This window comes from Nannobrachium achirus (genome assembly GCF_963921795.1).
Source record: "Nannobrachium achirus genome assembly, chromosome: 11".
Taxonomy (NCBI): domain Eukaryota; kingdom Metazoa; phylum Chordata; class Actinopteri; order Myctophiformes; family Myctophidae; genus Nannobrachium; species Nannobrachium achirus.
This window is the reverse complement of record NC_137820.1, coordinates 1,122,580-1,266,217: the sequence shown is the minus strand read 5'-3', so window position 1 is coordinate 1,266,217 and position 143,638 is coordinate 1,122,580. Positions and strand designations below refer to the sequence as shown.

The 143,638-nt window shown below is 41.6% G+C and overlaps 2 protein-coding genes across 4 annotated transcripts; both read right to left on the bottom strand.

Moving 5' to 3' along the window:
* Positions 1-39,288: 39,288 nt before the first annotated feature.
* On the bottom strand, positions 39,289-92,465 carry LOC308294857 (disintegrin and metalloproteinase domain-containing protein 10-like). 3 transcript variants are annotated; one of them, XM_080737749.1, is made up of 17 exons: positions 92,319-92,465; positions 78,858-79,008; positions 74,136-74,254; positions 71,175-71,333; positions 68,999-69,093; positions 67,891-67,939; positions 67,580-67,836; positions 65,878-65,970; positions 63,286-63,469; positions 59,278-59,441; positions 56,548-56,731; positions 53,749-53,899; positions 50,642-50,825; positions 49,808-49,916; positions 49,222-49,442; positions 46,355-46,481; positions 39,289-43,600 (listed from the first exon to the last, which is right to left on the bottom strand). In XM_080737749.1, exons 1-17 carry the CDS (start codon positions 92,374-92,376, stop codon positions 43,374-43,376), a joined length of 2,532 nt encoding a protein of 843 aa, XP_080593875.1. In that variant the 5' UTR covers positions 92,377-92,465; the 3' UTR covers positions 39,289-43,373. The 3 variants fall into 3 exon arrangements, with proteins under 3 accessions (XP_080593875.1, XP_080593876.1, XP_080593874.1); XM_080737750.1 differs by having other exon boundaries at positions 67,580-67,806; positions 67,915-67,939; XM_080737748.1 differs by having other exon boundaries at positions 67,580-67,939.
* A 3,350-nt stretch (positions 92,466-95,815) lies between these two features.
* Positions 95,816-121,661, bottom strand: fan1 (FANCD2 and FANCI associated nuclease 1; the record flags this gene model as incomplete). The annotated part of the gene is made up of 14 exons (XM_080736222.1): positions 95,816-96,645; positions 97,894-98,022; positions 100,728-100,802; positions 100,887-101,006; positions 101,376-101,479; positions 101,726-101,879; positions 106,094-106,258; positions 108,503-108,622; positions 111,002-111,110; positions 112,140-112,271; positions 113,527-113,748; positions 114,013-114,256; positions 115,998-116,138; positions 119,375-121,661. 14 exons carry the CDS (start codon positions 121,659-121,661, stop codon positions 96,514-96,516), a joined length of 4,134 nt encoding a protein of 1,377 aa, XP_080592348.1. The 3' UTR covers positions 95,816-96,513.
* Between the last annotated feature and the right edge of the window lie 21,977 nt (positions 121,662-143,638).

Below are 143,638 nucleotides of genomic sequence, written 5' to 3'. Positions count from 1 at the left end.
TTTCCCCAAGGAGAAAGACACCAGACAAGTTTGGCTATTTTGGAGCCTGTGGGTTTTCCTGTTCTTTTTTAGCTCTGGTCCCGTATCTAACACTACGCTATGTCACTGGTGAGCACTTGCGCTCAGAGCCGCGGCAGCCCAGGCTGCTCAGCCTCTCGTCTGTAGTAAAAATAAAATATACACTTTCACTACTCACCCCAAAAAAAGGCGGTTCTAAGATGTTGAAAGCCTACTTTCCATGGTGGCAACACTCGTAGCCCCCCACCTCACGTCTAAAATACACATTTGGTGCAGAAAAAGAAATATTTCACGGGAAGTTTTAACTACTCCACATCGCCCTCTACAGATATTGTCAATAGAAAAGTCCGTTGACCAGATTTTGCCTTCCGGTGAAATATTTTCTTTTATGGCTAAAAGTGTTTTTTGAGATGAGATTTAGACACAGATTTCCCCCACTACGGAGAGTAGGCTTTTTACTCTATGAAGATGTCTTCGTTTTGGTGAGAAGCGAAACTATACTTTGTATTTTGACTACAGACGTCACGAGAGGGTGGGCAGCCTTTCCAACGGCGCAAGGGCTCATGGGTTTGTTTGTTTGTTTGTTTGTTTGTTTGTTTGTTTGATTGATTGATTGATTGAAGGCTTTATTAGAAGTTTGCATAGGAAAATGTACAGATTCATGACGGTACAGTTCACTGGTACAAGGTCTACTAAAAGGAGATCCATGAAAAGACTAAGCTTATTTCAACAGGAAACCATTTAAGTATCTCATATAACATTGAATGACAGACAAATAGAACACAGTACTATGCAGTAGATATGTAAAGAAAAAAAGAAAAAAAGAAAACAGTAGGTCTATACAATCAGTAAGTACAGTATATACAATATATACAAGGAAGGGGCAGGTAACAGTAAGTCTAAACAAACAGTATGTACAGTATATACAAGGAAGGGGCAGGGAGGGTAGGGTTGGGCTAGGTTTTTACCAGTTGTGAACGGCTGCTGCCTGTAAGTGGTTTTTTAGGGCAATTTTAAAGGATGCTAGTGATCCACACTCCTTTATGGCCTTCGGTAAGGCATTCCACATTTTTGTGGTATAGCAGAAGAACGAGTTCGACCCTTTCTTTGAGTTGACTCTGGGTTGAACGTGCTCTGTGGCACTGCCTCTGGTGTTGTAATTATGGACATCCTTACGTTTATAAAGTATTTTGACAGGTACTTGGGTATCATAGTGGTGTAGTGTATCTTGTACACCAGGCCCATTGCAAGTTGCTGTACTCTGTCATCTACTCTGAGCCACCCCACTCTTAACTGGTGAGTAGCGGTGAGGTGAGTCTGATTGGGAAGGTTAAGCAGGACCCTAATTAGTTTATTTTGGGCTGTTTGGAGTTTAGTTTTTAGGGCTTGTGGGGCGTCACGATACCATACGTGGACTCCATAGTCAAAGAGGGGCTGGATTATTGCACCAGCTATGGTCTTCAGTGTGTTGAAGTTGACCATTGGGGCGATCCTCTGTAGGAAACGAGTTTGTTGGTTGATTTTTTGTATTACTTTTGAAGTCATCTTTTCGCTGGAAAGATTAGCTTCAAGGATACATCCTAAGTAAGAGATTTCGTTGTTTCGTGTTATGACCTTGTCACCCACTTTGATTGTGAAGTTCTCTACCTTTTTGAGGTTATGATTTGATCCAAAGAGGATGGACTCGGTTTTGCCCAGGTGAATTGATAATTTGTTGTTGTTAAGCCATGTGCAGATCTTACTCAGTTCAGAGTTAAGTGTCTTTTCAACCTGCAAGTGGTCCTTGCCCGAGACTAGGAGAGCCGAGTCATCCGCGAACAGGAACAGGTTGCAGTCGCAAGCAGATGCCATGTCGTTCACGTATATTAGGAACAACAGAGGTCCCAGTATGCTACCTTGAGGAACTCCACAGCTTACTGGGAGGGGGGGGGACAGGGTACCGTTAATCTCCACCACCTGTTCCCTCCCCACCAGGTAAGATTGCATCCAGCTCACTGCTGCGCTGTCAAGACCGATGGCTTTTAGTTTCTCAATCAGAATAGCATGATCCACGGTGTCAAATGCCTTCTGGAGGTCCATCATGACCATGCCACTATATTTGCCCTGATCCGCTTCGCGTTTGATTTGGTCAGTCAAATAGAGAAGGCATGTGTCAGTGGAATGGGATTTTCTGAATCCAGATTGGAACTCGTAAATCAGATTATTCTCATCGAGATATCTTGCAATCTGTTCGTAGACTATTTTCTCCATGACTTTGGATATGGAGCTAAGAATGGAAACGGGACGGTAGAGCCTGGGACTGGAGAGAGATGGGGGGGGGGCTGCTTCTGAAACAACTCCTAACATACTGTATGTTTTCACCTCCCAATGGGGCTTTTAAGCCGTGACATCATTTTGTAGGCAGAGAACTCTGCCCCCAGAGCATTTTCTGTCCCTCGCTATTTCAACAGATCCGAGACACAAATAACGACTAAAGTATAATTCACTTTCCTTTCAACAACAAAGAGAAGAAAACTGTGTAAATAGTAAAAATAGTAAAAAGATTCACAGAAACTGGGGGCAGAAATTCTCCTCTGCCTACAAAATGATGTCTTAACAGCCCCATATATTATTGTATTATTGTATTATTGTATTATTATTGTATTATTGTATTATTGTATTATTGTATTATTCCATATCAGACCCAAACATGTTGGAAAGTGAGTAGATCTTTAAAATACGACATGGGAAACAGAAGCATGGAAAATGGACCCTTACAGGTCTGTAACTCTGAGAGTGTACATGGAACCAAATGGACCCTTACGGCTCTGTGACTCTGAGAGTACGAATGGAACCAAATGGACCCTTACAGCTATGTAACTCTGAGAGTGTACAAATGGAACCAAATGGACCCTTACAGCTCTGTGACTCTGAGAGTGTACACATGGAACCAAATGGACCCTTACAGCTCTGTAACTCTGAGAGTGTACAAACAAACAGTGCCAAACAAAAAAGTGCACATAACAGTCACTGCTAGTCAATGAAGTCATGCAACACAAGTATCACACTGCCATATCAACACCGCAATAATACACAGTACAACCAACACAACCCAATAGTGCAGGGCCAGAAAAGAAGTGACCAACGTCAGTGCAAATAAGTCAAGAATATATATATATATATATATATATATATATATATATATATATATATATAAATTGTTCTTCCATTTTTTAAGCAATAATGGGAGCCACAGCAACCCTCTCAAGGAAAAGTATGAAACATCTAGACCTACTGTACATACAGTATGAAACATCTAGACCTACTGTATACAGTATGAACCATCTACACCTACTGTACATACAGTATGAAACATCTAGACCTACTGTATACAGTATGAACCATCTACACCTACTGTACATACAGTATGAAACATCTACTCTACATACAGTATGAAACATCTACTGTACATACAGTATGAAACAGAGCTGATACCTTTAAATGCATTTTGAGAAAAAAAAATTAAGCTGCTATTTGTTCCAAAAGCTTTATACCGTGCACGCACGCACGCACGCACGCACGCACGCACGCACGCACGCACGCACGCACGCACGAAAGAAAGAAAGAAAGAAAGAAAGAACATGTAATAACATATATTGACAGTGGAAAAGTAATATTGTACTTTTACTCCACTGCGTTTATTCTAAAACTGTAGTAACTAGTTACTTTGCAGGTATAAATTATAATATTATAAAACATACATAAACCACTTTAGCCCTATTTTATACCTATAGGCTATTTGAAAATAGATTCCCCATTCCTCCAATACATTTCAATGAGAATGGAGAGGTTTCATGCCAGCAGAGGATTTCTGCAAAAACCTCTCCATTCTCATTGAAATGCATTGGAGGAATGGAATCCACTCTCATTGGTACTTTGGTGAGTACAGAGTATTTCTATATTGCAGTATTGATACTTTTACTTAAGTAAAATATGTGACTACTTTTTCCACACGCGTGTGTGTATAGATAGATAGATAGATGTGCTCTCAGTGCATGAGGTGTGAAACTTGTGTGTAGGTGTGTGCAATAGAATGTCTCCTAGGGACATTCTATTGCTCCTAGAGGTCATAAGGTCAATGGCCATCTGTTGACCCCCCCCCCCCCCCCCCACACACACACACACACACCTTGGGTCCTAGCAACCCAGTCCCACTTTTACCCCCCTTGTGACGCCCCTGTGTGTGTGTGTGTGTGTGTGTGTGTGTGTGTGTGTGTGTGTGTGTGTGTGTGTGTGTGTGTGTGCGTGCGTGCGTGCGTGCGTGCGTGCGTGCGTGCGTGCGTGCGTGCGTGCGTGCGTGCGTGCGTGCGTGCGTGCGTGTATAAAAGAGTGTCAGTAAGATCACAGTCTACCAGAAGCAGTCCTTCCAGACACAGACAGACGGTGAGTCCTGAGTTTAAACTGTTTTATAACTTCTCATAACTTTTATCAAACACTTTTTCACTGCAAGCCATTTCTACTGAACAACATGTTTTTCTTTGGATATGTTTTGTAATGTAAAGTTCACCATGGTCTTTTATGGATGTCTTCTCGTGTTTGTATCACTAAACCTATGAGAACTAAATGTGTTTGTAAATAGATTTATATCCATTCATGTCAGGGTTATATTAGGGTTAGACGTTTAGACATCAGATTCCTGCGTTGGAATAAGAGTTATGTAAAAAAAGATTGAAATGAAAAGCTCCAAGTCAGGCTTTCTTATAGATTAATGTTTGGACCATAAAGAGGATAAATCCACTCAGTCGACTTGATCAATTCACACGTCGACTCCCATGTTTACTCCTTGCATGCTTATGTACAGCATTCATGCCCTCCTGTACATTGTGAGCTTGTAGATCTGCACAGTGTGAGCTTGTAGATCTGCACATTGTGAGCTTGTAGATCTGCACATTGTGAGCTTGTAGATCTGCACATTGTGAGCTTGTAGATCTGCACAGTGTGAGCTTGTAGATCTGCACATTGTGAGCTTGTAGATCTGCACATTGTGAGCTTGTAGATCTGATCTGCACACTGTGAGCTTGTAGATCTGCACATTGTGAGCTTGTAGATCTGCACATTGTGAGCTTGTAGATCTGCTCATTGTGAGCTTGTAGATCTGCACATTGTGAGCTTGTAGATCTGCACATTGTGAGCTTGTAGATCTGCACATTGTGAGCTTGTAGATCTGCACATTGTGAGCTTGTAGATCTGCACATTGTGAGCTTGTAGATCTGCTCATTGTGAGCTTGTAGATCTGCACAGAAGGATTGCTCATTGTGAGCTTGTAGATCGGCACAGAAGGAAAGAATGATTCTCTCTTTTTCCAACTTTGTTTTTCAATGGAATGATGACATCATCAATGTGATGACATCATCAAGCGGTGACGTCGACCTCAACTCAACTTTGTACTGAGTGGAGTCGACTTCCAAACATCACCAGTTGCAGAGAATGAAATAAAAACTAAGCTGTGATGACTAAAACTAAGACTAAATATGTTGACAATTTCATCAACAAATTAAAAACTAGACTAAAACATTAGGGAGGGACTGGTGGATAAGAGAGTCATTTTATGTTTGGTTGCTCTCAGGTCTTGTGTGCTGAAAATAGCAGATCTACAAGCTCACACCGCGTCGCGGTGTGAGCCTGTAGATCTGCTATTTTTAGCACGCAACCAAGTGTAAAATCATTTGCCAAAATACATTTCAGTTGACTAAAATCAACTGTAGATTTAGTCGCCTAAAATCTTATTATATATTCAGTCAACTAAAACTAGACTAAAACTAAAACTAAAACCCCTCACATGCTACTTAAAGCATATTTATTTTTTGTATTATTTGACTCTACAGGAAAGTCTATGAGAGCAACTTTGATTGGCTCCCACAAGTTTCCCAAGACACATCTGTGATGCCCCTATAGCCAAAAATGTTCCATATGGCATGTTCTAACTGTGTGCCAAATGTCATGCTTCTTTCATAAAGTGCATAATGTTTGCCTGAAACGCTCGGACTACTAAATGGGGGTTGGGGGAAAAATATTGCCCCTGGGCAAGTAGAGCTCTGACATCAGTGGCATGAAGGGACTATTTGGCTACTTCTATTTCCAGTTCAATTTTCAAAATAAACATGTGTTGAATGATCAATATAGACAAAAAAAAAGGAAAGACTCTGGGCACTGTTTAGAGAGGAAATAGCGTTCAAAGGACACCCCTTTTCGTGTCCGTACGGTGCGTCATGGACTCGTGGTGAAATTAGAAACGCAGGCATAAAGGAACAGAACACTATGTAGGCCAGGGGGTGGGCATCTTTCATGATGTCGAGGGCCACTATATTTCCACCTTGCATATTGCTACGTCCTACTTTGTCATTCTAGTAGTATCTCATACAAAATAATCAAAAATAGCCGATCTACAAGCTCAAAACGCATCGCGCTGCGATGTGTTTTGAGCTTGTAGATCAGTTTATGAATTGTAATCCTGAATGTTTTTTTTGTCTTTCTTTTTTTTTTAATTGGAATCCTGACATCTAAAATTTTGATTCAATTTCAAACCTTTTTAGTTATATACTCATGTTAACTTTATGAGCCTAAATACAAATACATTGGACATAGAAAAAATACATTTTAATAATACTATACTAGTCATTAAGCTACTAATATAGACTGATGGAATTAAAGAAGGTCATGTTTGGAATTGTAACAGCTGAAATCAATAATATACCAGTAAGACTCCCTAATCGGGAGATAAGCGACCGTAGGTCACTTAGTAGAGGGGCATGTGAGAAATTAGGGGTGGGGTCTCCGCGCCGCCAAGGCGGACGAATAGGTACCGGCCCCGGCTGTCCCGGTCGCTCCTAGCCGGAGTTACAGCATTTTATGTGAGCTGCAGTGTAGGGGGTCCACCACTTTTGCATCCGTTCTGGAGCACCAGGAGTCGGTGGTCCCCGGGAATTCCCCGTGAGCAGCCCCGTTGGGGTGGTCATTTGGTCAGTTTAGCACATTTGGTCATTTTTTGCATCTGGGGGTCCCCCAGGGACCTGGGGGTCCCTGGAGCTCCGGGGGTCCTTGGAGGTTGTAGTTTGGCAGGTAAGGAGTGTGTGTGCAAAAGTTGGCATGGATGGGGGCAACGGTTGTGGAGATATGAGCATATGAAAAGTGTGACGTGTGACGTATGACTCACGGACGGACATTTACACCTGGGGGTCCCTGGAGCTCCGGGGGTCCTTGGTGGTTGTAGTTTGGCAGGTAAGGACTAAGGAGTGTGTGTGCAAAATTTGGCATGGATGGGGGCAACGGTTGCAGAGATATGAGCAGGGCAAAAGTGTGACTCACTGACTCACTCACTCACTGACGGACAGCCCGTGGAGGTTTTCAGGGGGCGGCATAGCTCAGGGGTAGAGAAACTGGTATTAGAGCACGAAGGGTATAAATCCCGTAGGGTTCCCAGTTCGAATCCGGGCTCCCCCTGAGTTAATGTCGAAGGGTCCTTGGGCAAGACTCTGAACCCCTAATTGCCTCCGGTGAGTAGGTTGGTGCCTTGCATGGCTTCCTCCGCCACCGGTGTATGAATGTGTGTGTGAATGGGTGAATGTAATGCACAATCTATGTAAAGCGCTTTGGATTAAAAGCGCTATATAAATGCACCATTTACCATTTACCATTTTCAGTATTCCGGTATTAACCCGTGGGCCACATTAAGTGAAGGTGGGGGCCACATGTGGCCCCCGGGCCGCCAGTTGCCCATGTATGATGTAGGCTATAAAGGCATTAAACATCGTCCTCTGCTCCTCTCGTCCTCACCTGGTGAGTTGTGGCTATATTAGAGTAATGATGGATGCTATGTTGCTGGCTAATGTTTGGGCTAGTGGCTAATAGCTAAGGTGAACCAGAACCACTGTTTCCAAACACTGGGGTCGAGACCGATGCGTGGGTCGCGTCGCGGACACATTGTAGGGGTCTTGAAAATAGCCGATCAAGAAGTTCACAACGCAGCGCGAAGCGACTCGTTGTGAGCTTGTAGATCTGCTATTTTCACTACTACTAGTTTGGGTCCCCTAACGTTTAGTTTCTCTTGGTTCACGGGCTACAACGTTTGGGAACCATCATGCTTGCTGTAGTAGACAGTGCTGTAAAGTAACTGAGTAGATTAAAGGACAACTTTGTTTTTTTGCAACAAGGGTTCATATTTTAGATTGTAATTAGAGAAAAGAAATAGTGAGTGTTAAAATCTTTTCATTTGCTTCATTCTATTGTTTTATCGCGTTTACCGTGCTAAAATGTGGGGCATGCGTACAAGTGGCTAAATATGTCTTTTTAACCGCATAAAACCGATAATCTTTGGCGCGCGACACGTGCACGCGGAGCAGAGCGTGTAACAGCTCCTCCTACTGTAAATGAGTTCCCGCGGCTATGCTGTTACGAGACAGTGTGGGCTGCTCGTGACTATACTCTGCAGCGTGCTAACTGTATATATACATACATACATACATACATATATACATATATACAACGTGACTTTATTCTGCAGTGTGCTAACTGTCATGTGAAGCTCAACCAATACTCCAGCTAACACCACTCCCAGATTTCTTTCCACCAATTGCGCCTCATTGGCTAACGGAACACGATATGCAGTGGAAATAATGATGAAACCATAGTGTTTTCTCCTTTGAACTGTCTGCTTCGGAACTCACTATATAAATAATGATGAAACCATAGTGTTTTACACCTCCAATGCAGACAGCAACAAGTGCAGACAGCTTCTCTCTGAGTCTAGTTTCAGAACACAATGCCCCTCCCCCCACAACAGCAGATAACCACGCCTACATTTTAGATTTCTTTTCATGTTCTGAAGTCTGATAAAACAAATGAAGAGGCGGGGTTTCTCATCCCTTTAACAGAATGGGTTTGCCGCTCTGACATCACGCTCTGGCTTCACTGTGATGGCACACTAACAGAATCCCTTTTATGCCCATATATGGAGTTCCCTGATGTCATCAATATTAAGCCCATATCTAACAGGACATATGCCCATATATGGAGGCCACATCGGCCACACGCCACACTAACAGAATCCATAGGCCAAGACAGATGGCCAAGACAGCAGGAGCGCCGGCAGGGGTAAAATAGTGAGGGGACGGCATTGTGGGCGTGGCCAGATGATGACGTCATGACCGCAACCAAACGTACACCTCGCCGACCTCGGACTTTTGTTAAGTATATAGCCTATGTGTTGTTATGACAATTATTATAAGTAGCTCTGGATAAAGAATTTAACTTTCAAGTGTCGTTTTCAGATTTTTTTTGCTGTTCTTATTTCAATTGGCCTATTATCTTCTGCAATCTCGCATCATTGAAAATTAGGGTATATTCGAGAAAATAAATTAAGTTTAAATTAATAAAGTAAGGAAAAAGTGGGCTGTGGTGAAAGTTAGAAGAAGTTAGAACTCATAAATGAATTGCTCTGCTGCTGCATCGCACTGATGAGAGTGAGCGAGCCGATCAGAAAGGCCGTCAGTGATTACAAAAATACTCACATGTTTTACTTAAGTAAAAGTAGAAATACTCTGTTAAAAGTCCCATGTTCAAAATGTAGGCCTCCTGGAGTAATGACGTTTTGGGTAATCAAAATGTAGGCTGTAATAAAACGTAGCCTAGTAGTAGGCCTAGTCATTATGCAGAATGTCCCATTTGATTTGACAGGTTTTCACAATTGTTTGTATAAAATATTTTAGCAGAACTAAGCTCACGATATGCGCCACATTGTGAGCTTGTATCTTCAAATAGACCAAATGTAGGGCTGAGGGCTGAAGTGGTTAATATGCCTTTATAATAATCGAATTTGCAAACTAACCATTTTCAAATATTTGTAGTGGAGTAAAAGTAGCCCACAATATTTGCCTCTGAGATGTAGTGGAGTAGAAGTAAAAGTAGGCTATTGAAATAAGCCTACTCCATAAAGAAAAATAAAGTAGGCCTACAGTAGGCTATGAGTAGGCTGCATGTAATCATGCAGTTACTTCACACCACTGAAGCCTGCATGCCGTCATTTCAACAATTGGGATACAGAACCGGTTGAACATGTTTAGCACAGACATACTTGTGTATTAGATTAGAAGCAATTAGCATGTGTAAGGGGGTCGCGGCGACCTCCAGCAAGTCATTGGGAACGTTGGGACTATAACGCCGTTTGGGGGAAAAAAGAGAGACAAAATTACAGAAGAATGGGTCGATATCATGAAAAGTGGGGTGGCAGTCCGGTCCAAAAAAACCCGGCTCCGGCGCCGTTGCAAGACAGCATATCTCCATAATGGTCAGTTTGTCTGCAACATCGTTCTGCCCCTCATTTTGCCAAAAATGTCATGTGACTAGAAATAGTAGATCGATTTTAATGTTAGACACACATTTTCTTTTTCATTTTCCCAATGAAGTGATTTTTTCAGATAGGAGGTTTTGCGCTTTGACCATCGATATACAGTACATGGATCTCCATATATGGGTACCAGGGGTCTCCATGTATGGGCATTAAAGGATGTACTATACAGTACATGGATCTCCATATATGGGTAACTGGTCCGATACACATCACTGGTGTGCCAGATGACCAAGAATTGGCACAACCTCACCCTAAGGCGTCTTACTAGTAAATACAAGGTGTTCTGCTTGTTGTCTTACAGATCATCATGAAGCTTGTTTTGCTGCTTTTCCTCTTCTGCCTGGCGGAGGCTGACGACGTCTATGAATGGGTGGGACTGCTGGAGAAGAGGCTGAAAACCCTGGAAGAACAGCAGACCAACACCCCAGGAGGACAACATGCAGGTTAGTTTAACTTTCACACATAAAGGACTCTTTCTTTAGTGACACTTGTTAAGTTGCTTGATTCATTATTTACATATCTGATATTCATTCAACCTGACACAGTTTATTTCTCGTTAAACTTTTTCATTCGCTCTGTGTAATCTTGGGGGGAAATTCAACTGAACAATAAGATAATAAAATACATTAAAAACAGCACCAGAAGCAGAGACGTGTTTCTCCAATGAGTCTAACATGGTTAAAAAAGGAGTTTGAAGATTTGTGTGGGATTGAGAAATACTGAATCAAGTATTGGATGCGGCCATTCATCCAATTCCCCCGGTGGGGAGAACCATGGCACCGCGCGGCAATGCTGGAAAAATAGAACAGCAGCGTATCGGCGCGGCAGACGAGGCGGCAGACCCGCGTCTCACGCCGCCAGTGTGGGTTAGTTCATTGAAAATAACGGGGACGTATTTTTTTACGCGCCGCCTCCGCGTCCAGTGTATGTTCCCCTTTAGAGGCTACATGCTTGTTAAAGTGACTTAAAGGCCCAGTGAAATCAAAAACATGTTTTTCACACTTTTAGAGCATATCTGTAGTGATAATATGGCCATTGAAAATAAACCATTTTTGTGTATTTGTATATCAAAGGTCCCTAAACTGCCCATTCTTAATTACTTCCTGTGAACAGAAACTTGCTGCGTGATGACATCGACAGGTCCGCTTGATTATAAATGAACCTTTGATTACATTCACCTGTTTGATTCCCATTGCTGGCATTCCTACAAACACAGCTGTTTTTAATTATAGAGCTACTCTGTTTTGAATCTCATATAAGTGACGTCCAAACTATGTATTACTCATTGTAAACTTAATGAGCACAATAAAACATGTATCTGTAAACATTATAGGTTAGAATAACAAGCAACTTGGTAACACACATTCTGTACAAGAGGCAGCCTGGTCGTGTCTCTCTGCCTTGCTACTGAGGACTATTAGTCGAGGACCCACATGGCCAAAAGCTCAAAGAAAAGAGGGGTACCTGTGATTTTCTGTCGTACTTTTTATTTCAGTTTTATCTATTAGGTTGGTCATTAAGGTCCACAGAATGAGAGGCCTGCTCTGCTGGAAACATCGCGAAAAAAAGTTATGGCCATTTGTATATTCACTGTCCCATCGACTCCAATACACTGTGACTACAAAAGAAAAATATGAAAAAAAGAAGAAAATCTACTTTAAGTAGCATGTGAGGGGTCAAACTGGGGGTTCTTAATGATTCTGAATCCATTGTAAGCATTTGTTTTGTATGAAAAATATTCCTTGGGCTACATTTCGACCCCAGAAAATGGTGAAAAGTGATGAGTCATCATTTTTTTTTTTTTTATCCATTGCAAGCATTTGTGTCCCAGCACCCCCAGCAGCTAGTCATCTCGGGGACTGTCATTATTCCCTGTAGCCAAAATGTTTTTTTTTTTTTTTTTTGCCCTTTTTTTTTTATGCCACAACAGCATCTCATAATATCTAGGCTACATTTCACTTAAACGCCAGAGCTTAACTCTGCATGTAAATAAGACTTTTTTTAATTAATGTGAGAGATCGGTACATAATTCTGTTAGTCCTCCCAGTTTATATTAGCTAAAATGCTAACTAGCCAGCCTTTGTTAGCCGTTTGTAGCCAAATGCGGTAATATCGGGACTCCATTACTTAGCGAAGCAACCCACAGTATTTATCCCATTAATTTAATGCCACGTGTGTTCCAAATGAACAATTATTAACCACGTAATGTATGATTTTGTGTATTATTATTTATTATTCTTCCGCCGTTCTTGACTTCCGCTGTTTCTTCTTCTACGCTGGTGAAATGATCCTGGAGCGGCCTGGAGACGTCTGTGACGTATGCTCCGGTGCGGAAGCTTCCTTTGTCACTGAGTTAGCTTAGCATTGATCAGTGTCGTCCTAAACTATCTAATTCTAACGTTCAGGGTGTTTGTTTTTTTGGACAATAAATTGACAGCCAAGAAAACATGGATGGAATGCAATCGTTCACTCGCCGTCGGAAAGTTGACTTTAGAGTAGACTATTCTGGTTGACTGGCTATGAGTGGCTAACGGCTAACGCTAGCTAGCGTTAGCTAGCGCTAGCTGCAGCGCTAGCTGCAGGCTATAAACAAATAAAACGTGACCCAACTCTATTGTTGCTCTCTTCTACAAGCTCACAACGCGAGGCGGTTAAGCCTGTAGATTGTGTTTTATTATCAGGTCAAATAATCCTTCTGGCTGAAGTTACACAAACACTGATTATGCTACATTTAGCACAGTTAGCCCTGTTGCACACGTAATAGGTTCACTTCAACCTCGTGTTGAGCAGTTAATCCTATTTGCTACGTACGTCTACAAAAACCTTCATATTTCAAAGATAACGTGCTTACTGAAGTCTCACAGATGTCACAGTATGGTACGCTCAAGCAGAATTACCCGTATCTTTCGTATTGTTTAATAAACTGCATTTTAATCCGATCAGATGCCATTTTCTGTTGTTTTTCAGCCATGCGACCCCATCGGTTGCGAGGTGTACTGCACTTAGATACATTAATACCTTTTTAAGGAAACGACGACCGATCGGATTAAAATGCTCCTCATTAAATAATACGATCATTACGGGACATTCTGCTGGAGCGTACCCTATGGTGACATCTGTGAGCCTTCACTAAGCAATTTATCTTTGTAATCTGACCGTTTGTGTAGACGTATGTAGCAAATTGGTTAAACTGCTTCACGGTTGGCGCACTGTAGCGTCTTTACATTTAGCCCAATAATGCTTGAGATGCTGTTGTGGCATTATCTTTTTAGAGAGCAATAACTAAAGTTTAAAACATACATAAACCACTTTAGCCCTATGTTATACCAAGGCTATTTGAAAATAGACGATCTACAAGCTCACAACGCATTGCGGTGCGACGCGTTGTGAGCTTGTAGATCTGCTATTTTCAAACATTTTGTACTTTTACTTTTGGTACTTTAAGTACATTTGGATACCAATACTTTTGTACTTTTACTCAAGTACATTTTTTATTCTGGACTTTTACTTGTAACAGAGTGATTCTACATTGCAGAATTGATACTTTACTTTATTATAAAATGTTGGTACTTTTTCCACCACTGTGTAAACGTTTGTGTTCTCATGCCAATAAAGCTTCTTTGAATTGAAGATTGAATTGAAGATTGCTCCCCATGTGGCGGAGTCAGGTCATTGCAGGTTAGAAATTTATTTAAAACTTGAATATCTCAAAAGTACTATTTCAGCATGGCATCATTCTATAAGCCATATCTTCAAAACTGTTGGGTCAATCTCCACAACCAATATATCATTTTGTAGCTATGATCCCCAGCTTTCAAATGAAATGAAAAAATGAAAATGAAAAAAATTGCAATGACTGGCTCCTGGGGAGATTGGGACACATTTGTTTTGCATGAAAAACATTCCTTGGGCAAAAATTCAGACCCAGATAATGGTGAAAAGTGATGAATCATCACCTTTTTTAAACTTTTTTTTGATGACTCATTAACTTTCACCATTTTCTGGGGTCGAAATGTAGCCCAAGGAATGTTTTTCATGCAAAACAAATGCTTGCAATGGATTCAGAATCATGAAAACACCCCAGTTTGACCCCTCGCATGCTAATTAAAGCAGATTTTTTTTTCTTTTTTATATCAATTCTTTTGTTTTCACCCATTTTCAACATTGAACCATGTCATTAATATAGAGCATCGCAGTTGAAGCCCCACCCCTTCATCACTCTGGTGTCGGAAGCGTTTTCCCCATTCATTTCTTCCATAGACATTGCATAAAGTATTCATTTAAACGTTTTTAAGCCTCGGACAAAGCCACCTCGGCTGGTGAGGAATCATGACAATATAATTTTTTTTTTGAAAGCAACGATTAATTAGAAAGCTGAGAAAAGGGCAGGGTACATGTGTACATCATTATTTTTAAAATTGCGGAAACTACACTCCCAGAATGCATTGCGAATTACACTTGTTTCCCGAAATATATCCCTTAAATAACGTTCAATTTAGTTCAGTCAGATAACCTACAAATGGAATGGACCAATATGGAATGAATAGACCAATATATTCTAGACCACTAGCACCTTCTATCCTCAAAAAGTCCCATTTCTGACCATTGTGTCTTTCTCTGTTTTTGGGAAGGCGGAGGTTAAAAGCATCCCGCGGGTTCTCAAAACAGGCTGTCCAGATTTGCTGCCGTCATCGACGGTCGTTTTTGAAGAAAAAAAACGTTTTTTTTCCCCAAAAAGATTGGAGGGGGGGGGGGTGGCGCAGTTCAGGCCAAAGGTGGTACTGCAGCTGAAAATGCTCTGAGAGCCATTCAAAAATGAGAGAGGCTCTCTATTCAGGAGTGGTAATTTAGCCTCAAACCTTTTGAAAAACGTTTTTGGGACATAAACAATATGACATAAATACTTTTTTAAATGCATGGTGTATCACTAGAACACTGCTGCCTCATAGTGAATATAACTTAAGCTACAATGCAGCGCATGGAGATAACGCTACACCCCTACTAATGCAATATAAACACAATATGAGTGAGAATATGCAACTTTTAAACTATTTTGAGTAACCGTTGCAACATCCTTAATTCATGCTGATATGATCGGTAAGTCTGGATGATACTGCATTACTAAAGTAACATATATGCTGTGCTTGGGATGCTGCTTGGCCGGAGACTATGATTCCCAGAATGCATCTGTTCTGCAGTTCACCCGATGACGTCATAGGTCAGACTCTGGCTGCGCTCAGAGTGCGTTAGCAAAACAACAGCATAGCAGAATCATAGCACCTCGCGCTGCGTTCCCTCCTCCTAGAACTACCTCTCTGAGACGGCAACAGCCAACAGACAAACAATGAATACCTACTCCTCCCGCGGGGGAAATTCAGATATCGCAGCCCAACCCAGCTGCTTTTTTTAATCAGCTTTAACCCAGCTGAACTCAACCCAGTGATGCCCACAAGGAGCGCAAGGGGGAAGGGGAGCAGTGATAGCTGGAGCGGGGAATCGTACCTGCGACCTCTGGGGCCTCCGGAGTCCTAGGTGTGGACACTAACCACTCAGCCACCACTGCTCCAGAGTACAGCCCATGGAGATTAATGCACTTAGTCAATTATTTATTATTTATTATTAGAGTTAGAAGAATGGCCGCGAACGGTACACTTTAGCTGCAGGCAGCACAAGTAGCATTAGCACTACTGCTTCTTTGAAACATCGCCTCTCGTTCACGACTCACGAGACTAGCACTTGATACTTCTATATGCAACCCAAGATGACGGACAGGGGCATGGCTCGATTTGGCTTAACAGTTCATTAAATATAAGTAGAACAACTTGATGAGAATTATGAGAATAGAAGATTGATCATCCTCCTCTCTCTGACCGCATAGCCTGGTGCTATCAGCTGTTTGAACAGCTGATCGTCAGTGTCGCGCTTTGAGTTCCCATAGCCCAGAGATAACGAGACCGTCATATATGACACTTGTGACTGTCGACAAATTAGTGATGTGTCGGTCATGAATGAACCGTTCAAATGAACGGATCTTTATGGTGAACGAGATCGAACGGGTCACCATCCGGAAAAGACCCATTCAACCGTTCACGGCGTTCAGTTGCAAATGCGACGAGAGAGAGAGACGGTTCATTCAACATATCTCACAAGAGAAGACAGACCCGACCGACCGTTCCGCCGCTCCTTTCCACCGTTCCTTTCCACCGTTCCTCTTTCCTTATTAGACACTGTAGTGTGCTGGAGGCGGGCTCTCCCTCAGAGAAGCAGGACTGTGTGTGCGTGGGGGTGTGGAACAGAAATGCGTGGAAAAAGTAGCCTACTCCGATTTTTATTCTTTTAGGGTGCAGGGCACTGCAGGGAAAAGCGACGTTTCGATGTCAATACATCATCTTCGTCAGGTCACGTTCACAATATATGCAGCAGGCAGGCCATGCATGTAGTCTGTCATCTGACCGAAACAGTCAGGCAGAGAGGAGCGAGGTGTGTTTTTAACTGCTTGTGCTTGACTGACTGACTGACTGACTGACTGAACTCGACTGATTATCGGTCACGGCTCTGAACGAGAATGATGTGACAACCGGCTCAACGCCGGCTCCAATACCCCCGCCGCCGCTTCCCGAAAGTTGTGAACCACCGATTGAACGATCATGACCGAATCTATCTTGTGAACGAACAAACAATGATTCGGTTCACGGAAATGAACGAAAATTCCCACCACTACGACAAATACAACCAAACACTGATCCTGAGATTACCTTAGCAAACGTTAGCAGCTTTAGCCAAGCTATTGCCCACAAAACACAATTAAATTCTCGCTAACAACAAATGACTGCCACATTAGAGCCAGCTGCACTGGGTTGGCAATTGCATCAGCAACATTTAGCCTCAACAAACATGTCATATGTACCTTGTTTGAGCAGAAATGAAAACTCAGCATCTAGCAGAATCACCCAATCCAACATTTTAACCAGACAACCTGGCCTTTGTCACAGCATAGACAGCGACTAAGAACACAATTTAAGCAACAGTAGCAACAGAACAACCAGTAACCATTAGCTAGGCACAGCAGCAAACAAAGCCTCACAACCAGAGGCATATCAGAGGGAACGCAGGGTGAGCTCAGGCTCAGGTGCCCTTAAATACCCGCCCAATTGGTCAGCTGATTGCCACGTCAGCGTATGATGTGCGGGTCTTGCACAACACTAAACACACCCACATAGGGCAGCACAGTGTGAAATTCTCAGGTGTATCTGCCTGAACTAAACTCGCAAGCTACGATTTATCCAGGCCAGCATATGGCCTGACATGTAGTGATTTTCATCTCTGTGGACGCTCTTATCGTCATCTTTAACAAACTGCATCATATTTGTAAAAGAAAGACACTCGCTCACGGATTTCTGCTGAAGTTCAATAATCCGCCAGGAAGACAGGGGGCAGTAAGCTTGAAAGAAGAAGAAGCTAGACCAATCACAGACGTCGATTTCACCGGATGTACATTTTTAGCAGTATGGGTAATGCAGTTCTTCTCTGTGCGATCTTGATAAAAACTTGTTTTTACTAAAACTAGAGTGATTGCATACATACTCGGGGGTTCTACAGGAGCATATAGAACCATTTTACAACCACCAGCTTAGAGGTAAGTGTACATTGCATTGCTACTATCAGTTTTCTCTCTGTGATTACATCTTTTTTTCAGATCTGGCTTCAAGGCTGTCTGCCAGTGAGACCAAGATAGAAGAGATCCAGAGCAGATGGAGTGAGAGTGAGAAGCTGGTGGAGGAACTACAGAGAAGCAGAGCTGGTATTGAGAATGTTCTATGTTCATCTACAGTCTAAACATGTCTGAAGTGATTCTGTCTACAATGATATTCCTCACATAAAACTATAAACACATCCCAGGCGCCGTTGGCCCGGTTTCTGCCAAACTGTGCATGCACACTCCCTGGAGGCCAATTCAGAACACATGGGCCTGTTATAGCGCCCCCTTTTCAAAACTAATTTTTAGACATTACTACGGATTTTGTGCAAAGATCACACAAATCAGTAAACAGTATCTTTACAGTCATGTGATCAACATGGATCTGTCCGATTTCCCATATTCCTTCCTGATTGGCCAAGATTGGCTTCCAAAGTTTGCAGGATTGGTCGGTTTTGAACAAAATGCCTCAAATCATGAACACTGTGTGCAATTTTCAGCCTCATGGTGGCGCTATAACAGGCCGATTCATGTTGTTACCTATAACTCCACTGATCAATGTAAACCTTTGTATGCACAATCCCTAGAGGCCAAGGAAAAACCTTTGCCCTGCATTTTTCACATCTGCCTTTTATAGCGCCACCAGGAGGCCACCAGCAGGTAGACTTTTGCAAAACACTTTTGGAACACAATGCCTCAAATGATGCGTCCGATTGCCGCGGAAGGCCCAAGATTGGTGAAGAACACATGCCACCCTTTTCACATTGACCCATTATAGCGCCACCAGGAGGCCTGACCTGGCAGAGACCTGTGCTCGGAAGAGCACTGCTTCTAGTTATTAGTGTGGTTGCCCAACATGGCAACACACTATAGTACTAGTACTACTGTCTTTCTAGCTATCCAGACTATAAATAGGCAACCACACTCGCAATACGTTTTTGCTGCTTCATTGGCTAAAAGTTACTTCATAAAGTAACCCCATTGACTTGAATGGGAAAATGCTAAATAAGTCACACTTTCCCAGAACTGCATCTTTCCACTTGCGAGCACACACTAGTTATTAATCCCCAATTTATATTTATTCATTTATGTATTCTTCTTTACTTTTCTGGCATCCTATACTTCCACATTCCTTGAGCTCGAAATGTTGTTCAACCTCAGCTTTACACATTATTATACCCAGCATCTCCTTCTTCTTTCACTTGCACTAAGTTTATCTATTATTTATGTTTTTTCTTTTTCAGAAATGTCTGAAAAGATGCTCAAACTCCAAGTTCAATTCCTTCAAATCAAACTGGGCAGCAGTGACCAGCATCACCAAGTCCATCTCCTTCAGAGCAGGCTGATCAGCAGTGACAACAACGTTGAGGCCTTGAAGAAACAAAGTGAAGGTGATTACAGCTGAAGTTCATACGAATTAAGCGGTGCAAACTAATTCCTGCAAGGGTGCCTGCGCAAATCAGTGTTGATAGGCTTTTGATTGGTCCGTGCTAATGTTGATCTGTGCAAATATTTTTATTAAACACATGACAGAACTTCGAGAGACCAATCGAAAGCTACTGTGTCCATGACGTTATGGACAAAGTGACATTCGATTGGTCTGTTCTTTTTGGCTAACACGCTAATGTTTGTGCTAACACAAAGTGAAACATAGGAGCGCTTTGCACCGCTCAACAATGATGTTCAGTGAATGTAGGCAGGTCCTAAAACGACTTGTGTTGTGATGCTTGTTGTCCAGACGTTGTTACGGTACAGTGTAGTCTGATGTGTGTTTACAGTCATTTAATCAGTTTGCTGTCATTTCAGAAATGGCTGCCAAACTGAGTGCCAGTGAAAAAGAGCTCACAGACCTTCAGACCAAGCTCAGCACCACTGAACATCAAGTCCAGGTCCTACAGACCAAGCTGAGCACCACTGAACATCAAGTCCAGGTCCTACAGACCAAGCTGAGCACCACTGAACATCAAGTCCAGGTCCTACAGACCAAGCTGAGCACCACTGAACATCAAGTCCAGGTCCTACAGACCAAGCTGAGCACCACTGAACATCAAGTCCAGGTCCATCACACCAGGCTGAACAGCAGTGACAACAACGTGGAGGCCTTGACGAAAGACAGTCAAGGTAATTACAACACAATGAAGTTCAGTGAATGCAGGCAGGTCAAACAAGGACTTGTGTCATGATGCTTGTTGTCCAAAAAGTGATTTAAAAAATGGACATTGAAGAAGTTGTGAAGATACAGGGTCATGTGTGTTTAAAATAATTGAATCAATGTGCTTTAATGTTCTTCAGAAATGGCTGCCAAGTTCACTGCCAGAGAGAACCAGGTGGAAACCCTCAAAAACAATTTGAGAAGCTGTGACAGCCAAAACCAACTCCTCCAGAACAAGCTGACCAGCAGCAACAACCAAGTCCAACTCCTTCAAGTCAAACTGACCAGCTGTGACCATCAGCACCAAGCTCAACTCCTTCAAATCAAACTGAACTGCAGTGACCAGCATTACCAAATCCTCCAGACAAAGCTGACCAGTGACGTGGAAGACTTGAAGAAAGAACGTCAAGGTAATTCATTACAACACAACGATGTTCAGCATGACATCGTTGTGTGGCAGGTCGAGAAATGATTTGTGTTGTGATGCTTGTTGTCCAAAGTGTGATTTTTAAAATGGAACTTAGAGAAGTTGTGAAGGTGCAGGATGATGTGTTTGGTTTGCTGTCATTTCAGAAATGGCTGCCAAACTGAGTGTCAGTGAAACAGAGCTCACAGACCTTCAGACCAAGCTCAGCACCACTGAACATCAAGTCCAGGACCTACAGATCAAGCTCAGCACCACTGAACATCAAGTCCAGGACCTACAGATCAAGCTCAGCACCACTGAACATCAAGTCCAGGACCTACAGATCAAGCTCAGCACCACTGAACATCAAGTCCAGGTCCATCACACCAGGCTGAGCAGCAGTGACAACAACGTGGAGGCCTTGAAGAAAGAAATCCAAGGTAATTAATTACAACACAGTGAAGTGTTGATTAATGTGGTTCATGCTCTTTGTGGCTGTTTCACTGTGGGCGGGAGTAGTATCGTTGACAGACAATCAGGGACCGACAAACAGATAGACGTCATAGACTTCAACAGTCGGCCCCTGGTTGACCAACAACTGCTGTCAATCTGTGAGCGCAGACGCCGATAGGCTGACCAACGCGAAGCGGAGGTACGCCCATGCAGACTCTCCCCTCAAAGCAAGTTAATTTAGAGTTACGAGGAGGTTGGTTCACCAGTCCATATATGGACTACTTGTGCACCAGCAGAGCACACCCTGTTATTTACGTATATCAAGTCACACTCGTTGGTGGAGACATCACGGAGGACGCTGCTCCTTCACCGAACTTCACCCACCTCCACCCACTTCCATCCATTTATATCAAGATCGCACTTGTTGATGTTGACATCACCAAAAAGGCTGGTCCCTCATTGGCTGTTGGTGATGACCTCCAGCATTCCTGATACGCCACCGAACGCAGTACTTGCGCACTGCTGGTGCAAGTAATCACTTCAGATGAGCTCATAGAATAGACAGTTTACAGTTCACAGTTAAGGCATATAGCAGAAGCTTTTAATCCAAAGCGACTTACAATAAACAGATAATACATCACTATAATAAGCAAGGTAATATGTCAGTACATTTACAACAATACAACGAATGCATAGGAATATCAATCTAGAAAAACAATAACATAGGTAGACCACACACCTAATCAGTAAAAAACCTGTTTCTAAAACTAAAACTAAATGCTAACTAGCTTCATGTATGGTCATTGAGTGTTACAGTAGTGCTATGGGTTTAGGTGGAGTCTGAAAAGGTGAGTCTTCAGTCCAAGGCGGAAGCTAGGAGTGTAGTTCTAATGGAAGCTAGGGAGTGAGTCTGTAGTTCTAATGGAAGCTAGGGAGTGAGTCTGTAGTTCTAATGGAAGCTAGGGAGTGAGTCTAGCTCTAATGGAAGCTAGGGAGTGAGTCTGTAGTTCTAATGGAAGCTAGGGAGTGAGTCTGTAGTTCTAATGGAAGCTAGGGAGTGAGTCTGTAGTTCTAATGGAAGCTAGGGAGTGAGTCTGTAGTTCTAATGGAAGCTAGGAGTGAGTCTGTAGTTCTAATGGAAGCTAGGGAGTGAGTCTGTAGTTCTAATGGAAGCTAGGGAGTGAGTCTGTAGTTCTAATGGAAGCTAGGGAGTGAGTCTGTAGTTCTAATGGAAGCTAGGAGTGAGTATGTAGTTCTAATGGAAGCTAGGGAGTGAGTCTGTAGTTCTAATGGAAGCTAGGGAGTGAGTCTGTAGTTCTAATGGAAGCTAGGGAGTGAGTCTGTAGTTCTAATGGAAGCTAGGGAGTGAGTCTGTAGTTCTAATGGAAGCTAGGGAGTGAGTCTGTAGTTCTAAATGCGACAGGGAGTTTATTCCACAGTTTGGGGTCCAGGAGGGAGAAGAGACTAGGATGAGTGGATCGTTGTCCTGGGGTTTTTAGCGAGGGTTCTGTCAGCATCCCTGTAAATAAACCCTAGACAGTGTGTTGATGATGTAAGGTGTTGTATTGATCATATAATCCACAGCTAAATAAACTACATGAGTATAATATTGTGTTGATTTCAGCCCATTTGAAACAAGTAAGGAATAGTAATGAATAGTAGTGAATTTAACTCATTCTGTGCCTATCCCGAACATGTTCAGCTTTATTTCAATCCAATACAATTTTTTTTTAATTAATTGTAGAGTCGTGGGTGGTCCTGGCTCGTCCTACGCTAGCCAGCTAGCCATTTTACATGGTCCGACGATATATTCCATTAAAAATGGTTTAAAATACATTTTTGAGCCCCCCAATGTTCACCGAATGTTCAGCGCCACTTCCGGAGCGTAGTCCAGTGTGCCTATCCCGAACATGTTCGGCTTTTTTAATGAAATGAATAAAATGATCCGAGGCCTTCTGAAGCCTGAGCCTAAATTTAAAATCCAGTGTTCCAAATCCGGGGGCCGCCCGGCCGGCCGTTACCCACGAACGAATCGCCGAATCGCCGCCGAATCCAATGAAAAAACACATCTTTGAAGGGCCATATCTCTGGATTGTGTTTTTAGGGAGGCGCGCCGAGGTTTATTTACGGCAAAATCGCCTAAAAATTATCTTTAAAAAATGCTAATAATAATCGCTAATCTGTAGCCCTTTTCCTCCGGGACCTTTCCATGACGTGCATGAACGTGAGCACGTGCGCGTCACTGCAACGTGAGTCCCGGATGCTAATACGCTCGCCTATGAGAGAAAGCTTGGCATTCTTTGGCGCCATCTAGGGGCTGGCAATAAAACGGTTAAGATCAGACTCCATAGTTAAACAGAACTCTCCATCCCAAAGCTCTGGCAAACATTTAGGTAAACTAGCAGATCTACAAGCTTACTTTTACTTTGTCTTGTTGAAGCTGAGAGTTGGATCTACTGCAAGACAACACATTTAATTGTTGTATTGAATTAATGGTATAACGTATGCATTTATTGATATTATAACCATTGTGATAATGTTATGTGTTGACAGACAAACCAAAGGTGGCCTTTTCTGCTGGTTTGGGTAGTAGCACATTAAGTAGTGCTACCACCCCTGTGCTCTACAAGAATGTCATCACTAACATCGGCAACGCATACAATTCATCTACAGGTGGGTTATGATTAATTCATCTTAATTAATGCTATAGAATCAACTTACATCTATCAGTCTATCAGACATTAAGTAAATATTACAGTAATGTACATAAACCTTCAAGGTGTTTCCTATTTAAACCAATAGAAAGGATGAGATGAGAGAAGTTTAATGTCATTAGTTTTAATTAACAATGATAATAAAGATTTGTATCATTAATTAACGTTATATAAATCAGTGTTTCTCATATATCATGTCATGTCGTGGACCCCATCTGAAGATTATTCCAAATATATCACAATGTTTTGAAAATAGCTGATCTACAAGCTTACAACAACGTCTCATCACAATGTGTTGTGAGCTTGTAGATCTTCTATTTCTAATCTAATTATAAAATAAGGTATTTAATCAGTTTTTGATGCTCTATGAACACATGTTGCTGGGGACCCTGGAACCTCCTCAAGGACCCTTGGAGGGCCTCGGACCACACTTTGAGAACCATCTTGTTTTACACAATATGGTTTATTCACACTGTGTGTGTGTGTGTGTGTGCGCGCGCGTGTGCGTGTGTGTGTGTGTGTGTGTGTGTGTGTGTGTGTTCTCAGGTATCTTTACATCAGCATTGAGAGGAGTTTATCACTTCTCATTTACTGCTGCTCACAACCAGGGGTCATGGAATGTGCAGATCCAGATGTATAAAAATGATCAGCAACTCATTCATAACTATGCATACAGTGCTGGTAGTGGTACTGGTTACTGGGAATCTGTTTCTAATGGAATGATCTTAGAGCTGAAGAAGGGAGACACAGTTTACATGAAGTTAGTTGCTAACAGGCTCAATGATTATGGAAACACATACAACAACAACATGTTCAGTGGTTTCCTCATCTCTCCTCTGTGAGAAGGACACTTATTCAGGATGGGGGGGGGGGGGGGGGGGTGTCATTACACCTGTTTGTGCCGTGTTTCTGTTCATTTTGGCTTTAGGTGGTCTTGCAACTTTAATTTGTTGAATTATCTAATTAAAATAAAAGGTGTCCTGCGGAAGCTTGTAGATCTGCTGTTTAATTTTAAATTAATAAAGTGGTTAAAATAATGATTGGGAGGCTGTATCAACACATGTTGGAGGACCTACCCCTCCCCCCCCCCCCCCCCTGGAACCCCCTCAAGGACCCCCTGGAACCCCTTCAAGGACCCCCTGGAACCCCCTCAAGGACCCCCTGGAACCCCTTCAAGGACCCCCTGGAACCCCCCCAAGGACCCCCTGGAACCCCCCCAAGGACCCCTGGAACCCCCTCAAGGACCCCTGGGGGTCCCTGGACCACACTTTGAGAACCACAGCTCTGGTCAATAATAATGAATCAATAATAAATGTTTAATGTTATCTACTGATAACATAATGATAATGAATCAATAATAAATGTTTAATGTTATCTACTGTGTCCACCCCTGACAGGGGGGGCTAGCATCACATCATGTTGGTTTAACCACAATAAAACATCAGACAATAAATGATGGATTTACAGTGGATGACATTATTGTTTAGATGGTTTGACTCTGGAATTCATTAATACATGTTTACATTTATTATGTTAAGGTTTAGTTGTGTCTGAACCCAAAATGCAACCACTCAGGAGACAGGAAAAGGATTAATGCCTAGCAAGGCGTTTTAATTCCAAATAATATCCAAAACAAGAAACAAAACTGTATAGCCTTATATATATATATCCACATAAATACACATACTACAAGTGCCACAAAAGTATTCGTATATATGTGGATAATATAAAATATAAAACTATACTTAGCGTTAAGGGGGAGTCCAAGAGAGTTGTCAGAGTCCAAGCATGTGGTCGGTGGCCAAACAATCCAGAACGTGAGGCAGGCCAGGAATGGCACTGCAGAGAACAGGAATCTGGAATGAGGCAAAAGACAGCGAATCAGGAATGAAGGCAGAAAATACAGAAGCTAGTCTACAAGGTACGAGCAGCAACAGTGTAGGCTACAACTAGTACTTGCCAGGTTATACTATGGGAAGATCTGGCGCTGAGCTGTGTGCCGGCCAGACTCTTGAAGCCTCTGGTGATGATTGGGGAGTGGGAACAGGTGTGTGGAGGCACACCCATCTTCAGAGGTCCTCTGTGGTGTGATTTGGCTACCTCTCTTGGCCCAGACAAGTGTAAAGAGCTCTCATCACATAGTGAAGGTGAAACCGTAACAGGACCCCCCCTCCAAGGATCGCCACCTGGCGATTGACGGGGAACGCCGGCGTGTGCCCGGCGTCGGGCCTTCGGGCGGGAGGGAACCCGGGCAGGAGAACACTCAGCCTGGGCGGAGGTCAGGGCGGGCTGGAGGCAACAGACCTGGCAGGCGGCGCTCCAGCTGAGTATGCGCCCAGAACTCCAGCAGACGTGGGGGGTGTGAAGCTCCAACCAAGGTCTGCCCAGGATGAACGGAGTGTCCGGAGAGTGAATGATGTAGGGGCGGATGCTCTCCACATGGTCTCCTGCGACGGTGAGGGTGAGGGGCTGGGTACGGTGTGTGACAAGGCCCATCGTGCGACCATTCAGAGCGAAGGCGGAGAGAGGCCTCTGGAGCGCAGAGACAGGGAGTCCCACCTTCTGAGCATACTGGAGGTCGACAAAGCTCTCATCGGCCCCGGAGTCGATAAGAGCTGGTATGGTGAGTGACTGTCCCTCCCAGGAGAGAGTGACAGGGAATCCGGCAACACTGGTGTGGGGCTGGGAAGTAGTGATACGACTCACCCGGAAACCCCGAGTGGGTGAAACTACGCCCCCTGGCGCCCAGGAAGAGAACATCTTGGGGTGCAGAATGGGACAGGAGCGTACAGTGTGCTTTGAGCTGGCGCAATACCTACAGAGCCCGTGTAGCCTGCGGTGCTCGCGCTCAGCCGGAGATAAAGGACCCCTGGGAGTCACATGGATGCGGCCCACACGCACTCGGCCCACCTCCATAGGCTCAGCGTCAGCAGCAGAGTCCGAGACGAGCATCTCAGAAGAACGAAGGGGACTGGTACTCAGAATGGGGGTCAACTGGGAGGAGCGTTGAAGCGACTGTGCCCTGGACTTCTTGCGCTCACGGAGACGTTCGTCGACATCAATGGCGAGAGTGATGAGCGTATTGAGGTCAGTGGGCTTATCCCTAACTAGCTCGTCCCTCAGTGCCTCCGTGAGGCCCTCACGGAAAATGCAGCGCAGCGTGGAATCCGCTTATCCGGTGCTGGCTGCGAGTGTGCGAAACTCGATCGCATAAGTGGCAACTGTGCGGGAGCCCTGCTTGATGTGGAGTAGCCGTGAGCCTGCATCCTGACCAGCGAAGGGATGGTCAAACACCCTCTTGAACTCTTCCTCGAAGTTGGCGTAGTTGTTTCGTGACCCCGGGTTGGAGCACAAGAATGACTGGACCCAACGAAGAGCATCACCGGAGGTATGCGTGGCAATGTAGGCTACCCTGGCTGCGTCAGTGGAGAACATGCTGGGCTGCAGGTCAAAAACAAAATTGCACTGCAACATGAACCCCCGAAAGTCTGCAAACACCCCGTCATAGGGCTTGGGGCTGGCAAGGTTAGGTTCCCGGACAGGCTGGGCGACAGGCCCAGGAGCGGCTGGTGGAACCGAAGGTGGAACCGAGGGTGGAACCGCGGCCACCAGAGCAGCCAAATGGGCAGACAAGTCCTGCATATGCTTTAGTAGGGCACGCTGTTCGCTGGCCACTTGGTGCAGCTGTTGAGATTGGGTCTGCTGCTCACTGGAAACACCCTGCATCATAGCGGAGGCCTCCTGAAGAAGGCGGGCGTGGTCAGCGAGCACCTTGTCCTGACGTTGGATGGCATTACGGACAGGGTCAGGGAGAGGCCCAGGCAAAGAGGCCTGTGGTGGAGCCTGGCCTCCTGAGGGTGCTGGGTTCATAATGGCCAGATCTTCTGTTAAGGTTTAGTTGTGTCTGAACCCAAAATGCAACCACTCAGGAGACAGGAAAAGGATTAATGCCTAGCAAGGCGTTTTAATTCCAAATAATATCCAAAACAAGAAACAAAACTGTATAGCCTTATATATATATATCCACATAAATACACATACTACAAGTGCCACAAAAGTATTCGTATATATGTGGATAATATAAAATATAAAACTATACTTAGCGTTAAGGGGGAGTCCAAGAGAGTTGTCAGAGTCCAAGCATGTGGTCGGTGGCCAAACAATCCAGAACGTGAGGCAGGCCAGGAATGGCACTGCAGAGAACAGGAATCTGGAATGAGGCAAAAGACAGCGAATCAGGAATGAAGGCAGAAAATACAGAAGCTAGTCTACAAGGTACGAGCAGCAACAGTGTAGGCTACAACTAGTACTTGCCAGGTTATACTATGGGAAGATCTGGCGCTGAGCTGTGTGCCGGCCAGACTCTTGAAGCCTCTGGTGATGATTGGGGAGTGGGAACAGGTGTGTGGAGGCACACCCATCTTCAGAGGTCCTCTGTGGTGTGATTTGGCTACCTCTCTTGGCCCAGACAAGTGTAAAGAGCTCTCATCACATAGTGAAGGTGAAACCGTAACATATTACTAATAAAGTATTGTGTTATCCTTTTAGTCTTAATGTCTGACTGTACCTCTGTTTACATTTATGACTAATAAAGTATTCAATCAATCAATTAATGTCCTCTTTTTATACAGTAGCCTATCAGTTGACCTGCCTAATACATATGCGCGCCCGGGCAGTTATTTGAAATTAATATTATTCTGATTTGGTTTTATGTAAGTACATATGTATGAATATTATAGAACTATATTTGGTTTTATGTAACAGCCCGGGTCATTATTTGCCATTTATTTTATCTTTGTTTGGTTGTTTGGTATTATTTGCTATCAGTGTTGGGTAACGCGCGTATTACTAATATATTACCGAAATGCGGTAATGACTAATATAACGCATTACAAAAAAAAAAAAAACATCTGTAATATAATGCAGTAAATATGATAACTTCATTACAGCATTACTTTCCACGTTACCAACCAGGGTCCCGTCATCCCGTTTTGAGCCGATATGGTACGGATTTTTGTCGTGGGACGCAGGTTTACCTCCTGTGCCTAAGCCTTCATTCAGCCTTCCTCTCAAGTTCTCTCTCTGCTGCTCTGCTGCTGCCCCGCACAGAACGGCACAGATACGCAGGAGCCAGGGACGTGCAGAGAATGTTAGAGAGGCAGGGCAGGGGCTGACATTTCTAAAAGTGCCTTTTGGTGGACAATGAATGCAGCCTTCAGCCTCTAAAGGCTCTGACAGAGTCCAGGTTGATACATAACAAAGCCTAGGTGAAAGCCAGGAAACTACAAAGCTGTGAAGTGAATAGCTCTTCACCCTGGACTCTGATAGAGGCTTTGAGTTATGGTATGGAAAGAGGGCATTTGCATATCTTTTACCATAGTAAAAAAAATGCATTCATGGTCTGAAGAGGGCACTTTTTACAGACGGATAAAAGGGCAGGGGCTCAAGCCCCCTTTGATGTCTATGTGTGCACATGCCTGAGCCACACACTGTCGGGTGGAGTGCCTGGAAACCATTGCGCACAACGAGTCAGCGCGCCCAGGTGTTTAGAATGATTATTAGCCTAATAAGCTACTAAATTCCACAACATCAACAACTGAAGAGACAAGCTCAAATTAATGCATTACTGAGAACTATCAAATGCCTGGTTTGACAGCATTCAGCAGGTTGACTGTAGGCTGCTTTGGTGGATGGTTTCTCCGACACACGGGCTGTCAGATAAAACTTGCCCAAAACAAGAGCTATCACTCCCATAAAGTAACGTCAGAAACACTGAACACCCCAGCAGCACGCATCAGTGTCACACAAAGTATTTCCTGATATGGAATAATAGTTATAATCTGATAAATCCGATCATTTTCGTTGTATAGCAAGGTGTCAATGTAGGGATACTGGACATCTGGGCAGCTTGATGTAAAATGTGCTCTTTTGTCCAAAATGTTAAATAGTACATTTTCTATAAGATGGAATTTATTTAATCTTTTAACTCAGATAAATAAACACACTAAACACACTACATTTAATAATTGAAACAGTTGGCCTATATAGTATTACTGTACACTACAGTAGGCCTATAGGCTGCAATATAATGACATTATTTATTTAAAAATAAATGTTAAAAAATATATGTAATTGTTCAATTTAACCATTTTGGTAAAAGTAACGTTAAAGCGATCCCTGACTAATACGACAAATATGCCTTAATACATTATAATTGTCCTCTATAACTACAATGTAAAAAAACCTCAATTATTTTATTTCCTCTAGAAATAGCTAATCTTTCACTCAATAGGGGAAATGCCCGTCGTAAGTTGATGATGTCATAAATGTCAAGTGGGATCTATCCCTATGGAATTTATGGCATGCATGTGAAAATAAAAACAAACTTAATACTTCCAATGGTTAATATGAGCGTCAAATCAATATTTCAAATGTGTTTGTGTTTTGTTTTTTTGCACATGCATGCCATAAAAATGACACATGACATTTATGACATCATCAACTTGCGACAGGCATTTCCCCTACTGAGTGAAAGATTACATTGTAGTTATAGAGGACAATTATAATGTATTAAGGCATATTTGTCGTATTAGTCAGGGATCACTTTAAAGTAATAAGTAATGTATTACATATTACTCTAGTGCGGACAGTAATATGTAACGAAAAATATTACTTTAAAATTAAGGTAATAAGTAATCAGTATATATTACCAAAAAAGTAACGCTACCCAACACTGTTTGCTATTTATTTAACTTAACTGGTCATTTATGTTGCATGGCAGTGGTGCGCTGAAAACAGTAAATCTACAAGCTCTCAGCACGTCACAACGCACAGCGCTGGCTCAGTGCATGCACCGGTACCAGGCAGGGAATACAGGCAGGCAGTCTGCTGCTCACTCTGTTAAGAATCATTTGATAGGCTTCTCTGAAAAGTTGCTAAGGCGTAAAGTTTGTGTGAATACTTTGATGGCAAAGGATTGTGATGTAGAAATCTCTGCTACTGGATGTTAATCAATCGTTACCCCGAGTAGTTTAAATGCCCGCTGCCTCGGTGTGATCCGGTTATTCGGAGGCTTAATCATAAGTTGGAGTTGGCTGATAATTCCATATGTAGCACCCCACAGTTAGTATCAGCCATGAACCAGCGACAACAGCCCTGCTAATCAGGCTCAGTCCTATTGGCACGACTGGTTGTGCGTTGGACTGGCGAGTGGGAGCCCCGGGTTCAATCCCCTCTTCCGCGTATCACTACACATACATTATGGTTTAAAGTAACATTGAGGAGAGCTGAGCTGGTCACTTGGTTGCATATGCTTCAGAGTCCAGAGTCTGTTCAGCTGCGGTGCGCTGGAGTTAATTGGTATTTAACCTAGATTTGTGTCTTTTGCTGCATGGCTAATTTAATGACTTATTTTGGAGCAGAAAAAAGAAACCCTATCCCGTGTCTCAAGACTAGATACAGTAAATTAGGGATGCGGTATCGGTTCTCGTGGTATCGGTACTCGCCCCGATACCGGCCTATTTTGCGGTATCGGTACTCGTCCGATACTGCTCACAAAGCGCCCGAGTACCCTGTGTGTTCCGCCACTTCGCCTTTCTCTCTCTCTCTCTCTTAAAGTATCAAAAGTAAAAATACAAAATGTTTGAGCATAGCAGATCTAGAAGATCATCCACAGTACAGGAATTTCCATGGGCTAAACCTGAAAAAAAAGTGAAATGTGTGGCAGTTGTGCCATGTTCTGGGAAAGCAATGCAATTTAATGTGTAATTTAATTTAAAACAGCCAGAAAGTGAGGAACATCTGATAAAAAAAAAAGGAAAAAAAAGAAAAAGAAAACGCAATTTAAAGACATTTTGTATTATTAATTGTACTCGTATCGGTACTCGGTATCGGCGAGTACTCAAAATGAAGTACTCGTACTTGTACTCTGTCAGCAAAAAAAGTGGTATGGGGACATCCCTACAGTAAATCCCATAGCCTGAAGGGACAGTCAGCCGTTTTACTGGTTGTGGACTTCATGCAGGCTCCAAACTGATGTTTTTCATAGTTTTTTTTTATTTTGCTCCCATGATCAACAAGGTGAAAACTGTGAACACACAACAAACCATTCTTAGCACCATTATTTATAAACATTTCCCCAATAATGTCCTGGGTGGCTGCCAACCCCCTCAAGTCCATGCATTGTCCATTAAACCAATAATAAAACAACGTAATGAAAACACAGAATACAAACCAAACCAAACCAATAAAACATGACAGTGAAACAAAGCAATAAAACCTACCGTGTGGCCCTCTGCACATACAGTAGGTTTAAAACCTACCGTGTGGCCCTCTGCACATACAGTAGGTTTAAGATCATCTCATTAAGTGTGCCTGCTATGCAATAGCAGAACACTTATTGTAATCCGCCATACTTAAGTCAGTCAGTAAGTAAGTAAGTAATGTTCTTGCAAATTTCTGCTCGTAATAACTGCCGCACAATTTACGCCACCGCCGCAATATATACATCAAAACGTGCGGCTCGGCCGGGAATGGTGTGCTATTACTTTTCTTTCCGATCCGCGTTACCATTGCGACGTAATTCGCAAAAAACTACGCCAAAAAACCCCATTGACTTAGAATGGGGGAAACTTCGGCACGTAATAACTGCCGCACAATTTACGCCACCCCCGCAATATATACATCAAAATGTGCGGCTCGGCCGGGAATGGTGTGCTATTACTTTTCTTTCCGATCCGCGATACGATTGCGATGTAATTCGCAAAAAACGACGCCCAAAAACCCCATTGACTTAGAATGGGGGACTCCGAAAAAAACCCAGAAACCTTGGCGCCACATAACTCTGCCATACTTTTGCCTAGCAACGTGATTTAAACTTTAAAATGCACACACAACTTTGGTCTTTTTCCGGCCAATAGGGATGAGCTGTAATTGATTAAGCCCCGCCCCCTCTGTAACAGGAAGTGTCCTTCGCCAAACAGGAAGTGCCTCTATAACTCATGAACCGTTTGTCGTACAGACTCGCGGCTGGTATCATAATTCTTTTTTTTTCTCAATTTTTTTTTTCTCAAATTTTTTTTCTCAAATTTTTTTTCTCAAAATTTTTTTTTCTCAAAATTTTTTTTTCTCAAAAAATTTTTTTTTCTCAATTTTTTTTTTCTCAAATTTTTTTTTTCTCAATTTTTTTTTCTCAATTTTTTTTTTCTCAACATTTTTTTTCTCAACATTTTTTTTCTCAATTTTTTTTTTCTCAAAATTTTTTTTTTCTCATTTTTTTTTTCTCAAAAATCTTTTTTTCTCAAATTTTTTTTTCTCAAATTTTTTTTTCTCAAAATTTTTTTTTCTCAATTTTTTTTTCTCAAAATTTTTTTTCTCAAAATTTTTTTTTCTCAAAAAATTTTTTTTCCTCAATTTTTTTTTCTCAAAAAACTTTTTTTTTCTCAAAAAACTTTTTTTTTCTCACAAAACAATTTTTTTCTCACAAAACAATTTTTTCTCAAAAAAACTGTCGTTAAAGTGCGACCCGTGATAACGGCCAAAAATGCGCCAAAACGCCACTAATTAGTCGAAATGGCTGTGGGTGGTGTCATATGAAGAACCATAATGTTAAAGCTTATGCAAAAAATGCTAATGTTAAAAAATGTAACGCTAATGCTAACACCAACCGCTACACAAGGTTGCACAGACTTAGCGAGCTGCAGGCACACTTAAAATTTCTTGGAAATTTTCTTTTCTAGTTCATATTGTGAGCCCCTTTCACAAAGGGAGCTCCTTCCTCCTGTGATGTCTGTCTGCTCTGGCCTTCTCAAGCCCACAGGTGCTTTTCAAAGCTACCATGATTGCTCAGCTCAGGTAATTCAATGACGCTACCTGAACGGTAGGTGGCGCCACTAGATATCAAACCCAAACCCTGAATAATACAGTGACTCACCAATAACCACATTTAAACAAAAGACATACAAATTATAAGCCCATTATGGCGACAGCTACAGCGGTGTTTGTGTGAAGATTTAATATGAAATCAAAACTAAATCAATGAATCAAAACCCAGACCCCCTCCACCACTACAGTCCATGCCGTGGTTATTTAGGAGGATTCATCATGTAAGCAAACCTAGATGTTAGGTCTGTGATGGAAGGTCATTTGTTAAAAAAAAGTGATTATGTAAAAAAAAAAAAAAAAAAAAAAAGGCCCTCTACCCTAGCGGCGGCCCTGCCTGACCGTCAAGTTCCTGGGTTTACTTTGTTTGTGAAATGTGAATGTTGGTGTAGTTGTAGGGTGTTAATAAGTCTCTCTGCCCGAACCCATGTAAACCTGGGAACAAAGTGAACATCGACCGTCATGTTCCCGACCCGGGTTCAGGGCTGGATTAACCATTGGGCCGGTGGGGCCGTTACCAAGGGCCCTTGGCGCTCAGGGGCCCTTGGGGGAACTGGGCTGCGTGGTCATTTACAATTTACTATTAAAGGAGTAGTTCACCAATTTTCAACCTGTCTTCATATAATAGGTCCTCACTAATGGTGATGATAAAATATCACAATTTTTTTCTACTTAGTCCAAGTCTCCTAGGAGAGCTGTGGGAAGTTCAGAATCCATAGTCTTGTGACATCATCATTTTCCAAAAAAAAATGTATCAATATTTTTGAAAAAAAAAAAAAAAGATTTTTATTATCGCGAGAACAATGGCTTCCACTTTAAAATTGCAACTTTTCAGGAATAGAAAGCCTGCAGTTTCTATAAGCTGGATTGGCAATCGATGATGTCACAAGACTATGGGTTTCTGACCTGCCCACAGCCCTCCTCTGAAAAAAAAAAAAAAAAAAAAAAAAAGAAAAAAAAGAAAAGAAGAGCTATTTTGAGTGAGGATCAATTATATGAACATAGGTTGAAAAGTGGTGGAGTGCCCCTTTAAATTTTACGTTAATTAAAAATCAAATGTGTGGGCCCCTCCTCTGTTGTCTACAGGTTATTTCTTGGCCCACAGATGATCATCGCTTAACATCTGTGCTGGGTAGTGCGCTTCGGGAGGGAGGGGGGGTTATGTTGGAGGGTGGGGGGGGGGGGGCCCTAAAAATGTTTCAGCCAGGGGCCCTCGCGGGGGTTAATCCGTCCCTGAGTGGTCTAATGATCAAAGGTTCCATATTCAAACCCAGTCTGCCTGTAGTTTGATGATGGAGTTCTTTGTATAGTCCAGGCGTTTCAGGCAGTATTTTGATGGAATCGTGCACTTTATGAAAGAAGCATGAGATTTGGCACACAGTTAGAACATGCCATATGGAACATTTTTGGCTATAGGGACATCACAGATTTGTCTTGGGAAACTTGTGGGAGCCAATCAAAGTTGGGCTCTCATAGACTTTACTATAGAGTAAAATAATACAAAAAATAAATATGCATTAAGTAGCATGTGAGGGGTCACACTAGGTGTTTTGGGGGATTCTGAATCCAATGCAAACATTTGTTTTGCAGGAAAAACATTCCTTGGGCTAAAAATGGAACCCCATAAAACTATGGTTTAGTGATGAGTCATCACTTTTCAAAGTTTTGTGGCGGCCGTTTCTCGGAAAGGAATGTTTTTCGTGCAAAACAAATGCTTGCATTGGATTTCAATATCCCGAATAACACCTAGTTTGACCCCTCACATGCTACTTAAAGCATATTTATTTTTTGTATTATTTTACTTAAGTACTTACTTTAAGTCTATGAGAGCAACTTTGATTGGCTCCCACAAGTTTCCCAAGACAAATCTGCGATGCCCCTATAGCCAAAAATGTTCCATATGGCATGTTCTGACTGTGTGCCAAATCTCATGTTTCTTTCATAAAGTAAACGATTTTTGCCTGAAACGCTCGGACAAGTAAAGATACGCATGAGTAAAATGCACTGGGAACTCATAGTATGTGTGTTTGGGTGGCTTAGTTGGAAAAGCTCTCGACACCCCCACCTTAAAAGAGAACTTCCTGCCCCAGAAGTTCTCCCCAAGATGCTAAAAGGCCCTAAATGTGAATATGCTCAAAAACGTTTAAAAACACAGCAAAACACCAAGGAAAAATAATAATATATATATATATAAAAAAAAAAAAAAACGTGACCCACCCCAGCGCATCAAAATCTAAAGAATGGTAGAAAGGCCAACACTGTAAAATCAGACTGAGCAGCTTCCTCATCACAAGCATGATACCAAGGAGCTGCACTTTATCATCATCAGACAGAGCTTTACCTTTCAACCTACCATGTTTATTTAGTAGTAGATACAGTATGTATTTTTACTACAGATGAGACTGCAGACTGTCCAGCCTGGGCTGCCTTTGCAGCTGTCATCAGTCCCATAGCATGAAGATAACAGATCTACAAGCTGTCATCAGTCCCATAGCATGAAGATAACAGATCTACAAGCTGTCATCAGTCCCATAGCATGAAGATAACAGATCTACAAGTTGTCATCAGTCCCATAGCATGTGTGGTCCTGACAGGAAATAACAGATCTACAAGCTGTCATCAGTCCCATAGCATGTGTGGTCCACTCCTGATAGAAAATAACAGATTTACAAGCTCACAAGGCGGGGACTGATCATAAGTCTGACCTCTCAATAGTCCGACTTAGGGTTTAGGGTTAGGGCTATAGGTTTAGGCATAGTTTTACTGAGGTTAGGTTTAGGCATAGTTTTACTGAGGTTAGGTTTAGGCATAGTTTTACTGAGGTTAGGTTTAGGCATAGTTTTACTGAGGTTAGGCTTAGGCATAGTTTTACTGAGGTTAGGTTTAGGCATAGTTTTACTGAGGTTAGGCTTAGGCATTGTTTTACTGAGGTTAGGTTTAGGCATAGTTTTACTGAGGTTAGGTTTAAAACAGCAAATCTACAAGCTCACAGCCCTGTGGACAGACACTTCTAAGCCAAATGTATATGGTGACCAGCCCAGTGCTGCGCTACCATGACGCGTGTGCGTCGGGGAACAGATTGCCAAAGGACACCAAAAAAAAAGGAGTCTGCTGCTCTCTGCGCACTGACGGGACCATCATTCATTACTGTCTAAAACGTTGCTACAATGCAAAGTTTGCGTGAGTAGGCCTACTTTAATGGCAAAACGTTGTGATGGAGAAAGACTGGCCAATATAAGTCCAGCTGGATCAGAATAAGTCATTACCTACTGTTGCTGCCTCTTGTTATCCAGTCCACATTTTGAAGAAGTAATCCATTTATTATTTTGAGGTTCAAGGGGAATGCAGAAGGCTTAATCATAATGCAATCCATAATGGTTTAATGTCAGGATAGTGGAGCTGTTCAGTGGTCACGTCAGCGAGTCCAGTTGACTACAGACCAAGATGCATGCGTCTTTGCTGGCATGCGGTAATTGATTATTTTGGAGAAAGATTCCCTTAGTATAAATAATAGTATATTTTTTAAAAGGCTTTCATACACTCTTGATATTTTTTAAATGAGGTTTGGTCTAATAGATCGCAATGTGCTATTTTCTGGGTGTTCACAACAATTAAAATAATAATTATAACATTTATTATAAGATAACATTTTGATTATTATTACTATTATATAGTTTGAGAAAGAAAAAAATAACCAAATAATGGCCCATGCAGTGCTGGGGATATACGTGTCGATTTTAAAAGTATTTAACTATAGGCCTAGCCTACAGACTTTTTGTTTATAATCGTGAATGCACTTGTCCATGAAGCCTATGTTCTATGGGCCGTCGGGCGCAAATATGGATTGTGACGTGATGATGATTATAATAATGATAGGCCTACATGTATACAGAACAACGCACATCCCCAATAATCTAATTAAAAGAGCATTGCAGCTTTTTTCACTTTGGTGGGGCTGTGCATTTGCATTAGGTTCCATTATTATTACTATTATTATTAATGGTTACAGGGAAATGCGATCACAACACGATTTAAAAGTGGGCACATGTAAACACCAGATCGGATTGATCTCACCCCATGTAAACACTTGATCCAATACCTTCAATCGGGTTTATTTAGATCAGAATGGAATGAAGCTGTCATGTATACACAGCTACTGGTCATCATCTTGAATCCTCAAGAGGTGACCCCAAGCTACAAGAATCAGTTGAGAAAAAAACTTTTACAGGCGAATCCACGTTCACCCCCACTTCTCCCGGACTATTGCAGTGACCATGAAACACGCATTACTTTTATAGTGCAACACTATTTTATAGTGCAACACTATGATGGAATCTTTTGCTTGTTTATTATGGGGGTAAAAAAAGGGGATTTTAAGAAAAAAAAAAAAAAAAAACGGGGGAGAAGACGACAGCCTTCACGTGGCCTCCCCTGCAAGTAACAAGAAGATCTTGTGAAACAAATGTCGAAGAGACATTGTTTTACTGAGGTTAGGTTTAGGCATAGTTTTACTGAGGTTAGGTTTAGGCATTGTTTTACTGAGGTTAGGTTTAGGCATAGTTTTACTGAGGTTAGGTTTAGACATTGTTTTACTGAGGTTAGGTTTAGACATTGTTTTACTGAGGTTAGGTTTAGGCATCTTTTTACTGAGGTTAGGTTTAGGCATTGTTTTACTGAGGTTAGGTTTGGGCATTGTTTTACTGAGGTTAGGTTTAGGCATTGTTTTACTGAGGTTAGGTTTAGACATTGTTTTACTGAGGTTAGGTTTAGGCATCTTTTTACTGAGGTTAGGTTTAGGCATAGTTTTACTGAGGTTAGGTTTATGCATAGTTTTACTGAGGTTAGGTTTGGGCATTGTTTTACTGAGGTTAGGTTTAGGCATAGTTTTACTGAGGTTAGGTTTAGGCATAGTTTTACTGAGGTTAGGTTTGGGCATTGTTTTACTGAGGTTAGGTTTAGGCATAGTTTTACTGAGGTTAGGTTTAGGCATAGTTTTACTGAGGTTAGGTTTAGGCATAGTTTTACTGAGGTTAGGCTTAGACATTGTTTTACTGAGGTTAGGCTTAGGCATAGTTTTACTGAGGTTAGGTTTGGGCATTGTTTTACTGAGGTTAGGTTTAGGCATAGTTTTACTGAGGTTAGGTTTAGGCATAGTTTTACTGAGGTTAGGCTTAGACATTGTTTTACTGAGGTTAGGCTTAGGCATAGTTTTACTGAGGTTAGGTTTGGGCATTGTTTTACTGAGGTTAGGTTTAGGCATAGTTTTACTGAGGTTAGGTTTAGGCATAGTTTTACTGAGGTTAGGTTTAGGCATTGTTTTACTGAGGTTAGGTTTAGGCATAGTTTTACTGAGGTTAGGTTTAGGCATAGTTTTACTGAGGTTAGGTTTAGGCATAGTTTTACTGAGGTTAGGTTTAGGCATAGTTTTACTGAGGTTAGGTTTAGGCATAGTTTTACTGAGGTTAGGTTTAGGCATAGTTTTACTGAGGTTAGGGGACGCGACGCGTTGTGAGCTTGTAAATGTGCTGAAAGAATGAACACTGGTCTAAACATACGTAGCTGCAAACACAACACAGTAAGCAAGGATCTGTTTTTGAACGAGTCTTTAATTAATGCATTTCAAGTACTCCAAAAAATTACATCTCTTTGCACAATACAATTTAAAATGTTTTTTTTTCCTTTTTTTTCTCTTTAGTAAAAATGTTCAAAGTGAACAAAAATGTGCGATACTGTATAGAACACAGTGAACAGTAGTGTTTTTTCCGTCACCCACGACATTTTCAACTCAATTTGGACATTTCAGTGAAACACGTTTATCTAAAAACATTTTTTTTAATCTTTTCTTTTTCACCAAGACTACGAAATTAAAACAAAGTAAAATGTACAGGCATTATTCTGCATGTCTTCTAGTCAAACCAAACCATGCCACGAGAACAAAGACAGGAAATGAAAATGTAACATTAATTCCACCTTAACACTAGCTCCACCTTAACACTAGCTCCACCTTAACTCAACTCAATCTTCTTTTTTAGCCATTGATGATGATGATGATGATGATGAAGATGATGAAACTCCATTTTAACGAGCACAAGTGAAATATCTTAAAAGCCGACTTCCGCCATTTCCAACCTGTCTTCGTATAATTGGTCCTCACTAATGATAATGATAATAGAATGATATCATTTCTGTCCACTAAAGCCCTATCAGAGTCGGTGTAGTCTTTTTAAGTCATAAAACTACAACGTTACGTCATTCCTCGCGGTGACGAGCTTTCCACCGCGCGTCCCGACACATCTCTCTGTTTTTACTATCAGACAAATCGGCCCATCACCCCGTTCACTGATTGGTGGATCTAGACCAGTCAGTCACAGTGACAGGACTAACCTTAACCCACCTTGATAAGCTCTTCACCACAGACTCTGATAAGGGCTTAACAGTTCAGAAACCTGTCGTCTCACTCTGTGTCTCACTCTGTGTCACTCTGTGTCTCACTCTGTGTCTCACTCTGTGTCTCACTCTGTCTCACTCTGTGTCTCACTCTGTGTCTCACTCTGTGTCTCACTCTGTCTCACTCTGTGTCTCACTCTGTGTCTCACTCTGTGTCTCACTCTGTCTCACTCTGTCTCACTCTGTGTCTCACTCTGTCTCACTCTGTGTCTCACTCTGTCTCACTCTGTGTCTCTGTGGACAGTTCAGAAACCCGCCTACCAGTGACATCATGGATGGGGAATCAGAAACAGCAGGCTTTCTATTCCTGGGAAGTGAAGCCATTGTTCTCATGTTAAAAAAAAGATATAATAATTCAAATAAAATTAATAACAAAAGTTGGAAAAGCTCCCAGAGAGCAGTTAAACATGGTTCTATTATATAATAAAGAGCGTTAGTGAAGACCAATTATACGACCATAAGCTGACAATGTCTGACGTCGTCCTTTAAGAGGAAAATCTTTTATTTTTTTTCTTTTTTTGTCACATATGAACATCTTTGAACAATTTACCGTGGAATTAATTAGATACAAAAACATAAAACAAGACGTATCAAAAATGTAATTTCATTTTCAAATGAAATGCTAATTTCTCCAAGTAACTGTACAACTTTTACAACGTGAATAATCTGAAGGCTAGACTCCGCCTAGCCTCGAAACCCCTCCCCCCCCCCCCCCCCCTTTATACACCATATGGACACAATAAGAGCTCCTACACCTTCTAATCCATATATGGGCATATATGTCCTTATAAGGAAACAAAGAGCTCCTTCTAATCCATATATGGGCATATATGTCCTTATAAGGAAACAACATGAGCTCCTTCACCTTCTAATCCATATATGGGCATATATGTCCATATATGGACCTTCTGATCCCAACAGGTAAAACCATGGGCTTCAATTAGTGGTTATTTTTTATTCTTCAATATCAACAAAATAAATCTAAACAAATCAATAAGACAATAAAAAGGTCCCTTTAGGATTTTAAATACTAAACAGAATCTGCTCATTTAAATACCAGATAATGTTTAGTATTAACTCATTGAGTGCCTATCCCGAATTAGTTCGGGATATATGATCGTATCACAGGGTGCCTATCCCGAACAAGTTCGGGATATTAAAAAAAAAAAAAAATTTTAAATTTTTTTTTGAATTTTTGTTTTGTTTTTTTGGACCCCATCAAATCTGGTGAACATGATTTCAATCGCGATTTTGCATGTTCCACCCCATACAACCCCATCTAACATACAGGGCAGCCATGTTTGTTTACATAACATGTAAAACATAATGGCGATTATCTCAAGAATGCCTGAACGGATTTCCAATCGGATTTTTTTGTTTGAAAGCTGTGAACAAACTGCACAAATCCACTCCAATGCAATCCAGGATTGCATTGGATTTTTCAGAGCTCATTCTTCTCTGTTTTTTTCCCATGCATGAGGTGTGCAAGGTTTAATCATGGCTAAGTTGACGAAAATAAGGCTTCTAAAATGCTTGGTAGCCAATAGCTAACTTCAAGCTAACTTCATCCTCTTCCTGTACATGCAGTCATGCACAAAGGAAAGTGTTCAGGCAAGTCATGGCTGCAGGGCTTCTGCATATACCAGCATATCTCTATGGGATTTTCTCTGGCCACTGGGCGCCCTCTAGTGGTGAAAGGGGTGGCACTAAATGAGTTAAGAACAAAGATTCTAAACAGAATCTAAAGTATTTTTTACAGATTCGTTTTTTAACCAAAATGATAAAAAGACCAGCGACAACCTGGCTAAACCAATCACGTGATTCTGATTCGCTGGTTCTCAAAGTGTGGTACACCACCGTAGGTCCGTAGGGTCCAAATGGACCCTTACAGCTCTGTAACTCTGAGTGTACAAATGGAACCAAATGGACCCTTACAGCTCTGTAACTCTGAGAGTGTACAAATGGAACCAAATGGACCCTTACAGCTCTGTGACTCTGAGAGTGTACAACTGGAACCAAATGGACCCTTACAGCTCTGTAACTCTGAGTGTACAAATGGAACCAAATGGACCCTTACAGGTCTGTAACTCTGAGAGTGTACAAATGGAACCAAATGGACCCTTACTGGTAATTTGGAGCCCAGTTTGAGAATCAATGTTTTCTTTAGGATCTGCGTTGTCATTGGACCAAGTCGCCGTCAATCAGAAAGAGGACCTGGTTGCCGTGGAAACTCTTCTCCTCTGGCGTTGTTAAAGCAGTCCTGAGAGACTAAAAAGAACTCCTGAGACTAAAACCCCCAAAACACTAAACAAACAAACAAACAAACAACTCTACACGTTACACTAGAAGAAATAGTGTTTTGTTGTTTTTTTCTTATTTTTTTATGATACATTTAAATCTGTACAGTCACATGCACAAGACTGCCTTCAGCTGGTCCCGACCGTGTGTGTGTGTGTGTGTGTGTGTGTGTGTGTGTGTGTGTGTGTGCGCGTGCGTGTGTGTGTGTGTGTGTGCGTGTGTGTGTGTGTGTGTGTGGTGTACATAATTTCAAAAAGTGCCACAGAATTTCTCATTCATTCTTGGGCTTTTTAAGAAAAAAAGAAAACTAAAACAACTAAAGCAAAGTAAAAAAAAAAAAAAAATCATTTTGTCTTGTGGCCACCAGGAGGCAGTAAAACCAGTCTCCAAACACTCTAAAAGCCAGAGGTCCTTCTGGGAGCGGGGGATCCTTAACTGTCAGAGGGTACAAGATGCAACCAAATGGACCCCTAATGAGGGGGGGGGACGCCTTCAGAAGGGAGGGGGGGAAAAAAGATGTCCGCCGACCATGTTCAGAGCCAATCAGAGCAGCCGGTACGCGTGGATGACATCACACACAAGATGGCCGACTCGTCGTTGGGACTCCTAAGGCGAGTCCGTACTCCTCTCTCTCTCCCAAAGCAAACCTTTCGTCGGAAAAAACAAAGGTCCGGTTCAACTACAAAATGACGTCACCCGAAACTTCTGAAAAGCATTACACCCCCGAGTTAAGAGTTTGCAAAGCTGCGCGTCGGAAAGTTGGAACTATCCAGACGAAAAGTTGGGTTTCGGAGAGAGTATGGGACAGGCCTTTAAGTCTTTGGATGGAGTGATGTGTGTGTGTGTGTGTGTGTGTATGTGTTGTTCTTTCCCACTGTAGGCACAAGGAGGAGGGGCCAAGGCGTTGCGGGGGGGGGGGGGGGGGGTCAGCGTCTCATCTGACCCATCTGGTAGTTCTCCCTGCCCCCCGCGGCGGCGCGGTGCCGCTGAGGCTGCTGGGAGCTGGCTCTCTGACCGCCGCCGTGGCCGCTAGGCCTCAGGTTCTGGCCCTGTCTCTGGGGGGCGGGGCCGCGCCCGCCCCCCCCGTGAGGGGGCGGAGCCTGGGAGTTGGCCGCGTGTTGCTGCTGTTGAGCACGCCGTCTCTTTAAGGTCCCTGAGGAGAGAGAGTAGATTTATAAGACCTTACAGTCTGTATTAGATTTATAAGACCTCACACAGTCTGTATTAGAGGTATCATTAGATATATAAGACCTTAAAGTCTGTATTAGATATATAAGACCTTACACAGTCTGTATTAGAGGTATCATTAGATATATAAGACCTTACAGTCTGTATTAGAGGTATCATTAGATTTATAAGACCTTACAGTCTGTATTAGAGGTATCATTAGATATATAAGACCTTACACAGTCTGTATTAGAGGTATCATTAGATTTATAAGACCTTACACAGTCTGTATTAGAGGTATCATTAGATATATAAGACCTTACACAGTCTGTATTAGAGGTATCATTAGATTTATAAGACCTTACACAGAGAGGTATCATTAGATATATAAGACCTTACACAGAGAGGTATCATTAGATATATAAGACCTTACACAGTCTGTATTAGAGGTATCATTAGATATATAAGCTGCTGTTGAGATAGTAGATTTATAAGACCTTACATCCCGAGTAGAGAGTGTGCCTGCAGCTTGTTAAAGGACCTACACCATGAATTTTCACTTTTTCTATTTTAAAACCTTTTTTGGGGGTCCCACTGGCACCTTCTATCCTCACAAAGTCCTATTTCTGTACATTGTGTCTTTCTCTGGTTTTGGGAAGACAGAGATGAAAAGCTTTCCACAGGTTCTCAGAACAGTGCTGTTCTGAGAGTTGATCCGTGTGACGTCACACGGATCCGTGTGACGTCACACGGAAAAACATTTTTTCAAAAAAAAATTTTTTTTTTCAAAAACTTTTTTTTTCAAAACTTTTTTCTTCAAAAAACTTTTTTTTTCAAAAACTTTTTTTTTTTCAAAAAACTTTTTTTTTCAAAAACTTTTTCTTTTTCAAAAAACGTCTTTTTTTCCTGGAAAAACCCCACTAGATGCGCCCCTGAGCAAACAGAGGCCGTTTTGGTATTGCAGCTGGAGAGCCTCATTATAGTAGAGCTAGAACAAACAAAAAGAATGGTCAGAGTGTTTGTTGAGGGTTAAAACCTGTCTAAGACTCAATTTTGAGCATATATTTATACAAAAAATATAGTTTTAAAAGCATGGTGTAGGCCCTTTAAGTGTGTGGGACAACCCACCAAGTTTGAGACCAGTAACATGTTACAAACTAAAGTTATGGATGTTTAAAGCCCAGCCAATAGGAAGACAGTGGGGGTGGGACTTCAGCAATTACAGCCCGTCCCGATTGGTGGTCTAAGTCCAGTAACCAATTTTCGAGATAGTACCATGCTGCAAACTGGAGTTATGGCTGTTTAAAGTCCAGCCAATAGAAAGACAGAGGGGTGGGGTTTCAACAATTACAGCCAATAGGAAGAGAGAGGGGGTGGGTCTTCAGCAATTACAGCTTGTTCCTATTGGCCGGAAAAAGTCCAAAGTCGTGTGAGAGTTTTAAAGTTTAAATCACTTTGCTAGGCAAAAGTATGAGTAATGTGGTGCCAATGTATTTTTCCCAGTTAGTAGTGGTTTGGTAGCATGGGGTAGATTATTACCTGGTAGTGGTTTAGGAGGTGGTAGTTTGGGGTAGTTACCTGGTAAAGGTTTAGGAGGGGGTAGTTTGAGGTAGTTTATTACCTGGTAGAGGTTTAGGAGGTGGTAGTTTGGGGTAGTTTATTACCTGGTAGAGGTTTAGGAGGTGGTAGTTTGGGGTAGTTACCTGTTAGGGGTTTAGGAGGTGGTAGTTTGGGGTAGTTACCTGGTAGAGGTTTAGGAGGTGGTAGTTTGGGGTAGTTACCTGGTAGAGGTTTAGGAGGTGGTAGTTTGGGGTAGTTACCTGGTAGAGGTTTAGGAGGTGGTAGTTTGGGGTAGTTACCTGGTAGAGGTTTAGGAGGTGGTAGTTTGGGGTAGTTTATTACCTGGTAGAGGTTTAGGGGGTGGTAGTTTGGGGTAGTTTATTACCTGGTAGAGGTTTAGGAGGTGGTAGTTTGGGGTAGTTTATTACCTGGTAGAGGTTTAGGAGGTGGTAGTTTGGGGTAGTTTATTACCTGGTAAAGGTTTAGGAGGTGGTAGTTTGGGGTAGTTTATTACCTGGTAAAGGTTTAGGAGGTGGTAGTTTGGGGTAGTTTATTACCTGGTAGAGGGTTAGGAGGTGGTAGTTTGGGGTAGTTTATTACCTGGTAGGGGTTTAGGAGGTGGTAGTTTGGGGTAGTTACCTGGTAGGGGTTTAGGAGGTGGTAGTTTGGGGTAGTTACCTGGTAGGGGTTTAGGAGGTGGTAGTTTGGGGTAGTTTATTACCTGGTAGAGGTTTAGGAGGGGGTAGTTTGGGGTAGTTTATCACCTGGTAAAGGTTTAGGAGGTGGTAGTTTGGGGTAGTTTATTACCTGGTAGGGGTTTAGGAGGTGGTAGTTTGGGGTAGTTTATTCCCTGGTAGGGGTTTAGGAGGTGGTAGTTTGGGGTAGTTTACCTGGTAGAGGTTTAGGAGGTGGTAGTTTGGGGTAGTTTATTACCTGGTAGGGGTTTAGGAGGTGGTAGTTTGGGGTAGTTTACCTAGTAGAGGTTTAGGAGGTGGTAGTTTGGGGTAGTTTATTACCTGGTAGAGGTTTAGGAGGTGGTAGTTTGGGGTAGTTTATTACCTGGTAGAGGTTTAGGAGGTGGTAGTTTGGGGTAGTTACCTGGTAGAGGTTTAGGAGGTGGTAGTTTGGGGTAGTTACCTGGTAGAGGTTTAGGAGGTGGTAGTTTGGGGTAGTTTATTACCTGGTAGAGGTTTAGGAGGTGGTAGTTTGGGGTTGCTGCTTGGTGTGTGGACGCTGCAGATCTTGATGAATCCTGCCATCAGCATGATGAGAGCAATGCCCATCAGAAGCACCGCCCACCAGTGAGCCTGGAGAGGAGAGACCCTGTTAATGTGCTTATAGAGGAGAGACCCTGTTAATGTACTTATATAGAGGAGAGACCCTGTTAACTCATTAACTGCCAAAAACGTGAATCCCTTAAAAATCCCGTTGTACCACCCTGCCACGCCCGTGAATCCCGTAAATAAAAACAATTTTTTTTTTTTTTTTTTTTTTTCAAAAATTTTTTTTTGGACCCCAAAAACGTTAGTAGGCATGATAGCGATCGCGAAATTGCTTGTTTAACCCCCATACAACCCCCATACAACTCAGGTAGCAGACCTCCAAGCTCACAACAGTGTAAAACATAATGGCTGCTATCTCATGAATGCCTGAACGGATTTCCATTCGGATTTTTTTGTTTGAAAGCTGTGAGCAATGTGGACACACGCGGTGCATTATCTAGGCATGGGTGTGCATGATCCGTGCACTATGAATTACATGGAAGTCTATGGAGACGAATGGCAGTTAAAGAGTACGAAGGTATTGTTAAATGGCAGCATATGAGTTAATGTCCTTATATAGAGGAGAGACCCTGTTAATGTACTTATATAGAGAAACCCTGTTAATGTCCTTATATAGAGACCCTGTTAATGTACTTATATAGAGAAACCCTGTTAATGTCCTTATATAGAGGAGAAACCCTGTTAATGTCCTTATATAGAGGAGAAACCCTGTTAATGTCCTTATATAGAGAAACCCTGTTAATGTCCTTATATAGAGGAGAGACCCTGTTAATGTCCTTATATAGAGAAACCCTGTTAATGTCCTTATATAGAGGAGAGACCCTGTTAATGTCCTTATATAGAGAAACCCTGTTAATGTCCTTATATAGAGGAGAAACCCTGTTAATGTCCTTATATAGAGGAGAGACCCTGTTAATGTACTTATATATAGGAGAAACCCTGTTAATGTACTTATATAGAGGAGAGACCCTGTTAATGTCCTTATATAGAGGAGAGACCCTGTTAATGTCCTTATATAGAGAAACCCTGTTAATGTCCTTATATAGAGAAACCCTGTTAATGTCCTTATAGCGGAGACACCCTGTTAATGTCCTTATATAGAGAAACCCTGTTAATGTCCTTTTATAGAGGAGAGACCCTGTTAATGTCCTTATATAGAGAAACCCTGTTAATGTCCTTATAGCGGAGACACCCTGTTAAAGGGCCTACACCATGCTTTTAAAACTATATTTTTTGTATAAATATATGCTCAAAATTGAGTCTTAGACAGGTTTTAACCCAAACACTCTGACCATTCTTTTTGTTTGTTCTAGCTCTACTATAATGAGGCTCTCCAGCTGCAATACCAAAACGGCCTCTGTTTGCTCAGGGGCGCATCTAGTGGGGTTTTTCCACCCCTCCCCTCCTCTTCACTCCTCCCCGGACCCCACGTTGACAACAAATAATGTTAATATTGGGCCAATACAAAAATAGGATAATGTTGCAGCTCTGATTATAGCCTACTGTAGGCCTATGTTGTATGTTATAGGCCTACTGTCAAATGACACAGGGCGACCGTTGCTAGACCAGACATTACAGAAAGTTAATCTACATTAGACAATCAACCCCACCTGCATTGTATTTATGTATAAAAAAAAGTTAAAAAAAAAAAAAATGTTTTGAATAAAAATGTTTGAGAAAAAAAAAGTTTTTTGAAAAAAAAAAAAGTTTTTTGAAAAAAAAAGCTTTTTGAAAAAAAAAAGTTTTTTGAAAAAGAATTTTTGGAAAAAAAAAAATTGAAAAAAAAAAAAAAAAAAAAAAACGGGAATCCGTGTGACGTCACACGGATCAACTCTCAGAACAGCACTGTTCTGAGAACCCGTGGAAAGCTTTTCATCTCAGTCTTCCCAAAACCAGAGAAAGACACAATGTACAGAAATAGGACTGTGAGGATAGAAGGTGCCAGTGGGACCCCAAAAAAAGGTTTTAAAATAGAAAAAGTGAAAATTCATGGTGTAGGTCCTTTAATGTCCTTATATAGAGAAACCCTGTTAATGTCCTTATATAATGTCCTTATATAGAGGAGAAACCCTGTTAATGTCCTTATATAGAGAAACCCTGTTAATGTCCTTATGTTCTATCCCATATCTAGTTGTTAATGCCATCATAAGTGCAGGAACTGAAAGCTTTTTTCATATCTTTAACTCATTCTCTGCCTAACCAGAGTTTCCCAAGCTATCGATGAAAGTTTTACACTACCAAACCAAACCAAATCTTTGAATATCTTTTTAAAAGCGAACATTTTAACTCAAAGATTTGCTTCTGGGTGGTCCCTGGAACAACATATTTTGAGAAGGGGGTTCACGGCCAAATACAGGTAATTTTGGGGGTCCTTGACATGAAAAAGTTTGAGGACCACTGATAAAAAATAAAATAAACTAACTACTATTTCACAATTTTTCAGAAATACATCAATATGACATCATATCATACATAGCACGATCCACTCTGCTCTGTCTGGGTTGAATCATTATGACATCATCTTATCATAGATATCACTGAATCATTATGACATCATGGTATCATACATACCACTGGGTGGAATCATTATGACATCATAGTATTATACATACCACTGGGTTAAATCATTATGACATCATAGTATCATACATACCACTGGGTCAATCATTATGACATCATAGTATCATACATACCACTATCCACTCTGCTATTTTCTCGTAGAGCTCTGGGTCGAATCATTATGACATCATAGTATCATACATACCACTATCCACTCTGCTATGTTCTCGTAGAGCTCTGGGTTGAAGATGGCTTTCTTCAGCCTGGCCAGCGGTCCGTCTGCGTCCACCAGACGACACTTCATGAAGACGTCGCAGTAGCCTTTGAAGTCGTTGCAGGGAGAACCGGCGGGCAGCGTGGTCACCTTCTTACCGAAGAACCTCATGAGGCGCTCTGAGCCCGTACTGCTGCACGTGTTAGGGTTCACTGTAAATACAATACATTACATTATACCTAAACCTAAACCTAAACCTAACCTCTGGAGGCGCTCTGAGCCCGTACTGCTGCATGTGTTGGGGTTCACTGTAAAAACACACCACGGTTATACCTAACATTAAACCCATGCTACTGCATGTGTTAGCATTCACTGTAGAAACACATGACAGTTCAGTCACATTAAACCATTTAAATTCACTGCAGACAACACACAACATCAGCATGTGACTCACTGTTCTCCATACAGATAGGCTATATCTCATAGGGTACAGATATTTAACAGATAGTGTATATCTCACAGGGTACAGATAGTGTATATCTCACAGGGTACAGATAGGGTATAGATATTAACTCACTCTTCTCCATACAGCAGACGTGACAAAGTTCCGTCTCATCTTTTCCATCCTGACTGGCACAGGTACAAACCTCCAGACCGTACTTCTCACAGATGGAGCCGGAACAGCCCTGAACACACACGCACACGCACACACACACGCACACACACACACACACACAGACACACACAGACATGCACACACGCACGCACACACACACACACGCACACACACACACACACACACACACGCACACACATTACATCATTAGGGCAACTAAGTATTATTATCAGCCCAGCTCGTACGGCAAGTCAACAGAGACTGCCTCCTGCCTCTCCGACATGATTAGTTATTCTATCAACTACTGTTTTCATTAATGGAAATGGATTAATACCACTGCAGTGCTGTTGTATTATTGCATTATTATGACATTCTATTAGCTCACAATGTGTCACTATTCTAAAACGGCTAGTTCCATTCCTTGATTCTGATTGGCTGGTTTCCCTTTAATTGCTGTGGTATATGAGACTATAACCCACAACTTTCGTGCAGACCTGGTAGTGAATTATTAGTGAAATAGAACAGTTTTTATTATTGGTACATGTCTATGGTTTTCATGTTGCCATATTGTAACCGTTTTAGAAAAGCAATAAGCAAGGCTTGAGGTTACCTGTATTTTATAACGGCTGAGAGGGTTGTCTCACCATGCCTCGCAGTCTGGCGTGGCTTATTGATTACTAACTTGGATTAGTGATAAAGTAATAGATTACAGTAATAGATTACCCCGTTCAGGCAGACTTGGGTCTCTCCATGGCAGAGTTAGTAATAAAGTAATATATTACAGTAATAGATTACCCCGTTCAGGCAGACTTGGGTCTCTCCATGACAGGCGGTGAAGTTGGCCTTGGGTTCGGAGGCGGGGCAGTGGGCGGAGCCTGCGTTGCACATGCCCTGATGAGCGCATTCTGACTCCTCCCTGCACTTCTCATTACGACCCTTATAGGAGCATTCTGGAGTACAGCAGGGCCCCTGGCTGGGACTGATACACATTACATATTAATACACTATACACATATTATATACATTAATACATCCTTATAGGAGCATTCTGGAGTACAGCAGGGCCCCTGGCTGGGACTGATACACATTACATATTAATACACTATACACATATTATATACATTAATACATCCTTATAGGAGCATTCTGGAGTACAGCAGGGCCCCTGGCTGGGACTGATACACATTACATAGACATACATTATAAATACACATTACATAGACATACATTATATATAAAATACTGTATAAACATTATATATAATCTATATGTACATTCTGGAGTACAGCAGGGACCCTGACTAGGACTGATATGATTACACATCTCTGCTGTCGGGCCGAAACCTCCTAATGTTCATTTTGGGGAAAATGAGCTCAAGTGGAGTTAGGAGGTTTTGTCCCAAGCACTTTTTACTACTTTCTATTGGTTCAATATTATTTTAACCAACACTCAGATGTAAAGGGTGTTTAATAGCTCTGATTTATGACAACAAATCAAAAACCTCACACATTTTGGTTTTGTCCAGACAGTGAGGATATACATTATATATAATATTTATACACAAAGCCACAGTGTGGGAGGTGTTGGGGCAGACAAGCACACCGCGCTCACTGGAGACGGTTGGACTTCACTCAGTGATCACAGTGACCTCGGGGTCATCGGGGTCACAGCACATTGTTCTGACAGGCAGTTAGGACTTGGGTCACATGCTCTGAGAGCTCTGGTTCAGAACTTCTTCTAACTCAGTGTTTCTCAACCTTTTTTCTGCATGGACACACTTTTCATGTCTCAAGAATCCATGGGCACACCAGACACCAACATAATACACAGGTGTAAATATCATCACTGTCGGGAAGAAACCTTGTATCTCCAAGTTTCAAATGTTTCTTCACAAAGTAAAGCCCTGGTTCATCATACTAGGCTGTCGCACAACAGTAGTGAAAACAGCAGATCTACAAGCACACAGTGTGCTTGTAGATCGGCTGTTTTCACTAGTTTAAATCATTTTTAAAATGATAAATACAACACTGGCTTTCAAGCAGTTTCAAGGGGCACACTTGACCCTTCTCAGGGGCACACCAAAGGTCCCCAGGCACAGTGGTTGAGAAACACTGCTCTAACACTATGGACCACAGCTGTATAACTGAGTGGTTCATAACTTCTTCTAACACTGTGGACCACAGCTGTATAACTGAGTGGTTCATAACGTCTTCTAACACTATGGACCACAGCTGTATAACTGAGTGGTTCATAACGTCTTCTAACACTATGGACCACAGCTGTACAACTGAGTGGTTCATAACTTCTTCTAACACTATGGACCACAGCTGTATAACTGAGTGGTTCATAACTTCTTCTAACACTATGGACCACAGCTGTATAACTGAGTGGTTCATAACGTCTTCTAACACTATGGACCACAGCTGTATAACTGAGTGGTTCAGAATGTCTTCTAACACTATGGACCACAGCTGTACAACTGAGTGGTTCATAACTTCTTCTAACACTGTGGACCACAGCTGTATAACTGAGTGGTTCAGAACTTCTTCTAACACTATGGACCACAGCTGTATAACTGAGTGGTTCATAACGTCTTCTAACACTATGGACCACAGCTGTATAACTGAGTGGTTCATAACTTCTTCTAACACTATGGACCACAGCTGTATAACTGAGTGGTTCATAACGTCTTCTAACACTATGGACCACAGCTGTACAACTGAGTGGTTCATAACTTCTTCTAACACTATGGACCACAGCTGTATAACTGAGTGGTTCAGAACATCTTCTAACACTGTGGACCACAGCTGTATAACTGAGTGGTTCATAACTTCTTCTAACACTATGGACCACAGCTGTATAACTGAGTGGTTCAGAACGTCTTCTAACACTATGGACCACAGCTGTATAACTGAGTGGTTCAGAACGTCTTCTAACACTATGGACCACAGCTGTATAACTGAGTGGTTCAGAATGTCTTCTAACACTATGGACCACAGCTGTATAACTGAGTGGTTCAGAATGTCTTCTAACACTATGGACCACAGCTGTATAACTGAGTGGTTCATAACTTCTTCTAACACTATGGACCACAGCTGTATAACTGAGTGGTTCAGAATGTCTTCTAACACTATGGACCACAGCTGTATAACTGAGTGGTTCATAACTTCTTCTAACACTGTGGACCACAGCTGTATAACTGAGTGGTTCATAACGTCTTCTAACACTATGGACCACAGCTGTATAACTGAGTGGTTCAGAACTTCTTCTAACACTATGGACCACAGCTGTATAACTGAGTGGTTCATAACTTCTTCTAACACTGTGGACCACAGCTGTATAACTGAGTGGTTCATAACTTCTTCTAACACTGTGGACCACAGCTGTATAACTGAGTGGTTCATAACTTCTTCTAACACTATGGACCACAGCTGTATAACTGAGTGGTTCAGAACTTCTTCTAACACTATGGACCACAGCTGTATAACTGAGTGGTTCATAACTTCTTCTAACACTATGGACCACAGCTGTATAACTGAGTGAAGTCCAGTCTCCAGTGAGACAGACTGTGCTCATCTATCGGCCATGCAGCCAGCAGCCCAGAGAGCAGTGGAACACTGAACATAAAGTCAGCACGCAGACCATCGATACACGCAACATGATGGCAGAGGACAGGGAACTCCTGTTAGGGTAAAATGCAGTGACAGACACAGAGTGACAGACAGAGGGACAGACTGAGGGACAGACTGAGGGACAGAGACAGACTGAGACAGACTGAGGGACAGACAGAGACTGAGGGACAGACTGAGGGACAGACAGAGACTGAGGGACAGACTGAGGGACAGAGACAGACTGAGGGACAGACTGAGGGACACAGACACACAGACACAGTATTCTCGTACCTGCATCCTTTCCCAGGCTTCAGTTTACATTTCTTGTTGTCAGGTTGGTTGGCATCGTAGCAGCACTGGTCTCTGCACTGGTCACTGTAGCCACAGTCACACTCTTCACCTGGTTCTACCAGACCATTACCACAGATAGGCTGTCCACTCTCTGTAACATAACAATATTAATATATAGTTATAATAACATAACAATATTAATATAGTTATAATAACATAACAATACACTGGTCACTGTAGCCACAGTCACACTCTTCACGCACACAGGCTGACCAGACTCTGTTAAAAACAATAACATACAGTTTACTACAGATAGAAAATAACAGATCTACAAGCTCACAAGGCATGACGTAGAAATCCTACTTAATTTATGGACTCCAGTCTAAGAGCGGAATTGAAACTCTCAAAGATCAGAAAACCTTGACTCGATGTTAAAAGATAATAGAAAACATGTACGCACCATGTTGCCCTCTAGTGGCTCCAACCAGAATTATTGAATGCTTTAACCAGTGAAAAGTAGCAGATCTACAAGCTCACAGCGCGGCACCTCTTGTAGATCTGCTATTTTTGAAAAAAATTGAAAATTAGAAATTTGATCCGATTCTATAAGTGTCTTTTGAATCCTTCTAAGGTTTTTTGAAAAACCCAATGTTTCTATGTCAGCAATCTGGCCAGCCATCGTCAAAGAAAAGGTCCTTTTCACTTAACTGGAGCTCAGTTAGTCTGTTCTTGAGAGACTACTATGTCAGTGGTGCTCAAACCTTTTCATGTGAAAATTATATTTATTTGGCCACGGACCCGCATCTCAAAATATTTAGTTCCAGGGACCCCCAGAAGCAAAATTTGAGTTACAAACGTTCGCTTTGAAAATACATATATTCAAAGATTCGCACACATTTTCACGACCTTTTCAAAAATAGCAGATCTACAAGCTCGCAGCACTGTGAGCTTGTAGATCTGCTATTTTTCACTGGTTAAAGCATTCAATAATTCTAGGCCTGAATGGGTTAAATATCTTTGTTCCTCCTTACCCACAAAGCAGTTCCCTCTCTTCTAGTATAATATAATGTTTAATCAGTCCTTACCCACAAAGCAGTTCTAGTATAATATAATGTGTCCTTACCCACAAAGCAGTTCTAGTATAATATAATGTGTCCTTACCCACAAAGCAGTTCCCTCTCTTCTAGTATAATATAATGTTTAATCAGTCCTTACCCACAAAGCAGTTCTAGTATAATATAATGTTTAATCAGTCCTTACCCACAAAGCAGTTCTAGTATAATATAATGTGTCCTTACCCACAAAGCAGTTCTAGTATAATATAATGTTTAATCAGTCCTTACCCACAAAGCAGTTCTAGTATAATATAATGTGTCCTTACCCACAAAGCAGTTCTAGTATAATATAATGTGTCCTTACCCACAAAGCAGTTCTAGTATAATATAATGTGTCCTTACCCACAAAGCAGTTCTAGTATAATATAAGGTGTCCTTACCCACAAAGCAGTTCTAGTATAATATAATGTGTCCTTACCCACAAAGCACTTCTAGTATAATATAATGTGTCCTTACCCACAAAGCACTTCTAGTATAATATAATGTGTCCTTACCCACAAAGCACTTCTAGTATAATATAATGTGTCCTTACCCACAAAGCAGGTCTAGTATAATATAATGTGTCCTTACCCACAAAGCAGTTCTAGTATAATATAATGTGTCCTTACCCACAAAGCAGTTCTAGTATAATATAATGTGTCCTTACCCACAAAGCAGTTCTAGTATAATATAATGTGTCCTTACCCACAAAGCAGTTCTAGTATAATATAATGTGTCCTTACCCACAAAGCAGTTCTAGTATAATATAATGTGTCCTTACCCACAAAGCAGTTCTAGTATAATATAATGTGTCCTTACCCACAAAGCAGTTCTAGTATAATATAATGTGTCCTTACCCACAAAGCAGTTCTAGTATAATATAATGTGTCCTTACCCACAAAGCAGTTCTAGTATAATATAATGTGTCCTTACCCACAAAGCAGTTCTAGTATAATATAATGTGTCCTTACCCACAAAGCAGTTCTAGTATAATATAATGTGTCCTTACCCACAAAGCAGTTCTAGTATAATATAATGTGTCCTTACCCACAAAGCAGTTCTAGTATAATATAATGTGTCCTTACCCACAAAGCAGTTCTAGTATAATATAATGTGTCCTTACCCACAAAGCAGTTCTAGTATAATATAATGTGTCCTTACCCACAAAGCAGGTCTAGTATAATATAATGTGTCCTTACCCACAAAGCAGTTCTAGTATAATATAATGTGTCCTTACCCACAAAGCAGTTCTAGTATAATATAATGTGTCCTTACCCACAAAGCAGTTCTAGTATAATATAATGTGTCCTTAAATGGTAAATGGTGCATTTATATAGCGCTTTTAATCCAAAGCGCTTTACATAGATTGTGCATTACATTCACCCATTCACACACACATTCATACACCGGTGGCGGAGGAAGCCATGCAAGGCACCAACCTACTCACCGGGAGCAATTAGGGGTTCAGAGTCTTGCCCAAGGACCTTTCGACATTAACTCAGGGGGAGCCCGGATTCGAACTGGGAACCCTTCGGGATTTATACCCTTCGTGCTCTAATACCAGTTTCTCTACCCCTGAGCTACCCACAAAGCAGTTCTAGTATAATATAATGTTTAGTGAGTCCTTACCCACAAAGCAGTTCTAGTATAATATAATGTGTCCTTACCCACAAAGCAGTTCTAGTATAATATAATGTGTCCTTACCCACAAAGCAGTTCCCTCTCTTCTTGTCCAGAACTTGGCTGATGTTCCTGACACTGCAGAGGGAGAACTTGTTGTTGTTCAGCTTGTCACCAGAGGTGGCTCTAGCGTACATGATGTAGTTCCCCTTCTCCTTCTTGTCCTGGCTCTTTGACTCGCCGGGGGTGCACTCTGAGCCTGAGTCATGCTGTACACACACACACACACAACACACACACACACACACACACACACACACACACACACACACACACACACACACACACACACACACACACACACACACACACACACAGAATGACAGACACACACACACACACACACACACACACACACGCACACGCACACACACACACAAGCGCACACAAGCACACACACGTTAGGTAGAGTCCTGACAGCTGCAGTATGAAACAGAGCTGCTACTTCTAAATGCATTTTACATCTGAGTCTTTATTTTTTCTTATTCTATCTAAATCATACATGGGCAACAGGCGGCCCGTGGGCCACATGTGGCCCCCACCTTCACTTAATGCGGCCCGCTGGTTAATACCAGAATACTGATATATTATTGATTTCAGCTGTTACAATTCCAAACATGACCTGCTTTAATTCCGTCAGACTATATTAGTAGCTTAACTCTCCTACTGCCAGATTATTTATTTATTTATTGGGTCTGGTGCCATCAAAAAGCGGCTTACCTTTGCGACGTTATAGCAGATAGACAGACATTTTTATTTTTATTTTTTTTATTATTTTTTTTATTGTGCAATAGTGCACTTTGGTCTGCCAGGCAGCAGAGGGCGGCGTCATGCGAGAATGAATGTGAATTTGCCTGTTATGTGTTGAAGAAGAAGAAGACCAGTCACTGGCCACAGAGCCTTACAGCCAGAGGAAATCAACAAGGAAGTGAATTGTTCTCCGTTGATCTAACGCATAATGGATTTTTTACACCATCACCGCGGAAAATGTGTTTACAGTACAGGTCCGTGCGACCCCTCATCAGCTTACAGTCATCAGACGAACGAACCGAACGAGCGCCGTATTGGCATCGAGGTTCTGTAAAAAATGGGGCGAACGTTAACATTCAAAGCGTGGGGAGAGTTAATGACTAGTATAGTAGTATTAAAATGTATTTTGTATGTCCAATGTATTTGTATGTAGGTTCATAAAGTTAACATGATATGAAATAATTCTGGATTCCAATTCAAAAGAAGCAAAAATAGCCGATCTACAAGCTCAAAGCGCATCGCAGTGCGATGCGTTTTGAGCTTGTAGATCTGCTATTCTTGCTTCTTTAGTATGAGATACTAGAATGACAAAGTAGGACTTGGCAATATGCTATGTGGCCCTCTGGAGTGAAGGTGGAAATATAGTGGCCCTCTGGAGTGAAGGTGGAAATATAGTGGCCCTCTGGAGTGAAGGTGGAAATATAGTGGCCCTCTGGAGTGAAGGTGGAAATATAGTGGCCCTCTGGAGTGAAGGTGGAAATATAGTTGTCCTCTGGAGTGAAGGTGGAAATATAGTGGCCCTCTGGAGTGAAGGTGGAAATATAGTGGCCCTCTGGAGTGAAGGTGGAAATATAGTGGCCCTCTGGAGTGAAGGTGGAAATATAGTGGCCCTCTGGAGTGAAGGTGGAAATATAGTGGCCCTCTGGAGTGAAGGTGGAAATATAGTGGTCCTCTGGAGTGAAGGTGGAAATATAGTGGTCCTCTGGAGTGAAGGTGGAAATATAGTGGCCCTCTGGAGTGAAGGTGTAAATATAGTGGCCCTCTGGAGTGAAGGTGGAAATATAGTGGCCCTCTGGAGTGAAGGTGGAAATATAGTGGCCCTCTGGAGTGAAGGTGGAAATATAGTTGTCCTCTGGAGTGAAGGTGGAAATATAGTGGCCCTCTGGAGTGAAGGTGGAAATATAGTGGCCCTCTGGAGTGAAGGTGGAAATATAGTGGCCCTCTGGAGTGAAGGTGGAAATATAGTGGCCCTCTGGAGTGAAGGTGGAAATATAGTGGCCCTCTGGAGTGAAGGTGGAAATATAGTGGCCCTCTGGAGTGAAGGTGGAAATATAGTGGCCCTCTGGAGTTAAGGTGGAAATATAGTGGCCCTCTGGAGTGAAGGTGGAAATATAGTGGCCCTCTGGAGTTAAGGTGGAAATATAGTGGCCCTCTGGAGTTAAGGTGGAAATATAGTGGCCCTCGCCATCATCAAAGTTGCCCACCCCTGATCTAAATTGATGAAATACAAAGCTGCTAATTGTTCCAAAAGCTTTCTACCCTGTAGGCCTATACAGTATACAGTATATATAAAATGATGCAATAATACTGTTTACACAATGCTGTGTGCGTTCCCCCTTTTCAACACTTTTTATTTTATTGTTGACACTTGTTTTGGCAATGTAAACGTATGTTTCCTCCTCATGCCAATAAAGCTACTTTGAATTGAATTGAATTGAATTGACAGCCCGGCCCGCCCGGCTCTGGAAGGCCCCACCCCCACACATGTGATAAGCCCCCACATTTCTGAATAATAGTATAAAAAAACAACAGGTGGGGGTCCACGGACAAAAATACATAATTTGGGGGTCCTTGACATGAACAGGTTTGAGAACACCCGAAGGTGATTGGGTGTCTGGCCTTGAATATCTAATGAATAAAGATTGTCATAAAATGTGAGAGTGTAATATCTAATAAATAAAAAGATAATAATAAAAGATCATAATAAGACGTGTTCTGGACTCACCGGGGAACCGAAGTTGTGTCCGACTTCGTGAGCGAAGGTGATGTGAGAAACTTTAGGAGGAACGTGGGAGGCGTAGTTCTGTACCGTGATGATCCCCGTGTTCAGAGACTTCTTCTTACCGTCAGAGTACAGCTTAGACTTCTCACATATACCTCCTGAACTGCCTGTTAATACAATACAATACAATACAGTTATAATACCATACAATACAGCTTAGACTTCTCACAGATACCCCCTGAACTGCCTGTTAATACAATACCATACAATACAGTTATAATACCATACAATACAGCTTAGACTTCTCACAGATACCCCCTGAACTGCCTGTTAATACAATACCATACAATACAGTTATAATACCATACAATACAGCTTAGACTTCTCACATATACCTCCTGAACTGCCTGTTAACAATACAATACCATACAATACAGTTATAATACAGTCTGAGTAGAGCTTAGACTTCTCACATATACCCCCTGAACTGCCTGTTAACACATTATAATACCATACAATACAGTTATAATACAATACCATACAATAAAGTTATAATACAGCTTAGACTTCTCACATATACCCCCTGAACTGCCTGTTAACAATACAATACCATACAATACAGTTATTATACACCTCCTGAACTGAATGTTAACAATACAATACCATACAATACAGTTATTATACACCACCTGAACTGAATGTTAACAATACAATACAGTTACAATACAGCTTCTCACAGATCCCCCTGAACTGCCTGATAACCCTAACCCTAACCGTAACCCTCCCCCTGAACTGCCTGATAACACAACCACAACAAACCAAGCATGAAGAATCCAAGGTATCAATTGTTCAAATTAACCCTTTCCAAGCCACGGGGAGCCCCTTAATATTAAAACCGGAATATACCGGACATCTGAGCAAGGGTGTCGCAGCCGCGCCGTCTTTTACCGTACTGGGTCATTAAAACCGAAATAAATGATTTTTATCTGAAAATCGGCGATCGTCTAACCTTCCCTAGTCACCACTCGTGCATCGATAGCGCATGGCTGGTCTGACATGAAGCAGAAGTGACGTCAGGTCCACTCCTTCTCAGAGGCTCCTTGCAGCTGTCCGTTTACTGTTTATACACGAGTGCTTCTACAGCAGCAGTGCTGCGGGCTATGCGAGCGAAACGGTTCATATCTACTCTTGAGTCACATGTGGATTATTTGAGGCGACATTTATGTGAACGGATCGCGCACGCGAAACGCACGGGGACATGATGCGTCGGCCGAATCCCCCACTCTAAGCCAATGCAGATTGAGAATTTCACTGGGAACTGTGGTGAGTATACTACGGGGGATCGCGGTATGGTAATGGGGGATGAAGACCACGTGATATAGCGCTGGATGTCTGGTAAAATGAATGCGGTTCAGATCATAATATAATAATAGAAATGTCACGGCTAATCTACCAACAACCATTCTATTTCGGCTCGCAAACTGTTAATGTATAAAGTCTGAATGACTGGTTCCCTTTAAAAACCTCCTGTATCCCTTATTGTCTTTCATAAACCAGTGTTATTGAACATCCTGTGTGTGGGTTTATGAATAGTGAACCAATGAAAAGTATTAAAAACCCTAAACCTCAAACTGTCAATCCTCCTTTTTTCAGTCCAACTTGGTGGTTCTAATCAATGATGGACCAAGGTGTACACAGTAGGTTTAACTAGTGGTTAACCTGGTTAGTGGTTAACTAGTGGTTAACCTGGTTCCTGTGGGTACCCACAGGAACCAGGTGTACACCAGGGTTCCACAATAGGCGGCCCGCAGGCCAATTTATTTTGGGGAGTAGTGAAAGTTACAGGTAAGGTGAGTGTGATATGAAACGTAAGCTTACCATAATCACAGTAATCCTTAATCATTTCAATCATATTCAAGGAGAAATTAGACAGACACAGAGCCCTGCAGAGGGGAGGTGATTGTGTCAGACTCTGTGTCCAGCTGGCAGCTGATGCCAATAAGTAGTAACGGCCCCTTGTTAATGGATCAACTAGCTGCTACAGATGCATACTTTTCAAGCAGACTGGTTAATTAACGTATTTCTTGTAATAATGATATAATGGTGGTATAAGATATACTATATATATATATATATATACTAGATATAATGGTGGTATAAGAGCATAATAAGGTGGTATAAGAGCATAATGATATAATGGTGGTATAAGAGCAGCAACAACACTAGTACAGTGTTTCTGCCAGGGCACACCTAGATGGCTATTTTCAAAATGTTTGCCTCTTTCTTATATTATTTTAAAATTGGCCAATGTTTTACCAGTTTTTATAAAGTTTGTTGATTATTTGTCTATTTTATTTTATTTCTTGAGGTATTAAACAGGTTTTAAAAGTCCTTAAATCGTGACTTCACTGTCACATTTCAAAGGCCACACCAAAGGCCTGCTGCACAATGCTTGAGAAACACTGCACTAGTAGGCCTATATCACTATACACTACTATCTGAACTGTCGCTGGAGTAGCAGGAACGCCGCCGTCGCCACCCGCAATGTTGTGGCCCTCAGCTTGGTACCCTAGACATGATTCAATGTTGTGGCCCTCAGCTTGGTACCCTAGACATGATTCAATGTTGTGGCCCTCGGCTTGGTACCCTAGACATGATTCAATGTTGTGGCCCTCAGCTTGGTACCCTAGACATGATTCAATGTTGTGGCCCTCAGCTTGGTACCCTAGACATGATTCAATGTTGTGGCCCTCGGCTTGGTACCCTAGACATGATTCAATGTTGTGGCCCTCGGCTTGGTATGGTACCCTAGACATAATGCAATGTTGTGGCCCTCGGCTTGGTATGGTACCCTAGACATAATGCAATGTTGTGGCCCTCGGCTTGGTACCCTAGACATAATTCAATGTTGTGGCCCTCGGCTTGGTACCCTAGACATAATGCAATGTTGTGGCCCTCAGCTTGGTACCCTAGACATAATTCAATGTTGTGGCCCTCGGCTTGGTACCCTAGACATGATTCAATGTTGTGGCCCTCGGCTTGGTACCCTAGACATAATTCAATGTTGTGGCCCTCGCCTTGGTACCCTAGACATGATTCAATGTTGTGGCCCTCGGCTTGGTACCCTAGACATAATTTCAATGTTGTGGCCCTCGGCTTGGTACCCTAGACATAATTCAATGTTGTGGCCCTCGCCTTGGTACCCTAGACATAATTCAATGTTGTGGCCCTCGGCTTGGTACCCTAGACATGATTCAATGTTGTGGCCCTCGGCTTGGTACCCTAGACATAATTCAATGTTGTGGCCCTCGGCTTGGTACCCTAGAAAACTAATTGGGGAACCCTGGGTTACACAGTAGGTTTATGCCCACAGGAACACAGACCCACACCACACCACAACTCATGTACAGTAGGTGTGTATCTATAGATGTGTACCAACCACTACAGTAGGTGTCTGTTAGGTGTGTATCTAAGGATGTGTATAGATGTATTCTACCTGCGGGGGCTCCCACCCAGGCCAGACCCAGGACTCCATCATCAAAGTCCCGGTCAGTAAACACGTGTAGGTATGTATTATGTTAGTATGAGGTGTGTATAGATGTATTATAGATGTATTACCTGCTGGTGCCCCCACCCAGGCCAGACCCAGAACTCCATCATCAAAGTCTCGGTCAGTGAACACGTGTAGGTGTGTATTAACAGTATTATGTTAGTATAAGGTGTATAAGGTGTATATATATACCTGCTGGTGCCCCCACCCAGGCCAGGCCCAGAACTCCATCATCAAAGTCTCGGTCAGTGAACACGTGTAGGTGTGTATCAGGTGTGTATAGATGTATTATGTTAGTATTAGATATGTTAGTATAGATGTATTACCTGCTGGGGCTCCCACCCAGGCCAGGCCCAGAACTCCATCATCAAAGTCTCGGTCAGTGAACACGTATAGATGTTTATTAACAGTATTATGTTAGTATAAGGTGTATAAGGTGTATAAGGTGTATATATATATACCTGCTGGTGCCCCCACCCAGGCCAGGCCCAGAACTCCATCATCAAAGTCCCGGTCAGTGAACACGTAGGCCAGACAGTAATCATCGTGGTTCTGCTCAGAGTTCAACTCCAGGAACTTCTCCACGCCGATGTTAGCGAAACGGAACGGGTTGGAGCGATCCCTCTCATCACTGGTAGTGTTGATCTGTATATTAATATAACATAACATAATGTTACATCATATAAATATAACATAACATAATGTTAGGGTTGGAGCGATCACGCTCATCACTGGTAGTGTTGATCTGTTGATTAATTACATCATATTAACATCATATTATACATTATATGATACAATATATAAAGACAACATAATGTTAGGGTAGGAGTGATCACGCTCATCACTGGTAGTGTTGATCTGTATATTAATATAACATAACATATACTGTAAATATAACATAACATAATGTTACATCATATAAATATAACATAACATAATAACATAATGTTAGGGTAGGAGTGATCCCTCTCATCACTGGTGGTGTTGATCTGTTGATTAATTACATCATATTAACATCATATTATACATTATATGATACAATATATAAAGACATAATGTTAGGGTTGGAGTGATCAAGTTGATCTGTTGCATTAGATTATTATATTAACTGGGATGCGATTAAAATGTTTTATCTAATTAATTACAGGCTCTGTGATTAATTAATCGCAATTAATCGCATTTTAATCGCACATCAATATTTGACCTGAGAAGCATTTTTTTTCCAAGTAAAACACATTTTGTTGTACGAGTGAATCAACGAGTGAGTTTTTTTTATATAAATTTCGCATCCACTGGGCCAAGCAAAGCGCTCTGATCGGCTACTTCTCCCTTTGTGTTTGTTGTCTCTTCTTGGTTGGTGCATCGCTATGATCAGTATGCCCGAAACTGAAGGTTCTGTGGTGCAAAAACTATGTGCGATTAAAATGCGTTAATTTTTTTAATCGCGTTAATTTTCTGTAATTAATTAATCGCAATTAATCAGTTAAAGTCCCAGCCTTAATATTAACTCAAGCTCTGCCACCAAAATACCCCTTTGTACCCCTTCTCTGCCATGCCCGTAGAACCCGTAAATGTAATAAAAATTAATTAAAAAACATTTTTTTATCGAAGCGAAACTAAAATAGGCCGGAACTAATGCTCCGTGATCGGTTTCTACACGGACACATTATTGGGCGGACCCGTTAGCATTGAGCCCCTAAACCGGAAGCCGATGGTCCGTCGTCTATTTTGGCCCGTTACCTTACTGTTTAAACTCCGCGGCTTACAGACGGAGAACTTATTGATCAATTGTAAAAATCTAAAAGGATTTGAGAAGCTGATGGAAATACGCGAACACACGACGCATAGCAGTGTCCGATCACGCACGATGGGAACTGGATGAGAGCCTACGTTAACAGGTAGGAGAAGCCAGCAGTGAAAGACATAGAGAAATTTACGGGCTTCACGGCCGTAAACTCCGAATGAGTTAACATCACATTACACATTATATTACTGTTGATCGACACACAGTCATAACACAACACTCTGTCATCTAAACAGCTTATTCTCAGTCCAGGACCAAATGAACAGCAGGGGGCGACAGAGAGAAAATACAGCTGCTGATGGACGCAAGAAAGATGGACTGTTGGTGGTGAGACCCGCTGTTCTGAGTCTGACCGTAGAATCTGAGCGACAGATGTCTCACTCTCTCTCTCTATCTCTCTCTCTCTCCATCTCCCCCTCACGCACACACGCACGCACGGACAGTGTCTGTCCTGTACCCTGTTGTACCCCTGAGACTTCCTTGTTCTCGCTTTTGCAAGTCAAAGACAAATTAGCAGCTCCTGTGACATTTTGTATTCATTATATTATTTATTATTGCATTGTTTGAGCCGACTCAATCTGGATCAGGGGCGTCAATTGGGTATGGCAGGGGTATGCAGCTGCCATACCCTGGGTGCAGGGGGGGAAATAAAAGTTACTTTTAAATATAAATCCATGAATGTCTCTTTGTCTATCTGTGCTGGTTATTATGTTGTTAAATTACAGTAAAATAACTACAAATACAAAATTTACTTCAACAAGGTATTATAATGATATTCTCTGCACTTGCATTCTCCCCATCTTGACAGAATGGTATATTCCCAGGTTCCGCAGGTCAGCTGCACAGGTGCAATGCATTATTTTTAATTTTGGCACGTTTACTAACATGCCGAGTTTAGCTGCACTTGAACAACCGTTCCAGGCTGCCATATCCAGACCAAGAAACCGTAGAAACGGGGGGAAAAAATAGAATGTACTTCTTAAAATACATGTATCGTGTCTGTTGCTAAGGTATGGCAACATGACTGCTGTCTTGCACGTGCAACACACCAGTCATGTTGCCATACCTTAGCTTTTTCTGACCTGACGCCACTGATCTGGATAGAATCCTGTAGCGTGCGGAGCCCCCGACTTTTCAAAGTGGCCAGTAGTGTGAGCCTGTTTAGATTGTCTGCTAGGAGAATCTTAAATGATTGTCCTGTAGTGTTTAAAGCTACCCAAGGATCTGCTGATGTAAAGCTCAGACTCACCCTGATCCTCTTCACCATGAAGCTGATGTTCCTGATGCCCATGAAGTCTGTTCCCTGGTAGATGGCATCTATGGCCTTCACATGACTGGAGATCTACAAGACCACAACACATTATTATACAATACATCTATGGCTTTAACATGACTGGAGATCTATAGAACATCAACACATTATTATACAATACATCTATGGCCTTCACATGACTGGAGATCTATAGAACATCAACACATTATTATACAATACATCTATGGCCTTCACATGACTGGAGATCTACAAAACATCAACACATTATTATACAATACATCTATGGTGAATTTTACAATGCTTTGCTCGCATTGAAAAGTTATGGGTAAAATTTCAGCCGTTAAAACGCAAAAAGTAGTCGTACAAACATTGATTTGATAACTGAAGCAATGTAAGACCCATCTGTAATAATAACTATTCACTAGTCGAGTAAATATCTCTGTATGATTGCATCAGCTGGGGGTCTGGGGGTCCTCTGCCAGAAACCTTTAAACATCAGGTGTAATTTCCTCTTCTGGTGTTTTTTTAAACCAAATCCAGGAGAAATGACAATCATCAAACAGAGACAGTCATCAGATCAAGTTTAACTGGGACATGTGTTTGCCACGCAAACCACAGAAATCCAACAATCCAGGAGAAATTCAGGACAGATGACAATCCAGGATCACCGCAGGAGAAACTCAGACTCCTGTCTGATTCAGGAGAGTTGGCAACCCTGGTGTGTGTGTGTGTGTGTGCGTGCGTGCGTGCGTGCTATGGAGCTCCTTCAATGCCTTTAATCTCACCGAATCGAATCTCACACGCGTACCATTACGCGTGAACGCGTGAACGCGTGACCAAGTACGCGTTCACACGTGCACGCGTGCACGCGTTACCACTTTAAGTCAATGGGAAACTACATGACGCAACCACAAGTTCAGTCACGCTCGCGGGTATGAGGTACGCGTACGTGAGAGTTTTGGCACTCATGGAGCGTTTGATTATGGCTCCCTGCGTAGCACAGCTCACATGAGCATGTCATGTATATTTCCCATTGACTTACCATTGTAAGTCACGTGACGCGTCACGTGACACGACCAGATCAGATGCGACCAGATCAGATGCTCCAACAATGCCAGCTCTCCAATGAAAACTACGTGTGAACCTGTAAAGGTACACTTTTTCGCATTAAAGTTAAATTTAGCATGTAACCTTTACACGAAAACGTGTACCTTTACAGGTTCACACGTAGTTTTCATTGGAGAGCTGGCATTGTTGGAGCATCTGATCTGGTCGCATCTGATCTGGTCGCGTCACGTGACGCGTCACGTGACTTACAATGGTAAGTCAATGGGAAATATACATGACATGCTCATGTGAGCTGTGCTACGCAAGGGAGCCATAATCAAACGCTCCATGAGTGCCAAAACTCTCACGTACGCGTACCTCATACCCGCGAGCGTGACTGAACTTGTGGTTGCGTCATGTAGTTTCCCATTGACTTAAAGTGGTTACGCGTGTACGCGTGTACGCGTTCACGCGTACTTGGTCACGCGTTCACGCGTAATGGTACGCGTGTGAGATTCGATTCGGTGAGATTAAAGGCATTGAAGGAGCTCCATAGCGTGCGTGCGTGTGCGTGCATGCATGTGTGTGTGCGTGTGTGTGCGTGCATGCGTGTGTGTGTGCGTGCGTGTACCTGTGCTATCACAGCCTCTCTGGTCTTGTAGAACTTGTAGAACAGATGGTCAGTCTGGATGAAGAGCTGACAGGTGTTCTTCTCCACCTGGACCATCCTCCTCTTCCTCAGGAGAACCTCAGGGTCTGAAGGACCTGGACCTGGGGAACCTGGACCTGGAGAACCTGGACCTGGAGAACCTGGACCTGGGGAACCTGGAGAAACTGGAGGATCTGGACCTGGAGATCCTGGACCTGGAGAACCTGGACCTGGAGAACCTGGACCTGGGGAACCTGGAGAAACTGGAGAACCTGGACCTGGAGAACCTGGACCTGGAGAACCTGGACCTGGAGAACCTGGGGAGTCTGCCTCTGAAGGAGGCTGGAAGAACATATGAAGAATATATTAACTACATTATAGAGTCTGCCTCTTAGTAAGAACATGAGAAAATCTGGGAACTAAATCGTTACCAAGAAATGTCTTGTTACATTAAACAGACTCTGTAAGAGCGGCTTCGGATTAACAACGCACACATTCGGTATATCGTTTCAGATCATTTATTAACAGATAAATAAAGCCCGACTTTCGTTCTGTAATAAAATAAAGAATTGATTCGTATAAGGCTTATTCTGATACGTAGTGTATGTGGTTGAAAAATTGTTTGCACTGCCGCTCTAAGCTGTCTGTCCCTGATCACACTGTGACAACACCCATATTAGTAAACGTCACCCTCTGGGCCTCTAGGGAATCACATCATCATAGTCTGATCAACATCATAATTAATGGGAATCACATCATCATAGTCTGATCAACATCATAATTAATGGGAATCACATCATCATAGTCTGATCAACATCATAATTAATAGCAATAATATCATCATCATAAGCCCCAAATAAAAATACAATATTTCATATAGTCAGGCATAATTCATACATTTCATAGTAAATAAATCACAATCATAAATCATAAATCATATAATTCATAATCATAAAGAAAATGTTCAAATGGCTTCAACAGACCTCCTCTGGAACAGCAGAACTCTGGTATTTAACTCTGGTACCTAACCCTAACCCTAACCCTATAATAATAATAATAATATAAATGTTAGATTAAACAGACCTCATCAGGAACAGCAGAACTCTGGTATTTAACTCTGGTACCTAACCCTAACCCTAACCCTATAATAATAATAATAATAATATAAATGTTAGATTAAACAGACCTCATCAGGAACAGCAGAACTCTGGTATTTAACTCTGGTACCTAACCCTAACCCTAACCCTAACCCTATAATAATAATAATAATATAAATGTTAGATTAAACAGACCTCCTCAGGAACAGCAGAACTCTGGTATTTAACTCTGGTACCTAACCCTAACCCTAACCCTAACCCTATAATAATAATAATAATAATATAAATGTTAGATTAAACAGACCTCCTCAGGAACAGCAGAACTCTGGTATTTCTTCATCCTCTCAAACACTGAGCTGTCAGCACAGCCTCCCTCTGGCCCGTACTTATGAGGGTAATCTGATAGGAGCACATATTACACACATTACAGTAATCTGAGAGGAGCACATATTACACACATTACAGTAATCTGAGGAACAACAAACATTACAGACATTACGGTAATCTGATATGAAGGCGTGGTGTGTACTAGTGAAATCAAAATGTTGTGCAGGATTCACTGATGTCATCTTCATGGTATTTACTGTATATTCATAACTAGTATTGTTTGTATTAACACAAGTTGCAATGATTTTTTCTCTTCAATGTCCCGCGATGCCATGGTCTCCATAGACTTCCATGTAATTTATAGTGCACGAATCGTGCACGCCCATGCCTAGATGATGCACCACGTGTGTGCACACTGTTCACAGCTTTCAAAAATCCGCTTGGAAATCCGTTCAGGCATTCATGATTTAGGAGCCATTATGTTTTCTTCAGATGTAAACAAATATGTCTGCCATGTTTGAAAGAATGGGTTGGTATGGGGGTTAAACATGCAATTTCACGGGTTAAGGTTAGGGTTTTTATTTTATTTTTTATTTTTTTAAACGACCCAAACTCGGGGAAACTCAGGGTTGGCACAGGGGTGGTACCTTTTCAAACTCGGGAAACTCGGGGTTGGCACCAGATGTGTTAATAGATGACAGTACAGTATGTGAATAAAGACTCACTGATGTTTGTCTTCATGGTAGATTAGAGTATTGTTTATATTAATAGATGACAGTATTATTTATATTAATAACTAGATGTTTTTATTAATACCTAGATGTTTATATTAATAGATGACAGTATTATTTATATAATAACTCACTGATATCGTCCTCATGGTAGATGACAGAGTGGAAGGGTACGTCTCAGTCCTTCAGGTATCATTTATATTAATAGATAATAGTATTATTTATATTAATAACTAGATGTTTATATTAATAACTTACTGATATCGTCCTCATGGTAGATGACAGAGTGGAAGGGTACATCTCGGTCCTTCAGGTATCATTTATATTAATAACTAGTATTATTTATATAATAACTTACTGATATCGTCCTCATGGTATATAACAGAGTGGAAGGGTACGTCTCGGTCCTTCAGGTATCGTTTATATTAATAAATAACAGTATTATTTATATTAATAGATGACAGTAGACTTACTGATATCGTCCTCATGGTAGATGACAGAGTGGAAGGGTACGTCTCGGTCCTTCAGGTATCATTTATATTAATAAATAACAGTATTATTTATATTAATAACTTACTGATATCGTCCTCATGGTAGATGACAGAGTGGAAGGGTACGTCTCGGTCCTTCAGGTATCATTTATATTAATAAATAATAGTATTATTTATATTAATAACTAGATGTTTATATTAATAACTAGTATTATTTATATAATAACTTACTGATATCGTCCTCATGGTAGATGACAGAGTGGAAGGGTACGTCTCGGTCCTTCAGGTATCGTTTATATTAATAAATAATAGTATTATTTGTATTAATAACTTACTGATATCGTCCTCATGGTAGATGACAGAGTGGAAGGGTACGTCTTGGTCCTTCAGGTATCGTTTATATTAATAACTAGATGTTTATATTAATAACTAGATGTTTATATTAATAACTAGACATTTATATTAATAAATAACAGTATTGTTTATATTAATAATAGTATTATTTATATAATAACTTACTGATATCGTCCTCATGGTAGATGACAGAGTGGAAGGGTACATCTCGGTCCTTCAGGTATCGTTTATATTAATAAATAATAGTATTATTTATATAATAACTTACTGATATCGTCCTCATGGTAGATGACAGAGTGGAAGGGTACATCTCGGTCCTTCAGGTATCGTTTATATTAATAAATAATAGTATTATTTATATAATAACTTACTGATATCGTCCTCATGGTACATGACAGAGTGGAAGGGTACATCTCGGTCCTTCAGGTATCGTTTATATTAATAAATAATAGTATTATTTATATAATAACTTACTGATATCGTCCTCATGGTAGATGACAGAGTGGAAGGGTACGTCTCGGTCCTTCAGGTATCGTTTATATTAATAAATAATAGTATTATTTATATAATAACTTACTGATATCGTCCTCATGGTATATAACAGAGTGGAAGGGTACGTCTCGGTCCTTCAGGTATCGTTCTGCTGGTTCAACGTAGAAGGTTCCCTGGAAGCTCTGGATGAAGCCTTCAAACCGTCCGTCCACCACTGAGCCGTGGCTGAGGGTTCCTTTTTCACCTGGAATTAAATATCATCATTATATCATCTATATGTTATCATTATACTTATCATTTATAGTATAAACCTTCACCACCACCGAGCCGTGGCTGAGGGTCCCCTTCTCACCTGGAATTAAATGATGTCATTATATCATTATATCATCTATTCTATATGTTATCATTATACTTATCATTTATAGTATAACCCTGCCGTCCACCACCGAGCCGTGGCTGGGGGTTCCCTTCTCACCTGGAATTATATGATGTCATTATCATCTATGTTTTATCATTATATTCATCATTTATAGTATACACCTTCACCACCACCACCACCGAGCCATGGCTGAGGGTTCCCTTCTCACCTGGAATTAAATGATGTCATTATATCATCCATATTTTATCATTATATCATCTACAGTATATTACATCATTATATCATCTATATGTTATCATTTAGATTATAAACCTGCTGTCCACCACCGAGCCGTGGCTCAGTTCCCTTACCAGGAAGCATAAGAGAAGTAATTAGTAATTAAGATATTCTATAGAAATTAGATTTTTTTTTTAATGCCACATTTAGCTGCTATGCTATTACCTTGTTTATTGTATTTATGTTATCACCTGCTTATTGTAAATGGCTCTGGATTAAGAGCGTCTGCTAAATGCCTAAATTGTAAATTGTTAATAATACATTGTTATACTTATCATCTATATTACATCATTATAAAGTAGGCATTTAGCAGACGATGCTGCCCAACTAGTTTTTTTGAGAAAAAAAAATTTTTTTTGAGAAAAAAAAATTTTTTTGAGAAAAAAAAATTTGAGAAAAAAACATTTTTTGAGAAAAAAAAAGTTTTTTGAGAAAAAAAAAATGAGAAAAAAAGTAAAAAAAAATGTTGAGAGAAAAAAAAACTTTTTGAGAAAAAAAAATTGAGAAAAAAAACATTTTTGAGAAAAAAATTTTTTTGAGAAAAAAAAATTTTTTGAAGAAAAAAAAAATGTATGACGCCAGCCGCGAGTCTGTACGACAAACGGTTCATGAGTTATAGAGGCACTTCCTGTTTGGTGAAGGGCACTTCCTGTTTGGCGACGGAAGCGTCAATTAAGGTTAAGGACTCTTAATCAAGTTATATGATACCAGCCACAACTCTGTACGATAAACGGTTCATGAGATGTAGAGGCACTTCCTGTTTGGCAAAGGGCACTTCCTGTTATAGAGGGGGCGGGGCTTAATCAATTACAGCTCATCCCTATTGGCTGGAAAAAGACCAAAGTTGTGTGTGCATTTTAAAGTTTAAATCACGTTGCTAGGCAAAAGTATGGCAGAGTTATGTGGCGGCAAAGTTTCTAGTTTTTTTTTCAGAGTCCCCCATTCAAAGTCAATGGGGGTTTTTGAGCGTAGTTTTTTGCGAATTACGTTGCCATGGTAACGCGGATCGGAAAGAAAAGTAATAGCACACCATTCCCGGCCGAGCCGCACATTTTGATGTATATATTGCGGGGGTGGCGTAAATCTTGCGGCAGTTATTACGTGCCGAAATTTCCCCCATTCTAAGTCAATGGGGTTTTTGGGCGTCGTTTTTTGCGAATTACGTCGCCATGGTAACGCGGATCGGAAAGAAAAGTAATAGCAACCTATTCCCGGCCGAGCCGCACGTTTTGATGTATATATTGCGTGGGTGCCGTAAATTGTGCGGCAGTTGTTACGTGCAGAAATTTGCAAGAATATTACCGACCGACAGACAGACCGACCGACTTAAGTATGGCGGATTACAATAAGTGTTTTGCCATTGCATTGCATGGCAGGCACACTTAACTACAAACTTTATCTTTAGATCGACAACAACTGTTGTCCATATCTACTCCAATGACTTTGGAATTATGTTTTTTGGAACTAAGTTTACAGCATCGTTACAGCAGTTATCTCTCACGTCGCAGAGAGAGAGAGAGAGAGCTTCGTTAACCTAACAACACAGCTGGTGGCAATAGCGTTGAAAACGCATTCACCGTGATCACTTCTCTGGATTCTAATCCAAGCAAATTGGAGAATAACATTGTGGATTTTACTTTGAGATGACTACAGAGGTAGAAGTAGGCTACTTATATTCTGATCTATGATGAATTATTCCAGTGGTGTATCCACTATCCAATATGTTTAAAACAAACAACTTCAGTCTTTTGAGTCTCTCTCTGTATCTCCTCTGGTGCAGCGTGCACACAGATATAAAAAGCTATCTGTGCAGCGTGCATGTGTGTGTAGAAGGGGAGGGCGGTGAGTGGCTCACAGAGAGAGAGGTGAACATGGAGCCGGCCGCACGCACGCACACACGCACGCACGCACGCATCTGTGTTTCCAATTATGGAAACACAGATCAAAACCGATATGGCCTCGATCGGCCGATCCGATATGTGCGCCGATCAATCGGAGCACCTCTACTTGTATTATATTATAGAGCTTGTAGATCTCACCGTAGATCTCTCCAGTGTATTGTATTATAGAGCTTGTAGATCTCACCGTAGATCTCTCCAGTGTATTGTATTATATTATAGAGCTTGTAGATCTCACCGTAGATCTCTCCAGTGTATTGTATTATATTATAGAGCTTGTAGATCTCACCGTAGATCTCTCCAGTGTATTGTATTATATTATAGAGCTTGTAGATCTTACCGTAGATCTCTCCAGTGTTTTGTATTATATTATAGAGCTTGTAGATCTTACCGTAGATCTCTCCAGTGTATTGTATTATATTATAGAGCTTGTAGATCTTACCGTAGATCTCTCCAGTGTATTGTATTATATTATAGAGCTTGTAGATCTTACCGTAGATCTCTCCAGTGTAGATGTGAGACGTGTCGTACGGTAGATCCTCTCCAGACAGCTCCACCTTCAGGTCAGGACTGAACAGCGACGAGTCTCTCTTCATACGCAGGTTGAACTGCCTGTAACACAATAACAATTATTCCATTTAGACCTGAACGCAAATCTTAAACACATTTTTTAAGATTACACTTAAACCATTATATTATGCTTTAACTATTAAAAATGGCAGATATACAAGCTTGCATCACGGCATTTGAAAAATCGTTTGTGTGAGTCTTTGAATAATGTTGGCCCGATTCCATAAATGTCATCAGTGCTTCTCAAACTTTTTCATGTCAATGGACCCTGAAAATTACCTGTATTTGGCCGCGGACCCCCATCTCAAAATATGGTGTTCCAGGGACCACCCAGAAGCAAATATTTGAGTTAAAAATGTTCGCTTTAAAAAGACATACTGAATATTCAAAGATTTGCTCACATTTTTACGACTTTTCAAAAATAGCAGATCTACAAGCTCGAAGCGCGCTGTGAGCTTGTGTATCAGCTGTTTTTCAATAGTTAAAGCATCAAACAATTCTAGACCTGAATGGGTTAATAATTAGTATTATTACCAATACCAACCAATAGTGGACGTCTAAATAAATAATAATAATCTTTATTGTCCCCGAAGGGACATTTGTCTTCACAGTCCAAGGCCACACAAAGAAACAACAGCACAGGACGGACAGAAAGACATTTGCTAAATTAATAGTTAGATAGTTATTGATACAGAGGATGATCAGTGTAACGTGTTATTGAGTGCTAAAGCGTGTGATGGCCTTATTGTTCATATCAGACAGTGTGGGTGTGGGAAGTCGATACGGGTGATCCTGTAAGGTTTGTTCCTACCAAACAGTGTGGGCTCACATGGAACACCATGTATGGGCACAAAGATCAGGCATTCCACCATATATGGGCATACAAATCGGCCCAACGGGCACTCCAACATTACTTCTGAGACTCCTACATTTGATATACTTAGTTTATATACTTTATATACAGTAATTTATACTTTATATACAGTACTTTATACTTTATATACTTTATATACAGTAATTTATTTATACTTTATATACTTTATATACAGTCATTTATACTTTATATACTTTATATACAGTCATTTATACTTTATATACAGTAATTTATACTTTATATACAGTAATTTATACTTTATATACAGTACTTTATACTTTATTTACTTTATATACAGTAATTTATACTTTATATACTTTATATAGAGTCATTTATACTTTATATACTTTATATACAGTCATTTATACTTTATATACAGTAATGTATACTTTATGTACAGTAATTTATACTTTATATACAGTACTTTATACTTTATATACTTTATATACAGTAATTTATACTTTATATACTTTATATAGTCATTTATACTTTATATACTTTATATACAGTAATTTATACTTTATATACAGTAATTTAGATCTACAGATTTGGGAGAACAAACTACAACAGATTTCATGTTGTTGTTATTTATATCAGGTCACACTTGTTGGTGGTGATGTCACCAAGAACACTGCTCCTCATTAGCTAAGGGCCCTGCCTTTGTACTGTCTGTCATTCTTACACTGCTCCTCATTGGCTAAGGGCCCTGCCTTTGTACTGTCTGTCATTCTTACACTGCTCCTCATTGGCTAAGGGCCCTGCCTTTGTACTGTCTGTCATTCTTACACTGCTCCTCATTGGCTAAGGGCCCTGCCTTTGTACTGTCTGTCATTCTTTTCAGGAGAATAATCTTACTATAATGACGAGGCATAACATGCTGGTCTGGCCTTTCAGAGAGCCCACAATAATGTTTGTGTACATCAACACAACGCCTTCACATACGAGTTAAGGGTTAACTTGGAAACCAGGCAACAGACGCTTGCTACGGGTGCTGGTGAAAGAAAACCTGCATACGTCATGACGCAACGCAGCCAGAAGCTGCGTTGCGACTCCTATTCTATGCTGTAACATAAAAACGGCTTTATCTCTGAATAAGGTGCAAATAACGCAGAGGAGGCTGAGATCCGCTTGTTTTCACGGCGACACTATGCCGTGATGGTCGGCCCCGGTTAGGATTTTAGTTTCGCGAGCTTTTGTAAACAAACAGATCTCCCTCCCGGATCGTCAGTGTACACACACGTGCACACGCACGGAGCTTCCAGGGCTCTTCAAAATAAAGCGTAAGTAAATGGTGACAGCCGTTGTGTTAATAACAGAAGACGGGGAGCAACAGACAGCGATCTTAACTTACAGCATGAAGTCTTTACTGAAAATGTTTACGGATAAATGTTTATGGATAAATGTTTATGGATAAATGTTTATGGATAGATGTTTATGGATAGATGTTTATGGATAGATGTTTATGGATAGATGTTTATGGATAAATGTTTATGGATAAATGTTTATGGATAAATGTTTATGGATAGATGTTTATGGATAGATGTTTATGGATAAATGTTTATGGATACATGTTTATGGATAGATGTTTATGGATAGATGTTTATGGATAAATGTTTATGGATAGATGTTTATGGATAAATGTTTATGGATAGATGTTTATGGATAAATGTTTATGGATAGATGTTTATGGATAAATGTTTATGGATAGATGTTTATGGATAAATGTTTATGGATAGATGTTTATGGATAAATGTTTATGGATAGATGTTTATGGATAAATGTTTATGGATAGATGTTTATGGATAAATGTTTATGGATAGATGTTTATGGATAGATGTTTATGGATAAATGTTTATGGATAGATGTTTATGGATAAATGTTTATGGATAGATGTTTATGGATAAATGTTCATGGATAGATGTTTATGGATAAATGTTCATGGATAAATGTTTATGGATAAATGTTTATGGATAGATGTTTATGGATAAATGTTTATGGATAGATGTTTATGGATAAATGTTTATGGATAGATGTTTATGGATAGATGTTTATGGATAAATGTTTATGGATAGATGTTTATGGATAAATGTTTATGGATAGATGTTTATGGATAAATGTTTATGGATAAATGTTTATGGATAGATGTTTATGGATAAATGTTTATGGATAAATGTTTATGGATAAATGTTTATGGATAAATGTTTATGGATAGATGTTTATGGATAAATGTTTATGGATAGATGTTTATGGATAGATGTTTATGGATAAATGTTTATGGATAGATGTTTATGGATAAATGTTTATGGATAGATGTTTATGGATAAATGTTTATGGATAGATGTTTATGGATAGATGTTTATGGATAAATGTTTATGGATAGATGTTTATGGATAGATGTTTATGGATAGATGTTTATGGATAGATGTTTATGGATAGATGTTTATGGATAAATGTTTATGGATAGATGTTTATGGATAAATGTTTATGGATAGATGTTTATGGATAGATGTTTATGGATAAATGTTTATGGATAGATGTTTATGGATAGATGTTTATGGATACATGTTTATGGATAAATGTTTATGGATAGATGTTTATGGATAGATGTTTATGGATAAATGTTTATGGATAAATGTTTATGGATAGATGTTTATGGATAAATGTTTATGGATAAATGTTTATGGATAAATGTTTATGGATAGATGTTTATGGATAAATGTTTATGGATAGATGTTTATGGATAGATGTTTATGGATAGATGTTTATGGATAAATGTTTATGGATAAATGTTTATGGATAGATGTTTATGGATAGATGTTTATGGATAAATGTTTATGGATAGATGTTTATGGATAAATGTTTATGGATAGATGTTTATGGATAAATGTTTATGGATAGAAGTTTATGGATAAATGTTTATGGATAGATGTTTATGGATAAATGTTTATGGATAGATGTTTATGGATAAATGTTTATGGATAGATGTTTATGGATAAATGTTTATGGATAGATGTTTATGGATAAATGTTTATGGATAGATGTTTATGGATAAATGTTTATGGATAAATGTTTATGGATAGATGTTTATGGATAGATGTTTATGGATAAATGTTTATGGATAGATGTTTATGGATAAATGTTTATGGATAAATGTTTATGGATAGATGTTTATGGATAAATGTTTATGGATAAATGTTTATGGATAGATGTTTATGGATAAATGTTTATGGATAAATGTTTATGGATAAATGTTTATGGATAAATGTTTATGGATAGATGTTTATGGATAAATGTTTATGGATAGATGTTTATGGATAAATGTTTATGGATAGATGTTTATGGATAAATGTTTATGGATAGATGTTTATGGATAAATGTTTATGGATACATGTTTATGGATAGATGTTTATGGATAAATGTTTATGGATAGATGTTTATGGATAAATGTTTATGGATAGATGTTTATGGATAAATGTTTATGGATAAATGTTTATGGATAGATGTTTATGGATAAATGTTTATAGATAGATGTTTATGGATAGATGTTTATGGATAGATGTTTATGGATAAATGTTTACGGATAAATGTTTACGGATAGATGTTTACGGATAAATGTTTACGGATAGATGTTTATGGATAGATGTTTATGGATAGATGTTTATGGATATAATGTGTTGATCAAAGCGTTAGTTTATTCTCCAAAGATACAGTAACCTGTTCTACTGTTTAACCAGGAGTGAGGAGTGGGTGGAGTCTGGAAGAGCTACCAACCTGCCGTGGGCATGGAAGTCTAAATGCAGGAACTGTTCGTGGTGCGACAGCGCCCTCTTGGCCCTCTGGTGGTTGCTGTGTACTGCATCCGTGTCGTACGACAGACCCTCGTAGTGGCGGATGTACTTGTTGAGAGGGTTGCCATAGTAACCTGGAAACAAGCATATCAAGTCATATTAATTAATGATAAATAAATGCACTTGTGCAGAGGCTGGAAACAATAAGGAGGTACAGTTACAATCAGACAGTCTAGCATCTCTAGAACTGACTGTCCCATATGAATATTTCATGTCATGACTATTGTGACCAAAGATTTTTTTTTTGTGGATTTACGGTATTATCGCAATAATGAAAATATCACATCCACTATACTTGGGCGGAACATTTGCCCAAAAATAAATAAGCTTGTAGGTCGGCTATTTTTTGGCGAAGACATTTGGTGTAGAGAGAAAAAGAAAGACCATATCAAGTAGATAAGAAGCGGCCTGCTCACTCCACATGCAGTTCAGGGCTCTCCCCAGGTTGGCAGAGGGAGAGCAGAGCCCAGGGTTACAGCTTAGTGTTCGTACACACTGCACAACTTTTTGTGTGTGTGTGTGTGTGTGTGTGTGTGTGTGTGTGTGTGTGTGTGTGTGTGCGTGTGCGTGTGTGTGTGCGTCCTGCCTCGCTGCACGCACATATCACGGCCACGGAAGCCTTTCACGTTTTCGTTGGACATTGGAATAAAAACGAATGTTGACGATACAGTATCGGGTCTAGACGATACAGTATCGGGTCTAGACGATACAGTATCGGGTCTATACGATACAGTATCGGGTCTAGACGATACAGTATCGGGTCTAGACGATACAGTATCGGGTCTAGACGATACAGTATCGGGTCTAGATGATACAGTATCGGGTCTAGATGATTGCATCCTGGTGAAATATCTGGCAGTTTGTGATCCCTTGTCTGTGATCAATCTCATAGTATGAAAACAACAACGATATTATGACAACTGATTTCAAGAAAGACACTCGTGTAGTGTGAAATACTTTAACCATCCAATCATCGCCCACCACTTAAATATCTAACTTTGTGTCCCAGCCTTTAGGCAATTGGCACTTTTCCAGTTCCGTTTTCGAGGGTTTAAATGGTACCAGATATGCAGCTCAGATATGTAAATAAAATGTGAATTGATCCCAGTTCATGACGGAGGACGATATCATGATACATTAAATCTCCACAAAACGATTATTGTGTTTTTTATCTCTGCCATTCAGATGCATAGCAGCTCAGGTAATCACAGGTCATTATAAATAATTCAAATATTTTTATTTTTCCCACCCCAAGGCCCTAAACACCTCTATACAGCCATGTGCATTTTATATGCAGCTACTGTAGGTTATGAGCTTGTAGATCTTTCATTGAACAATCTTGAACATGTTTGTAGTGACTGCAAATCTTTGAAGCCAAATTGCATATCAGAGCTATACAATTACATATCATTGTGGGGGTTGTTAACGTGAAAAAACACTTCTATTAGAACAGAGCTCACAACAGAGCTCACAACGCCTCGCGCTGCGAGGCGTTGTGAGCTTGTAGATCAGCTATTTTCGGCAAAGAGGTTTGGAGTAGAGGGGAAAAAGAGCAGACTAAGTACAGAGTGAAAGGTCAAGTTTATTAAGTATTGACGGTTCCCCGGCGGGAATCGAACCCAGGACCTTCTAGCTGTGAGGCGAAGCGCTAACCACTGCACCACCGTGCCCCCAAATGTGACAAATCTTTGTGTGATAGAACTTTAACCCTTACATCCCTGTCCAGAGGAGAACATGAGCTCATAATGTCTTGCAGCACAAAGTGTTGTGAGCTTGTAGATCAGCTATTTTCAGCAGAGAGGTTTGGTGAAGTTCAAACGTTGAGGGTTTAAGTGTTTACTGATCAGATAATTCACATTAACATAATATGGAAAAAAATCACAAATCATATATATATATATATAATATATATATATATATATATATATATATATATATATATATATATATATATATATATATATATAAAAGATTTTTGCAACACAATTTCAGATTTCATCTCTCAGCTAAGGGGTCCCTGCTTCATCTCTCTCTCAACTAAGGGGTCCCTGCTTCATCTCTCTCAGCTAAGGGGTCCCTGCTTCATCTCTCTCAGCTAAGGGGTCCCTGCTTCATCTCTCTCTCAACTAAGGGGTCCCTGCTTCATCTCTCTCTCAGCTAAGGGGTCCCTGCTTCATCTCTCTCTCAACTAAGGGGTCCCTGCTTCATCTCTCTCTCAGCTAAGGGGTCCCTGCTTCATCTCTCTCAGCTAAGGGGTCCCTGCTTCATCTCTCTCTCAGCTAAAGGGTCCCTGCTTCATCTCTCTCAGCTAAGGGGTCCCTGCTTCATCTCTCTCTCAGCTAAGGGGTCCCTGCTTCTGCTTCATTTCTCTCTCAGCTAAGGGGTCCCTGCTTCATCTCTCTCTCTAAGGGGTCGCTGCTTCATCTCTCTCAGCTAAGGGGTCCCTGCTTCATCTCTCTCTCAACTAAGGGGTACCTGCTTCATCTCTCTCAGCTAAGGGGTCCCTGCTTCATCTCTCTCTCAACTAAGGGGTCCCTGCTTCATCTCTCTCTCAACTAAGGGGTCCCTGCTTCATCTCTCTCTCAGCTAAGGGGTCCCTGCTTCATCTCTCTCTCAACTAAGGGGTCCCTGCTTCATCTCTCTCTCAGCTAAGGGGTCCCTGCTTCATCTCTCTCTCAGCTAAGGGGTCCCTGCGTCATCTCTCTCAGCTACCCAGTAAGGAGCCCCCACTGGGAGGACATAGGGTGTATGTGCCGTGCTGCCATGTGGTGCATATCCTGGGTTTAAGTTGTAATGTGTTTTACTCGTATTTCTTTGACCAAAATGTAAAAGTAAATCTAAATGTAAAGTCCAGAGATGAAGTCAACCCCATGCAGTGTGACTTCATGCTGTTTGACAGAAAGCCTTTGTAGAGGCTGGTGACGAGCAGCCTGTCATCAATCAGTCTATTGTTCACAGCAACATGCTTTATGAGAGACGCTCTGAAACATGTTCATTATTATGAGACATTCTGCTGAAACATGTTCATTATTATGAGACATTCTGCTGAAACATGTTCATTATTATGAGACATTCTACTGAAACATGTTTATTATTATGAGACATTCTACTGAAACATGTTCATTATTATGAGACATTCTGCTGAAACATGTTCATTATTATGAGACATTCTGCTGAAACATGTTCATTATTATGAGACATTCTACTGAAACATGTTCATTATTATGAGACATTCTGCTGAAACATGTTCATTATTATGAGACATTCTGCTGAAACATGTTCATTATTATGAGACATTCTGCTGAAACATGTTCATTATTATGAGACATTCTACTGAAACATGTTCATTATTATGAGACATTCTGCTGAAACATGTTCATTATTATGAGACATTCTGCTGAAACATGTTTATTATTATGAGACATTCTACTGAAACATGTTCATTATTATGAGACATTCTGCTGAAACATGTTCATTATTATGAGACATTCTGCTGAAACATGTTCATTATTATGAGACATTCTGCTGAAACATGTTCATTATTATGAGACATTCTGCTGAAACATGTTCATTATTATGAGACATTCTGCTGAAACATGTTCATTATTATGAGACATTCTACTGAAACATGTTCATTATTATGAGACATTCTGCTGAAACATGTTCATTATTATGAGACATTCTGCTGAAACATGTTTATTACTAGAAAAATATTGTTCCTTCGAAACAATTGTGGGCTCGCTTCAAGCCAGAAAACAATGGATATAAAAGCACAAAATGTCAAGATCGCAGGCAGTGCTCTCTTTGACGTTACTGACGTCAAAGATTGGTCCATTTTGTTCCAAAAATGTGTTGTGCAAAAGTTGACCCGCTGGTGGCGCTATAACAGGCCAATGTGAGAAGGTTGGTATCTGTTCCTTGACCTATTGGGAATGTGCTTGCAAGATTTCACGCACATCCCAGATTTGAGGTGTTTTTGGCTTTGGCCACTTTATCGCTGCTTGCAGCTATATTTATTATTATTATTTTATAATTTTTGTGTGTGCACTTCATAGGCATGTTAGATAAAGGTCCTTAGATTGCGTGTAGAATGTTTCATGCAAATTGCAAAAAAAATCCTAGAATAAAAACGGGTTTAAGCGTTTTACAAACTGCTAAAATTATATAGCGCCCCCCTTTGGCCATTTGGGGTAAGATTGGTTTCAGTGATATTTGAACTAACCCTCTACACTATTTTGTCATGAAAATGTGACTTTGCATGTATGTTTTAGAGGCAGAAGAATAATTTGCATAAAAATGCAATATTGTTTGAATTATTTAAAAAAGCATGTTTCAATGTTAAAGAAATCCGATCTGACAGATCTTTAGATATCGGTCCAAAGTTCACGTAAAAAAAGTTTTGTGCACGTGACGCGAAAATTCCAGAATAAAAGCGGGTTTACGCGTTTTACAAACTGCTCAAAATGGCGGAAAATTGAAGGGCGGAGCTTACTTAACAACGACACATATGTCTTCCGCTTGAGTCAAAGCACGCGTGTAACAAGTTGCATGTCTTCAAACGAAACGAGTCATGACTTATGCCCGTTTGAAGTTTGAATTTTCAGACGCTTCGTATAGCGCCCCCCTTTGGCCGATTGGAATAAAATTAGTTTCAGTGATACTTTGACTAACCCTCCACATCTTTGCCAAATGCCATGAACGTGTAACTTTGCATGTATGATTTAGAGGCCGAAGAATAATTTGCATAAAACCGCAATATTGATTAAATTATTAAAAAATTATATTTCACTTTAAAAAAAATCTGGTTGATCAATCTGACCGTATTGGTCCAAAGTTCATGTGAAAAAAGTTTTGTGCACTTGACGCAAAAATCCCAGGAGGAGATAGATTTTTACTGTTTTTCATATAATTCCGAATTGTGGGAGACCTAAAGGTCAGAGGTCAAAAGTTAGAGGGTAAAAGTTGTTCGGCATGAGGAGACGCATACGTGTATACAGGTTTCATGGCTGTACGTATAACAGAGCATGAGCTCTACCTATTCAAAGTTCGCACTTTCGAAGGCTTCCTACAGCGCCACCATTTGGCCGATTGCTGTATAAAATAATAGCACACTTCGCCACTGTAAGCTGAACACATTGATGTTTTTATTTTCATTTTCTGCCTGAGTATGTAGGAGTAGAAAGGAACCGAAGTTTTGAGGAGAACTTGATATGACGGTAAGATATTGTCACTAGAAAAATATTGTTCCTTCGAAACAATTGTGGGCTCGCTTCAAGCCAGAAAACAATGGCTATTAAAGTACAAAATGTCAAGATCGCAGGCAGTGCTCTCTTTGACGTTACTGACGTCAAAGATTGGTCCATTTTGTTCCAAAAATGTGTTGTGCAAAAGTTGACCCGCTGGTGGCGCTATAACAGGCCAATGTAAGAAGGGTGGTATCTGTTCCTTGACCTATTGGGAATGTGCTTGCAAGATTTCACGCACATTGCAGGCTGTGTTCATGATTTGAGGTGTTTTTGGCTTTGGCCACTTTATCGCTGCTTGCAGCTATATTCATTATTGCGACCGTAGGTCGCACTTACTACAGAAAGCTCCACCAGGTGTCCGTGCGTCAGTCCGTCACACGTCAGACGTCACACTTTTGCCCTGCTCATATCTCCGCAACCGTTGCCCCGATCCATGCCAGATTTTGCACACACACTCCTTACCTGCCAAACTACAACCTCCAAGGACCCCCGGAGTTCCAGGGACCCCCAGGTCCCTGGGGGACCCCCAGGTGTAAAAAAAATACCAAATGTGCAAAAATGACCAAATGACCACCCCCACGGGGCTACTCACGGGGAATTCCCGGGGACCACCCACTCCTGCTACTCCAGAACGGATGCAAAAGTGGTGGCGCCCCCAGTGGAGGACCCCCTCCACTGCAGCTCACATAAAATGCCCTAACTCGGCCTAGGAGCGTCCGGGAGAGCCGGGGCCGGTACCTATTCGTCCGCCAAGGCAACGCGGAGACCCCACCCCTCATTTCTCACATGGCCCTCTTCTAGCGAGACTTACGGTCGCTTATCTCCCGATTAGGGAGTCTTACTGGTTATTATTTTTTTTGTGTGTGTGCACTTCATAGGCATATTAGATAAAGGTCCTTAGATTGTGTGTAGAATGTTTCATGCAAATTGCAAAAAAAAAATCCAAACGGGTTTAAGCGTTTCACAAACTGCTCAAAATGATATAGCGCCCCCCTTTGGCCAATTGGGGTAAGATTGGTTTTAGTGATATTTGGACTAACACTCTACATCTTTGCCAAATGCCATGAACATGTTACTTTGCATGTATGATTTAGAGGCAGAAGAATAATTTGCATAAAACTGCAATATTCATGGAATTTATTTAAAAAAGCATGTTTCAATTTTAAAGAAATCCGATCTGACAGATCTTTAGATATCGGTCCAAAGTTCACGTAAAAAAAGTTTTGTGCACGTGGAGCGAAAATTCCAGAATAAAAGCGGGTTTACGCGTTTTACAAAGTGCTCAAAATGGTGGAAAATCGAAGGGCGGAGCTTACTTAACAACGACACAGATGTCTTCCGCTCGAGTCAAAGCACGCGTGTAACAAGTTGCATGTCTTCAAACGAAACGAGTCATGACTTATGCCCGTTTGAAGTTTGAATTTTCAAACGCTTCGTATAGCGCCACCCTTTGGCCAATTGGAATAAGATTGGTTTCAGTGATATTTTGACTAACCCTCTACATCTTTGCCAAATGCCATGAACGCGTAACTTTGCATATATGATTTAGAGGCAAAAGAATAATTTGCATAAAACCGCAATATTGATTGAATTATTAAAAAATTATATTTCACTTTAAAAGAAATCCGACCAGACAGTTTGACCGTATTGGTCCAAAGTTCATGTGAAAAAAGTTTTGTGCACTTGACGCGAAAATCCCAGGAGGAGATAGATTTTTACTGTTTTTCATATAATTCCGAATTGTGGGAGACCTAAAGGTCAGAGGTCAAAAGTTAGAGGGTAAAAGTTGTTTGGCATGAGGAGACGCATAAGTGTATACAGGTTTCATGGCTGTATTTATAACACAGCATGAGCTATACCTGTTCAAAGATCGCACTTTCGAAAGCTTCCTACAGCGCCACCATTTGGCCGATTGCTGTAAAAAGTAATAGCATACTTCGCCACAGTAAGCTGAACACATTGATGTTTTTATTTTCATTTTCTCACTAAGTATGTAGGAGTAGAAAGGAACCGAAGTTTTTTGATACTTGATATGCCTGCCTAGTATAGAAATAATGACAATATCTAAAGTGTGCTCGCCTTATAGGCGAGCCCACAATTATGAGACATTCTACTGAAACATGTTCATTATTATGAGACATTCTACTGAAACATGTTCATTATTATGAGACATTCTGCTGAAACATGTTCATTATTATGAGACATTCTGCTGAAACATGTTTATTATTATGAGACATTCTACTGAAACATGTTTATTATTATGAGACATTCTGCTGAAACATGTTTATTATTATGAGACATTCTACTGAAACATGTTCATTATTATGAGACATTCTACTGAAACATGTTCATTATTATGAGACATTCTGCTGAAACATGTTCATTATTATGAGACATTCTACTGAAACATGTTCATTATTATGAGACATTCTACTGAAACATGTTCATTATTATGAGACATTCTACTGAAACATGTTCATTATTATGAGACATTCTGCTGAAACATGTTCATTATTATGAGACATTCTGCTGAAACATGTTCATTATTATGAGACATTCTACTGAAACATGTTCATTATTATGAGACATTCTACTGAAACATGTTCATTATTAGCATGCTACTGTGTCAGGGGCGTCAATTGGGTATGGCAGGGGTATGCAGCTGCCATACCCTGGGTCCAGGGGGGGGGGAAGATAAAAGTTACTTTTAAATATAAATCCACGAATGTCTCTTTGTCTATCTGTGCTGGTTATTATGTTGTTAAATTACAGTAAAATAACTACAAATGCAACGTTTTTAACACGATATTGGGGCTGTTAAGTATGACATCATTTTGTAGGCAGAGGAGAATTTCTGCCCCCAGTTTCCGTGAATATTTTTACTATTTACACATTTTTCTTCTCTTTGTTGTTGAAAGGAAAGTGTTAGAATTATACTTTAGTCGTTATTTTTGTCTCGGATCTGTTGAAATAGCAAGGGACAGAAAATGCTCTGGGGGCAGAGTTCTCCTCTGCCTACAAAATGATGTCACGGCTTAAAAGCCCCATTCCTCCTATCTTGACAAAATGGTTTATTCGTTTACTAACATTCCAAGCACTTGAACAACCGGCTGCCATATCCAGCCCAAGACACCGTAGAAACGGAGGAAAAAATAGAATGTACTTCTTAAAATAAATAAATCATGCCTGTTGCTAAGGTATGGCAACATGACTGGTGTCTTGCATGTGCAAGACACCAGTCATGTTGCCATACCTTAGCTTTTTTCTGAACTGACGCCACTGGACTTTGTCAACCACTTTAACCATAATTTAATGCTTTAAAAATAGCAGATCTACAAGCTCACAGCGCGGCACCGAGTGCCACCAATGTATCACCCATAATGTGATAAATCGGTGTTTTAGAGATGGGGGTCCGCGGCCAAATAGATATCGAACCGGGGGTCCTTGACATGAAAAGGTTTGAGAAGCACTGATTTAGAAGATATTTATGGAACCGGGAAAACTTTTTTTCACCGTTCTTCAAAAATAGCAGATCTACTAGCTTCTTTTTTTTTTTTGCCAAAGCACAACATAATGTTTAAAGCACAACATAATGTTTAAAGCACAACATAATGTTTAAAGCACAACATAATGTTTAAAGCACAACATAATGTTTAAAGCACAACATAATGTGTAAAGCACAACATAAAGAACAACATAATGTTTAAAGCACAACATAATGTTTAAAGCACAACATAATGTTTAAAGCACAACATAATGTTTAAAGCACAACATAATGTTTAAATCACACCATAATGTTTAAAGCACAACATAATGTTTAAAGCACAACATAATGTTTAAAGCACAACATAATGTTTAAAGCACAACATAATGTTTAAAGCACAACATAATGTTTAAAGCACAACATAATGTTTAAAGCACAACATAATGTTTAAAGCACAACATAATGTTTAAAGCACAACATAATGTTTAAAGCACAACATAATGTTTAAAGCACAACATAATGTTTAAAGCACAACATAATGTTTAAAGCACAACATAAAGGTATCTATCCATAATGTTTAAAGCACAACATAATGTTTAAAGCACAACATAATGTTTAAAGCACAACATAATGTTTAAAGCACAACATAATGTTTAAAGCGGTTTAAAGCGGTTTAAAGCACAACATAATGTTTAAAGCACAACATAATGTTTAAAGCACAACATAATGTTTAAAGCGGTTTAAAGCGGTTTAAAGCACAACATAATGTTTAAAGCACAACATAAAGCACAACATAATGTTTAAAGCACAACATAATGTTTAAAGCACAACATAAAGCACAACATAATGTTTAAAGCACAACATAAAGCACAACATAATGTTTAAAGCACAACATAAAGCACAACATAATGTTTAAATGTTTAAAGCGGTTTCAAGTGGATTTAACCGGATGCGTTCCGAGTCTTTTAAACCAGTGGTTCTCAACTTGTGGGTCAGGACCCCCAGGGGGGTCCCCCAATTATTTTGGGGGGTCCCCAGATGATTAACTCAATGTGACACATTGTTTTCTCACTCAACAGTAAACAAACCAACATAAAGTTTAAGTGTATAGAGGGTATCTGCACATTTCTACAGTGACAATTTAAGGACTTTTTAATACCTATAAAATGACAAATTAAACATTGTCCACATTCTCAAATATTAGAGGCTGAAATTGTGAAAATAGCAGATCTACATGCTCACAACGCCTCGCATCACAATAGAACCGTGTTATACAAAATGTAAACTCTTAGTGCTCGTAGGATATGGGGGGTCCCCAGATAAAATATGATTATTTTGGGGGTGCAATTTTTTAAAACACATGAACCCCCAGGTACAGAGTGTTTGACAAGACATTTATAATATCAAACTCAATACATGTTTATAAGCTTTCATTTACAATGCCAGAGTCTTATTCATATTTATATACAATGTAACAACTCATAACTACTGGAAGCTGGAAGGCTTGGATGAAGATAAACTCAGATGTTCAGGAGTTTGATGAAGATAAACTCAGTGATTTTCAGGAGTTTGATGATGATAAACTCAGTGATTTTCAGGAGTTTCCACAGAGATGTTGTGAAGGTTCATCATTTAGTTGTTTATGAAGCAAAGCAAAGAGCCTACGTTAAGCAGGTGGTGTACCAAACTATGTGACCCATCCAATTCTGTGACTCCAGATGGCGCTGTCGCTCACCCGGGGCTGTTATATTATTCAATATAATTTTATCTCACCTCGCCTTTAAGCCTGTTCTATTCATCATATGAAGGACATGATTAACCAAGAACTAAGCTTTATTTAATCCATCTTGGTGCAAAGCGCCCATAATGTGATAAATGGGTGTTTTAGGAGAAAACATGCATACCACTGGAACTACATATTTTGAGATGGGGGTCCACGGCCAAATACATGTCATTTTGGGGGTCCTTGACATGAAAAGGTTTGAGAAGCGCTGATTTAGAAGACACTTTTGATCGTTTTTTTTTTATCAAAAAAATAGCAGATATACAAGCTTACAGTGAGCTTGTATATGATGATTGATTGATTGATTGATTGATTGATTGATTTTTCTTTATTTTAGTGTCATGCTTCCAAGGAAGCCCAGCCCATATGGAATTACAGGACACTTTTACATTTCATTTAACAAAAACAATTCACCGACATAACAATTCACATAAACAATGATCAAACAAATAACCAACTTTAACACTCAAGCTACTATTTGAAGAGCTGAGACTGTCTTCTACTCCAGGCTAGGGAAACAAAATATCTGCTATAGTTAAAGCATAAAATAATTATTCAAACAACCCTAATAATAATTACAGAGTACACCCAAACTAATGGAAATAGCAGATCTACAAGCTCACAATGTGTCACTTTGTGCCACGTTGTGTGCCCCCACCTTCACTTAATGTGGCCCACAGGTTAATACTGGAATACTGATATATTATCGATTTCAGCTGTTATAATTCCAAACATGACCTGCTTTAATTCCATTAGTCTATATTAGTAGCTTAACGACTAGTATAGTAGTAGCCGCAAATTGCAACACTAGATTTTTTATAATCGGATGAATCTAGGGTTGCAATACCTCCCATAGGGATCCAATGCATCAAAACAGTTTTTTGCTATCTGATTGTATTAAACGACTTCAAACTCACCAATATTGTGGCTCTATGGAAAGCTTGGAATTTACTCTTTCTATCTGCAAAGTGTTTGTTTCAGAAAAATCCACAGTAGACATGTTATGAGTTACTTTCTATCCAAGAAATTTGGTTCAGGTGATAATTTCTTCTAAGTCCTGGAGTTTGGAAGCGCTCATGAAAAATCCCTCAACGGTCCTGTGACCACCTGGTTCTAAATGTCACATTATGCAGGAGGCAGCGGGACATGGTGTTATAGAAGACAAGCGCTTCCGAAGTTCAACACTTAGAAAATAAACCATGTCTGCTCGGATTTCTTGACAGAAAATAAATCATAACAATTATACGGTGGATTTTTCAGAAACAAACACTTTGCAGATAGCAAGAGTAAATTCCAAGCTTTCCATAGAGCCGCAATATTGGTGAGTTTGACGTCGTTTAATACAATCAGATAGCAAAAAACTGTTTTGATGCATTGGCTGCCTATGGGAGGTATTGCAACAAAAAATCTAGTGTTGCAATTTGCGGCTAGTATAGTAGTATTAAAATGTTTTTTTTTTTTTCTTTTTCCAATGTAGGTATTTGTATTTAGGTTCATAAAGTTAACATGAGTATATAACTAAATAAATTTGAAATTAAATCAAATTAAAAAAAAAGATAACGAAAAATAATTCAGGATTGCAATTCAAAAGAAGCAAAAATAGCCCTGCGATGCGTTTTGAGCTTGTAGATCGGCTATTTTTGCTTCTTTTGTATGAGATACTAGAATGACAAGTAGGACGTAGCAATATGCAATGTGGCCCTCTGGAGTGAAGGTGGAAATATAGTGGCCCTCTGGAGTGAAGGTGGAAATATAGTGGCCCTCACCATCATCAAAGTTGCCCACCCCTGTTTTAGATTGACTAGTATTTTCACTACTTCTTGACTTCTTTGTCTTCCAATTCATGGAAATTCTTAGATTGTTCTTGTTTTTATTATTGGAATTAATTATTAAAGTCATTGAAATGTTTATTTTGTTTCAAGGAAATTCTAAGCTTTTGGAGAAAAGTTTCTGGCAAAAATGTTTTGACAGAAAATGTAGGAAAACAAAACAATCAAGAGACCCATACAAATGACCCCGAACCAGCGCCCTCTAGAGTCACACATTTCGACAGGTCACCGATCTCCGCGCATCCCCCAAGCATCATCTCCATCTGAACACAACAAACAACGGCTGTGTGCGCACAACAACATAACACCACACAACACTAGCCTGATTTCAGACTCTGCGCTGGAGCTTAAGAGTCTGAGCCTGAGCCATTGTGTTGAGATTTCAAAGGGGAGGGGATTTAAAATTTGAAATTCCCAATCACAAGCGATCTGGTGGGAGGGTTGTGTTTGACTTTTGCACACAAAACAATCCCTCCTCCCCCTCCCCTCAATGACATGCACCCAACAGGTCAGTGTCTTTGATGTTTCACTGATTAGAGAGAATCACTAACGAGCTACTCGACACTTGTATGGCTCAATCAATGCCTGCAGTTCGGAGTCCTTTTGAAGTTCAAAGGGAGCAATTAAGAACTCTGGTGAGCCACGCAGCCACCCCTCCCTCCACTGTTTCTGTAGATTTTTTTCCGTCTTGCTTTGAATTCATTGGTCGGTTCGCCAAGATACGGCTTTGAACCGAATCAAGAGACTCGTCATATGACATATCCAGACCAAGAGATGCAGTTCACTCAGAGAGTGGGCGGGTCTATTGGCTGGAGCCAGGCTAACACAACACACAACCACTCGACTCTCCAACGGTTAACCGACGACCCGCCCCATCCTAACGGTTAACGGTTATTAACGGTTAACCGTTACTCCATCCTCTCCAGGCCATGCTAGGCTAGGCTAGGCTAGCTGCTGCTAGGCTAGCCCGTTAGCCTCCTCCTCTAGTAGATCTGTGTTATTATTGACATTAACCTAAAAGCAGAGCTGTAGATCCACTCACCGTGTGTTTGATGGAGCAGACACAGCACTAAGGATGCTGTGGAGATCAGCGCATCCATGGTTTAGAGCTACAAGACCATCAGATCCCAGGGTTTTATTGTTCTAGAGATCTGCTGTGTTTTGTTGCTATCAGCCTCCTCTCCTCCACACCCTGCCTGGGGTAACTCTGTTACCACAAGCACCACGACGAGGCACAGTCACATCACATCACATCACTCTGTTACCACAAGCACCACGACAAGGCACAGTCACATCACATCACATCAAAGTTTATTTATTGCGACCGTAGGTCGCATTTACTATCAAACCCTGCACAAAGTGTCAGTCCGTCCGTCTGTCTGTCACACCTCACACGTCACACTCTTGCCCTGCTCATATCTCCTCAACCGTTGCCCCGATCCATGCCAAATTTTGCACACACGCTCCTTGGCTGCCAAACTACAACCTCCAAGGACCCCCGGAGCTTCAGGGACCCCCAGGTCCCTGGGGGACCCCCAGATGTAAAAAATGCCCAAATGTGCAAAAATGACCAAATGACCACCCCAACGGGGCTGCTCACGGGGAATTCCCGGGGACCACCCACTCCTGGTGCTCCAGAACGGATGCAAAAGTGGTGGCGCCCCCAGTGGAGGACCCCCTACACTGCAGCTCACATAAAATGCCGTAACTCCGGCTAGGAGCGACCGGGACAGCCGGGGCCGGTACCTATTCGTCCGCCTTGCCGGCGCGGAGACCCCACCCGTCATTTCTCACATGGCCCTCTTCTAGCGCCACCATGAGGCCGATTCTTGCAAAACACATTTTTGGACACTGCTCCTACAATTTTTGCCCTAAAATCACGCAAATCGGTACACAGTATGTCTACACTCATCCCATCAACATGAATCTCTCCCATATAGCGCCACCTCCAGGCCGATTTTTAAAAACACATTTTTGGACACTGCTCCTACAGATTTTGCCCTAAAATCACGAAAATCACTACACAGTATGTCTACACTCATGTCATCAACATGGATCAGGAAGATTTTGGCAAAACACATTTTTGCCCTATTTGTGGAGATAAGTGACCTACGGTCGCTTCTCTCCCGATTAGGGAGCCTTACTGGTTACTAAATAACTCTGTTACCACAAGCACCACGACAAGGCACAGTCACATCACAGGACATCACATCACATCACATCACATCACATCACATCACATCACACCACATCACTCTGTTACCACAAGCACCACGACAAGGCCAGTCATTTCACATCACATCACATCACATCAAAGTTTATTTATTCCTAAATAACGAATACAACAAACAGACAAACACAAACAGATGTGGTACCTTGACTTTTTTATTTATATTTATAATATTTTAATTTACTTTAATCGGTATTTAATCCTGCAAGACCCAAATTAATTTCTACATGCAAAAAAAATGTAAAAAATCATATGGTGTTGTAGGAGTCCTAATCACAGGAAAATGTAATGTTTAAAAATGTATAATGTTTTTGTAAGGTTTTATAGCCATGAATCATAAATCATGCTCTAATTTGCATTTTGGGGATATGTTTCACAATAATAACATATGTACATGTTCTAGACATTCTAATGATCACGAAAAAAAAGTATTACAGTCAATTTACTTGTTTTAGTGAGGAATAGCTTCAGTTAAAAAGTGAGATGTTGTTCGTCCAGACTCTGGACTCCAGAGATCTTATTGTATTGTTGGGAATTCATATGCAAATATCCTGGCCAATGGCATTGTAATACTAAACAATAGGATTTAATGGTGATGTTAATGTGAAAAAAGAACAGGAAAACTAATTATAACATTTTTTTAAATGTTTTTAAAAAACGTTGCCAAAAAGTATGAACCACACGATAGCTACTTTTACTCTGTCTAGTTTATAGTGGTTTTGTCTTCATGTCTATTCTTTAATCATTAATCATTATAGGCCTACATTTAACATCTACACTTCCACTTCATGTGAAGAACAGTGCATTATGCACAACAGGCCTACCAGTCCAGTACATAACAGTTGATCTATGGATGGAAGCAAGGCAAGGCAAAAATCTACCCTATGCCCTCCACCCCCGTCTCTCTTCCACGTGACGTCAGAAGCAGGTGCTGCACGCAGAGCAGCCAACAACACTTCATCAGGGGTCCGGGGACCACCAGAATAATCATATTTTATTACCCCCCCCCACACACACACACACACACACACACACACTCTAACGAGCACTAAGAGTTGAGGCATTACATTTTGTATAACACGGTTCTATTGTGAAAATAGCAGATCTACATGCTCACAACGCCTGGCGTTGCGAGGCGTTGTGAGCATGTAGATCTGCTGTTTTCACAATTTCTGCCTCTATGTATTTGACAATTTGGCCAATGTTTAATTTGTCATTTTAGAGGTATTAAAGTCCTTAAATTGTCACTTTAGAAATGTACCCTCTATACACTTAAACTATATGTTGGTTTGTTTACTGTTGAGAGAGAAAACAATGTTGCACATTAAGTTAATCATCTGCAAGATAATTTGACCCCCTGGGGGTCCCGACCCACAGGTTGAGAACCTCTTATCTAAATCATGATCTTTCATTATGGAGTTATTATTGCATGACATCATAAACTAGAAGCCCAGGTCTCCAGCAGGTCAGGTAGGTTATTATGGCCTCCTGGTGGCGCTATAACAGGCCAATGTGAAAAGGGTGTCATGTGTTCCTTGACCTAGTAGGAATGTGCGTGCAAAATGTCACACAAATCACAGGCAGTGTTCATGATTTGAGGCATTTTGTTCAAAATGGACCAATCCTGCAAACTTTGGAATCCAATGTGGAATCCCACTTAGGATGGAATATGAAATATCAGACAAATCTGTCTTGATCACATGACTATAGAGAATAGATACGGCTATTTTTGGCAAAGAAGTTTGGTGTAGAGGGGAAAAAGAGCAGATTAAGTACAGAGTGAAAGGTCAAGTGTAGGCCTATTAAGTATTGATGGTTCAAGTGGTTAAATATCTGAGTACACAAATTGACATGAATCCAAAATACACTGATGATTGTGCTGTCAAACAATGAAACTAAATGGTATCTATGGGTTGTGGGGGTCCCTGCTTCATCTCTCTCAACTAAGGGGTCCCTGCTTCATCTCTCTCAACTAAGGGGTCCTTGGCTTGAAAACGTTGAAGACCCCTGCTGTAGGGAGTGCACATACAAAGATGTACACTGATCAGTGGAGTAAAAGCACAACTAGCACAAAAACTGACACAAACTGATAACAAAAACACGCACAGAGAATAACACAAAAACGCAAACGTACAACTGGAACGCTATCAAACTTAAGCTAATAAAAGGGCACTCGCTTCTGATTGGCTAGAACTGGCAACCCACCTCAAAACAATGTTGCTGTTATTAAAGAGCAGGAGGGACTGGAAGAGAACTGAAAAAACACTTTATTTTACAGCAATGATTAATAGCAGAATAAACACGTTTTAATAAAAGAAAATATCATTTATCACTTACATTCACCCATTCATACACATTCATTACATTCACCCATTCACACACATTCATTAAATTCACCCATTCATTCACACACATTCATTAAATTCACCCATTCATTCATACACATTCATTAAATTCACCCATTCATTCATACACATTCATTAAATTCACCCATTCATTCACACACATTCATTAAATTCACCCATTCATTCACACACATTCATTAAATTCACCCATTCATTCACACACATTCATTAAATTCACCCATTCATTCATACACATTCATTAAATTCACCCATTCATTCACACACATTCATTAAATTCACCCATTCATTCACACACATTCATTAAATTCACCCATTCATTCATACACATTCATTAAATTCACCCATTCATTCACACACATTCATTAAATTCACCCATTCATTCACACACATTCATTAAATTCACCCATTCATTCATACACATTCATTAAATTCACCCATTCATTCACACACATTCATTAAATTCACCCATTCATTCACACACATTCATTAAATTCACCCATTCATTCATACACATTCATTAAATTCACCCATTCATTCACACACATTCATTCCAAAACATGTCGGTGTCCTTTCTTGCTGAGACATTCTTTGCACAGAAACAGGAAGTAAAGCCAAGATGGAGAGTCTTGGTGTGGGCGTGGTCATTCCAGACAGGCTCCTCCCCCTCGGGTCACATGACACACCTCCACCGGTGCTCCCAGCCTGCTCAGCTCATCCAACCAGATCTGCTGCTTCTGAGAGAGACGGTCACTGGGACCTTTGACCTCCACCAGCTGTTAATGACATCATCATTATGAGACACCTCCACCAGCTGTTAATGACATCATCATTATGAGAGAGACGGTCACTGGGACCTTTGACCTCCACCAGCTGTTTGATTGATTGGTTGAATATTTTATTAGTACACAATGAACAACATCACATGTACAGTATCATGTACAGTATCATGTACAGTATCATGTACAGTATCATGTACAGTATCATGTACAGTAGCCACATTTAACTCATTCGCTGCATTTTAAAAATCTCTTTGAAGTTCCAGGATGCCCCCAGTCTCCATAGACTTCCATGTAATTCATAGTGCACGGATTGTGCACGCCCATGCCTAGATCATGCACCACGTGTGTGCACGCCCATGCCTAGATCATGCACCACGTGTGTGCACGCCCATGCCTAGATCATGCACCATGTGTGTGCACGCCCATGCCTAGATCATGCACCACGTGTGTGCACGCCCATGCCTAGATCATGCACCACGTGTGTGCACGCTGTTCACAGCTTTCAAACAAAAAAATCCGATCAGGCATTCATGAGATAGAAGCCATTATGTTTTCAAACAATGTAAACAAACATGGCTGCCATGTTTGAAAGATGTGGTTGGTATGGGGGTTAAACATACAATTTCGTGATTGCGATCATGCCTAATACATTTTTGGAGGTCCAAAAAATGTTAAATAACTCGGGAAACTCGGGAGGGGGCAGCAAATGAGTTAATAACACAATGATGATAATAATAACGACAATAACCTTGTAGTTGTAGGAGGACTCAGGTAAACCTCCTCCTATGAATAACATAATATTATAATAACCTTGTAGTTGTAGGAGGAGGAGTTCCACACCTCCTCCTATGAATAAAATAATATTATAATAACCTTGTAGTTGTAGGAGGAGGAGTTCCACACCTCCTCCTATGAATACCATAATATTATAATAACCTTGTAGTTGTAGGAGGAGGAGTTCCACACCATCAGATCAGGTAAACCTCCTCCTATGAATACCATAATATTATAATAACCTTGTAGTTGTAGGACACAGAGTTCCAGACCATCAGGTCAGGTAACCCTCCTCCTATGAATACCATAATATTATAATAACCTTGTAGTTGTAGGAGGAGGAGTTCAGGTAAACCTCCTCCTATGAATAACATAATATTATAATAACCTTGTAGTTGTAGGAGGAGGAGTTCCAGACCATCAGATCAGGTAAACCTCCTCCTATGAATAACATAACATTATAATAACCTTGTAGTTGTAGGAGGAGGAGTTCCAGACCATCAGGTCAGGTAAACCTCCTCTACAGTGTCTGTAATCCTTCATCATCCTCTTCATCATCCCTGCTAGGAACACGCCTCCTAAACAACACACCACACTCTGCGCGCGCGCGCACACACACACACACACACACACACACACACACACACACACACACACACACACACACACACACACACACACACACACACACACACACACACACACACACACACACACACACACACACACACACACTGAGATGGGCAGTATTTGAAATACATGTATTTGAAATACGTATTTCAAATACTTTTTTGTATTTTGTAATTTGTATTTGGCTGGGATGGAAAAAAATTGATGTAATTTGTATCAAAATACTTTCAGGTCTAGTATTTTCTGTATTTGAAATTCAAAATACTTTTTAATGTAATGTTATTCTCAAATGGACAGATTTTAAACATTCACAAAGGTTTAAACTGTAGGGGGAAAGATTTGCTGGTGGTTTGTGTGTGTGTGTGATACAGCCATAGCACTTGACTTTGATTTGCTTCAAATGTAACGTGCATTATTATTACAATTTCGAATTACTTGCGCGCAAGTACTGCGTTCATCTGCGTATGTATGTATGTAGGTTGGTAGGTAGGTAGCTGTGTGTGTTTAAGCACGTAGCACAATAAGGGACCAGCATTTCTGGCAATGTCATCATTAACAGCCAATGAGGGACCATAATTCCTGGTGATGTCAGTGGTGATATCACTGGCATCACCAGTGGTGATGCCAGTGTTGAGCGCACCTCATGGCGCGCTCTGCTGGCGCACAAGCAGGCCATACATGGCCCTTGTGCACGAGGCGCAAGTTGGCACCTTGACAGAGTGCAGTTTTAGTTATTATTATAAGGCTGGTAGAGCGGTTTCGCACTCTATGAAGTACTGGCGCAGAGGCACCTGTGCATTCAGTCTCATGCCATAGTTCCTTTACAAGATAACGGTAAAGTGGGTTCCAGACGATATGCGGTCACCGCCTCCTAGTAATTCATTTTCAATGAGAGGCGGGCGGCTATTTCTGCCGCGCAGCGAAGTTTTGAGGCGGCGAGGCGAGTCCCGTGAAATTCCCTGCGAGCATGCTCGTTTGTGCATGCATACGTACGTGCATGGGCAGTGAGAGATGGATTGTGTTCATCTTTGTGAAATACCGTGTGGCGTTTACTCACTGAGCGAGTGTGTTTGTGTCTCACCGCGGTGCGGTAACCGCTGACTCAAGCGCAGCCGTAGCGTTGACCGCGTATCATGTGGAAGGCACTTCTGGCCTGAGCTCTCACACACTGGCACACAGTGGTAAACATTTAGGCTGCCTGCTCAAGACACATACCATAGTATGGTCAATTTAAGTGCCTTCCACACAATACGCGGTCACCGCTATGGCTGCCGCTTGGGTCAGCGGTTACCGCACTGTGGTGAGACACACAGTATTTCACAAAGATGAACACAATCCATCTCTCGCCGCCCGCATATGCATGCACAAACGAGCACGCTCGCGGGGATTTCACGGAACCGCACCCGCTCGCCTCGCCGCCCCAAAACTTCTCTGCACGGCCAAAATAGCCGCCCGCCTCCCATTGAAAATGAATTACTAGGAGGCGGTGACCGCGTATCGTCTGGAAGGCACTTTATTCTTCGAAATTCTGACAGGCAATTAATGTAATACTTGGCAGTCAATCTATAAAATTAATAATCATTGCATACATTTTTATAAAAAGTATTTATGTATTTTCAAAATACAAAATACGTATTTGAATCTTAAATACATTTCTCTGGCCTGTATTTATATTTTGATACATTTTTTGACCCAGTATTTATATTTTGTATCAAAATACTTTTCAATGTATTTTCGCCCATCTCACACACACACACACACACACACACACACACACACACACACACACACACACACACACACACACACACACACACACACACACACACACACACACACACACGTCAGGGGAATATTAGGGCATATTATCAGAATGATGTCAAATCTAGGAATAAATTCCTTACCAACACTAAGACATGTCTTCAATGTGTTTGTAAAGGTGCAACACATCTAACAAAGTTTAAAATTCAAAACACTCTGGTGTTTTTTTCCCAGGAGAGCAAACCTCCTCCCCTGCTGCCAGCGGGGGTTCTATTGTCTGTTGTTCTATTGTCTGTTGTTCTATTGACAATAGAACCCCCGCTGGCAGGGGGGGGAAGAGGTGTTGCTCTCCTGGGCGAAAAATTTAAAGAATGTACCTGTCAATTTGACCTATAAATGCAGTCAGAGTGGTATAAATGTATATTATTTCATACTTAGGAAATGTTTCAGAAGGGGAAAAAAACAAGAACATATATCTTGAGTATTTAGGAAAAGTCATGAAAGGGGAAATTTCTGAGACCTTCACAGGGAGAATTATTGCACTTCGCAATCTCAAAATCGGCCAAAATGACCTGTTAGTCACCCATGTGTTAACACATGGGTGACTAACACTCACTCAACATGCCCAAAATGTAGTTTTATGGTATTTCATGCAAAATACTTGATCTAAATGCATGAGGTTTTCATAAGAATTCTTTCAGGCCTATTATATCTTGAGCATCCTGCACCATAACATTGACAGGACATTGTGCATGGAAAACCATGTACTCTGCAGCTGCACTTTTGCAGCCACATTTGATCATTTGCAAAATGTAGTCTGGGGCAGGTTTGAGTGGCTGGGCTCAGTGAGCAGTTAGATACTGTATGTACAGTAAGTACAGTAAGTACAGTAAGTACAGTATGTACAGTACCTTGGCTTGCTGCAGAGAGGAGAACAGGTCCCATGATATCAGGGAACACATGGTTCCTTGCTGCGTCGTCCACACCTTTATAATAAGAATAATATATGAATAATATATAATATTATAGGGTTAGCTAACCCTAACCCATATATAATAATATATTATGACCTCCTCCAACATGACACACAGTGTCTCCGGACACGCCTCCTGGATGAGCTGCACCCGCCTGTCAAACTCCTCCTTCCTGTTGTCGTAGAAACAGTCTGTAAACAAGTCTAGAGGACACGTCTGTATGGAGGAGAGGAAACAGTCTGTTAACAGTCTGTAACAGTCTGTAAACATAGAAACACTCTGTAAACAGTCTGAAACAGTCTGTAAATATAGAAACAGTCTGTAAATATAGAAACAGTCTGTAAACATGTCCAGGGGACACGTCTGCATGGGGGAGGATAAACGAGATAGTTTTACTCCGACAGCCAAACCAAATAGGTTTAGAGTTAGAGTTAGGGTTAGGGTAACATTTACCTGGTAAGGCTTAGGTTTAGAGTTAGGGTTTAGGGTTAGGGTTAGAGTTAGGGTTTAGAGTTAGAGTAACATTTACCTGGTAAGGGTTAGGTTTAGTGTTAGGGTTTATTTTAGGGTTAGGGTAACATTTACCTGGTAAGGGTTTCTGAAGACATCAGGGACTCCCTCCATGAAGACAACGTCCCACAGCAGAAGACCCAACAGGGTGGAGAAGGTCGATCCCTCTCCATGGATCCCTGTGGTCACATGATCACAGCAGGGTGGTCACATGATAGAGCAGTGCTGTCACATGATCCATGAGATCAGAGCAGTGGGTGCCGTGACACCAGTCCAGGTGTGCAGCAGCATAATCCAATCTTTTGTAATCACAAAGAGACCACAACGTGCATGATCCGTGCACCATCGTGCACGATGGGAACGCACGCGCCCACGTTAAAAGGTACCAGAATCAGTATTTACAGTATTTACAGTATGTACAGTACCTTGATCAAAGCCCTGTCTGCGGTAATGTTCCAGGGTCAGTTGTTCCACAGAGCACATGACGGTGGCCTCATCAGCGCCTCCCTCTGGCCGCATGAGGAACACGTTCTTCCCCATTCCGCCCTCATGTGGAAACAGCTGACCACTGATGGTCACCTGAAGGGTTAACAGAGTTAGGAGGTCCACTGATGGTCACCTATTAGTTAATAGAGTTGTGCACTCCATCAATTCTTAACTTCTTAATTTTTATCCCACGATTTTGTAACCCATTTTTAACCCAGTGCCAATTGTCCTGGGCTCTGCTCTCCCTCTCCCAACCTGGGGAGAGCAACGGACTGGCCTCATGCTTCCTTCAGTGCATGAGGAGTCCAAGTTGCTTCTTTTCACCTGGCAGGGGAGGAGTTTCCCCAGTTGGACGTAGCGCGTGGAAGGAACACGTTATTCCAACCAGTTCCTTTCCCCTCCATCAGGCGCCCCGGCTGGCCAGGGGGAGGCAGTATAGAGACCAGGATTACTGCATGTTTTTGTGAGGGTATCAACCCTAGGAGAAACAGGGAGAACATGCCCACAGAAAGGCCCTTTCTCCAACCCCAAGATGTGGGCACTGATGACGCGAAGAAGGGAACACACCCCCAGCACCCACAGCGTCCCCCGGCAGGAATCTAGCTGCCATTGTGCCCCCAATGCGCTCCAACACTTAGTAGTATTTGATATATATATATATATATATATATATATATATATATATATATATATATATATATATATATATATATATATATATATAATTGATGGAGCATATACACATTATTACTAGGGGTATAGTGATATAGTGACTGAATCGAAAAATCGATTTTAATTAGCAATGATCTACTATATTGATTTGCAAATATAATATATTTTCCAATATCGTACCGTTTGGCTTTGTATATCGTATCCTATCATTTTACAATGCAGATCATCGATTGTATGGAAACGAACTATCTGTGCCTTGTATTTAGCAATTTTAAGAGGGAAAATGAAAAAGAGGGATTTAATGACCTTTCCATTCCATTTAGCTACTCTTAAGGTATGTCCTCACCGGCGAATTAGCGAAAGCAACGTGAATAAGCGAACCAAAAAGGCGAAGAATTCGCGATTCGCCTTTTTCCATACACACCAAAAAGCGACGCGAATATGCCTATAATATTCGCTTAATTCGCCTAAATACGAGGGGGTGATATCTGCCTGTAGCCACAGGAGAAAGGAGAGAGAGGAGAACGGACGGGGAAATGGACCCCCGGCCGCACGATGTTTTCGATGACTGATCAGTCATCGAAAACAAAAGCTCTCAACGCATCACAGACTGTCACACAATCTCAAATTGGTTGGTTCTATTTTGTCAGACGCCCGTGGCTGCCCATATGTGCAGTTGCGCACGAAGGCCTGTATTGTCTCCAAAAACGGTCTGGCTATGTTTATGGGCATATACTGTAGGCCTATATATAGCCTACTTGAAATGTAAAGCATATATTATTTTCTAAACCTGCTGTCGTGAAAATAGGCCTACTTGTGCGTGCGAAACGCCAGGCGCCAGGCGCATTGTATACGGGGCACGGGGTGCGTCGGAGTTGTTCAACTCCCAGCTGGTAGATAGATCAGACAGAGTTGATGATGGCCCATCAATTAAGCTACACAATGTACCTAAGTGGCCAATTGGAACTTCAAAGGAGTAGAGATTACTTAACTGCACGGACCATCAGAGAAAGTGACGGAAGTGGTGAACTGCTGTTTTTTAGCCTATAGGCCTACGCGCTCCCTATTTGCGAGACAGTGCGCTCTTCGTATATCGCCTCTCTGCATGCAGTGCATTTGGCCAGAGAGAGAGGGGAAGGGGAGCAGACATAGAGTTATAATAAGAGGGGAGCAGAGCGTTGAGAGTCCTGCACGGGTCCAATTTTGACAACCCGCGCCCGCCCCGCCCGTCATTAATCAGATCCGTGGACCGCCCGCTACCCGTGATTATATAAAAAATCTAAACCAGATCCACCCGCCCGTCAAAAAAAGGACCCGTCGCCCGCCCCGTTACCCGTGATTACGTGCAATAAAGTAGGTTAAATAGCCTACAGCCGTGCGTGCGTACTATGGCATCCCATTCTATTTTCACTCCATAGTTGATCGTCCCTGCACGCCGTCGCCGTCGGAAAATGCTGTTATAAGCCTATCATTAATATTATTATTTGGATAAAGTAGAACGACCTTTAAAACCAATCATAATCATTTAAAATTGTATCATGATCTGACACTGTCATGACAGCTTGTTGCTGCTGATGCCTTCTGCCTACGCTGATGTGTGCAGTTGTATTTGTCATACGATGGTGTCGCACATTGAAAATATCAGAGCTACAAGCTCACAACATGTCGGAACTTGCAGCTTTGTGAGCTTGCATGTCTGCTATGCTCGACACGCACCGTCATACGGCGAAGCATATGTCCAGCTTTTCACAATCACCGCTGAAAGAGGGAACTCCACTGGCGCTGTCTGTCTTGGTTCGCTTGTCACTGTTTAGGCTACTGTTATGATAAACAGCCCGAGATAATCTAAACCAAACCGGACCCAGTTGACGATAATAAAACAGGGATCCGAACTCCTAATAGTCGTGGAATCACGTGGATATCAAGCACCTTTCTGAGCGCAGCAATGGATGTGGTTGTGAAAGTTGGATGATTGCAGGCAAGTCAGTTATTCAGTTGTGTGCAGGCTGCTGCCTCACTGTGACTGTATGCGCTCCAGCCGACAAGTGTGTGACTGCATGCCGTGGTTCTGTCCTGCTGCTCACTGTGCGCTCTTGTGACGTTGTTTTAGGCAGAAACAGTTGTCTGATTTTCACAGTAAAAAGTCACCCGCCCGTGTTTAGTCGCGCACCGCCCGTCCCCGTCCCCGCACATTTATAATTATATTCCGCCCGTCTCCGCCCGTTAAACACGGGTCCCCGACCCGCTGCAGCCGTTCACCGTTCCTCCTCCGCCCGTGTCCCTGCATACTGGCAGGTCCCCGCAGCAGCTGGTGGAAAGTAACTAAAAGTGCATTTACTTGAGTAGCCTCTACTTGTAGATGAGTCCAATTTCTAGTACTTTCCTTCTACTCCACTACACTTCGGATCCTTTTGTATTTAATACCCAGCGATGTATTTTAAAACATTAGTCTTTTTGCAGTTATAAATTAGCCTAAAACATACCATGCTTTTACCAGTATTATTCGAGTAGGCTACTTTTTCCAAGCAGCCACGCTGCCACACAGAGAGACACGGAAAAGGAGAAAAACACCGTTCCCCTCGGCCTCAATGCAACGTGAAGGTCCCTCCACCATTCTCTCTCTCTCTCTCTTGAAATAGGGTCGAGTGAGCTTACTTTGATACAGAGAGAGAGAGGAATTCGCCTTTGAACATTCGCTAAATTCGACACAAGGGCGAATAAAAAACTAACCTCGCATCACCAGGCTTTCCGCTGGGGGAAAGCCTGGTCTTCGTTTACTAAACGGGCTGTTTGATCCGGTCGGGAGCGGAAGAGCTCCTACGTTTTTCTGTAGTCCAAAACGGACTACACTTTGGCCGGAAACAACGACCGGAAACAGTTTCAACCCAGTTAGCGCATGCGCAAGTAGTTAGCGCATGCGCAAGTACGGGTTAAAACCTGGTTAAAACTGTTTCCGGTCGTTGTTTCCGGCCAAAGTGTAGTCCGTTTTGGACTACAGAAAAACGTAGGAGCCCTTCTGCTCCCGACCGGATCAAAAGCCCGACATTGGAAGCCAGCCCAGGCTAATAAAAAACAGACGCCTTTTCGCTTTTTCGAAATTCGCGTTTGGTGTGGATGCTTCCATTGACTTTATAAGGTTTTAAACAAAAGGCGAATAATACGCTAATTCGCTATTCGCCAATTCGCCCTCTATGTGTACGGACCTTTAGTCTATTAATAAATATGTGTAATCTCTGTGTTCATGTCAAGGTGCAGGATTGTCCATATGTGTTGTAATATAATGTCCATGTATTTGCTAGAGAATCACAGTGTTTACGTATTTATATCCATAATAATAGATTTTTACCTTAAAAAACCTGATCTATTGACACGTTTCACACAGATTTAATTTCTTCGCTAAAAAGTTACTATATCGATTTTAAATCATTGAATCGTATCGTCATGAATGAACCAATATCATCCATGTATCGTCAACCATGTATCGTGATGCATATCGTATCGCTGTTCAAATGTATCGTTACACCCCTAGTTATTATGAATACATGCTCCATCACTTAGCAGGATTTCTGAGAGAAGACATAGGATAGAGACAGAATAAAGACAGCTGATAGGACGGTGCGGGTCATGTGACTCACATGGGGGACGTCCTGGACGCTGACAGTGGGCAGGGCAGTGAGCAGGGGGCGGAGCTTCTTGAAGGAAGGAGACTCCCTCATCCTGACCGCTCTCTGATGGAGGGCCAGGCGGTGACCCGTCCTCACCAGGGGGTCCCTGAGACCCTCTCCCATGGCCTGGATGGCCTGTAGAGTACAACCTTTAATACAGGGGGTCCCTGACACCCTGTCCCATAGAGTAGAACCTTTGATACACTTCTGGCCTGTCTATGGGAGAAGTGATAACTACCTCCTTCTCTGGCCTCCTGAAAGGTGAGTTTTCACCATAGACTTATAATAAGAATAGAGAGGGCAACTGATATCCCCGCCCGTCCACTTGCATTGAGTTGCTCACCCAGCGCATGAAGCGTACTTCCGCGTTTGAAACGCCTCTGAAACGTGACGTAGTGGGGCGACTATTTGGCTTCTGAGCCAATCGCGACGGTCGGGGAGCGAGAAACGGGGAGGCGGGGGTAGCGGGGGGCTATCTGCCTCAACTGAACTAACTGTTTGAATAGTCGCCCCAACTGCAGTACCTCAAACGGCCACCATGTACTTTTTGCTTCAAAGCGCCCCCAGGGTTCTGGGGGCTTGGTTTTCACCTGTCTATGGGAGAAGTGATAACTACCTCCTTCTCTGGCCTCCTGAAAGGTGAGTTTTCACCTGTCTATGGGAGAAGTGATAACCACCTCCTTCTCTGGCCTCCTGAAAGGTGAGTTTTCACCTGTCTATGGGAGACGTGATGACTACCTCCTTCTCTGGCCTCCTGAAAGGTGAGTTTTCACCTGTCTATGGGAGAAGTGATAACCACCTCCTTCTCTGGTCTCCTGAAAGGTGAGTTTTCAGGGCAACAGAAAGCTTTCTAATTGTGTTAAACACCTGGGCGGGGTTGCACCAGCTGTTACTAAGTTATAACGTAGCCTAGTTGTAACATAAATGGCTTCTAAGTCAAGACTTACGCATTACTAAAATGTCAGGTGTTGCACCACACAAATTTGTTCTTCTTTTTTAATTAATTTGAGTACTTTTCAATCACTGCATATACACTGCGAATTGAACGGTGCGCTGCCGCGCTCTCTTCCCCCGTGTCTCCAAATATGCGCTGCCCTGCGTTACTTCACAACGGGGAAAATGTATGAGGCCAATATAATTTGTGATACAATCCGTTGCAGGGCAGTGCGCTGCGCAGGGATGTGCTCGCCCTGTGCACGCATATCAGTGACTTGTGTACATGCCAGTGGAGAGACAGAGGTCTCTGTTGACAAAAGATGATACAAGCTTTATTTCCTTAATAGAAACAGTTCGTTTTCATTGGATTCGGGAGCTATGATGTCATTTTACGCGACTATACTTTACTTTAGGAACAGTCTACACATTACTAGTTACGTTATGCCTTAAGCAGTCGTGGTGCAACACCTGTTAGTAACTCACTTAGTTACAAACTAACTAGTAGTTACTAAGCCTCTAGTAAGGACTTATAACTTAGGGCAGAACTTACATTCTGGTGGTGCAACTGGCCCCTGTTCCGGTAGTTTGAGATGCTAATGCTAACCCACCTGTTCTGGTAGTTTGAGATGCTAATGCTAATGCTAACCCACCTGTTCAGGTAGTTTGAGATGCTAATGCTAATGCTAACTCACCTGTTCTGGTAGTTTGAGATGCTAATGCTAATGCTAACTCACCTGTTCTGGTAGTTTAAGATGCTAATGCTAACCCACCTGTTCTGGTAGTTTGAGATGCTAATGCTAACCCACCTGTTCAGGTAGTTTGAGATGCTAATGCTAATGCTAACTCACCTGTTCTGGTAGTTTGAGATGCTAATGCTAACACACCTGTTCTGGTAGTTTGAGATGCTAATGCTAATGCTAACCCACCTGTTAAGGTAGTTAGAGATATCTGTTCTGGTAGTTTGACATGCTAATGCTAATGCTAACCCACCTGTTCTGGTAGTTTGAGATGCTAATGCTAACCCACCTGTTCTGGTAGTTTGAGATGCTAATACTAACCCACCTGTTCAGGTAGTTTGAGATGCTAATGCTAACCCACCTGTTCTGGTAGTTTGAGATGCTAATGCTAATGTTAACCCACCTGTTCAGGTAGTTTGAGATGCTAATGGTAACCCACCTGTTCAGGTAGTTTGAGATGCTAATGCTAATGTTAACCCACCTGTTCAGGTAGTTTGAGATGCTAATGCTAACCCACCTGTTCAGGTAGTTTGAGATGCTAATGCTAACGCTAACCCACTGTTCAGGTAGTTTGAGATGCTAATGCTAATGCTAACCCACCTGTTCAGGTAGTTTGAGATCTAATGCTAACCCACCTGTTCAGGTAGTTTGAGATCTAATGCTAACCCACCTGTTCAGGTAGTTTGAGATGCTAACGCTAACCTACCTGTTCAGGTAGTTTGAGATGCTGCTGCAGGTTCAAGGCCAGCCGGTCCCACCAGCGCCCTCTGCTGTTCAGACAGTAAACAGTCTGAGTCAGGAGGGACCTCAGCTCACTCACTGCTTCCTGGAAACATGAAGTCATTCATCGTTTAATCATTATCAACATCACAACATTAATTCATTTAATCATTAACAACATCACAACATTAATTCATTTAATCATTATCAACATCACAACATTAATTCATTTAATCATTATCAACATCACAACATTAATTCATTTAATCATTAACATCACAACATTAATTCATTTAATCATTAACGACATCACAACATTAATTCATTTAATCATTAACAACATCACAACATTAATTCATTTAATCATTAACAACATCACAACATTAATTCATTTAATCATTATCAACATCACAACATTAATTAATTTAATCATTAACATCACAACATTAATTCATTCATCATTTAATCATTATCAACATCACAACATTAATTCATTTAATCATTAACAATATCACAACATTAATTCATTCATCATTTAATCATTATCAACATCACAACATTAATTCATTTAATCATTAACAACATCACAACATTAATTCATTTAATCATTATCAACATCACAACATTAATTCATTTAATCATTAACGACATCACAACATTAATTCATTTAATCATTAACAACATCACAACATTAATTCATTTAATCATTAACAACATCACAACATTAATTAATTTAATCATTATCAACATCACAACATTAATTCATTTAATCATTAACATCACAACATTAATTCATTCATCATTTAATCATTATCAACATCACAACATTAATTCAAGGTACAGTAATTGTATGATAAGTGTTTCCCTCTCAGCCAATGGATGTTGGGGATATTTTGATTTTTGCGATAACAGTGGCGTCAGTTCAGAAAAAGCTAATATAAGGTTAGCAACAGGCATGATACATTTATTTTAAAGGACCTACACCATGAATTTTCACTTTTTCTATTTTAAAACCTTTTTTTGGGGTCCCACTGGCACCTTCTATCCTCACAAAGTCCTATTTCTGTACATTGTGTCTTTCTCTGGTTTTGGGAAGACAGAGATGAAAAGCTTTCCACGGGTTCTCAGAACAGTGCTGTTCTGAGAGTTGACGCATGTGACGTCACATGCGTTTCCCGTTTTGTTTTTCAGTCAAAAAAATGTTTTTTTCAAAAAAAAAAATTTTCAAAAATGTTTTTTTTCAAAACTTTTTTTTCAAAAAAAAAATTTTTTCAAATTTTTTTTTCAATTTTTTTTGTCAAAAAACGTTTTTTTCAAAAACTTAAAAACTTTTTTTCAAAAAAATTTTCAAAAAATTTTTTTTTCAAAACTTTTTTTTCAAATTTTTTCTCAAAAAAAAACTTTTTTTCAAAAAACTTTTCAAAAAAAAAATTTCAAAACTTTTTTTCAATTTTTTTTTTCAAAAAACTTTTTTTTCAAAAACTTAAAAACTTTTTAAAAACTTTTTTTTTCAAAAAACTTTTTTTTCAAAAAACTTTTTCTTTTCAAAAACTTTTTTTTCAAAACACTTTTTTTCAAAAAACTTTTTTTTTCAAAAACTTTTTTTTTTTCAAAAAACTTCTTTTTTTTCCAAAAAACTTCTTTTTTTTCTGGAAAAACCCCACTAGATGCGCCCCTGAGCAAACAGAGGCCGTTTTGGTATTGCATCTGGAGAGCCTCATTATAGTAGAGCTAGAACAAACAAAAAGAATGGTCAGAGTGTTTGTTGAGGGTTAAAACCTGTCTTTTGAGCATATATTTATACAAAAAATATAGTTTTAAAAGCATGGTGTAGGCCCTTTAAGAAGTACATTCTATTTTTCTCCTGTTTCTACAGTTTCTTGGGCTGGATATGGGTTGTTCAAGTGCAACTAAACTTGGCATGTTAGTAAACATGCCACAATTAACAATAATGCATTGCACCTGTGCAGCTGACCTGCTGAACCTGGGAATATACCATTCTGTCAAGATGGGGAGAATACAAGTGTGGAGAATATAATTATAATACCTTGTTAAAGTGACCTTTTTGTTAAATTTTGCATTTGTAGTTATTTTATTGTAATTTAACAACATAATAACCAGCACAGATAGACACAGATTTGCATCATATGATGGAAAACGCATCACTAGTCATGCTGAAATACTAAAATATCTAAAAACACAGATTGAACACAAAAAATAACTCAGGATTGTGTTGATCGTGTCCCAAACAACAATAAAATAAGATAGGGTTGTCCCAGAGGTGAACTGGCCCTTTAACTCTCTCACCTAATACCTCTTCAGTGTGCGTGTGCGTGTGTGTGTGTGTGTGTGTGTGTAACTCTCTCACCTCATACCTCTTCAGTGTGCGTGTGCGTGTGCGTGTGCGTGTGTGTGCGTGTGTGTGTGTGTGTGTGTGTGTGTGTGTGTGTGTGTGTGTGTGTGTGTGTGTGTGTGTAACTCTCACCTCATATCTCTTCAGCCTCTGCAGGATGTCTACCCCCATGGACAGGATGCAGGTGTAAACCCATCCTGTGGTGAAACAGCGCAGAAACACAGGCAGCGCCTCCTGGTGGCTACACCCACACACAACAGGGTGAGAGTTCAACTACTGGTCCGTTAGAAATGACAACAACCTCAACACTTCCCTTTTTTATCATATGGGAAACTAGAGAGATTTCAGCCTGACTCACCAAATGGAAACTTTGGGCAAAGTAAGCCAAAGTATCCAATCTACAAGCTTACAACTCTGACTTGTAGACTTGCAGTTTGTAGAACAGCCATGTTTTTAAACTCTTTAAACTCCTGAGCAGGGCTCAAATTACATTTCCATTTCTGACCTGGTCTGAAGCAGAGCCTTAGAGAAATGGAAATACACACAGAACAGAGGAAAAGAGCCATATATGGAGTATGAACAGTTAAAATGAGAGTACTGTTCAGGCTACTGTTCAGGCTATGGGATTAAAATGAGAGTGCTGTTCAGGCTATGGGATTAAAATGAAAGTGCTGTTCAGGCTATGGGATTAAAATGAGAGTACTGTTCAGGCTACTGTTCAGGCTATGGGATTAACATGAGAGTGCTGTTCAGGCTATGGGATTAAAATGAGAGTGCTGTTCAGGCTATGGGATTACCAGTGATGTCATTACGTGCGCATCCCGCATCAAAAACTCATTCAAGTCACCCAGGGACTCATTCATGTCATGGTCCTGGGGTCCCGGGGATGCGCCTCCATTGGAGTCCATGTTAAAATAAATTCCACAGACACCACCATTGTTCATGGGTGAAAGCATCCTACTTTACCCTACGTTAACACAAATAAAATCCACGTAGAAAGTCTTAAACAGGCGATAGAAACGTCAATGTTTCGATTCCACCGAAGTCCGACGCCAATTTGCGCGCGTAAACTTTATATTGAGGACTCATAAAACTTTTCTGGGACCCATTTGAATGACCACCTGTGGGTCCCGGGACCCATTACATTGAAAACCTAGTAACATCACTGGATTACAATGAGAGTATGAGAGTACTGTTCAGGCTATGGGATTACAATGAGAGTACTGTTCATCAAAATGTGAGAGCCATTCAGCCTATGGGATAAGGTCACCTGAGGTCCTGGCTGTCTTTGATTGGCTGCCAGATGCTTTTAGCAGAACGGTAAAGCTCCAGAGACTCCTCCCACTGCCCCGCCTCCATGGATGACCTCACTTCCTGGTGGGCGTGGACTGCTACCTCATACCTGTTAATGACCATATTAGGACAATAATGACCTCACTTCCTGGATGGATATTAGTACAATAATGTAGTACCAATGAAAGTATTATTAACCCATGGAATGCCTAAGATATCTGATATCCTACTAGTCCGGGAGCCGAAAGGAATTCAGATAAAATATAAAATAAAATAAAATAAAAAAATCAATATAACAGAACTACAGGATGTTATTACAAGACAGTCTAGCAAACTATCATTTCACATCAAAGTATTGAAACAGAATCTTTTCACCACACATCATGTCTATGAGGTGTCCAGAACAACATACTAAAAGTCTTAAGAAATCCCAGCTAAAAGATGTTTAATTTGCATCAATCCAACAGCAGTGTGGCTCTGAGTTGTGGTTCTAACCTGATCAATCATTCTCTGATCTCTAGATCTCTGGCTCTCCTGTGGATGCTGTACTCTGGGCTAGGGTTAGGGTTAGGGTTAGGGTTAAGGTTAGGGTTATAGTTCTAACCTGATGAGCTCTTCTCTATCCCTGAACAGTGTGGCTCTCCTGTGGATGGTGTACTGGGGGAAGGGTTAGGGTTAGGGTTAAGGTTTAGGGTTAAGGTTTAAGGTACCTCATGAACTCTTCTCTATCTCTGAACAAGGTGGTCTTCCTGTGGATGGTGTACTGGGGGAAGGGTTAGGGTTAGGGTTAGGGTACCTGATGAACTCTTCTCTATCTCTGAACAGTGTGGCTCTCCTGTGGATGGTGTACTGGGGGAAGGGTTAGGTTTAGGGTTAAGGTTTAAGGTACCTCATGAACTCTTCTCTATCTCTGAACAAGGTGGTCTTCCTGTGGATGGTGTACTGGGGGAAGGGTTAGGGTTAGGGTTAGGGTACCTGATGAACTCTTCTCTATCTCTGAACAACATGGTCCTCCTATAGATGGTGTACTGGGGGAAGGGTTAAGGGTTAGGGTTTAGGGTTAAGGTTAGGGTACCTGATGAACTCTTCTCTATCTCTGAACAAGGTGGTCCTCCTATAGATGGTGTACTGGGGGAAGGTTTAGGGTTAGGGTTAAGGTTTAGGTACCTGATGAACTCTTCTCTATCTCTGAACAGTGTCGTCCTCCTATAGATGGTGTACTGGGGGAAGGGTTAGGGTTAGGGTTAGGGTTTAGGGTTAAGGTTAGGGTACCTGATGAACTCTTCTCTATCTCTGAACAAGGTGGTCCTCCTATAGATGGTGTACTGGGGGAAGGTTTAGGGTTAGGGTTAAGGTTTAGGTACCTGATGAACTCTTCTCTATCTCTGAACAAGGTGGTCTTCCTGTGGATGTTGTACTGGGGGAAGGCCAGGCGTCCAGAGTCCACCAGCAGCATGGTCCACAGCTGACCCCCTCGCTCCTCCTCATCCAGGCTGTCCGTCAGAGAGAAGAGCAGCAGCAGGCGACAGAACACCGCTCTGGGGGGTCCCTGGAGCCGCACACAGGGACCCCCCTGCTGCTTGGCCCTGAAGAGACAGGACACAATACTGTATTAACACATTTAAGCCTAGGCGAGCGCTTCAGTAAGTGCTATGGGCCAAGGTGGAGTCTGAGGAGGTGAGTCTTCAGACCACGGTGGAAGCTAGGGAGTGAGTCTGTAGTTCTAATGGAAGCTAGGGAGTGAGTCTGTAGTTCTAAGTGCGACAGGGAGTTTATTCCACAGTTTGTGTCCCCCCCCCCCCCACCACACACACACACACACACACACACACACACACACACACACCTACCTTCTGAGGATGACATCCCGGGTGCTGTTCTTCTCAGCACCAGGAAAGAACAGGGACCTCTGGGTGCTGTTCTTCCCAGCACCAGGAGAGAACAGGGACCTCTGGGTGCTGAGACGGAGCAGAGCCTCGGTCAGGTGGCGTCTGTTGCTCCCTGTCGCCCCCAGGTGGAAGGTCTTGGCCACTGCTTTGAGCTCCGGAGCAGACAGAAGACCCAGAGCCTCGCTGACGTCATGGAGATCCACCTCTGTTAGAAATACATCATGATAAATATATAAATAAAATCACACCCGTGCAAAGTGAGCGGTGCAAACACGACGGCAGATGTCCTTGATGAGTTGACAAACTGTGACATCACTGTCAATATATATATACGATCTGACAAAACGTAATATCACATCTACACCGAGGTCTTTGTCGTCAAGCTACGGGACGACCATTTAACCAAGCCAGAAAGGAGCTGAGTTAGAGAGATTGGGGGCAGAGGAGAGAGACCTGGCCGGCGAGAGAGGAAAGCGATAATGGACAGGTGCCGGGGCCGAGGTCAGGACAGGGACACCCGTAGGGAGAAACGGTTAATCAGGCACCCTATGTGGGGGTGTCCTCCTGTCTGCCCATAGTGGATCTGTCTGTGGGGGTGCTGGGAGAGGAAGCCAAACGAGGGAAGGCCCAGGAGAGACCAACCAGCCATTAGGACAAGGTGACCATGGTGGAGCCCTGGAGTAGAGGGGAAGCGTGTGGACATCAGGAGAGAGGTTAAGTCGAGACTTGCCCCTCTTCCGAGATAAGTGACCCCTCTTGCCAGTTGAAAAACTACTGCCTCAACTGTTATTAGTTTTACTCTGATTATTACCCAGCCCTTAAGTAGACATTTCTAACCAGTCTTTTATTAATCCATCACCTTTTACCTCACTAGGCCTTTGTGGAAAGTTGCATGGCATGATGTATTTTAATAGTACCTACAAGTTCTTAATTGAGTGCTGTCATTGTGTAGTGCATGAGTACTGTGTCTAGTTAATTGTGTGCATTAGGGCTATAGAGTGTAACTTGTAAGAGTGAAGTAACTGATTATTATGAAGTAACTGCTATTTTCACAATAGAAAGTTTTTTATTAATTTTTTTCAACTTCGACTTTCGACTTTCTCTGGTGGGAGTCGACTTGTGTAATGAAGTCGACTGAGTCGACTGAGTCGACTTGTCGACCTTTTCGTTAATGCCCTAGTAGTTACCTGTGTGTAGGAACTGATCCCAGGTCAGTGTGGTTCATACCTGTCTCTAGGAAGCCTCTCTCAGCCAGCTCCCTGGCCACTGATCTCAGGTCAGTGTGGTTCATACCTGTGTGTACGAAGCCCCTCTCAGCCAGCTCCCTGGCCACTGATCCCAGGTCAGTGAGGTTATTACAGTAGTTACCTGTCTCTAGGAAGCCCCTCTCAGCCAGCTCCCTGGCCACTGATCCCAGGTCAGTGAGGTTATTACAGTAGTTACCTGTCTCTAGGAAGCCCCTCTCAGCCAGCTCCCTGGCCACTGATCCCAGGTCAGTGTGGTTATTACAGTAGTTACCTGTCTCTAGGAAGCCTCTCTCAGCCAGCTCCCTGGCCACTGATCCCAGGTCAGTGAGGTTATTACAGTAGTTACCTGTCTCTAGGAAGCTCCTCTCAGCCAGCTCCCTGACCACTGATCCCAGGTCAGTGAGGTTATTACAGTAGTTACCTGTCTCTAGGAAGCCTCTCTCAGCCAGCTCCCTGGCCACTGATCCCAGGTCAGTGGTGTTATTACAGTAGTTACCTGTCTCTAGGAAGCCTCTCTCAGAAAGCTCCCTGGCCACTGATCCCAGGTCAGTGTGGTTCATACAGTAGTTACCTGTCTCTAGGAAGCCCCTCTCTACCAGCTCCCTGGCCACTGATCCCAGGTCAGTTCATACCTGTCTCTAGGAAGCCCCTCTCAGCCAGCTCCCTGACCACTGATCCCAGGTCAGTGGTGTTAGTTACCTGTCTCTAGGAAGCCCCTCTCAGCCAGCTCCCTGACCACTGATCCCAGGTCAGAGCTGATCTCCTGGTAGTCCAGCTTGCTGACTTGAAGCCACTTCAGTTTCCTCTGGAACAGCCTGACGTACAGCTGCTGGGCCGTCACTATGGCAACAAGGACAACAACACTGTTACTATGACAACACACTTTATCTCATCAATAAATGAATCCAATGCAAGCTTTTTGTTTTGCACGAAAAACATTCCTTAAAGACAGACCCCATGGGGTGCCTGGTGGCCTAGTGGACCAGGCGCATACCATATGGGCATTGCCATTTTCAGCACCGATGCCTGTCGGCGTCGCCGGTTCGATTCCTGATCCGTCCGACCTTTGCCGCATGTCACTCCCTGTCTCTCCCCCATTTCCTGTCAGTCTACTGTCCTATCCAATAAATGCAAAAAAAAAAAAAAAAGACAGACCCCATAAAACACCTAGTTTGACCCCTCACATGATACTTAAAGCAAATGTATTTTTGGAGCGGTGAAAGCGCTCCCAATAGACAGGTATGTCCGTGGGTATGTCCGTGGCTGGGTGGCTGGCTGGCTGGCTGGCCGGCCGTGTCCGTAGCCTGGCAATACCTTGAGTGGCCACACACAACACACTAGTTAAAGGAGGGGCGCTGTTTTGTGCAGGCCAGGCACACTCACCACTCACTCACAGGCACAGTTTACAGTTTACAGTTTAGGCATTTAGCAACACACACAGGGTATAGCTGCTCAGATTCACCGCTCCACTTCGAACCGAGGTTTGATTTTTGGATTTAGTATAGTAAAGTCTATGAGATCCCAACTTTGATTGGCTCCCACAAGTTTCCCAAGACACATCTGTGACGTCCCTAGCCAAACATGTTCCATATGGCATGTTCTAACTGTGTGCCAAATTTTCATGTTTTTATCGAAAAGTGCATGATTCCATGAAACGCTCGGACTGGACCAATACCCTCCATGTGCACACCAGTAATCATCTCTGGGCAGGGGTTGACATGTTTCACCGCTTTAGCGCTTCTTCAGCAGCCTTTGCTGTAGATTTCAGCACTTCTGCGGGAATAGCAGAATAGCAGGGTTCCCTGTGCTTCATTAACCCCATTTAGGCCTAACCTATGGGCTAAATCAGAAATTAGCCTACTAAACAAATATGTTGCTACATACTGTACATGTACTGTAAGCCCCTCCCAAACAGCAAAATGTGTTCCCGGCCTGAATGGGTTAATCTGGACATTCACATAATGCAGTGATGTCATTACGTGCGCATCCCGCATCAAAAACTCATTCAAGTCGCCCAGGGACTCATTCATGTCATGGTCCTGGGGTCCCGGGGATGCGCCTCCATTGGAGTCCATGTTAAAATAATTGACCGGGTCGCGGTAAAAGAAAAACATTTTAAAATTCCACAGACACCACCATTGTTCATGGGTGAAAGCATCCTACTTTACCCTACGTTAACACAAATAAAATCCACGTAGAAAGTCTTAAACAGGCAATAAAAACATCAATGTTTTGATTCCACCGACGTCCAACGCCATTTTGCGCGCCCAAATTCATTAGGGGCACATGTTTTAGTAGTTTTAGTAGTTCTAAGTTCATACATTAGCCAAATTGTAAAATAAATATAAGAAATAGGCAAACATTTTGAAAATAGACGATCTACAAGCTCACAGCGCTCGAAAACATTGTATTGAGGACTCATACAACTTTTCTGGGACCCATTTGAATGACCACCTGTGGGTCCTAGTAACATCACTGTGGGTCCTAGTAACATCACTGTGGGTCCTAGTAACATCACTGTGGGTCCTAGTAACATCACTGTGGGTCCTAGTAACATCACTGTGGGTCCTAGTAACATCACTGTGGGTCCTAGTAACATCACTGTGGGTCCTAGTAACATCACTGTGGGTCCTAGTAACATCACTGTGGGTCCTAGTAACATCACTGTAATGTAAGTTTGTACGCCTTGTAGATCAGCTGTTTTCCACTGAGCTCACATAGACACTGGCTGCAGTTCCTTCAGTGTGTGTGTGTGTGTGTGTGTGTGTGTGTGTGTGTGTGTGTGTGTGTGTGTGTGAGTGTGAGTGTGTGAGTGTGTGTGTGAGTGTGTGTGTGTGTGTGTGTGTGTGTGTGTGTGTGTGTGTGTGTGTGTGTGTGTGTGTGTGAGTGTGAGTGTGTGAGTGTGTGTGTGAGAGTGTGTGTGTGTGTGAGAGAGAGAGAGAGAGAGAGAGAGAGTGTGTGGAGAGAGGGTGAGATAGAGAGAGAGACGGAACACCAGCCCCGTTCAAGTAGGAACAGATCTCATTATTATGTTACTCAAAATGAGCACTTGCCCGGTCAGGCAACTCAGTAGCAAACTTCACCTGCCTGACAATAAGTTTTACCTGCCCCGGGCAGTCGGGCAACCGTTAGTGTCAACCCCAGATGGGGTTAATAGAAAGATCTGTCTTGTATTTATATTACATATTATTATGATGTCACTTCTTCTGATGTCACTGCTGTCGTGTACATTTGTAAACTTTTTGAGTGATGTGGTTGATCTGGGTTGTAATAATTAATTAAATATTGAACCAACCTGACAGCTGGTTAAAGCTGGTTATGACATGTATATTATATATATATATATATATATATATATATTAGTACTAACCTGGCAGCTGGTTAAAGCTGGTTATGACATGTATAATATATATATATATATATATATATATATATATATATATATATATATATATATATATATATATATTAGTACTAACCTGACAGCTGGTTAAAGCTGGTTATGACATGTATTATATATATATATATATATATATATATATATATATATATATATATATATATATATATATACATATATATATATATATATATATATATATATATATACATATATATATATATATATATATATATATATATATATATATATATATATACATATATATATATATATATATATATATATATACATATATATATATATATATATATATACATATATATATGTATATATATATATACATATATATATATATATACATATATATATGTATATATATATATACATATATATATATATATACATATATATATATATATATATATATATATATATATATATATATATATTAGTACTAACCTGACAGCTGGTTAAAGCTGGTTATGACATGTATTATATATATATATATATATATATATATATATATATATATATATATTAGTACTAACCTGACAGCTGGTTAAAGCTGGTTATGACATGTATATCATATATATATATATATATATATATATATATATATATATATATATATATATATATATATATATATATATATATATATATTAATACACACCTGACAGCTGGTTGAAGCTGGTGATGACGTCCAGGTCTTCCTGGTTGAACAGACGCTTGTCGTCCTCGTTGTCCAGGACTCCGCCCACCACCGCCCGGAAGTTACGCAGGTAGTACGGTGTCCTGGAGGGGTCAGCACTGAGCGCACTGTCCATGTCCATCCTGCAGGGGTCAGCACTGAGCACACTGTCCATGGCTGGCCTGGAGGGGTCAGCACTGAGCACACTGTCCATCCCTGGCCTGGAGGGGTCAGCACTGAGCACACTGTCCATCCTGGAGGGGTCAGCACTGAGCACACTGTCCATCCTGGAGGGGTCAGTGGTGAGCAGACTGTCCATCACTGGCCTGCAGGGGTCAGCACTGAGCACACTGTCCATCCTGGAGGGGTCAGCACTGAGCACACTGTCCATCGCTGGCCTGCAGGGGTCAGTGGTGAGCCCACCATCCAACGCTGGCGTGCTTCCATCCTGTGCTTCCTTTGAGCAGTGATCTGGACGGGTCTCCTGTGGATTCTCTGGTGTCTTTATTTGGGCGTCAATATTGGCCCCTCCCCTCCTCTCATCATCCTCTCTGCTCAGTGACTCTCTCTCCCTGTTGGGTTCCTCTCTTCTCCTCTCCTTCTCTCCTAGTCTCTTGCTGAAGGCAGAGTTTCCGCTACTCGCCGCCTCCTGGGTCTTCTTTCTCTTGGTAGGCTTGGAGGAGGCTGAGGTCAGTTTGGAGGAGGCAGAGGTCAGTTTGGAGGAGGCTGAGGTCAGTTTGGAGGAGGCTGAGGTCAGTTTGGAGGAGGCAGAGGTCAGTTTGGAGGAGGCAGAGGTCGGCTTGGAGGAGGCTGAGGTCGGCTTTGGAGAACAGACCGGAGGGGAGATGATGATGACGGAGTCATCTCCACCACGTTCTCCTTCTGGGCTCTGCTGGAGACGTTGTGCCGCTCTGCTGGGGGCGGTTGTTACGGTCGGACAGTCTTTGTGGTGTAACCTCTGGTCCATTGTTTCTGTGGGACACTCTTTCTGGTGTAACCTGGGGTCCGGGTGGTTCTCTTTCTGGGAGCTCCTCAGGGCCTCAGAGCCTGCTGGTTCCACACTGACCAGAACAACATCATCATCATCATCATCATCATCATGGTGTTTGGTGGTCCTTTCAGGAGAACATCTCCTCTTCCTGGTTCTGGACAGTTTGGAAGAGATGGTCCCTGGGTCTGAGGTTCTGGATGTAGACAGTTTGGAGGATATGGTCCCTGGGTCTGAGGTTCTGGATGTGGACATCTTGGAGGACAGGCTCCCCTGGTCTGAGGTTCTAGATGTGGACATCTTGGAGGACAGGCTCCCCTGGTCTGAGGTTCTGGATGTGGACATCTTGGAGGACAGGCTCCCCTGGTCTGAGGTTCTGGATGTGGACATCTTGGAGGACAGGCTCCCCTGGTCTGAGGTTCTGGATGTGGACATCTTGGAGGACAGGCTCCCCTGGTCTGAGGTTCTGGATGTGGACATCTTGGAGGACAGGCTCCCCTGGTCTGAGGTTCTGGATGTAAACATCTTGGAGGACAGGTCTAAGGTTCTGACCACGGTTCTGCTCCTGAGCACCCGCTGCGTGGGCTGGGTTTGAGCTGGTTTGAAGTAAGGGCTGGTGGAGGTGGTTTCCATCTCTTTGCTCCCGTCCCTTGGAGGTGTTGGTAGGGGCTGTTCTGTTGGGTGTTGTTGTTCTGGGTGCTGTTGTTGTGAGTGCTGTTGTTCTGGGTGTTGTTGTGGGTGCTGTTGTTCTGGGTGTTGTTGTGGGTGCTGTTGTTCTGGGTGTTGTTGTGGGTGCTGTTGTTCTGGGTGTTGTTGTGGGTGCTGTTGTTCTGGGTGTTGTTGTTCTGGGTGTTGTTGTGAGTGCTGTTGTTCTGGGTGTTGTTGTTCTGGGTCTTGTTGTGGGTGCTGTTCTGGTGTTCTGGGGATGGGGCTGATTTTAGGTGACAGCTTCATGTTTGGTTTCTCCACAGCCAGGCTGCTGTTGGAGGCCACATGTCCATCATGTCCATCATGTCCATCATGTCCATCATGTCCTTCATGTCCATCATGTCCTTCCCTCTCAAACTGAGGACACTGCAGGTCGATGTGCTCGTTGATGCTGTACCTCGGTACCATCTGACCACACAGCGGACAGGCCAGCCTGGGCGGAGCAGCCAGGCTGAAGAAGGAGGTGATTGGAGGAGTGCTGGAGGTGGGTGGAGCTCCAGCAGAACCTTTAACGGTTCCTTTCCTCTTGGATGAAGACAAGCGACCCGGTCTCTGTCTGGGTTTATCAGCCATCTGACGTTAGCAGGATGATCCTATAGCTGGAACAGATGATCCTATTGCTGGAACAGATGATCCTATAGCTGGAACAGATGATCCTATAGCTGGAAGAGATGGTCCTATAGCTGGAAGAGATGGTCCTATAGCTGGAAGGAACGGATGGAAGAGGAATAGAGAAGTTTAATTTCAGGCAATCACTGTTTGATGAATTAAATTAAAATAACCAGATGCTACAGGTGATTTCCCACAAGCACCTCCAAACTCCAACACTTACTGTAGACAAATAATCACCTGCACACACAGAATGTATTGACAAAAATCAAACCTCGGTTCGAAGTGGAGCGGTGAATTTGAGCAGCTGTACCCTATGTGAGTGAGTGAGTGAGTGAGTGAGTGAGTAAACTGTGCCTGTGAGTGAGTGGTGAGTGTGCCTGGCCTGCACAAAACAGCGCCCCTCCTTTATATTAACTAGTGTGTTGTGTGTGGCCACTCAAGGTATTGCCAGGCTACGGACATGGCCAGCCAGCCACCCAGCCAGCCACCCAGCCACCCACCCACATACCCACGGACATACCTGTCTATTGGGAGCGCTTTCACCGCTCCAAAAAAGTAGCTCATACGGTGGATTTTTATCAAACAAAAACTTTGCAGATAGAAAGTGTTTAAAGTAATTAAAGCTTTCCTTACAGCTGCAGTGTTGGTGAGTTTAATGTCATTTATAGGCTTGTCACCAGAACCGATACTTCGGTACCTAGTCGATGCCAAGATGTGACGGTACTGTACGGTACTGACTTTTCTACAAGTACGGTAGTACCGAGGTACCGTTGGTACCGAGATGCCAGATCTGGCCGCTTCTTTTGTGTTGTTTTTGGGCTGTAAATGAGCGGTTATCTGGCAACCCTCACCCTCTGATGCTGTGTACGTGACGACGTGGAGTTGTGGACACAACCACGCTTTAAGGAGAAAAACAACAACATGCAACATGGCGGCGCCACACGCATCTGCGTCGCGTCCTCTTTTACCAGCAGCGACAGCTGTCCCTCCATTAGTTGAGAAGAAAAACTAACCAAAAGTCGCGTATAGTAGACTACTTTGCATTCGAGGATGAGCGGGGATTAATAGTTGGTCGTCAAAAAACCTGTATGCCGTAACCGTTTCCAGACGAAAGGGAGGAACACATCCAACTAGCGAAACATCTAAAAAGACCGACATCCAGACTTGTACAAAGAATTCAAGGTGAGTGCATTTGAATTCTCGTGTAATCATTGTTGCCCATATCTAATAACGTTACTATGGTGAGCCCACACAGTAAATGAGCTGCCTGGCAAAGTAACGTTATGTCCAGCTCCAGCCTCGTCACGGAGAGCAGCCCCCGTCTGTCCCCCATATAGCCATAAATTATAACTACCAGGAGCGGATGCTAATATGCGGAGGTTATGTCTCTCCTGGAGTTATAAGCCAGAGTCATATGGCTCTCGCTGGTTGAGCCCCAACGTCCATACTACGCTCAAAACATGTACATATCAATAAGTTGCTCACCGATCCGTCGAAACAGCTTTATATCTACCGGACGGCACACTCGTTGGCATGTGTTAGTCCATATGTTGCTAATAAATTAATGTTTACTAAAACTTCACCGAGTCTCATCGCTTTCCTTGTTTTTGAACTGCTTGGGTAAAAATGGCCGAACATATCACGTGACGTTGATCGCCGTTGCGATTCGCTCATACTAGGACATGACGTTTTTGTATGCGGAAGTATTCCAACGTTCTGTAGTTCTGAAGCGTTCTGAAGGCGACGAGGAAACGTGAGTCTCGGAGAAGTTTTAGTAACATATGGACTAAAGGTGGTTGCACACTGCTGCGTTTTTCGGGCCGAATATCGGGGTGAATTTCGGAGCGCGTGAATAAAAAAATCAACCTCACATTATGTCAGTCACGTTTGCACACTGCCGCCCGTTTCGCGCACCACTCGGTCCCTTGCTCTCTCTATCTCTCTCTCTCTCCTTGCCCTGAAAAACGCATTTCGCAACGAAAAACGCAGCAGTGTGCAACCAGCTTAACACATGCCAACGAGTGTGCCGTCCGGTAGATATAAAGCTGTTTCGACGGATCGGTGAGCAACTTATTGATATGTACATGTTTTGAGCGTAGTATGGACGTTGGGGCTCAACCAGCGAGAGCCATATGACTCTGGCTTATAACTCCAGGAGAGACATAACCTCCGCATATTAGCACCCTCTCCTGGTAGTTATAATTTATGGCTATCCCCCATAATAAAGTTATATAAAGTTGCCAGGCAGCTCATTTACTGAACCGCCTAACGTAACGTTAAACAACCCTGGAATAATACATACGTTATTCTTTGTTTGAGAAGGCTGGCATTGCTGTTTAGCCAGTGTTCTTTTGAGTTTAATTTTTTTTTACGCTATGATTGTGTGTGTGTGTGTGTGTGTGTGTGTGTGTGTGTGTGTGTGTGTGTGTGTGTGTGTGTGTGTGTGTGTGTGTGTGTGCGTGCGTGCGTGCGTGCGGTCGTAATAGACTGTGTGTGCGCGCGCGGTTGTATAGGCTATGATTTGTAATAAATAAATATAACTAAAAAGGGTTTCACCACGTCATTAAATTACTGCTTGCACTCTGTGTGTGTGTGTGTGTGTGTGTGTGTGTGTGTGTGTGTGTGTGTGTGTGTGTGTGTGTGTGTGTGTGTGTGTGTGTGTGTTGCTGTAGTCTAAGCTACACCTACTAACTGAAATCTCAATGTTCTTTTCACAGTATCAGCCAGAGGAGGACTTTGACAGGGAGGACAGGCCAGAGCAAAGCCAGCAGCAGCAGCAACACACACAGCCAACACTTTTATTTTATTAATGATACATTTTTTTAGGCTACATGCACAGTATTTTATTTTAATCATTTAAAGCTACATGCAACTTCTGTTTAAGCATACAGTATTGTTGTTTGTTGTTCACTTCTAATAAAGGAGTGTATGTTGAACTACATGGGATTTATTGTCTATTTTTTATTTTTACCGTGGTATCGAAATGGTATCGAGAATCGTGGAATTTCAATGGTATTGGCATCGACTACTAAATTTCTGGTATCGTGACATCCCTAGTCATTTAATACAATCAGATAGGACTTCTGTGTTTGTATGTATGGGCTGTCAATGGTTGGTGTTACATCTCTGGTTCAACATATTAAAACAATAATCTAGAAATGCAATTAACGGCTATGAGTCACTAATTGATTTCCAACACTAAGGACAAAAGTGTTCCCAAACTACAGAGCAAAATCATCTGTGTTTATTCAACTGTGAGAGTATATACATATACACATGGAACCATGGGTCCATTTGGTTCCATGTGTACACTCTCAGAGTTACACACCCGTTAGGGTCCATTTGGTTCCATTTGTACACTCTCAGAGTTACACACCCGTTAGGGTCCATTTGGTTCCATTTGTACACTCTCAGATTTACAGAGGTGTAAGGTTAAATTTGGTTCCATTTGTACACTCTCAGAGTTACAGAGCTGTAAGGTTAAATTTGGTTCCATTTGTACACTCTCAGAGTTACAGAGCTGTAAGGTTAAATTTGGTTCCATTTGTACACTCTCAGAGTTACAGACCCTGGTGGTCCCCATACAGAACCAAAGTTTATCAGAAACACCTTTCTTTTTGCTACTGATCGTTCTATACCAAGTACTGTGTTCTGTCTGTCTGTCATTCAATGTTATAGTTAAATATCTATCATAGTACTGTGTTCTGTCTGTCTGTCATTCAATGTTATATAAGTTAAATATCTATCATAGCACTGTGTTCTGTCTGTCTGTCTGTCTGTCTGTCTGTCTGTCTGTCTGTCTGTCTGTCTGTCTGTCTGTCTGTCTGTCTGTCTGTCTGTCTGTCTGTCTGTCTGTCATTCAATGTTATATAAGTTAAATATCTATCATAGTACTGTGTTCTGTCTGTCTGTCATTCAATGTTATATGAGTTAAATATCTATCATAGTACTGTGTTCTGTCTGTCTGTCTGTCTGTCTGTCTGTCTGTCTGTCTGTCTGTCTGTCTGTCTGTCTGTCTGTCTGTCTGTCTGTCTGTCTGTCATTCAATGTTATATGAGTTAAATAATATTTAATAACTATCTATCATAGTACTGTGTTCTATCTGTCTGTCTGTCTGTCTGTCTGTCTGTCTGTCTGTCTGTCTGTCTGTCTGTCTGTCTGTCTGTCTGTCTGTCATTCAATGTTATATGAGTTAAATATCTATCAAAGTACTGTGTTCTATCTGTCTGTCATTCAATGTTATATGAGTTAAATATCTATCATAGTACTGTGTTCTGTCTGTCTGTCATTCAATGTTATATGAGTTAAATATCTATCATAGTACTGTGTTCTATCTGTCTGTCATTCAATGTTATATGAGTTAAATATCTATCATAGTACTGTGTTCTGTCTGTCTGTCATTCAATGTCATATGAGTTAAATATCTATCATAGTACTGTGTTCTGTCTGTCTGTCATTCAATGTTATATGAGTTAAATATCTATCATAGTACTGTGTTCTGTCTGTCTGTCATTCAATGTTATATGAGTTAAATATCTATCATAGTACTGTGTTCTGTCTGTCTGTCATTCAATGTTATATGAGTTAAATATCTATCATAGTACTGTGTTCTATCTGTCTGTCATTCAATGTTATATGAGTTAAATATCTATCATAGTACTGTGTTCTGTCTGTCTGTCATTCAATGTTATATGAGTTAAATATCTATCATAGTACTGTGTTCTGTCTGTCTGTCATTCAATGTTATATGAGTTAAATATCTATCATAGTACTGTGTTCTGTCTGTCTGTCATTCAATGTTATATGAGTTAAATATCTATCATAGTACTGTGTTCTGTCTGTCTGTCATTCAATGTTATATGAGTTAAATATCTATCATAGTACTGTGTTCTGTCTGTCTGTCATTCAATGTTATATGAGTTAAATATCTATCATAGTACTGGGTTCTGTCTGTCTGTCATTCAATGTTATATGAGTTAAATATCTATCATAGTACTGGGTTCTGTCTGTCTGTCATTCAATGTTATATGAGTTAAATATCTATCATAGTACTGGGTTCTGTCTGTCTGTCATTCAATGTTATATGAGTTAAATATCTATCATAGTACTGGGTTCTGTCTGTCTGTCATTCAATGTTATATGAGTTAAATATCTATCATAGTACTGGGTTCTGTCTGTCTGTCATTCAACGTTATATGAGTTAAATATCTATCATAGTACTGTGTTCTATCTGTCTGTCATTCAATGTTATATGAGTTAAATATCTATCATAGTACTGTGTTCTATCTGTCTGTCATGCAATGTTATATGAGTTAAATATCTATCATAGTATTGTGTTCTGTCTGTCTGTCATTCAATGTTATATGAGTTCAATATCTATCATAGTAATGTGTTCTATCTGTCTGCCATTAAATGTTATATGAGTTAAATATCTATCATAGTACTGTGTTCTATCTGTCTGTCATTCAATGTTATATGAGTTAAATATCTATCATAGTACTGTGTTCTATCTGTCTGTCATTCAATGTCATATGAGTTAAATATCTATCATAGTACTGTGTTCTATCTGTCTGTCATTCAATGTTATATGAGATATGAAAAAGGAGCTTATTATTTTAGTTGTACTTGTACTTTTCCTGACAATACAACAAGTATTCAATCAGTCCATCAAACCTGCTAGCTCAGTTAGCTTCCCCGTGCTAATGTAATCACAGACAGTACAATAATAAACATCTTTGTGAGTATTCATATTATTCATATTGTTGTGGTTCTGAACTGACCTGCTGAACAGGATCCAGATGTTTACACATGTGTACAGTGTGTCCAGATGTGTCCATGTTGTAGTGATTCCATATTAACTCCATGTTCAGTTTAATAACATGAAGATTCTAATGATAAACTAAACTAACTTACAGTCAGATTCTTCCAAACCAAACCCTGCGTTGGTCTAACAATATAATATAATGTGTGTTGATCAGTGTGACTGTAAACTACTGTTAATAATAAACTATAAGTATTTAATGTGTTGAAACAGCAGAGATTCTGCTACAACACTGAACAGAGCAGAGATGGGACGTTCGCGAACGAATCGAGTCTTTTGAACGGCTCTTTGAAATGAACGATGGGATCCCGTTCACAGTCGGGAGCCGTTCATTTCTAATGAACAGTGATGGGACAACCAAAAGTATCAATACTGCAATGTGGAATTACTCTGCCACAAGTAGAAGTTTGGAATTAAAATGTAGGCCTACTTGAGTAAAAGTACAAAAGTATCGGTATCAAAATGCACTTAATATTAGAAAGTACTCATTATGCAGAATGTCCTCATTTCACAGTTTTTCCAATGTAGAAAATGTAGAAAAATAATTTGAAAATAGCAGATCTAAAAGCTCACAATGCGTCGCAACGCAACACATTGTGAGCTTGTAGATCGGCTATTTTCAAATGGCGGAAATGTAGCCTATAGGCCTATATATGGCTGAAATGCACAGGGTTGAAGTGAATTTGTTTATAATCAAATTCTACGAAGTAACTATGGTAACAAGAATGAGTCATTATTTTGAACGGCTCTTAATGAACGGATCCCAGAGATCTGGCTCACTTCAAAGAACCATAAATCCCATCTCTAGACCAGAGCAGAGGATTACCGAGCAGACCGATGCTTTAAGGCACGAGTAATGGATCTCTCTCTCTCTCTCTCTCTCTCTCTCTCTCTCTCTCTCTCTCTCTCTCTCTCTCTCACTCTCTCTCTCTCTCTCTCTCTCTCACACACACTCACACACACACACACACACACACACACACACACACACACACACACACACACACATGAGATGAGAGACTTGTAAAAAAAAATATCTATCTACGTTTTTTCTTTTATGGAATAAATATTCAAGACAAGAAAGTAATTAGCAATTTACACATAAGAGATGAAAAAATATTTTCTAGATTCTAAATAGTTTTTATTATTATTCTCGCAAATGTTTTGGCTTTATATTGTATTTATTTGTTTATGTATTGCTCTGGATGGTGCTTAATTATTATATCAATGAATAATAATAATAACTGCTTTAATCACACGTTGTCATTAATGTTAATTAATTAATGAATCAACGTCATTATGTTTCTCAGTGCAGTATCAGAATTACGGGCTGTGTTGTATCTATTCATGTTCCGGGGCCGCTGCTTAGAGGAGCAGTTTGATTGTAAAACATCCTCATCATCATCATCATCATCAATGTGATCTGCAGGATCCAGCAGATCTGTAGATCCACCAGGAGGAGGATCTCAGAGCAGATCCAGTGGGATCCACAGGAGGAGGAGGATCTATATATCAGTCAGAGATCAGATCATCATCCATGCTGGTACAGTAAGACTGTTTGTTTGATCTGTGTGTTTTAGAGATGATAAAACAACATGCAGCAGCAGCAGCAGCAGCATCTGCAGCACAGCGCAGCTCTGCTGTCTACCGCTGTGTCAGGAGGCAGCCTCTCACACTGGGCCAGGAGTTACTCTGTCCTCTGCTTCAGTAGAAATAAACTAACCAACCTCACCTCTCACCTCAACAGAGGCTGTTTCGTGTTGCTGAACGTCTCCTATCCACGGTGGGCAGCCTCTCTGCAGCCCAGCTTCTCTGGAAAATACACTTTATGAGCAGAACATTAAATATGTCCGCCAGACCGGGAAATTATTGTGTTTACGCCACAGCGCCCCCTACAGACCCTGTCAATGTATATTACCATTGACCATAAACTGTAGAGGGCGCTGTGGAGTAAAACACAACAATGTCCGCCCGTTGTTTTCTGCTCATAAAGTGTATTCTACAGAGAAGATGGAGTGCAGAGAGGCTGCCCACCGTGGAGAATAGACTGTCAACAACACGAAACAGCCTTTGTTCAGGTGAGAGGTGAAGGAGTTTAGTTTATTTCTACTGAAGCAGAGCTCCGGTAGAGACAGTGTAATTCCTGGTACAGTCTGTGAGGCTGCTGGCTGACAGAGCGTTACACAGAGCAGCGCTAACGCTCTGGACCACAGCTAGAAGCTCTAATCATAAACACACTCATAACGGTGGCTGGCCTGCAAGCTGTAGTGATATAAAGGTGTAAAAAGGAACCCTAGGCTCTGGGTAATGAAGGTGTAACCTGCACCATCACAGGCTCTGCCTGGCTGCGGTAGGTAAGGTATAAAGGTAGCCTATGTGGGCTAATGAAGGTCGACCCTGGTATGTGATGCTTATTGTGTATTTCATAAACAGCTGTCTCTGTACTGTAGCCTATGTCTGTTCTGTTGTGATGCATGTTTGGAGCTCAGTGCTGCAGGGATGATGGATATTATATTATTATCATCATATTGATAGTAGAAGGATGGATGTGTTGGTCGCTGCATGGATGCTGCGAACACAAAGCAGCAGAACCCATCATAGCTGCTCTGCTGCTGCTGCTCTGCTGCTGCTGCGGCAAAAGTTTGGCGTAACGTTTTTAATCAGCTTTCATTCAGAAACCTTGTTGTTTTAAAAGTAAAGGAGAATGAATGAATGATGTCTTATAAAGAATGATCAATGTTATTAAATATATAGGCTAATGACTGAGGTCATATAGAATGATCAATGTTATTAAATATATAGGCTAATGACTGAGGTCTATCATATAGAATGATCAATGTTATTAAATATATAGGCTAATGACTGAGGTCTGTTAAGCCCCTTTTCGACTGCAGCTTTAGCACACCACACCACACCACACCACACCACATCACACCACACCACGTACAAATATCTACATTTTCCATTACACAAACGTACCCCATCAGTAAGAAACACATGTACCCTTTTAACTGTGATTATAATACAATATAAATTTGTATTACAACTATCCTAATTATAATACACTATAATGGATTATAACTGTGATTATAATACACTATAAAGTATTAATGTATTACTATAATTAATAATACACTATACTAGATTATAATAGTGGTTATAACCAAATCTAATCTATTATCATGTATTACAAATATATCCTGGTGGTCTAAATGAAAAGTCAGCGAGTGATCAGTCATTATGAATTGTTTGGCCCTGTTTGGCCCAGCTCAGACCTACTCTGGATTGGATAATTTTTAGTACCACCTTTAGTACCACTTTCACACCACTCTACCCAGGTCCTTGTAGTGGAAAACCTGGCACAAGTGGGCGGCGTGGAGTGGTGTGGTGTTGAGCCATGTCAGTGGAAAAGGGGCTTTACAGAATCACCGTTATTAAAAATAGGCTATAATGACAGCGACTGACTGAGGTATCATAAAGAATGACCAGTGTTAAACAGAATGACAGGGTCTATAGCTCTAATAGAATGACCAGTGTTAAACAGAATGACAGGGGGTCTATAGCTCTAATAGAATGACCAGTGTTAAACAGAATGACAGGGTCTATAGCTCTAATAGAATGACCAGTGTTAAACCGAATGACAGGGTCTATAGCTCTAATAGAATGACCAGTGTTAAACAAAATGACAGGGTCTATAGCTCTAATAGAATGACCAGTGTTAAACAGAATGACAGAGGGTCTATAGCGCTATAGAATGACCAGTGTTAAACAGAATGACAGGGGGTCTATAGCTCTATAGAATGACCAGTGTTAAACAGAATGACAGGGGGTCTATAGCTCTATAGAATGACCAGTGTTAAACAGAATGACAGGGTCTATAGCTCTATAGAATGACCAGTGTTAAACAGAATGACAGGGTCTATAGCTCTAATAGAATGACCAGTGTTAAACAGAATGACAGGGTCTATAGCTCTAATAGAATGACCAGTGTTAAACAGAATGGCAGGGTCTATAGCTCTAATAGAATGATCAGTGTTAAACAGAATGACAGGGTCTATAGCTCTAATAGAATGACCAGTGTTAAACAGAATGACAGGGGGTCTATAGCTCTAATAGAATGACCAGTGTTAAACAGAATGACAGGGTCTATAGCTCTATAGTGTTCTACCAGTGTTAAACAAAATGACAGGGGGTCTATAGCTCTATAGAATGACCAGTGTTAAACAGAATGACAGGGTCTATAGCTCTAATAGAATGACCAGTGTTAAACAGAATGACAGGGTCTATAGCTCTAATAGAATGACCAGTGTTAAACAGAATGACAGGGGCTCTATAGCTCTATAGAATGACCAGTGTTAAACAGAATGACTGGGTCTATAGCTCTAATAAAATGACCAGTGTTAAACAGAATGACAGGGGGTCTATAGCTCTATAGAATGACCAGTGTTAAACAGAATGACTGGGTCTATAGCTCTTATAGAATGACCAGTGTTAAGCAGACTAAGTACAGTGTGAAAAGTAAAGTTTATTAAGTATTGAATATCTGAAAACACAAATTGACATGAATCCAAAATACACTGATAATTGTGCTGTCAAACAATGAAACTATATGGACTCTATGAACAGGTTGTGGGGGTCCCTGCTTCATCTCGCTCTCAACTAAGGGGTCCTTGGCCTGAAAACGTTGGAGACCCTTGGCCTATAGAATGATCTGTGGTAAATAGAATGGCTGAGGTCTCTTTTAAAGAACGATCAGTATAAGCTCAGCCCCATGGATGTGTTTTAATGTTGTGTTGAAACATTGTATTCCTGCTGTTATAAGAACTGAAGCCTCTTTTTTGTTTTAACAGTTACACTAAATGTGTTGTATGCATCAATGTGTCTGTCTCTTAGACATAGACATAGAATAGCAGTAGCTATGTCAGTGTGTGATATAAGTATATGTGATGTAAAATATATAAATATGAGGTATATAAGGGTAATCATAATAATAGTAATAATTAAAGCTGCAAGCAGCGATGACCGGGCCCTCGTAGCTCTACCCACGTCACAAGGGGCAGCAGCCAATCAGAAGAAGGGGCGGGGCTAGTTAAACCAATTAAGCTGAAGGACTCTTAATCAAGCCAAAACTCTTAATCAACCAAACAGGAAGTCAGCCATTTCGACTAATTAGTGGCGTTTTGGCGCATTTTTGGCCGTTATCACGGGTCGCACTTTAACGATAGTTTTTTGAGAAAAAATAGTTTTGTGAGAAAAAAAAAGTTTTTGAGAAAAAACATTTTTTGAGAAAAAAAAATTTTGAGAAAATTTTTTTTTTGAGAAATTTTTTTTTGAGAAAAAAAAATTGAGAAAAAACATTTTTGAGAAAAAAAATGTTTTGAGAAAAAAAAAATTGAGAAAAAAAAATTGAGAAAAAAAAAGTTTTGAGAGAAAAAAATTGAGAAAAAAAATGTTTTGAGGAAAAAAGAATTTGAGAAAAAAAAAATTTTGAGAAAAAAAAAATTGAGAAAAAAAAATTGAGAAAAAAATTTGAGAAAAAAAAATTTTTTGAGAAAAAAAAAATTTTGAGAAAAAAAAATTTTTGAGAAAAAAAAAATTGAAAAAAAAAAATGTTTTGAGACTATGACAGCCGCGAGTCTGTACGACAAACCGTTCATGAGTTATAGAGGCACTTCCTGTTTGGTGAAGGGCACTTCCTGTTTGGCGAAGGAAGCGTCAATTAAGGTTAAGGACTCTTAATCAAGTCATATGATACCACCAAGCCCCCAGAACCCTTTGGGCGCTTTGAAGCAAAAAGTACATGGTGGCCGTTTGAGGTACTGCAGTTGGGGCGACTATTCAACAGTTAGTTCAGTTGAGGCAGATAGCCCCCCGCTACCCCCGCCTCCCCGTTTCTCGCTCCCCGACCGTCGCGATTGGCTCAGAAGCCAAATAGTCGCCCACTACGTCACGTTTCAGAGGCGTTTCAAACGCGGAAGTACGCTTCATGCGCTGGGTGAGCAACTCAATGCAAGTGGACGGGCGGGGATATCAGTTGCCCTCGCTATTCTTATTATAACTCTATGGATACCACCCACAACTCTGTACGATAAACGGTTGATGAGTAACAGCCAAAAAAAGGAACAATCAAGTATGGACCAATCAGAAGAGGGGGCACTTCCTGTTTGGTGAAGGAAGTTTGACCCTTCGCCACGGGCACGCCGCTTTACGAAAACTCACGATTCGCACAACTTTTCATCCTTAAGGTGTCTTGAGTATGCCGAGCGAACTTGAAGTTGATCCGATTAACCCCCTAGGAGGAGTTTGTTAAAGTGCGACACGTGAAAACGGCCAAAAATCCACCAAAACGCCACTAATTAGTCAAAATGGCTGACTTCCTGTTTGGTTTCGGAAGTGGCGCCAAGAGACTTTTTTGTGAGTCCGGACATGATACAGGTGTGTAGCGATTTTCGTACGTGTAGGTGAAACGGTATGGTGGGGCTTGAGGCACAAAGTTTTGTAGGGGGCGCTATTGAGCCATTAGGCCACGCCCCCTTTAGATTTTTTTTAAATACGAAATTTTTCGCCACTTGTGATGTGTGTGCAAAGTTGCGCAACTTTTGGAGTACGTTTTGCGGCTCAAAAACGTGATTTATTCGGGGGAATAATAATAAGAAGAAGAAGAATCTTTACGATTACAATAGGGTCCTCACTAGAGGTCTTCACGGGTCCAATTTGAACTACCCGAACCCAAAAGGACCCGGGGGAAATGGACCCGGACCCATATGGCCCCGTCTATCATTTGGAATTTGAGAACCGTTACCCGATCAGCCCCGAGACGTGATGGATCCGATCCGAACGGCCCCGCCTGTTATTAGAAAAATTGGATCCGAAACCCGAGCAGAACGGGAGATCCGAGACCCGAACCTGTCGCCCCGAAATGAAAGAATGCCAACGTTATTATATTAAGAGTTGTATCAGACATATTTCTTACCTAACGTCGCCACGGTGCTGCTGTTGCTGTCAGCGGCGCTGTGCCTCTCGCCAAAAGATGATCTTTTCCCAGACCAGTAAGTCAATGCGGACAGTTTGTAAATACAAATAAATCCATGTTTTTATTCCTTCTTCTTTGGCTAGCAAATGCTAATGCTATCGTTTTCTGTCGCATGTGTTGTTCATTATATCTTTCTGCTTTGAGTGTCCATTTTGCTCTGCAGAGCATGACAACACGCAATGACAACTCCATTGTAAACCGTTAACCAAAACGTTACGTTAATATCTTTGATAATAATAACAATCCAACTGATACAGTCAGTGTTGTTGTGACTGAGTGAGTCAGTTCTCACAACCAATGCAACAGATTACATGCTGCATCTTTAGTGCCATCGTGTGGCGTTATCTATTTGGTGCAGTTGTTGCGTTCGCTTTCACTTCAATCTCGGCCTGTCTCGGCTCCACTCGGGTAACAGGAGATACCCGGGGAACCGGGGCAGACGGCCCCGGCCCCGGCCCGCCCCGCGGTAAAAGCTCGAAAACGGCCCCGTTACCCGGCTCGGGGCGGTTCGGATCGCGGGTAATTTCGGATCTCGGGCAGGTCCGAAGACCTCTAGTCCTCACACACTGTGTGAGCTCGGGCCCTAATGATACACTTTCATACATAATGCAGAAGTGTTTACATTCAAAATATACAATAAAATAGTCATCCAGGGCAAAAAATAACAATAAGAAATCATGTTAAGAAGTGAACACAAGATTGATTTAAGTAAAAGCCAAATTGAAAAAAAAAAAGAAAGAAAAAAAAGTCTTCAGCATAGTTTTTAAAACAGTGAGAGAGCTGGCTTTTTTAAAGCTCCACCGGTAGTTTGTTCCACAATAAAATAAAATAAAAAATGTAGTAATTTGTGTCATTTTCCTTCATCAGTCACTATATCATAGTGCTGGGGTGTTTCCTTGCAGAAAGACATCCCCCTGGCTGTATGTTGGTTCTGTTCCACTGTTTATGTTGACATTCAAACCTTGGAGGAGGTTTTTCTGTCAGGAGGAGCTCAGCCAGAGCTCTTAATTGGTGCCTTTGAACTTCAAAGGGGTTGAGGTAATTGATTGGTCCATAAAAGTGTCAAGTGCTCGTTAGTGATCTCTCTTATCAATGAAAGCATCAAAGACTGCCTGAGAGGGGGGATGTGTTTGTATACACACAGCCTTGCCTGGTTCCCCTTTACATTGAATTAAAAACAACAAATGTTCTCTCCAGGAGTGCTGAGAGCTGTGTGGGGCCGAGCAGCATGGCTCATGGGAAGAGGCCCGGATCCATCAGCAGGATCCTGGTTCCAAACCCTCCCTGTCCCTCCAGCCAGCACTACTCTGCTCCAAACCCTCCCTGTCCCTCCAGCCAGCACTACTCTGTGAGCTGTGAGGACATGGACGACACGGACACCTGCTCCGAGTACGACAACGTGGGCTCCGACGTGGAGCAGGACTACAGCGAGGTTCTGCACGTGGTGCGGGACGGTGTGGTGGACAGGAGGTATGGATGGTGTAGTGGAGGTATGGATGGTGTAGTGGACAGGAGGTATGGATGGTGTAGTGGACAGGAGGTATGGACGGTGTAGTGGACAGGAGGTATGGATGGTGTGGTGGACAGGAGGTATGGATGGTGTAGTGGACAGGAGGTATGGATGGTGTGGTGGACAGGAGGTATGGATGGTGTAGTGGAGGTATGGATGGTGTGGTGGAGGTATGGATGGTGTAGTGGACAGGAGGTATGAATGGTGTAGTGGACAGGAGGTATGGATGGTGTAGTGGACAGGAGGTATGGATGGAGTAGTGGAGGTATGGATGGTGTAGTGGACAGGAGGTATGGATGGAGTAGTGGACAGGAGATATGGATGGTGTAGTGGACAGGAGTTATGGATGGTGTAGTGGACAGGAGGTATGGATGGTGTAGTGGACAGGAGGTATGGACGGTGTAGTGGAGGTATGGATGGTGTAGTGGACAGGAGGTATGGATGGTGTAGTGGACAGGAGGTATGGATGGTGTAGTGGAGGTATGGATGGTGTAGTGGACAGGAGGTATGGATGGTGTAGTGGAGGTATGGATGGTGTGGTGGACAGGAGGTATGGATGGTGTAGTGGAGGTATGGATGCACTACACCACTAAGACACCCATGTACCTGACTAAATACTGGTGTGCAAGATACACTACACCACTAAGACACCCATGTACCTGACTAAATACTGGTGTACAAGATACACTACACCACTAAGACACCCATGTACCTGACTAAATACTGGTCTACAAGATACACTACACCACTAAGACACCCATGTACCTGACTAAATACTGGTCTACAAGATACACTACACCACTAAGACACCCATGTACCTGACAAACTACTTATAAAACGTCAAAGATGTACACAATGTACAAGGTGTTGCACAAACACCAGAGGCAGCTACACTAATTTCGTCCCACCCAGATTTGGTTCAAGCAGCTTGAATGCTTATATGAATTGAGTACAAAAGGACCCCAATTTAAGCAAGCCATTGAGCTTTCTTTTGGTTTAAATCCTTTGAGTTGACCTTGTATCAGTGAATCTGTACTGTCCTGTACTTCTATGCAAACTTCTAATAAAGTCTTCGATCAACCAACCAGGTACTACAGCCAGTACTGTCCTGAGGACAGATACCCATGTACCTGACTAAATACTGGTCTACAAGATACACTACACCACTAAGATACCCATGTACCTGACTAAATACTGGTCTACAAGATACACTACACCACTAAGATACCCATGTACCTGACTAAATACTGGTCTACAAGATACACTGCACCACTAAGATACCCATGTACCTGACTAAATACTGGTCTACAAGATACACTACACCACTAAGATACCCATGTACCTGACTAAATACTGGTCTACAAGATACACTACACCACTAAGATACCCATGTACCTGACTAAATACTGGTCTACAAGATACACTACACCACTAAGATACCCATGTACCTGACTAAATACTGGTCTAAAAGATACACTACACCACTAAGACACCCATGTACCTGACTAAATACTGGTGTGCAAGATACACTACACCACTAAGACACCCATGTACCTGACTAAATACTGGTGTACAAGATACACTACACCACTAAGACACCCATGTACCTGACTAAATACTGGTCTACAAGATACACTACACCACTAAGACACCCATGTACCTGACAAACTACTTATAAAACGTCAAAGATGTACACAATGTACAAGGTGTTGCACAAACACCAGAGGCAGCTACACTAATTTCGTCCCACCCAGAATTGGTTCAAGCAGCTTGAATGCTTATATGAATTGAGTACAAAAGGACCCCAATTTAAGCAAGCCATTGAGCTTTCTTTTGGTTTAAATCCTTTGAGTTGACCTTGTATCAGTGAATCTGTACTGTCCTGTACTTCTATGCAAACTTCTAATAAAGTCTTCGATCAACCAACCAGGTACTACAGCCAGTACTGTCCTGAGGACAGATACCCATGTACCTGACTAAATACTGGTCTACAAGATACACTACACCACTAAGATACCCATGTACCTGACTAAATACTGGTCTACAAGATACACTACACCACTAAGATACCCATGTACCTGACTAAATACTGGTCTACAAGATACACTGCACCACTAAGATACCCATGTACCTGACTAAATACTGGTCTACAAGATACACTACACCACTAAGATACCCATGTACCTGACTAAATACTGGTCTACAAGATACACATGTACCTGACTAAATACTGGTCTACAAGATACACTACACCACTAAGATACCCATGTACCTGACTAAATACTGGTCTAAAAGATACACTACACCACTAAGACACCCATGTACCTGACTAAATACTGGTGTGCAAGATACACTACACCACTAAGACACCCATGTACCTGACTAAATACTGGTGTACAAGATACACTACACCACTAAGACACCCATGTACCTGACTAAATACTGGTCTACAAGATACACTACACCACTAAGACACCCATGTACCTGACTAAATACTGGTATACAAGATACACTACACCACTAAGACACCCATGTACCTGACTAAATACTGGTCTACAAGATACACTACACCACTAAGACACCCATGTACCTGACAAACTACTTATAAAACATCAAAGATGTACACAATGTACAAGGTGTTGCACAAACACCAGAGGCAGCTACACTAATTTCGTCCCACCCAGATTTGGTTCAAGCAGCTTGAATGCTTATATGAATTGAGTACAAAAGGACCCCAATTTAAGCAAGCCATTGAGCTTTCTTTTGGTTTAAATCCTTTGAGTTGACCTTGTATCAGTGAATCTGTACTGTCCTGTACTTCTATGCAAACTTCTAATAAAGTCTTCGATCAACCAACCAGGTACTACAGCCAGTACTGTCCTGAGGACGCCGCCGGGTCCGTGGACCGGGCTTCGCTAGCGGACGGGCCGGGTGCGGACTCAACGCTAGCCGTAGAGGAGATCCAGAAGATCAGGTTCTACTCTGGTGGGGGTGAGCCTGAGGAGGTTCTGGACGGAGCCAGGTTCATAGAAGACCTGGAGGAGGAAGACATGAAGGTTCCTCATCTGGAGGAGAAAGACATGAAGGTTCCTCATGGCTCTAATGAGGAGAAAGACCAGAAGGTTCCTCATGGCTCTAACGAGGCAGACAGGAGCAGAAATGGAGGACATGGCAGGATGCGGGAGGAGCGTGCTCCAACTCGCAACACCAGATACTGTGAACCTCCAGGAGGCAGTAGGAGGACCTCCTCTAACAGACCTCCTCCTCCATGCGAGGCCACCTCCTCTAGCAGACCTCCTCCTCCATGCGAGGCCACTTCCTCTAGCAGACCTCCTCCTCCATGCGAGGCCACTTCCTCTCACAGGCCTTTTAAGGAGAAGGAGAGACAGACCAGGGCACGGGGACGGCGGGCACCCGCAGAGGACGTCTCGCATCTAAAGACGATGTCCAAAGACGGCAAATATCCGGCGGCACGGACCAAACCCAGGCCAAGTAAACCCCTGTCTACCCATCCGTCTAACCCTCCTAACCCTTCTACGCAGACGCCAGGCCAGACGCTGAACCAAGATCAGACCCATACCCAAAGCCAGACCCATACCCAAGGCAAGACCCCGTCCCAAGGCTCAATGCAGCCCAGAGGCCAGACCCATACCCAAAGCCCGACGCAGAACCAAGATCAGACTCATACCCAAAGCCCGACGCAGAACCAAGATCAGACTCATACCCAAAGCCCGACGCAGAACCAAGATCAGACTCATACCCAAAGCCAGACCCATACCCAAGGCAGGACCCAATCCCAAGGCCCAATGCAGCCCCAAGGCCAGATGCAGAACCACGGCCAATCCCATATCCGAGGCCAGGCACATACTCAAGCTCAGACCCAAGGCCAGATTCAGCCCCAAAGCCTGACGCAGAACCAAGATCAGACCCATACCCAAGACCAGACCCATACGCAAGGCAAGATCCAGTCCCAAGGCCAATCCCATATCCGAGGCCAGGCGCATGCTCAAGCTCAGACCCAAGACCAGATTCAGCCCCGAAGCCTGACACAGAATCAATACCAGACCCAAAACCAGACCCAAGGCCAGACCCAAGACCAGATTCAGCCCCGAAGCCAGACACAGAATCTATACCAGACCCAAAACCAGACCCAAGGCCAGACCCAAGACCAGATTCAGTATCAAGGCGTGACCCAGACCCAGGGTCAGAGCCACTCCCTCACTCAGCCGCTCCAGCAGCACCGCAGAGAGACTCCTCCCCCTCCACGACCTGCTGCCGCTCCACACAGCCAGGAGATCCACTCCAGGGTTGAGAAATCTCCCCCGGCTCCACACAGCCAGGAGATCCACTCCGGGGTTCCGAAATCTCCCCCGACTCCACAGCACAGCCCATCGTCTCCTGAGGAAACCCAGAGACGGACGGAGACTCATCCAGAGGTATCTGATGTAAAGCTTTCTAATCTCATCCAGAGGTATCTGATGTAAAGCTTTCTAATCTCATCTAGAGGTATCTGATGTAAAGCTTTCTAATCGCATCTAGAGGTATCTGATGTAAAGCTTTCTAATCTCATCTAGAGGTATCTGATGTAAAGCTATCTAATATCATCTAGAGGTATCTGATGTAAAGCTTTCTAATCTCATCTAGAGGTATCTGATGTAAAGCTTTCTAATCTCATCTAGAGGTATCTGATGTAAAGCTTTCTAATCTCATCTAGAGGTATCTGATGTAAAGCTTTAATCTCATCTAGAGGTATCTGATGTAAAGCTTTAATCTCATCTAGAGGTATCTGATGTAAAGCTTTAATCTCATCTAGAGGTATCTGATGTAAAGCTTTAATCTCATCTAGAGGTATCTGATGTAAAGCTATCTAATCTCATCTAGAGGTATCTGATGTAAAGCTTTAATCTCATCTAGAGGTATCTGATGTAAAGCTTTAATCTCATCTAGAGGTATCTGATGTAAAGCTTTAATCTCATCTAGAGGTATCTGATGTAAAGCTTTCTAATCTTATCTAGAGGTATCTGATGTAAAGCTTTAATCTCATCTAGAGGTATCTGATGTAAAGCTTTAATCTCATCTAGAGGTATCTGATGTAAAGCTATCTAATCTCATCTAGAGGTATCCGATGTAAAGCTTTCTAGTCACGTCCACATTCCACTCCTGCAGTGTGTGAGTTAGCTTTCTCAAACCTGAGATGTAAAAGGGGCAACGACTCTGGATACAAGATTGTGAGAGTCGCTAGGCCAGCGAGACGCTAGGCCAGAGAGTAGTTAGGTGACAGCAAGACATTCACTAGGCGAGAGCATCTCGCTAGGCGAGAGGCGAGAGAGTCACTAGTCGAGAGAATCTCGCTAGGCGAGAGTAGGCGAGAGAGTCGCTAGTCGAGAGAATCTCGCTAGGCGAGAGTAGGCGAGAGAGTCGCTAGTCGAGAGAATCTCGCTAGGCGAGAGTAGGCGAGAGAGTCGCTAGTCGTCCTAAGCCACGATTCGGGCCAAAACCCGTTCAACTCCATCATGACAGTCAGTGAGTTAAGTACAATTCTTACATTTAGCCTACTGTCCACACTGCGTATGTTCCGCATATTCTCTATGCGGAGCATAGAGAATATAAACTAGAGGGTGGATGGCCCCGCCTCCAGTTATTCATTTCAGTGAAAGTTGCTCAGTGGCGTTTGAAGAACGGGTTAGGGTTAGGGCACCAGATTTTGGTGCCCAAATGCAGAAATCGGAGCAGTAGCATTAGCATTAGCATACGCACGCGCAGTAGCGTTTTAACTGCTATCCCAGGTGCGACCACCAGGGGAAGGCTTCTTCAGTGCTCTGCTGTGATTCTGTGGGCGTGGCTGTGAGGTTGTCGTTCAGCTGTTTTCAACTGAAACGTTGTCGATGCACAGCAGGGTGAAGAGCTCCCCCTGCAGGCCAGGACAGAAGCTGCACCTGCACCTGCTGAGGTGGAGAACAGGAACCACACCCCCCAGGTAAACCACACCCCCCAGGTAAACCACACCTCCCAGGTAAACCACACCCCCAGGTAAACCACACCCCCCAGGTAAACCACACCCCCAGGTAAACCACACCCCCCAGGTAAACCACACCCCCAGGTAAACCACACCCCCCAGGTAAACCACACCCCCCAGGTAAACCACACCCCCAGGTAAACCACACCCCCCAGGTAAACCCAGTTGTCCGGATTTAAAATGAAGCAAAGACAGAACTATAAGTTCCTATGATTGGCCACTAGTTGTGCTGTTCTGGTACCAGAAGCAACATGTTCTCCATAGGATTCCATTCATTTCCCCCGAACTTTTACATTAAATTTTCTTACCTTAATAAACATTGTCATAGCCTAACTACTTTATGGTTCCTGTCGCTAGCTTAAAACAAGCTTCATTTTCGCAGCATAGAAACCAGTGGGTTCCCACCGTCCATAGTTCTTACAGTCTATGGGTAAACCACACCCCCATAGACTGTAAAACATACGGACCAAGGGAAGTGTCAAGGAAGACACTTTTTTTTTCAGCAAATTCAAATCAACCATCTTGGAACTTCTTGTCCCGGAAAGCAACCGGAAAACGATTGGCTGCAACCGCAATGAGGGGCGGGTCTTCTCTGTAGAGGCCAATAGAAACCCTGGAAACACAGACTACTTTATGAGGCATACTTTACACATTCTAGGTCTAACATGATGATTGGACAATACAGAAAAAGTATTGTGAAAATGTGAACTAAGTAAAATCTTGTATAAATGTCTTTCACTTGAATAGAGTAAACATGCTTCTGCAGGAGGGGAAATAGCGACACCTGCTGGGCCAATATTTAGAACTTAATAAACATGCTTACACATTCATAACCTTTAATTAAAACACTTATTTAGAACTTAATAAACATGCTCACACCTTCATAACTTTTAACCGTTTTTCTTTATTTTTATTTTTTTTACAGAAAACACAGGAGGCTGCGTCTTTCCCCAGCTTTGTCGATGGTAAATACTTCTTATTCTTATAGATTGCATAACTATTATACAATATGTATTTTCATAAAAGGAATAGTTCTGCCCCAAAATGTTTTTTTTTCTCTCTCTTTTTTTGTACTCATGCCATGGAGATTTTGTTCAATAACTTTTTATTTTTTTTATTTTTTTTGTATTTGTATTTGTCACATATAATAGTATACCTCCATTGATTCCAGATGGAGACCTCCTTCCAGAATCAATGGGGGTACATTTATTTTAATGAAATTATAATGAAAGTCTCCATGGCGTGAGTAATCTATAAACAGAAAAAGTCATTTTGGGGGGTGAACTACTCCATGAAGTTGTAATCATTCCAACATGAAGGACATGTTGTGTTGTAGTCCAGTGTAATCATTCCAACATGGAGGACATGTTGTAGTCCAGTGTAATCATTCCAACATGGAGGACATGTTGTAGTCCAGTGTAATCATTCCAACATGGAGGACATGATGTAGTCCAGTGTAATCATTACAACATGGAGGAGTTGTTGTGTTGTCATTAAGTTGTAATCATGGAGGACATGTTTGTAGTCCCAGGTCATTAAGTTGTAATCATGGAGGACA

What these genes read in the sequence shown, in the direction of transcription:
- LOC308294857 (XM_080737748.1), bottom strand. Translation starts at nt 92,376, where the DNA reads ATGGATGCGCTGATCTCCACAGCATCCTTAGTGCTGTGTCTGCTCCAT. An exon ending in TCATGGTGAAGAGGATCAGG is followed by an intron (nt 63,470 to 65,877) that starts GTGAGTCTGAGC and finishes ATTAATATACAG; the next exon opens with ATCAACACTACCAGTGATGA. An exon ending in CCCAAGTCTGCCTGAACGGG is followed by an intron (nt 49,917 to 50,641) that starts GTAATCTATTAC and finishes GTGTGTGTTCAG; the next exon opens with GGCTGTTCCGGCTCCATCTG.